The following is a 124,540-nucleotide window of genomic DNA, read 5'->3' on the forward strand; positions in this document are numbered from 1 at the left end:
CTGGCGTAAAACCTCTGCTGAGGATTTGTTTTGCAAGATACAGCTGTTGCCTTACAAATATGCTGGCGTAAAACCTCTGCTGAGGATTTGTTTTGCAAGATACAGCTGTTGCCTTACAAATATGCTGGCGTAAAACCTCTGATGAGGATTTGTTTTACAAGATACAGCTGTTGCCTTACAAATATGCTGGCGTAAAACCTCTGCTGAGGATTTGTTTTACAAGATACAGCTGTTGCCTTACAAATATGCTGGCGTAAAACCTCTGCTGAGGATTTGTTTTACAAGATACAGCTGTTGCCTTACAAATATGCTGGCGTAAAACCTCTGCTGAGGATTTGTTTTACAAGATACAGCTGTTGCCTTACAAATATGCTGGCGTAAAACCTCTGCTGAGGATTTGTTTTGCAAGATACAGCTGTTGCCTTACAAATATGCTGGCGTAAAACCTCTGCTGAGGATTTGTTTTGCAAGATACAGCTGTTGCCTTACAAATATGCTGGCGTAAAACCTCTGCTGAGGATTTGTTTTACAAGATACAGCTGTGACTGATAAATTTTGTTGAAGGCACGTAGAATCACATAGTACACAGATTCTAACAATCATTTTCTTTATTGGAATTACATAATACAAAAATTCTAACAATCATTTTCTTTATTATAATCACATTATAAAAATAATATAACAATGACCTCCTTTATTAAAATTATATGATTTTAAATTATAATTCCGAGAATCATACTTTCTAAAAATTCCTAAAATATTACAACTTAACATTCCATCAACTTGGAGAGGAGTAGGGATAATAAGTAACAATAATTTCAAGATGGGTGATGTGGCGGACACGTTAGATGTCAAACAGTTACCATATTTTTTAAAACCAGCTAGACATCATAAGAAGTCTATTAGTGAAAAAACCATGCTGACATGATTATTCGTTTAGAAGGAATAGCAATATCAATATATTTAAAGAGTGCCTCTGTGTCGGCCATATTGGTTGCCAGATCAGTACCAGTCTCATTTAGTACCAAGTAGACCTTGCTCGAAGTATTTTAAAAACATCATGGTCACTTGACCATTCATGGGGGGGGGGGGGAGGAGGAGCGATACTATTTCTGGACAGTGGTATAAAGTTGAGGATGTTTAGTACGTGCAGTGTAAATTCAGACATTATATCGAGCTGTGTTCGTAAAGGATTCATTCTGATTGGTCAAATGGGTGGCTATATCCAGGTATAAACTCTAATGTCTATTTATATGCTTGGTTCTGGGCGGGGACATAACTATAAGGCGTGTTAATAGCGTGGTTCTGACCTGGGACACAAACGTATTGAATTAAATACATCTGTCTAGTGCTAAACTATTTAATAAATGTCATTATAAGTATGTTTGTTTGCTATAACATTGTTGAAGTTAGCACAAGCAACTTGTTCTGTTTGTTTTAATACTTGGTTCTGTGCAGAGACAAAGTTGTTTCCGAGGGGTATAGAATGTTTCTACATCTTTCAACGTCTAAATTGATCGGAATCTAAGTGTAAGGCAACCAAAACTCTTTCTCAAATAATGATTCCGGGGAGTACATACATTATTCTGTGAATATTACGTCTGTAGATGTTTAAGTCGATTTTAAAATATGGTTCTGTGGAAGGACATTATTGGATATGGGTAGGGACATAATTGGTTTTGGACATTGGTATAACTTTGAGGCAGTTTCTAGTTCATGCAGTGCAAATTCAGACATTTTATCGCTCTGTTTTTGTAAAGGATTCCTTTTGATTGGCCAAATGTTGGTTATATCCAGGTATATACTTTAATGTCTGTTTATGATATTGTCTCTGGGAGGGGACATGAACATATGGCATGTGAATAGCGTGGTTATGAGGAGACACACAAACGTAGCCATAAGAAACCTCTGTTCAGAGCTAAAATATTTAATAAATGTCCTCAAAAGTCTCGTTCTCAGCAATAACGTTACTAAACTTCAACAATACCGTTACTGAACTTAAGCAATAACGTTATCGATCTGCAGTAATAATGTTACTGAACTTCAACAATACCGTTACTGAACTTCAAAAATAACGTTATCGATCTGCAGTAATAATGTTACTGAACTTCAGCAATAACGTTACTGAACTTCAGCAATAACGTTATCGATCTGCAGTAATAATGTTACTGAACTTCAACAATACCGTTACTGAACTTCAAAAATAACGTTATCGATCTGCAGTAATAATGTTACTGAACTTCAGCAATAACGTTACTGAACTTCAGCAATAACGTTATCGATCTGCAGTAATAATGTTACTGAACTTCAGCAATAACGTTACTGAACTTCAGCAATAACGTTACTGAACTTCAACAATACCGTTACTGAACTTCAAAAATAACGTTATCGATCTGCAGTAATAATGTTACTGAACTTCAACAATACCGTTACTGAACTTCAAAAATAACGTTATCGATCTGCAGTAATAATGTTACTGAACTTCAGCAATAACGTTACTGAACTTAAGCAATAACGTTATCGATCTGCAGTAATAATGTTACTGAACTTCAACAATACCGTTACTGAACTTCAAAAATAACGTTATCGATCTGCAGTAATAATGTTACTGAACTTCAACAATACCGTTACTGAACTTCAAAAATAACGTTATCGATCTGCAGTAATAATGTTACTGAACTTCAGCAATAACGTTACTGAACTTCAGCAATAACGTTATCGATCTGCAGTAATAATGTTACTGAACTTCAGCAATAACGTTACTGAACTTCAGCAATAACGTTACTGAGCTTCGGCGATAACGTTACTGAACTTCAGCAATAACATTCCTGAACTTCAGCAATAACGTTACTGAACTTCAGCACGAGCAGCTTGTTTGTCTGTTCTTATGTTTGGTACTGTGCAGGGACAAAGTTGGTGACGGGGAAGCTGGATGAGGTCATATATATATATATATATATATATATATATATATATATATATATATATATATATATATATACACAATTGGTAAATTGATCAAGTTCCAAGAGGAGAGACGCTGTGAGTTTCGTTATGATAGATGATTGCGTTGATAGAAAACAGCTATAGACGCTTAAGTCTGTGTAGACGGTGGTTCTTAGCAGATACATGACTGGTTCTTGGCAAAGATATGTTTAGTTTTGGGCTGTGATATAAATTACGGCGTTTTATTAGGTCTATTGTAAGTTCAAACATTCTATTGCTCTTTTACTAAATGACTCCTTCTCATCGGGCAAATCGTTGGCTATATCCAAGTATATACTCAATGCCTCCTATCTCAGTATCTATTTCTTCCTCAAACTTTCTTTTCACACCTACAGACCCGCTCGCGCAGCCAGCACATATGATTTCACATAGTGATGATGATGATGATGATGATGATGAAGATGATGATGATATATTTACATATATTCCAGAATTCAGGCATGTCATAATAAAACAACAACAACAGAAGAGCCGCAACAACAACATCAATAATAATAATAATAATAATAATAATAAAATAATAATAATAAAATAATAGCAATAAATGTGTTCTGTGTGTGCGATTTGGATTTTAACGTAGCTTTAATAATGTTTCAGTTATATGACAATGTTTTAGTCGCTACGATGTCTGCACTGTGGCAGTTTATAGTGATGTCTAGCACTGGGGCATCATGCCACAGACATGTAGCATGATGTGCCACCCAGACACCAGGCCGACAAATCCTAACACTAACTTCTTAATGCTGAACGCTAAGTGAGGCAGCTTTTAGTACCATTTTTACAAATCTTTGATATGGCTCGGCCTGGTATCGAACCCACGACCTCCCGCATCTGAGGCGGACGCTCTAACCATTATGGCACCGGAGCGGTATAAGTGTGTTCTGAAAATGGCTTTATTCTATTATCATAAACTGGATATATTTAACAATGTATTTTCATGATTATCCAAGGATGATGGAAGCGGTTAGCCATAGGTTCTCGTTGTGAATGAACCAACACAAAACAACACTAAAATATAATCAGTTTAATTTCCGGAATTAAACTTAAATTTATACTTTGATATTCTTGCAAATCAATCAGCATGTCTCAAAGATGTTACAACTTTCGTATACTTTAGAAATTATTAACTTTTTATTTCTTTTTTTCCCCCGGTTGGCATAGGTTAGAACCATGGGTCTGTCGATGTCGACACCTTTGAAGGCACGGCAAAAGTAATAGAGAACGATTATCGCTGCATTCCGGTTTTTAATTACATATTGTTATTAAACGCGTCAGAATGGTATTCAAGTATTCTCGTGCATGAAAAGAAATATAAAATTATCTTTGTGATTTGTGTATTTTGATTTCATGGTGACATATGAAAATATACAATATTTTAAATAAGAGATGAATGAATTCCAAAATGGGAATATAAAAATAACTATGTACACATCATTAAATATATGAACCTATCTAAATAGAGGGAGGAAGGGAAATTGATTGCATCGGTCCTTGATTATTTACACTAATAAGAAGCTGTATTGATGCGTTGGGTTCACAGGGCCGACAAGGGAGGGGACCGGGGATATATACCCGGGCCCGTAAGGGGGCCCGGGGCGAGCATCACTTTTTAATTTTATAAAAGAAAACTTTTGTTTGAACAAGAACTAGGAGAGACCCAGGTTTTTGTTTTTTGGGCCCGTAATCGCTCTCTACGGCCCTTTTGGCTTATTAGTCATATGGTTCTGCCAATCGGAACACATTAGAGCTTTCTCCATGTTCCGGTAGTGGACAGGGAATAGCGAGGTCTGGTTCTCATTGATTGCGGATTGTGGAGTGCAACATAGGAAGCTCATGAAGTAGGGAACCAGACTATTCTATTTTATCTTTAGGTCGCGCTCATTAGTTTCGTATTTTGCATTTTACAGACAAATAATTTTCCCGGATGTTTTCATTGGTTATGCTGGCTATTTAAAAAGGACCTTGTATACATTAGGCATTATTCAAAGAACCTTTAATTCCATTTATGTGGGTATATGATTGAGTGGTGTAATATGGGTTATAGAGTATACAGCTTAGCCTTATGTCAAATGTGCATCTTTCATAAAGCTGCTAGCTCCGCTTGGTCATTTTCACTTCCTGGACTTCAGAGGCAAATTATATTAAAAGAAAAGAGCTGATTAATTTTTTTTTTTTACACTTTATATATTTGGTAATTCATTCATTGCACTTTCAGAAGCTATTTTTTTCTAGTCTGGCAAAATGCATTTTCCCTATTTTAATAACTGCTAAAGATAGTGTACTTTAGACTAATTCAGGCTGATTTTTTAGCACAAGGGAGCAGTCATTTTAGTTAGCAGCGTGCTTAGATCATTTTTAAAAATCTCTTCAAGTACAATGTCCAATGAAATTTCAGCCACAGTACATGAAAGTAATATTGAGGTATGGCAACGTTCTCTCCATTGCGCATGTTGCAAATGTAAACAACTTCACCTTACACCCACCTCTTTCTCAGAAGTTCATAACATCTGTAGAGCACCCCCTTAGGCGATTGAGGACTGTATGCAATATTTACTGTGACGTTCTGTCGTACTGGGGTGGGGTTCTCCCAATATAATTTAATTAAATTAAATTGAAAGTTCTACCCTGGCTCGTTAGGTTAGAAAGTTAAATTAGTGATGATGTAGATTTACAGCTCTGAGCCCCCAGTCAGCAATGCCGACGGTTAAATTATAGAGAACACGAAGATGAAATTCAATCAATAACAATTTAATAAATGTGATAATTTAAAAACGATAACTTCCAATCATTCATCTTTCCCTCGACCAAGTGACAGCCTAATTCATCCCGTGATTTACAGTGTGAGTTCGATTTTCCCCCTGTCCTTGCATCTACTCATCTATTTCTTCCCGCTGATTCCTTCCTTCTTTCCGTTCCTCTAACTCCTCCTTTGTCTATGTTTCCCTCTCTACTATCTCCTCCTCCAACTTCGCTCCCAGACTTCAACTTCTCCTTTCTTCTCCTTTCCCTCTCTATTATCTCCTCCTCCAATTTCGCTCCCAGGCTTCAACTTCACCTTCTTCTCTTTTCTTCTCCTTTCCTCCGTCTCCCTATCCGAGACTACGGGACCAAACTTTAACTGGTCTGTCCCTCAAAGCTTCCTGTGAAAAACTACAAGGCGTTAACAAATGTTTTATCGAACCTCACCTCACACTATAACGACATTTAACCATCAGACAGCTGTCACTGTTTCGGCCACGCATGCATACACATCGAAATTCCCACACACTTCTTGCAGGGTAAACAATGGCGTAATAACACAGTATCAGCGAATTGTTATACAGACATCAATACATTGCGTCACGTCAGTATATACACATATATATTTAATCTCATCGTACTACAATCTGACAAAATCAGACGCACGTCTGTACATTACAAATATTCAACAATGGCAAAATCTATAATCATATGAACATATGTGTTAGTCTACTATAAAATACCCACATAGTAAAGTACAATATTAACTCTTACGACGGCTAGCAAGTTATATAATTCTTTACAAATATCAACTCATTTCTTCAAAATATGCAAACATATTAACAAAACAAAGTAAATCTTCGTACTACGATTCTAGTACTAATAAAGTATACATACGACCTACAATTAAAATGCAGTCGCATTCCACAAAGACCGAACAAATATCTACTGACCTTTTGAAGCTTTCTGTACTTAGAATTTCCCGCTCTAAGATTTTCCCGCCAATAACGAATGGCTATTCGGAGTTACGCTAACCTCTTCTCTGAGTAATTTCTCTCAGCGAACTAACTTTTGCCGGAAAACGCAGAGATATCATTCTACCCAAATCAAGGTCTCCCCCCATCTCGATTCTGATTGGGTGGCGCTGTGCCCCTGTCCAATCGTCTTAGCGACCAGTTCAACCTGTCTGTCTGTTTGCAGGGGAAAGAAGTTAGGACACTCCCACTTCTTCAGGCAATTTCTTTCGATCTTGGAAACATTTCGACACCTAGGTGATAATTGGCTATCGGGCGCCTCGCAACTCCGATGTCCGGTTCTTCTATTCTAGCCACAACAGTCTTACGTAACGGATTAGTGCTAGCCTTCGGCAATGTTCGACATCAAACAATGACCCGTCAGAATTACCTTGATTATACACGTTTCAAACTGGGCTACTCTGGGTCGGGGTAAACATGACATTTACTTAACTTCGAAACTGAAGAACTTAACAACTAGTCTGGTTCCCCGAGAACTCTTCACTACACTAGACTTGTCTGGAATCAGGTCACAGTTAGTAGTTCCAGTTCTGTACTCAACAAATGTAGTTCTAGTCTATTTTTAGAAAAGATTTTCCTCTCTCATTTTGGTGGTGATAGAAGAGTTAAATTTATGCATTTTTGGTAGGGATTTAAAGGCAAGTGTTTATTCCTGAGAATCTGAGCTCAGGGTGTGGTTTCCGTGTGTATTTCAGCGACAGAGCACAGAGAGTAATAAGGCCTTGGTGATGATCCGGAAATATAATCCGTGTTCTATTTACATGCTGCTCTGTCCAGTCTCTCAAAAAATGTAGGTCAACCTTTGACAAGAACTTCACAGTGAAGTCATCTTTGAAGGTATTTTAGATCAACATATGATTTGTATTGATTGTCACACAGTGGAAAGGTCAGTATTGAGAAACAAATGTAGAGAACATATGGTAAAATTAATTGTGTTCTATGTCCTCATGGTGGCGAAGAGTGACGATATGGAGATCAGTCTCAGAACCGGACTTTTTAAAACTACGCACCTCCGAAATTGAAGATTTGACAACGGAATTTTACGTTATGAAAAAAGCACATGTTAACACATTTTTCTTAGGAAGAATTGAACTTAGTTTAAATAACAATCAAGAGATATATTAGAATGACCTTAGTAAGTCATAAAAACAAATGAAGGAATGGAGCCAAGTGTTTGGAACTATATTGTTAATCTTAACATTCTGATGTGACCTTGGAGTTAGTCGGCGTAGGGATAACAAAAAAATTTTATTTAAAAAGTTGGATAATAAATCGCCAGATAGTAGAGTCGCATATTAAGCCGCTATGGCGTTGCGTGCCGGATTATTGTTTTGTGGACTGGAGATGTCATTATCGTAACCAGTCTGAATGATACCACTCGAAACCCTTCGACTTGGTCCGTAGACTACGTTTAAGACTGTTAAAGTTCAGTAATTAAAACATTTAAATTAGCGTTTAATTCTGCCTCTGTGCTATTTGTTGATAATGTAGACCATGTGTGGATACATTATTGTACTTTGTATGTAGCGACATCATTAGATGCAGTGTAGCTTAATATCAAAGACGGAGTTTTGATTTGGCCCCATTCACTGTCACTCTAAGGTTCCGGGTTTGTCAGATCATGGCCCAACTCCAGGCAGACGTGCAACAGGCAGAGGTCAAAATAAAGGAACTAAATATCAAGAGCACGAAGACTGAAAGTTTCAGGTATAAAATTAGACCCGTTGTGCACGCTTGAAAATTAATCATTTTGTCCAGGACAAATTATCGGTTAGTGCATCTAATTTCTGTGTAGTATTCGCCCCCCCCCCCTTTTTAAAAACCAAAAGCACTAAGGGTATTTAAAAAAATCAGCAACATTATTATTTCAATTACCAGTTTATACTTTGTAATGTATACAAACAAATGGGAGGGGGTACGCTAATACAATACAGCATACAAGTTATACAGGTCATTATTACATGGGCTTTTTTCATTGCTTACAATGTATCTGTCAGTCATACATATAAATATTATTGTATTATTTTATACTGTATGTATGACTCACATTTAAATTGTAAGCAATGATATGAATCCCTATGATTATTATAGGTCATCTTGTGTCCCAGGGGGTCAATAGATTAACCAGAATAAAGTTATTTACCAGAATAAAGGTATCAAATAAAAATTACTGAATTTATTGTGTAATACTAAAAAAAAGGTGGAATGTTTAATCTCTTTTCAAACATATTTTGGTTTAGTTTTATTAATGCAATGCAAGCATGAGGACGATTTCAATTTTATGCATTTTGTAAGTGAAATTTGGGTTTTATTTGTAACTCGAACATTTGCAGTAAAGGGTGACATTGATATTTAACTTTATTTACATTAGGACATAGGGATGTAATTTATCTGCAATTGATTTTTTTTATACATATAAACTGTGTTTATAAAATTACATGTTTATATAAATTCGAGTAAATAAAGGATTCAAAAACCTTTAGTTGAGACTTGAATATATTTTTCGAATTAGCTTCCTTCTGTATAATGACCTTTTGGCCAGTCACTACTGCTGAACACCCCAGTAATTCATGTTTTGTGATTTTAATATGGTTGACATCCTTGGATTATTACACCTTTGCATTCAGTAGTGCTGATGAGGGAGCCCTTGAAAGTGAGGCCTTAAAATGAGTACCTCTTTGCTGAGTAAACATTCAGGGCCATTGTTTATACTTGACGACAATGATTTGGAAACTAATTCTCATTTGTTCATGCATTTAAACTTCAGTTACATGATGTGACCCCAAGTGACCTGGTAATTGGAAGTGATGATGAAAAGGCTATGATAAAAGCCATTTAATTTTTCAAACCATGTTCTCTGTGTTCATCATCTCCAGCAAAATGCAAAACAGAAAAGAACGGGCGATGCTGTCAGCAATGTCAACAGGAACCTCATCCTTGAAAAATCTTTAGTGAAAACTGACTTGTGACTACTGACTAGTGTTAGCTTTGATGTGAAATCTGATGAATTTCATGGTTTCATTTCTAACATTTCAGCAAATTTTCTCAGACACTTTGATCAACAGTTAAAAGATCCAATCAAGCGCAAGATACACTTACCCCTGTGTGAAGGTAAATTAAACAAATCTCAGACAAACAACAACAGTGAGTCTGTCAATCACATGCTCAAACAGGACATACAGTGGAAATTGCAACCATTAAATGGTGTTATTGATGGTGTTCTGGCAATGATTGATGTGCAGTTCATCGGACTTAAACAGATGATAGTTGGAGATGGACAGTATAAACTAACAGAAAATTGCGTATGTTTTGGTCTAAAAAATACTCTGGGTCTCCAAATCTGACAAGGACAAATAGATACATTACTTGAGACTTAAGAAATTTGTCACAAAAGACAAGAAATTTGTCACAAAAGACTCTAAAAATGTAACTCATCTGACAGAATGAAGATGGTAGTTGCCACTAAGAGCAAAGGTAAAAAACCTGGACAGAAAACAAATTGAAAATGAAAGAACCTGGACAATAAAACCTGGACATGTAACATTGACTCATAGACTAGGATTGCTGCTTATTATTGGAATAAAATATTTGTATAAACATATAACAATGTTAAGTTATTGGCAGTTTTCATTTGAGAACTCGATTATTTTTAACGGTAATTACCATTTTGTAAATACCATTTTTATTACATCACACTTGGTCGGTGATACAGACTCAATATCCTAAATTTAAAAAAAAAAGTCCCAATGAAATATTTTCATTCTCAATTGTGCATGATAACATTACGTCCTCTTTCCCATATTATATACCTTCCGACATCAATAATTCAGTGTGAATTGTGTTATTTTAGATTGTTTTACATTTAATTAAGAGTACATATTTTCTTTATATAATGGGATTTATTATTATCTAGTGTCTAACATTGTTGCATTTTTTAATTTTATATTTGTCCAGTGTCTTCCTTGAAAACTGGAAATGCTAGCTTTCTATTATTATACATGTATTTGAATTTGTGTTATTATGCACTTGATTTAACTTAATTCATAATAAACCTAATCAAATAAGCAGGTGTTTCTTTTTCTTCATCAGAATTTTGGTGGAAAAATACAGTTAACTTTTATATAAGGAGAATTTGGGCATCAAAACAAACCCCCAAAAAACTAGCATCTAAGTATCCCTGAATCTTTAGTGACTAAAAGGTCTAAGACATCGCTTGTTTAAGCTGCCTTAATGATCAGCACTACTGACCATGAGAGTAAACAAAATTGGAAGTAAATTAATTTAAACTTACAGTACTATGCTTTGCAAACAATTCTGGTTTAGTTTTAATTTTCACATTTTTTATTGCAGCATCATATAATTTTCCCACAGAAGATTCTTTCCTGTAAAATGCGCTAAGTGTCAGAATATTTTAAAGCAAGTCAGACCGTACCTGTTGTAATCAATATGTAATTTACATTTAATATCAATGTCACCAGTTACTGCAGATGTTTGAGTTGCAAAAGGTGGTAAATGGTGGCCAATGAATTGATGATTCCATTTCAGTAATGAGTGCCTTTTTTAGAATTGAATTTCACATATCATCATATGGCTGTTATTCATTTTTTTTTTCTATCTGTATTCCTAGGAAGGTGATTATATACACGCAAAAATCAATGATAAAGTACGAGGATATCTTTGGATAAGGTCCACTTATAGGTGTTATCCTGAATAAAATGGATTGAATGTTGTGAGTTGTGATGTCACATGCAATAATGATAATAATGTCTAAATTAATTGTTAATTTAAATGTTTAAAGCACCATCATTTTCAATGCTATTTAATTATGAAGTTTGAAAACTATAAATTGTGAAGTTACTTTTAATTAGATTTCATTATTGTGAAATGTTTGGCATATAATTAAAGAAAGGATAAAAAGTCTATTCAACTTAGATGAAACTTGTATGATTTTGAGAATTGTCACTGCTGTTTATACTACCTTATTTTAACTGTATCTGTTAGAGTAGAAGGTTGTCATGCATGGTGTATACAATTTCTATGTACTTTTATTTTTATTGGTGGAATTGTATGTGGAAAAACCATGTACCTTAAAATATATATTCTGTGTTTTCATTTTAAAACCATGTACCTTAAGATATATATTGGGTGTTTTCATTTTAAAACCATGTACCTTAAGATATATATTGGGTGTTTTCATTTTAAAACCATGCACCTTAAGATATATATTGGGTGTTTTCATTTTAAAACCATGCACCTTAAGATATATATTGGGTGTTTTCATTTTAAAACCATGCACCTTAAGATATATATTGGGTGTTTTCATTTTAAAACCATGCACCTTAAGATATATATTAGGTGTTTTCATTTTAAAACCATGCACCTTAAGATATATATTGGGTGTTTTCATTTTAAAACCATGCACCTTAAGATATATATTGGGTGTTTTCATTTTAAAACCATGCACCTTAAGATATATATTGGGTGTTTTCATTTTAAAACCATGCACCTTAAGATATATATTGGGTGTTTTCATTTTAAAACCATGCACCTTAAGATATATATTGGGTGTTTTTATTTTAAAACCATGCACCTTAAGATATATATTGGGTGTTTTCATTTTAAAACCATGCACCTTAAGATGTAAATTGGGTGTTTTCATTTTAAAACCATGCACCTTAAGATATATATTGGGTGTTTTCATTTTAAAACCATGCACCCTAAGATATATATTGGGTGTTTTCATTTTAAAACCATGCACCTTAAGATATAAATTGGGTGTTTTCATTTTAAAACCATGCACCTTAAGATATAAATTGGGTGTTTTCATTTTAAAACCATGCACCTTAAGATATATATTGGGTGTTTTCATTTTAAAACCATGCACCTTAAGATATATATTGGGTGTTTTCATTTTTAAACCATGTACCTTAAGATATATATTCAGGGATCGTCCTGGGCTTCGCCAATGTCGCAAATTGCGATTTTTTTTCCTTATTGGCGACAAAAATATCCCATCTGGCGATTTTTTTGGCGACAGACTTTTTGGTTATTTAATTTGTACATACAATCATAGATTTAGACTGGATAAATTAAAAGGGAGAACGAAAGGAAGCCACAAACTTGACTAAGCAATGCATTGGAATCAATCTGTTACACAAACAATCCTTTGTTCGTATTGACAACCCCATCTTTACAGTGCATTGTTACATCATAATCTGCTTATGCTGACATCTGGGCTGAGTACTGTATGCTGTGATACAGTCAATCATGCTACCGAACTATACCTACAACTGACCGACTTCTGAAGACGCGAATAGAACAGATACAATTAATTGAATGTCTAAATCTTCTGTTGTTGTTGTTTTTTTTGTTTTTTTTTACATATACCAGTACAATAGTTTTGCTGAACCTTCATAGAAAACTGATAACCTTTGAAGTACCGACTACTGTGTATAAATACAAAGGAAATGGAAAAATCTCAATCACAATTATGTCTGTCGCCAGTGCAGCATTTTACTCATTGATCTTTTCCTTTTGCCATCAATCCGTGTTACGGCTGCTGACACTTAAACTCCGAAACGAGAAATAGCACAAAAAAAACAACAACCAGTTTTGCATAATTAATAATGATTATTTATTTCTCAAAATACAAGAGTGAAAGAATCTCTAAATTGGGTGTGAATTTATGCTTATATATACGGTCCAATATTGCCAGGTGTTGACTCGTGTAAGTTTCATTCGTGGGAATGGAGATCCTATTTTGTTTGTCGAGAAAATTTATACAGCATTCAGTGATCATTCTTGGGATTTAGGAAGCAATTCACTACAAGCTTTGTGAAGCTAGCCATGGGGGGGGGACTGCTGATAGACTACTGGTGTCACCTGTCAGTGCTGTGGACTGTGAACGGTGGATTCAGTAAGATGAACCTCACAAAAACTGACATCAGAAATAAACTCTGCATCTCATCTCTTGAGAATTTCATGAGAATCAGCATGTACAGATGTGAAAAATTAGACTTTGAAACTGCATTCAACAAGTGGGCAGCCCTAAAATTGCGACGGATCTTCATGTAACACTTTGTAAGATTTTGTTAATGCTTGTTGTAATTAAAGAATTAACTAACCCATCTTTTGTAATTTTCATTGCCTGTTACATTAATAGACTGAATTAACACTTGGAAAAATGTACACTACTTGTTCTGGCGACACTTTTTGAAAATTGGCGACAAAATATTGAGGTAGGCGAATTTTTTGGCGACAGCTTTTTAAAAGCCAGGACCATCCCTGTATATTAGGCATTTCCATGTTAAAACCATGTAATTTAATATATATATATATATATATATATATATATATATATATATATATATATATATATATATATATTGTTTCCATTTTAAAACCATGTAACTTAAGATATATATTAAGCATTTCCATTTTAAAACCATGTAACTTAAGATATATATTTGGCGTTTCCATGTTAAAACCATGTAATTTAATATATATATATATATATATATATATATATATATATATATATATATATATATATATATATATATATATTAGATGTTTCCATTTTAAAATCATGTACCTTAAGATGTATATTAGGCATTTCCATTTTAGAAAAATGCATGGCTTTAACATTGTACTCCCCATTAATGACTACATTTTTCCCAATTACATAAGTTTGCACTGGCAGATCAAGGTATGGTCTGTAATTTGTAGGATAAGAAAGGATTAAATAATTCTAAGTTTCAGTGTGATTGTGTTGGGTAAATACTTTCAAAGACAATGGGGTATGATTCAGAATGGATTGGAGGCTGACTGTAGTCCTGTATATTTTATGGATTGCTGTGAAACTTGTTAAAATACTATGGTTATTGTCAGATGATGCACATATCAAGATGCTTTGATCCTATATTTGTTGGAGTCATTGCCCCTGTTTCTTCCAGTTTAATGCAGTGTATTTCACAATTTAATTAGCACAACTAGTCCCACATTTTTTTATGGGTTACCGTGAAATGTGGTGACTCTGTGAGCAATATCTTCACCGTGCCTTTGGTTGCGTGATAAAAAGAGACACATCATATTGAAATTCATGTTTATTTATTTAAGGGAGCTTTATTATTCCTTTAAGGGAGCTTTATTGAAATTCCTATGCAGGTTCTAAAGACAGAGGTATTTGAGAATTAATTTAAACTTTATGAAAGTCTGCATCAGAAAATAGAAAGTTATTGTATAGAGATTTTTTTCTTACAGATTTTTCTATTAAAAGTTGTGAACAAGACAAGAAAATATTTTTCTTTAATAGATTATAAAACAACAGAATACAAATTAATTTTTGCAGTGCACTGTTATATAAAATATGTTAAGTATAGCACAAAATGTAAATGGATAAACATACCCTTATTTATGCTGTGGCTTTGCTTACTGATCATGTTACACCAGGCAGAATAGAAATCTGTAAAATTCATATGTTTAGTCTAAGTTTACACCTTAGCTGTAGTTGTGCAATAGGCAGTTGGCACTCCATGTTTGAACTCAGTGTCCAGAAATGTACTGTTAGCAATGGATGGCTTCAAACAGAGCTTTGTATGTGTTGGATTTGCAGTACATGTAGATATTGTTTGTTGTTACCTTTTGATTGGCTGACAGTGTATGATCTCAGTGTTATCTTGATGTGTTGCATTTCAGCATATGCTTGTTCTTTGTACAGTGTTATGTTGCATAGGATATCTGTCAAAGTTTCAATAAATATAAAAAAATAAATATTTTAATTTTTTTTACCATATAAAAGTCCGGAGGTTTCTGCTAAAACTTACTTTTGAGTCTTCCATATCTGTTGTTTTTTAGTCCTCCGGCCCCATATCTGTTGTTTTTTTGTCCTCCAAACCCAATTTGTTGCCCCTCTAAAGTTGAATAATTCTCATATTATTGTTGAAGTGTTAATCTCCGGCCCCATATCTGTTGTTTTTTTGTCCTCCAAACCCAATTTGTTGCCCCTCTAAAGTTGAATAATTCTCATATTATTGTTGAAGTGTTAATCTTATTAAAGATGGTCAAGTCACTACTTCCTGATATGTTTGTGAAAGTGAAGAAGCGATGAAATGAAAATGTTGTAAAGAGATTGGAGATTCATTAACAATTAAACACAGTTGCTTTAGGAGTAACTGAGAAGATGAATTGACTAATATTCTGCATACAAGGTCTAACCAAGGATGCATGAGTTCTAAAACATCACACATGAACGTGATAATATTGTGGTTGGCTTGGAACAGATAAGGAGATTTGCAAAATTTGGTCAGGAATTTTCAGATGAAATTGATTAGTCTTCAGAGTTATTGCAAATGGGCACAAACTATAGTCTGATAATACAAACCCGTTTGTTTGTACCCCCCTACCAATTTAAATAATGGAAACCTTTAATGTGATAAAAAGTGCAAGGAACTTAGTCAATTCATTCATTGATTTATAGTTTCTAACCTGACTCTGAGTAGAGTGGCCCTAACACCATCATCTTATGCGTGTTTCATGCTTAACGGAAGTTTTCAGTGCAGTAGACGGACATGCTCGGATCCATTTCCAGTTTCTGGACAAGTCCATTTTCAGCAAAGGGGTGTATCACGACTACAGATGTACATACATAAGTTGTCTGCTTCCGATATTTACCTTGTCGAATCAAGCAAAGGAAAATGACAACTATGCTTTTCATGTGGATTTACCAAGTGGTTTGATTTCTATGTTCATGTATGCAGAGGGATATAATTCTAAACTCTCAATGTTATGTAATTTACGCAATTATTCAGCATTTGCCAAACAGGATGAACTACCTCATTATGTTGTCTGATGGAAATAAACTAGCCTATAGTGTACGCAATATGGCAACGTGTTAGTATGGAAAGTCCATTAAGGATGAAATGGTGCAAGGGATGCCAGCATTAGTGCCATTCTGGTCACAGCCATGTTAGAAATTATAAATCAAAGATTCAATTGACTTAGTTCTGTGCACTTTCTATCACATTAAATGTTCTCGTTTTTTAAATCGGTAGGGGGGGTACAAACAAACGGGTTTGTGTTAATCAGACTATAGTGCTACTGAACAAATTTCCATTTTTTACATATTAAAATATGCAGTTCAGTTCTTTCATATTAACTTATTGCCTTTCACACACACTATACCTGTAACACAATCATTTTTATAATTTTACACATCTAAATTGGTGGCAGTCCATATCATTATTGATATTAACACTTAAGGATTATATACTGTCACTGGATCAAGGTTTTCTCTAGAGTCAGCCTTAATTTTCCTCAAAATGGAAAATGTTCTTTCATTGTCTGCATTGGAATTTGGGAGTGTTAGTACAACTCTGCTGAGTGCACCAAGAAGTTTAAGTTGTTTCCTGCCTGATGGTAGAGTCAGAGTGCTGACTGTGTGTCAAAACTGCTTAAGATCGGTATTGTCTTGGTCAAATTTTTGAACTTCTTCTTTGGGAGTCTGAATGAAGTCATGAATTTAATCTTCCATTGTAGTTCTCTTGCCCATGGTTAATGTCATGAATGTCTGTGGCAGCTTCACCACTGCAATACAAAATGCCAAACATTAGAACTTTGAAATTTACCTGCCATGGATATATAATAGGTACATTCATATGTTAAAAGGCAACTCTGTTTCTAATGAACTTTGTTTTCTATGCTGCAATCAAGATATCAAGAAATAATTCATGACCATGCATTCTTATTGTAGGAAGAACTTATTTCCAATTTTCAAAGTAATAAAATGGTCAGTGAGATATTTTTCTTGACATCTGTGAGTAGGTTGACCAACACTTCAAGGACTTGATTGAAGTGGAAGTAAGCTTTGTGATCATTGCATTGATAGAAGTGGAAGTATGCTTTGTGATCATTGCATTGATTGAAGTGGAAGTATGCTTTGTGATCATTGCATTGATTGAAGTGGAAGTGTGCTTTGTGATCATTGCATTGATTGAAGTGGAAGTATGCTTTGTGATCATTGCATTGATAGAAGTGGACGTATGCTTTGTGATCATTGCATTGATAGAAGTGGAAGTATGCTTTGTGATCATTGCATTGATTGAAGTGGAAGTATGCTTTGTGATCATTGCATTGATTGAAGTGGAAGTATGCTTTGTGATCATTGCATTGATTGAAGTGGAAGTATGCTTTGTGATCATTGCATTGATTGAAGTGGAAGTATGCTTTGTGATCATTGCATTGATTGAAGTGGAAGTATGCTTTGTGATCATTGCATTGATAGAAGTGGAAGTAAGCTTTGTGATCATTGCATTGATTGAAGTGGAAGTAAGCATTGTGATCATTGCATTGATTGAAGTGGAAGTATGCTTTGTGATCATTGCATTGATTGCAGTGGAAGAACATATCAATATGAACGTCTTGCAGAGGCAGAGCCATTATGCGCTGCATGCATCTATTTTTTCAAAACATGGGATTTCCCTCTCTCTAACTTTTGATGAAGACTTGATGTTTCTAATGCAATTGGCCCAAGGAAGATTTCTCTGAAATATAGAAGCTTTTGCAGTGGTTTCATAAGGTTTAAATCCTGAATTTACAATTCTGTCCATATAGTTCTTGTGGAATTTTACTAAAAGAGTTAAAAACAAAAATAATCACTGTAGTGAAATTTTCCGTTAAAGGTACCCATCACAGCTTTTCATTTCCCGCCGGCCATGCAGACTGATAATACTATTTCACAGTTTACCCATCAATAGTTGATAATTATCAATATTGATCAAAGAAGATAAGAAAACCTACCTTATATTGGATTAGCGATTATTTATTTCACTTCTAGGTATCAAATGTTGTTTTAGTGTTAGAAGATTGTCCATTTAAAGAACTGATGATGTATACATTATTGCATCACACCCATTATGACTTTAAGTGTAACATGCAGATGCCATCATCGTTTAACAACAACTATCAAATCCAGAAAATGATTATCACTTGCTAATATTATTGATGAAAACGAAGACCTCATTCATCCCAGGCATTACAGATTAATTCTTGTATTGTACCCATATTATTTCTATTGTTATTATTGTTATTATTATTATCATACAATTGTGATAATGATTTCTTATGAACAATAAAATAGTTATACTTTAGTGATACATACATAAATATTTTATCCAAGCATGGAAAGGTGAACTCTGCTGATCCAGTGTTACAAGGTGGAATTCCAAGGAGTCTTGTGGATATCCTATGTACACTTTTCTGTGACTTTCTTGTCCCACTGTGGACCCAAAACTTGGGTCACAATGTGAGTAGTTTTTACCATTTGTATGTGAACTTTGTGCAATTTCTGCATGCAGAAATATTATGTTCACTGGACTTGAAAAATGATAAGTTACCAGAAACAGATTATTTTCAGCTGCAAAGTTTGTTAAAAGTGTCTTGGCATGTGTAACTTTATGCACATTTGATGCAGATCATGTGGCCATGGATTGCAATGATATCATGTTTGTTGTCATGGTTAATATGCTTTTATGAGATGGTGGTTTCTGCATGATGTGTGATGTCATTCTTGCCACCATAACAGACTTTAAAATAGCTTTACAGGATGAGCAGAATGCACATATATGTTCTTTTGGACTTGATTGGAATCACTGAAATTTCCATTTCCAACCATCACTTTATTTGACCAACCTAGTTTTATCACTTGATCTCTTCCATAATCCAGACATAATCATTTAATATCTTTATTCCTGTCCATACATAGTATGGGCTCTAATCCATCTCAACAACTTGATGCACTGAAGCAGAACACTCCTTGCAGAGAGAATCATAGTAATGTTTACAATAATTAACATCTTTTATCCTTTCTGAATTGCTTCTCTCAGACAGTGTAATTCATGTTGACAAACTTCAAACAATCAAAACAGCTGACCATGCTGATAAAATCAAAGGGAAATTAGCAACTAAATTATCACAGGCAGTATTATTGTAAATATACTACACTGGAACCAAAATGTAAGAAAAAGAAAAAAGTAAATTTTTCACTGTAAATTTGTGTGTATGTGGGAGATTTCAGTGAGTGATAGGTGGAGGGGAGACAACCCTAGTCTCGAGAGAAAAACCAGATAATACAGATTTATATGTATTATTACAAAGAAAAAGTACTTATTGCATGCAAATTGTGCATAATAATAGTAAAAACAACATTGCATAATAACATTACTTCAGTCTGTCCATCATGGTTGATTACTTAGAAGTGGGTCCTTTTCCTCACTGGACTTTTATACTCTGATTAACTCTCTTGAAGCAGAGTCCAAGATTTTGATTGACTGGTTCACTGTTAACAAAATGTGAGCCAATCCTGACATGTTGGAAGCACTAGTTACTGGTAAACAGATATTCAGTATGAAGCCTGCATTAAACATATTAAGAAACTGAAACTGTTTTGAATTGACTTTGATTAAACTGCAATTAAGCAGTCTCTGAAGGAAAGCTTCAAGGCAACTGTCTTGAAACATATTGGTCAGAGGCTAACTAGACTGAACAAAGTGACGATCTTGCATACATTTATTCTTTTCAGTTCAGTTTCTGTTCCTTAGCCACGCATTCTTGCAGTGACATGTACAATACTAAATTTGACAAAATACAAGAGCATGCTGAGATTTGTGTATGATACTTCATGATATTTCGCAAGCAGCTATCATAAATTCTTACTTCTGGCAAAAAATGCCAACCCTAAAGGTGTGCAGACTTCAGGTTATGGCCCTTGAAACTTTCAAAATTCTGAATAAGCATACTGCCAAATGTTTGGATGATTTAATATGTTTTAAACAAAATTAATATAATTTTAGATATTCAAATATTTTATATGTCCCAAGAATTAAAATCTCAACATTTGGGAAAAAATTATTTTTAATGTGCAGCTGCCATTCTATGGAATGAGCTACAAAATCAATTTAAATTTATTTAGATCTTTATTTCTATCCTGGAATGGTAAAAACTGTAAATGTAATTACCTGTAAATAATAACCCCCCTCCACCATGATGGTGATGGCTAATGTTTGTGCTAGCATTTTTTTCTTTTATCTGTCCTTGTCTTGTATGCTATCAGGTGCCTTACTTTAGTTCATTTCTGTCTAAGCAAGGCATAAGCTGCATTGCAGCATACCATTTAGTCCTAATTGGGCGCTTCTGCATTTAATTTAAATTAAAAAATTTACAGTAATTTTTATATTAATTATCCAAAAGTTTGCTTTTAATTTATCCAGACACTAAATTTACTTTTATCATTTGTATTACTGCCTTTTAAAATGCTTTGCTTGCTCATGTTTCAAGTTATGCACTGTGTGTAACTACATATTATGCTGTTTTTATGTCTTGCCAAGTATGAATGTTGTAATTACTTATTTGTTTTATGTAACGTCAGTAAAATGCTCATTAGAGCTTATGTTGAATTGTTGTTTTAAATACTGCTGGTGCTAAATAAATCTAATCTTATCATCTTCTTTTCTTTTCTCTTTTTTTCCCTTCCCTTCCCACAATCTGAACAAACCAAAGTCATACCCACCCACCCCTGAAAATGACCCCATAATTGTTAGTGAAGAGTCCTCCATGATTTTAAATTGAAGAAAAATTGTGAATTATTTCATACATTCAATGCTAAATTAATGTATATAATTTTTATCATTTTAACTTTTTGTTTAAGCCCCAATTTTAAGTTCCAGAATAGAACCAGTATATAGGCTAATTATCGACTTATTTAAAAAAATGAAATGAAAACAGAATATTTCAAATTGAATGAGGCAAATAATTGGAAGGAATCGAGATTGTGCAGTACATCATTATCAATGCACTCACAATGTTGAAATTATCCTCAAAGAGAAATAAAATACTAAGAAAACTTTTCTCAAAATTTACAACAAAATATCTCATGATGAATTTTTTAAAATGGAGGCAGTGATTGGGGAAAACCATTGAAATATTGGTCTGAGATAATATATTTCTTTTAGGCCTTTCATGTTTTATTTTATACATGCTGCATACACATGTATAATCTTGGCTATAAGGTAATTAAAAAAAGTTTTAAAAAAAAGTTATTTTCAATTTAAATTCTGTACACAGTGGATGGGTGTGACGTATTTTTCTTTCTTTTAGTTGATTTGATAGATTTTTTTCTACCGTTTCCATGATATCTTTATTGAGGTAAGACTAGGTTTTCAGTGGTGTTTGAAACATTGTCTAAATCCGTACTTGATATTAAGAACAATTGGTGATGATTGCTTGTAATAGGCTTGGTATGAAATTGGCCATATGCTGTACTCAAGCAAATAACCTAATGAAACTTTCTTGTTGTTTTTCCTATTTTATCCTTGCTTCATAATTTCTGCAAACTAGACCAGTTTACTCCCTCAGAAGAGAAGAAGAAATAATTGAAGGGAGTTGTTTTGCACAAGTGTTGACTATATGTGGCACACAAGATCTGTTATTTATATCAAAATAATCATTCCACTTATGGTTATGGATGGTCAGCTTATTTTGTGATGATGTCACAGCTGTAAATGGATCCTTAATTAAGGGAGGTAATTGGTAGTTTTGGACTAAGTAACTCTAACTTTCAGGCTAACAGCTTGGTGGGAATAAAATTGTACTGGGATAGTATATTTTAGATTTATTAAGAATTCAGCAAAAATATACATACTGTAGATTCATCTGCTTATGACCTTTTATTTTACTGTATTGAAAGAAATGCTGGAAATATTAGAAATTTTCAGATACTTTACATCGGAGATCTTGGGTGTTGATGTAGAAGTTTGATTTGCAGATTAGTTTTATGGGGTTTAATGGCATTTTGCATCACATGACATGCTATACTTGGCTGCCAGTATATTTGATGAAGAACCTGGAAAGAACCACCATCGTACAGGAAGCTATTGGCAGTCTTTCTCACTTATCCATGTTGGTGAAGCTGAGGTCTGAACCTACACTGACAGGTGAGATATAAGTGATCTCTAACAGCAAGTGCCTTAGACCATTCAGCCACTTGGCAAGTACTTTAGACCATTCAGCCACTTGACAAGTGCCTTAGACCACTCAGCCACTTGACAAGTACCTTAGACCATTCGACCACTTGGCAAGTGCCTTAGACCACCACTCAGCCATTTGGCAAGTGCCTTAGACCACTCAGCCATTTGGCAAGTGCCTTAGACCACTCAGCCATTTGGCAAGTACCTTCGACCACTCAGCCATTTGGCAAGTGTAGCTCTACATTCTCTGAACACCATGAATAATATTAATTCAATTACATTATGTTAATTTGGTTAAAAAGTAAAGAGTCATGAGACTTGACACATGAAAGACAAAAATTGTTTTGCATTTTCAAACTTGCATTAAACCATCAAAGAAAACACAACCAACACGTATTTGTACATACTTAAATTAGGTTTGTTTCATCATTTGTGTGTTTGTACAATTATGCCACTGCACTTTTTGTCATATCAAACCATGGGATAAATTGTGTGTTTGTATAATTATGCCACTGCACTATATACCACATCAAAAACCATGGGATAAATTTTGTGTATGTATAGTTATGTCAATGCACTATTTACCACATCAAAAACCATTAGATAAATTGGGAATAGTTAGCAGAATGTTGTGTATTAAAAATGGGTGAGTTATTTAACTTGATTTTAATTGTCTTTCAGATTTATTTAACTTGATTGTAATTGTCTTTCAGATTATATTTAGTAACATGGAATGTTGGAGCCAAAGGTCCACCTGCTGATCTGAATGACCTCCTTGATTTGACAACAAAACCTTTGCCAGATATATATGCAGTTGGGTATGTGGAGAACTAACATTTTGTATGAGAAAGAGAAAGAAATTATGACATACAGAAAGATTTCTTAATATAAAATTGTATACATTAATCAAGCTTTTTACACGTAAGTCTGACCTGGAACACAATGTTGTTTGTGCAGTTTTTCATTTTTACATTTGTAGAACTTTATTTTTAGTCAATACCATGTAATTATTATTGTGCTGTTAATGGTAATTATGTACATACATACATGCATACGTATGTAGGTAGGTAGGTATGTACATACATACATAGATACATACATACATACATACATACATACATACATACATACATACATACATACACACATACACACATATTGACTGTGTAATATCTCTCTGCAGTTTTCATAGCTACCTATAAATTTCAGTGTTTGCTATCTCATGTAATCTGTTGGAAAAGAATGACACACATAGGTTATGTGCCATCAAATGCATACATGCATACATACGTAGGTAGGTAGGTACATACATACATACATACATACATACATACATACATACATACATACACGCATATTGACTGTGTAATATATCTCTGCAGTTTTCATAGCTACCTATAAATTTCAGTGTTTGCTATCTTATGTAATCTGTTGAAAAAGAATGACACACAAAGGTTATGTGCCATCAGATTAATTTTTGGAAGATTGTCCATTGCCCAGCATCCTGAAATAACTAAAAGTTTTGTTTCAGGCAACAATAGGCATCACAGCACAGCCCACTCAGGATGAAAAATCAGTTTGTATTGGCACATTCTGGGTCTGTTAGTTATTTATGTCAGGTGTTGTATGTTTGCAAAAGGTTTGATACCTGCTTGGCAAAGTCTGTCATGCATAATTTTCTTGCTTCCTGTCATTGCTTCATGGCCTAGTGGTTAGAGTGTCTGCCTTGGATGCAGGAGGTCGCAGTGTTACCTGTTTAGGCTCGAATAAACAGTAACAAAGAAAAAGTGAAGACAACAAGCTTTGAAAAGTACTTGGCAACCCTTTCATCCCAAATGGCATCATTTTATATTGATAAAGTCCATCTGGAGTCACGAATGCCAAAATTTCCTTTGCTCTTTCCGTTAGTGGAATTTGCCAAAATCCTTTCAGAAGGTCAAATTTTGTGATATACTTGGCATTTCCGATCATATCAATACAGTCATCGATTCTTGGTGATGGAAATGAACTTTTTTCACACTATTAACCTTCCTGTAATCAGTGCACATACAGAAAGTTTCATCTGGTTTTGGAACAAGTATGCATGGTAACTCCAGTCACTTTTACTGGGCACTATAAAATCATTCTCCAACAAATACTTTCTTTTATCAGGTATTCCTGTTTGAGAGGGTTCATCCTGTATGGGTGTTGTTTCACAGGTTTGGAATTTACAATTTCAGCGTCATGGAACATCTGGAAATAAGTGCTCATATCCAAATAATAACTGTTTTAAATTCATTTCTTTCTTGCTGTTGCAAATATGAAAGTTTTCTGTCCAGATCTTTCATAATTTCTGAATTCCGAAGATTTGTCACTCCAATATCAGTAGAATCCAATGATATTCCTTCACTTAAATCTTCACTGAGTTTGACAGGTACAACTAAATTGAACTACTCCGGTGGCCTAGTGGTTAGAGCGTCCGCTTCAGATGCAGGAGGTCATGGGTTTGATGCCTGGCCGAGTCATACCAAAGACTTACAAAAATGGTGCTAACAACTGCCTTGCTTGGCACTCAGCATTGAGAGGTTAGTGTTAGGACTGGTTGGCCTGGTGTCAGGATAATGTGCGTGGGTGGGACATCATGTTACACGTCTGCGGCATGATGTCCCAGTGATAGACATCACTATAAACTGCCAGACATCACTATAAACTGCCAAACTGCAGACATCATAGCAATATGACTGAAAAATTGTGAAAGCTATGTTAAAAATCCAACACACACACACACACACACACACACACACACACACACACACACAACTAAATTAATTGCATGTTTAACCTGGCTATCTCTTCTGTCTCTTTCATCATACTGGTACTCCATTAATTTATTTAGATCCCAGGAGCACTTATATTATAATTTAACTCATTAATTTTCTTCTTATCTTTGTAAGGGCCATAAGATCTAATCTGAAGAAAAGTTTGAAGAATGAGTAAGAGAGACTGACCTTGCTGAATGCCAAATTCAGGCATTATCAGCTGGAAAGTTTCAGACCTAACATTTGACCTTTGACCCGATTGGACAGATTTGGGAAGGCCAATTTGACTAAAAAACTTGATTAAAGCTTTTACTATTGTTTTTGATTTAATATTCCTCAAAGAATTGCTTTTGGAAACCTTGTTGACACACACATAATGGTCAACAAGTATTGGTAACCTGACTTGGTCTTAGGTAAAGGTCCAACACAATTTACCATAATTCTACCAAATGGTTTGCCAAATGCAGGAATAGGTTGTAGATGAGCCTTTTGTATGACAAGATCTACAATATCACTTTTGATTTTTGGCCAGTCAAAATGAGTCAAGATCGTGTTATAAGTCTTATTAATCCCTAAATGACCAGTTAAAGGAGTTTCATGGGCCAGACTAAGTATTTCCTGTCTGTAAGATTTTGGAACTACAGTTTGATAGTTCAGTGACCACTTGTCACCAGCAGGTACTTCAAGAGGTCACCTTTTCTCACAAGAGTTCCATTTTTAATGAAATAACAGACAGGTACTTCAGTGGCTTCAGTTTCACTAATGGTCTTTTGAAACAAGCAGATCTCAGGATCTTTCCCCTGTTAGACGACCTGTGATTGTCATTTATCACCCTGATTTGAATAAAGAGAATGAGTACCTAAATGAGGATTACTGTGATAAGTACCTTCTGATTGATCCAAACAAGGAGTGAAAGTGACCTCATCAAAAGCCTGACCAATACATGTGTCAGCTAAAGGAATACTTTCCTGATCAACATCATTCTCAAGAGCTTTCTTGGCCATATCTCTGGTAACTGTACAAGCTGGGGGAATAAATCAGGGAATTCGTTTTCAATTGGATCGACTTTCTGATCCAAACAAGGCTTGTCAGTTACCAGTTGATCAGTTGATTAACCACAACCTTGTCTCCAGCTAGGTCGTTGCCTAGTAATAAATGAATGCCCTCAACTGGTAAAGCAGACAGTGTTCTGACTGTCACAGGTCCTGATGAAACATTAACAATGCCGCACTCTACTCCCTGAATAAGATCAGTTTCATTAGAAGAAGGCTTCTCAGAAAAATACAAAGTACCTGACAATAAAAGACTCTGAGAAGCTTCTGTGTCCCTTAAAATTTTAATAGGGATAGGTTTGGTTGAATCACCCAAGAGGGATAAAGAACCCTTCAATATGAATGGTTCATAAATCTCCATAATAAAATCAGACTGGGGTTTATTAGACCCAACAAGTGTATTGCTTTCAATACATGACCTTGACCTCTTTGAAATAACAGCATTTGGAATAGATCTGTCTTGATTCTGATGCCTATTTTTCAATTTGTAGCAATCAGAAATAACATGTCCTTTCTTCTTACAATAGGTACACATAGGAAGAGACAAGGATCTTTGATCAAGTTTATCTGAAGCTTGATTTTTAGAAGTTGTGCCAGTTTGAGATTTAGAAGGGCTTGTATTAGGCAGAAATACTTTTCTGCCAGAAGACTGTTGAGTGGAAGTGTTATTTACAAAAGAAACTTTACGAATAATCATCAGCAGCATGAGCAGCATCTTCCAAGGTTTCGACCTTATGCTCATCAAGATAAGTGTTAATGTCACTATGGACACAGTTCTTGAAATTTTCAACCAATATTGGTTGTCTGAGACTTTCGTAATCTTTATTAACCTTTCTAGAGAAGCACCACCTATCAAATTGCCATGCTTTTTCCCATGCAATTTCAACATAGGTCTGGTCTTCTTCTTTTTTATAATTTCTGAATATTTGCAGATAAGCCTCAAGGACTAACTCATAACCCATCAAGATATAGTCCTTAACTATGTCATAGTCAGCACTCTGCTCTAGTAACAGTGAAATGTAAATATCATGAGCTTTACCAGTGAGTACACATTGTGAGTACACAGTCCAGTACTCTCTTGGCCACTTTATACTCAGCCATTTTTTCAAAATAATGAAAATGTCTGTCATCTTTTTTTTCCAGAAAAGGGGGTACTAACTTGATATTTCTTAAAACATCAAAAGTAGGGGAGTGTTTTCTTTTGCTTGCTTTAATCCTTTTAAACGAATTTAAATGAATTTGAAATTCCCTTTCTTTCTCACTTTCTTCCTTGTGTTCTTTTTACTGCATTTGTTTTACTTCCATCTCTCTTTCCAGTTGTATCTTTAATATCTGAAACTGAACCTGTCTTACCTCCAATTCCAACCTTTTTAGTTGTGCCAATGTGTTTTACTTTGAAAAAAGTAAAATACTGTAAAACTCCGCATTAATGCAACCCCACTAACCATTTTTTTAACCCCAATTATCTTTAGGACTGGTTGGCTTGGTGTGAGTTTGTGACTGGGTGGGACATCATGCTACATGTCTGCAGCATGATGCCTGAGTGCTAGACATCACTATAAACTGCCACACTTTAGACATCAGACTGAATTTTTTTTCAACCTATGTTACAAATCCAAATCACGCACACACTCCTGTCATCGCCTGTTAGGACTGGTCGGCCTGGTGTCAGTTTAATGTAACTGGGTGGGACATCATGCTACATGTCTGTTACATGTCTGCAGCATGTTGCCCGAGTGCTAGACATCACTATAAACTGCCACACTGTAGACATTGTAGCACTACGATTGAATAAGTGTTCAAGCTATGTTACAAATCCAAATCACACAGACACTCCTGTCATTGCCTGATGGTTCAGGGCTGGTGAATGCTAGATGTTTAAAGTCGTTGTAAGAACATGTCTATCTTCTTCCACTGATTATGGTGTTGGCATGATAAAAATTGGAATGACACAATAAATAATTCATTATTAAATTAAAATTCTTATCTGGACACCTGAGACCCTGTTAAGATGTGTACTTTTCATATGAAATCAGACTGTACAAAAGTTCAATTCAAACTTTCTAACAACTATGAAGAGAGTTTCATCAGCTGAGTGTAACTTTATCATGTAACCAGATTGGACTAAACATTGTTTTGAACAGGTGTGAAATGATACACCTGTGCCACATTTCGAAATAATTCACAACACACTGCCTACTTTACAATACATTATAGATAAACACATCAACTCGATGGACTTTTCATCTTTTATAGGTCTGAAAGTGGTAGGGTGTTGCTGTTTTATGTGTGTTGATATATTGGATGTGTTTCCAGTATGCAGATTACAGACACACAGCAGGCATATCATTTTCAAACATGACGTTATAAAGAAATACTTCTAAACAGACTACCTATGAGCTGCCAGTGATTTTATTTCAGTGTTTTGGGCCATTTCAGGCTGATCCATTTGATCAGACGCAGGACTCCTGAATACTTTAAAAATCACCTTAGTGCCAATTTTATGTTTTCACTTATATTTGGAAGGCATGATGGTGTTATGATCCAAAGAAAAGAAATAGTGCAATTTCCTCATGGAAGGAAACTTTTATCAAGAACAAGTCAGGGTGAGGAAGTGGAGATGAATAACAAGCAAATCCATCACATTGTACTTACTGCAGATGCAAAACAACTTCCAAGGCCATATGCACTCATTTCTATCAGCAAATAGAGAAATTATTGACAATAACCAGTCAAGGTGAGTACTGACAGTAGTGTAACTCATTTAGTTTGGAATCAGTTCCTTCGTCAATTATGTGCTAATTTTTATTTATTTATCCAGTGTAAAAGGAGATATTCCAAACTTTTTCCTCATGTATGATTTAAATACCTTAAGTAGTCACTTTTGCATGAAGCTTATCGGTTGGATTGAGTTTAGATGCAATACTTCCTGCAGTCATGCAGTGAATAAGCTGCAGTTAATTCTGACTGAAGGTTTTTGTTTTACCCTGGACTTGAGCAAACAGTAACAGCCAATCAGAATGGAATGTAAGATATTCCACTGCCTGTCACACTGGAAGTGTAGCTATCGATTTCAAAGGAAGCAACCAAGATACAAAGCAACAGAGAAGCTTCATGTATAAGTGGTATTTACAGATCAGTAAATTATTTAAATCATACATGAGGAACAAGTCGAGAATATTTCCTTTACATTTATCTTTGGCTGATATAATAAGATAGCTAGCATGGAATTGGGGTGGAGGGGTAGATTTCAAACCATGTGTTCAATTGTAGAAGATGAGTCAGTGTTGTCGATAGTCCTTGTTTTGATTTTTTAAACTGACAGAAATGAATGCATATGATTGTGACAGCTGTCTCGGATAAATTCTCCATTTTAAGAATAAAAAGGCACACAGCCACTAATTCTTCATGAATTCTGAAAATTAAATTAAATTCTTCACCTCTTGTGTCGGTATGGAAGAAGTATCATTTCATCCTTAGTCATGACACAGACAGTTACTACTTTCATAGGTGAAAATTCCATGATATGGTAACATCCTGTGTACTGTGAAAATTGTGGACAAGAAATCAAGACATTTTCCATTAAATTAATGCTAAGAAGCAAAACTTGGATTAATACCAATTTTCTACACATTGTACATTTAATACCATTGATTTGACACAAGCAGTTAATTTTCCTTTTAGTCCACTGTACTTATATCTTACCACTCTTGCCTTGAGTAAAGCCTTCCTGTGCTTGATAGGCTTATTTGATAAATTGCTGCTGGGACAAGTTCCAATGTTCCATGCACGTTTGAAATAATAGTACTTGATAACTGTAAGAACACTTGTACAGATAAAACCAATGTGCCCTGCATTGGTCTTGGTGACCAAATTGTTCAACACATTACAAAACATTATTAACATCTAGTTGAATCAGATTCTGGTATTGTAAGCTCACATTTTTTTTAGTGTTAAGAAAATGCCCCATTGGTACCCACCCCCAATCACATGTACTTGCAAACCTAAGAGTAAATTACCCAATTTATTTTAATGATTAATTAGAGCTCTGAACGTTTGCATATAAAATATAAAGTCTAAGAGTTTGTAAATGCCTATGTACGTATGTATGTATGTATGTATGTATGTATGTATGTATGTATGTATGTATGTATAACTCTTCATAATTATTCTTGTAGATTACAAGAAATGGATCTCAGAGATTCTGATCTTGCCAAGAACGCATGGTGCAGTAAGCTTACAGATGTTCTTGGAGCTTTGGGATATGTCAGGGTAAGTTTACCTACAGATATAAGGTACAGTAGAGCTTGAGTTATCAAAAGGGGGGATCCTTGGTTGCAGATTGGTCTGTGGCATTCTGTTTTATAGGTCACTGACACCTCGCATCTGTCCACATAGGTTCAAGTCCCAGATCATCCAGTGTAGATATGTGAGAAATCTTGACAGTAGCTTCCCATGGATCACTGGTTCATTCTGGGATCTTCCTCTACCAAATATACTGGCTGCCACGTTAGGCCTCTCATGTGTTAAAAAATGGCCTGAAATTGACAAAAACCAAGCCCACAAAAAACGTTGAATTATCCAGATGTTGAATGGGATACTGCATTTGTTTGGCATGGTACATCATATTAATAACTCATTTTGGGCTAATTATTGAAATAAATTTTAGAACAATAGTATGTCATATTTTTCTTGATGGTGGTAAAGTGTACAGTAACATATTTACCTCTGTATACTGTACACCCATCCATTGACTGTATAGACCCAGATATGTTATCCATAATTCACCGGTAGATCCTTGTGTATGCTCTTCATTTGAAATCAGGCATAAAGAAAACAGTATAGAACCATGATCTGATGGCAGATTTACTTTTCTACCTTACTATCAGGTGCATGTTCTAGTTTTCATTCTTTTTCAGCTGAAGGTAGTGAGGATGCAGGCTGTTTCTCTACAGGTATTTGTCAAGAGGGACAGAATTTTACATTATACCAGTGTGGAGTCCGAGATAGCTAAAGCTGGATTGGGTGGATGGTGGGTAAGCAATATTTTATATCTGTTGGATGACCATTAGAGCTCTTTGTATTTTGAAATTAAGAAAATGAAATTACAAAGCAACATTTCTTCCACATCAGGAATCTAGTAACTATGAATGTATATTCTGTTTTAAAAACTAAAAATATGAGTAGAGGAATAGAATCTAGAGAACATCAAAGCAGGGATATTTAGGAGCAATGGCCAGTTTTTAAGGAAATGATGGGTGTATGAGAAATTGTTTTGTCAAGGTGACAGTTTCTTTAGATCATACTTTTTAAAGAAATTTCATTAATGGTCAGATCAAAATCAGCATTTGGACACATCAGAAACTTGGTTCATTGTGAGTTTAACATAAAAATAATCATGGGGTATTTAATGCTTTTTAGATCGATAAATATTATACACAACAAAGTTGTACATTTCCGTCAGTGGCAATGACTTTCCATTTTCTCAAGGCATTCTTGACATCTACATTTTCACTGAAAGTGATACAATATTTTATATACAGTATTGTATTACTTACTACCAGGCTTACAGTGAACACTCAAGTCAAGTCAAACTACACACAGCATAGACTTTGGTCTGCACCAGTAGATCAGGGTCTGTGTTGTTTTTTATGCTGATGATTCTTAATAAACTGCATAGATCCAGATCTGCTTGCACATTATGCAATGCCAGATCTGGGTCCGTGCAGCTTGCAGGTTGATTTTACATTAAAGCAAGTATATATTGTTCATTTTTATTTTTATTTTTAAATTTTCTAACGGCATTGGCCCTTAATTATGTTTTACCAAGGGTTTAGATATAATCAAAGCAGCACTATTCCATTGGTTTTCTTGTTTTCCATATAGTGGAAAGTTTTAGTTGTAGAGAAATGTTATAGATTTAGTGATCCAAGTTAGCAAATATAAATCATGTTAGATTCCTACTTAATATTCATAGACCTCTTAATTGAGAATTGCTATAATAAAACAACCCAAAATTAAAGCCATAGTTTTGAACCACACAAAAAAATTATTATATCAATAAAAAGTACCTGCTGTATGGTATTCCTACATACCCGCACACAAACATACACATTCCCATGTGTCTGTTGTTGCTGAAGAGAGGTGAAGTGTGTAAGGAAAATATGAATGTTCCCTTCAGAACCTTGCTGAATATGGTAGGTAGCTGTGTAGGGGAGGCAACCACAATGAGAGAGTCAAGACATTTGATATTTTTCTGTTCCCAGGGAAACAAAGGTGGAGTAGCCGTTAGATTTGATTTGAACGGAATCAATCTCATCATTGTAAATGCTCATCTGGCAGCTCACATGAACAATGTAGCAGAGAGAATAGAGGTAAGGTAGCTAGCTGATAGGGAATGTGGATTAATATATGTGTGTTTAGATATGAAATGTATCAAATGAATTAAATATTAGATAACACTTCTGGTTGGCAGTGAGTTATGTATCCTATGAATTTAATAAATTTTATGTCTGAGCATTTGATTAACAGTGTATTTGCATATTTTAGCCTGTGAGGTAGGTTAAAATTCATTAATACATCTTTTTTTTTAATGATTTTAAATAGTTCACAAAACAATATGGTATCAAGCATTTTATGTCGTAAGCATAGTCCATCCTGTATGATGGCACATTCAGTCAATATTATGAACTATGCTGTTGGTTCAAGTTCCAGATATTCCACACACTTTTGAAATTATTGTACTTGATCACTGAAAGCACTCACTGAAATAGCCATAGAACTAGATGCTTTCTCAATGATTTTTGTCACTCAGCTGTTTGATGCAGTCCATACAACATGATTAGCATCCTGATGATTAAGACTCACATAGCAATAATATGTGCTTAACAGTATTCACTAAATATCCCACTGAGTGTTATAAGACAATTACTTCCAAGCTATGGAGTAAAATGCCCAGTTTATTAAATTCTGTCTAGAATTCTGATGTACAAATAACATGAAGTTGAGAATCCATAAATTATTTAACAGCAAGGACTTGTTGACATGGGCTTGTATAACATTGCTTGGAGTACATGTATATTTTGCCGAGACTTTATGATTATCATGACATTGTAAATCTTCACATAATGTGATCAGATTAATATTCTTTTTTGTATACATTCCTATGCTGATAATTGATATAGTTTTGATAATCAGGGATCATGCCGGGCTTCACCAATGTTGCAAAGTTTGACTTCAATCTACCAGAAAAATGTACCAGAAAAAATAGTTTTGCTGAAATCAGATTGCCTTTGAAGTATTGATCATTATATATATATATATATATATATATATATATATATATATATATATATATATATATATATATATATATATATATATATATATATATATATATATATATATATATATATATATATATATATTATATATATATATATATTTATATATATATATATATATATATATATATATATATATATATATATATATATATTTATATATATATATATATATATATATATATATATATATATATATATATATATATATATATATATATATATAATAAAAATTCTGTCTCTGTCAGTGTTTTATAACTATCTGATTTTGCAACAGCAATAACAAACAGGTATTTGTTTGGTCCTTCAAAGAGCGCCTTTAGTGGTGCCTTCAGTAATACATGAACCTTCATCAAAGCAAGCCAAAAACATTTATCACAGAAAGTCAGCAGCAAACTTAAATAAAAGCATTGTTTCATTTTTCATAGTGATTGGAACATATTTATTGTGCCGTGAAAGTTTCCTGTTTCTAACAAAAAGGTTCATGCTTACGATCATTACCAGTGGCAGTTTAAAACCCCAATTAAAGTTCCAGTATTTTCAAACAATATATATCCGGCCATCAAGTTAAATAAAGGTGGGACATCTCGCAAGAATGTTAAAATCTTTTTAATTTGTTCACATGTTTTCGATTCCCTACGAATAACCTCATCCCCTTGGTATCCTTGGCATCATGGTAGTTGTCTTTGGCTGACCCAAATCTAGGTCAATTTAAATACATGTACATGTAGCATATAAACAACTATACAGCCACATGCTACTAGGATAATAAATATCAGAGTGAATTATTTTCTTTTCTAACATATGATTGAATACTAGAATTCATGGATTTTTCATGTGCATGTTTATTATTTAACACTTTGTGGAATGTACTACACAAATGAAGTTGTCAATATACAAGTGTATTTCTGACTAGTTGTCTTCATTTAATCAAAATTTCCATTTTCGTTTTTCTCTATGTAAATTCTAGTCACTGACAACAGGTCATCTCTTAAAAATGTCACTTGGATGCGAAATTTTAATTTATTTTCAGCCCCCCCCCCCATCTAAACACCCGCATATGTCAACAATATTACTTTGATCTTGGGGATGTTGAGATAAATGGATAGTACTGTATTATAAAAATGACATTTTTTAAAAATTGGCAACAAAATATTGAGGTAGGTGTTTTATTAGGCAACAACTTTTTTTAAAGCCAGTACCATCCCTGATAATTAAAAGTAACATTGTGAATATTTGGTTTAAACATTTGTTTTCTTAATTTGCACACGATAAATGTTCCAACATATAAAAAGAGAAATTTAATAGGAGAATATAAGCCAGTTGCATCATGGACAATAATTATTAAAAGAAGGAATTTTTAATAAAGGTAGTTACAAGATCATGCTGAAAACAAGTGTTTTAGAGGAGCATTTTCATTTGTATTGCAGTACTTATTAAACTGCCTGCTATATGGCATAGCATGTAATATTTTCAAGTTTATCCAGTTGTCAGTTCATCTGTTCTCTATTTTTTGTGTTCTCCACCATCTACCATTATCAAAATAGTCTGCTTTTGGGATAAGGAAGAAACAGGGATATTAGCAGAGTTTCAGGTGCTAAAAATGTCAGATATATTCCATGTGCATAAATGTACATAACAAGTGCATACACACACACACACACATACACACACACTCTCTGCATATTTATTCTCAGTTGACCATGGTATAATTTTAACTCATGCTTACAGTTTTTTTGGTACTGATTCTTTGTTCTGTTCATGACAGGATTGCAATGCAGTTATCAGTTTGATGAAATTCAGGGATCCAGATGTAGATAATGTCTTAGATCATGAGTAAGTGACAAATGCATATGATAACTTTTCTGATAAAAAGTCCATTGGTGTAGTAGAACACCCATGAACAGACAGTTATTTCATAGCAAATTATTTTATCAGTTAAGCAGAACAAATTCCAGATCTTGTACTTTATTTGAAATGAACAGAATAATCAGCATTAAGATATATATTACTTGTGATGTTTTGTGCAATGAAGCATTGTAATAATATCAAATGCATGAACTGCTCAAAATTAAGTGCAGAACCTTTATATGGGCTTGAAATTGAAAGCAGTTCTTTCTTGTATTAGCAGTCTGAAGAATTGACGATTTTAAGATTTTGATTCATTTTCGTCCTGCATATAAATGGTGTGACATAGATCTCACTTTAACTGCAGCAGTAACTGCATTAATTATCAACAGTTTCTGGCTTATGTGGCTGTAATGTCAAGTTATGTGGCTGTAATGCCAAGTTATGTGGTTGGAATGCAAAGTTATGTGGCTGTAATGTCAAGTTATGTGGCTGTAATGCAAAGTTATGTGGTTGTAATGTCAAGTTATGTGGCTGTAATGCCAAGTTATGTGGTTGTAATGCAAAGTTAGGTGGCTGTAATGCCAAGTTAGCTTATACTATGGCTCTGCATCCATCATGCATCATTCGAGTGGCCGAGTGGTCTAAAGCGCTCTCCGTTACGGATCACTGCCATCTCACCTCTGTCTGCGGCGGTTCGAGTCTAGGATTCAGCCAATGTGGGTATGTGAGAAAGCTTGCCAGTAGCTTCTCGTGGGTCGGTGGTTCTTTCCGGGGTTTTCCCGGGTTCTTCCTCCACCATTAATACTGGCCGCCATGTATAGCCTATCGTGTGCTGAAAAATGGCGTTAAGCCCCAAAACAACAACAACAATCATTTACCAATTTGAAGTCCATACTTTTGATCTGATTTTGATCATATGTAAATAAGATCTTGGTTCTGTATGAGTGAAATTCTTGCTGGGATTCGTTTTGTTCTGAATCAACATTTAATGCCATTAACAGCCAGCCTCCACATTCCTTGGAAATAATATGTCCATCAGAGGTTGTTGTATAGCATGAAGTATTGTAAGCACTTATTCAGGAAGTATATAATTCGCAGCATTTTTAAATTGTATAAAAAAATGGAATCTTTTTAAACATTTTTAAATTGTATAAAAAAATGGAATCTTTTTAAACATCGTTACAGCTATGTATTCTGGATGGGTGACCTTAACTTCCGCATAGAAAATTACTCCAAGTCCGAGGCAGAGAGACTAATTAATGAAGGAAAGCTGGAAAAACTGTTACAGTCAGATCAGGTATTACATGCTATATATATCATATGCCAAAGTTTACTGCAGTTTTATTTTTGTTATCAAATAAAATAGAATTTATGATGTTGCAAGGGATTACTGTCATTTTAAGGGCCAGCTAGTAAGAACAAACTAAAAATACTTAGAAGAAAATGCATAAGCCATGTCATCATTTCATGACAATATGCTTTAAATAACTTAAATTTTAATTAGGGTCATTGTGAGCTCTCACTGCATAAGTATACCAATATTTATGCCAAATGGAATTGAAAATTTACCATGGAATCTGGACAAATTCATACAAGAAACCCAAAGGCACAAGTTGCTTTTGTCATTTAAAAGAGAATTCCATGAAAATAGAATGAAAGCATAGAATTTTAATGATTAAATCTCAGATATGCACCTTGCAGTAACTAAATATTTGATAAATCACAGTTGATTCAAACTTGGACACCTTTCCAGATTTTGCACGATTTAGAAGTTGGCAGGAGGTCAAAATTCTCAGTAGAACCATCACCTTCTGCTAATAAAGATGAAATTAGAATCAATAATACCATTTGTATATTTATTTGACTATAATGCCTTGCATCACCTTGCAAATTGAAATAGTGCCAGTCTGACATGCAGTGTGATTGCTGTGGTAGCCGACTTGAAAATTTTGTTATTGCAACTTCTCCAGAATTTGTTTTGACACAAGATTTAAACAGTAAGACTTCATATGGTCTCTAGTTGTTCTAAATGAAAATTGTACAAATCTGGCATCCTGAGTGTCCACCATGGCAGTCATGTTAGGTTTTAACTTAAGGCTCGCATCAAGTTTGTCCTAAGTGAAAATGAAGTCCTTTTGGATATCTACTGTTACTATGCATTTGTATACTGTTTTCACTAAAATACTTGTGATTGATGTCCACTTGGTACTAAATTAAAATTGCTGCCGATCTGAGTTTCATTATGGCCACCCAATTTTTTTTTTTCAGTACCTCTCATAAACAGATGGCCATTGATATGATAGGGTTTTCACCAAAAGGTTTCTTATCCTGTCAGGTATATCCTGATTGTAACATGATGCTGATCTATGGTTGGATTTTATAAATCTTGTCATGGTTATTTCTCCTTAGAAGATGTTTATACAAACATGGGGTTTTCACTAAAATGCATCATAGGCAAGCTGATTGATCTTGTGTCCATGATGTCAGGCTTAAAGTCCAAGGTCGTGAAAAGAATGTGTACTGCAATACAGGTATCTTGTTAAGCTGAACAAATGCATATAGTTTTGTTATCAAATTTGGTATGTTCAAATTTTTTCAAGAATATCAGATGGTTTCTGTTCTCATTAGCTAAAAAGAATAAGTGGATTTGTCTTGGATTCCAAAAAATTATTTTTAACTTGTAGGGGATGCTTTTTTTCTTTCGATTGATTTCCATTTGTCTGCTAATACTAATAAACAAAACATATTTTAACTGTCAGCTATGAATCTGACAACAGATTCCACATTTCTTATTGGCTTCAGAATAGTACATTGGAAGATGTTCATATTAACAAATTGAAAAAATGGAACAAGCATTGGATGGATTCATATTGTTATCTAAAATTGAGTTGATGCTCATCTAACCACATGGTCGTGAACATTTTGCTAAAATTCTATATTGGCAGGTGAAGAACATTTGTTTAGTCACTAGACGTGCAAAGTGAATTGTCATTATGAAAACAAAATTTGTGTGGTCATTTATGAAAGCAAAAATTGTGTGGAGGTAGAGTAGTCTGAATTGGGTTATGATGCATTTGCACCATCTTGCAAATTGAACTTGCATAGCTAGTTGTGAATCATTTCAACCAAGGCACAGGCATATGACCTCATCCCCTGAGGGAATTCACAGGCCCCACATACCTCACCAGGTCTGTTTCTGATAATTCACTCCCTTTTAATAGGACCCCCTTCTAGAGGGTTAGACAACTTTGGTCTCAGACCTTCCCAGGGGCAGTAATTTTAGGTAACTTGTACCTGTATGTGGCCCCTAAAGCAAGCATTACCACCACACCAATGATGATAGGAATTGTAGTTGTTTATAAACCCTACGTTGTAGATTGTATTGATTAATGATTTCATAATATTTTACTATTTAGTATAGCATTTGCAGGAGAAAAAAATGTCTAGAGTATTTTCTTAGATTTATGTTTGACTGACAACTAGAGAATAGAAGTAGAGTTTAGGAATGAACTTTTTCAAGTTTTGTTACATATTTTTATATTAAATCTATGTTTATTTTGAATCTATTTTAATGATATTGCATTAAGAGAGTTGTCTCCCCTGGAAGACAATTCATTATATCAGGTTTTTTATTCTTGGCTTGCGAAAAGAATAAATAAGATTTTACTTAAACATTTCTCAATTTTATGGAAATTTTGCATCAATATTCAACATCACTTTCATATAATCATCAACAGTAAGGTGATAATTTTTTTAATTAAAATTCCCCAAAAAGAAACAATAGAGTTACAATAAAGAAAGAAATATCAAAAAGTGCTCCGTATCACATTTTTAGTTCTTCATTCTAGACAGATCCAGGAGAAACTTACATAGGTAAAAGGTGCCTTCTACTTTCCTTCACATATGTATTTCATTTTTAGCCAGAAATGTTTTTAATAAAGGAAAAAAACAAAACAAACATTAAATAGCCAATGGTTGTCTCCTTTGTTGTAGTGCCTATATTTGTGGATTATATATATCTTGGCAGAAAACGTATGTGATGCATATTGCCAAAAAATATATATCCTAAGTTGTGTATTTGTTTGTAGTGTCCATAATAGTCAGTGATAAGACTTAAAAAAAACTTTTGTTTTGCAACATTGTTCAAATGATGTGGTTATTTTTGTTAGGTTCAGTTGGTTACCTGTGACACCTATTTTCATTTTCATTTAAAATGTTTCACTCGTGTCTAGCACAAACATGCTGTCAAAATCTTACACATATATACCAGATTAATTTATTTGTTTTCCCCCTGCCCCCACCCTTCCCCCAAGGTTTTAAATATCATATATTAAATGACTAGGAAATAATGGATGGTCCATTATGAATATCCCAGTATATACCTTAGCAATTTCTTTTTGTAGCATGTAGAGTGTACTCCAAAACTCTTGTACTTCAAATAAACAAGGTCATATGGCTTTGAATTTCAATTTGGCATGGTAACATTTGTCTTCTTTTGAGCATGTAAACTAAGATTACTAAACCTGGAAAAAATGTACTGTACACTACATTTTATTAATGTTAGATTGAACAGTTAAAAAGGGATATCAGCAAAATTTCAGGTGTTAAAAATGTCACAAATATTTTCCATGTCCATCAGTGTAGAGTCCATACATAACAAGTGCATGTACACACACACACACACACACACACACACAGAGTACTGTACACCACATTTTATTAATGTTAGATTGAACAGTTAAAAAGGGATATCAGCAAAGTTTCAGGTGTTAAAAATGTCACAAATATTTTCCATGTCCATCAGTGTAGAGTCCATGCATAACAAGTGCATGTACACACACACACACACACACACACACACACACACACACACACACACACACACACACACAGAACATCCGGATTGTTTAAAAAAGACTATACTCACTGATAAAGGGAATTTTGTACCAGAAGTGCCAGTAATCAAACTGGTAATATATAGTTTGATTTGAAAAAATACAGCAGCTATGGTCAGACATGTTGTCTGGTTTGGATGATGCACCTTCATATATGCAACCCATATGTACAGTTAAAGTTTCAAGATAAAAGAAAATATTTGCTTAGCATTCACCAGACACCTTTATTTTTTTGTGGTATAGCTGTTCTTATAGATTCTGTCTCTCTCTTGCACACAAATAAATTGTAATGAGCAAAAGATCTCTACTTGTAAGCTTAAAAAAAAAAACAAGAATGAGCTAGATAATGACAGATGGAAGCAACCAGTTGAAATAGCAATATATATATATATATATATATATATATCCACTGGCCTAACTCCCACAACAAGCTCAAATTCCGTTCAAGTTCAGGCAAGATCAAGTTTGCAAAGCACTTGCCCAGGAACAAGTTCCAAAAGATGAGAGAGCAGGATATAAGAATTATAGTTGGCTCATACTGTAATAATAATGATAATAACAATAATAATAATGATAATAATAATAATAATGATAATAATAATAATAATAATGAACCTATCACTAGTGGCCAATTATGGGAAAATGCAAAACTGGCTGTTGAACATAGGTTCTTCTTTTAAAATTAGCTTTTGAATGAATACCATGCACTGAATATTATTATTATTATTATTATTATTATTATTTCTCCAGCTCAAGAATTGCATGGAAGAAGACCTACTTTTTGTAAACTTTCAAGAGGGGCCAATTACATTCAATCCAACATACAAGTTTGATCCAGACACCGATCTGTATGACACGAGGTTTGTATATAGCACTGTAAATTTACTCTCAGGCCCAAAGCTTCCCCATGTGAGTTACTTTTGCTTTGACTGGCAAATAAAGGAATGGCATTTACACCATAATTGTTGAACACTTTCAAGAATCTTCATATATTTACACTAAAACCTCACTGTTTTGAATCACTTTGGCTGGAATGTCAGGTACGTAAGTTTGATAACATTAGCTGCCTGCTCACAGACTCTCAAAGTTTGTATTTTACTATTATATGAACATTCAGGGGTGCTGACTGCTATTTTAGCTGTTATGGTCTGTGAGTGTTTAAGTGCGCTTTCAGTAAAAAAATAATATGATCCAGAGAAGGCACTTACAAAATGGAATAGTAACCCATGAGATGAAGTTTAGTATAATTCATGTTTTCATAGGAACTTGTAGAGTAATCAGAGTAATCATGGCATATATTTTTTTGCAAACTGCCTTCACTGGGTACCATGCATGTTTAAATGGAACAGCACTAAGTGTTCATTATCAGAAAATGAAATCATTCTTTCAAGGATAGCTTATCACTTCATTGGTAAAAATAAAAATATTGGTCAGCAGAGATGTAAAACTGTGGTAGGTCTGGCTAAACCTTGGTAAGGCTGGCTCATCCAAAGTAGGGCTGTCTAATTTGAGCCAAACTCAGGATCAAATATTGATCTCATTGATAAATTACCAGATTTTAATTTGTTTTTGGCAAAGTGCAGAAATTGGAATCCAAGGAGAAAGAAAGTAGTTTTGTTGGGTCCACACAGTTCAACACAGCATCCATCTTCGTGTTGCCCACACAGTACATGACATTATCTATCTTCATGCTATCTACATAGAACACCACTGCATCCATCTTCATGCTACCCACACAGTGCATCACATCATCCATGTTCATACTGCCCACACAGTGCATCACATCATCCATCTTCATACTGCCCACACAGTACACTACAGCATCCATCTTCATACTGACCTGACCACACAGTACACCACAGCATCCATCTTCATACTGACCTGACCACACAGTACACCACAGCATCAATCTTCATACTGACCTGACCACACAGTACACCACAGCATCAATCTTCATACTGTCCACACAGTGCAACAAAGTATCCATCTTCATACTATCCACACAGTAAACCACATCATCTATCTTCATACTGCACACACAGTGCATCACAGCATCCATCTTCATACTGCTCTTATGGTGCAACACAGCATCTATCTTCATACTGCCTGCACAGTGCAATACAGCATCCATCTTCATGTTGCCCACACAGTACACCAAAGTATCCATCTTCATGCTATCTATACAGAGCACCACAACATCCATCTTCATACTACCCACATTGTGCAACACAGCATCCATCTTCATACAGCTCACATAGTGCAACACAACATCCATCTTCATACTGCCTGTACAGTACACCACAGCATCCATCTTCATACTGCTCACACGCAACACAGCATCTATCTTCATACTGCCCATACAGTGCAACACAGCAGCCTTCTTCATACTATCTAAAAAGCACACCACAGCATCCATCTTCATACTACCCACACATTGTAACACAGCATCCATCTTTATACTGCCCACACAGGGCAACAGCATCCACATTCATATTATCTACACAGCACACCACAGCATCCATCCTCATAATACCCATACAGTGCACCATAACTTTCATCTTCATACTGCACACACAGTACATCACATATCCATCTTCATACTATCCACACAGCACATCACAGCATCCATCTTCATACTAACCACACAGTGCATCACAGCATCCATATTCATACTGCCCACACAGTACAACACAGCAGCCTTCATACAATCTACACAGCACACCACAACATCCATCTTCATACTACCTAAACAGTGCATCACAACATCCATCTTCATGCTACCCATACAGTGCACCACTGCATACATCTTCGTACTATCCACACAGTGTAAGACAGCATCCATCTTCATACTGCACACACAGTACACCAAACATTCATCTTCATACTACTGACACAGCACACCACAGCATCCATATTCATACTACCCATACAGTTCACCACAGCATCCATCTTCGTCCTATCCACACAGCACATGTTATCCATCTTCATGCTGCCCACACAGTGCATCACAGCATCCATCTTCATACTACCCACACTGTGCATCACAGGATCGATCTTTACACTATTCACAAAGTGCAACACATCATCCATCTTCATACTGTCCACACAGCACACCACATCATCCATCTTCATACTATCTACACAGTGCATCACACCATCCATCTTCATAGTATCCACACAGTGAAATGCAGCATCCATGTTCATACTGCCCACACTGTGCATCACAGGATCCATCTTTATACTATTCACAAAGTGCAACACATCATCCATCTTCATACTGTCCACACAGTACACCACATCATCCATCTTCATACTATCTACACAGTGCATCACACCATTCATCTTCATAGTATCCACACAGTGAAATACAGCATCCATCTTCATGCTATCCACACAGTGAAATGCGGCATCCATTTTCATACTAGCCACACAGTGCAACATGTCATCCATCTTCATACTGCCCACACAGTTCATCACAGCATCCATCTTCATAGTATCCACACATTGAAATGCAGCATCCATTTTCATGCTATCCATACAGTGAAATGCAGCATCCATTTTCTTACTAGCCATACAGTGCAACACATCATCCGTCTTCATACTAACCACATAGTGTTACACAGCATCCCTCTTCATACTGCCCACACATCACAGCATCCATATTCATACTGTTCACACAGCACACCACTGTATCCATACTGTATTCATACTACCCACACAGTACATCACAGTATCCATCTTTATGCTGCCTAACCTCTTTTGCATAACACCAGAGTTCTTTGGTTCAAATCATTTCCTTCCAGTGCTATATTATAGGATGGTAAGAGAGATGAAGATGTTGCAGACCATCTTTGTTACTTTACAGTAGAATCATACTGACATCTGTTATTTACTTGGAGCTTCACTCATATTTTTTAAATTGACCCATCTGGTGCCATCTTAATGATTTTTATGTGTGTTAGTAGAGTTTTTACTGTAGGTACCCACCTTGACCTTTTATTGGTAAATGGAAGTTTAGAACATGTCAGTGCTGGATCAGGAGTGAATGAATACCATTCTGATTGGCTTACTCAGTCAGAAGTTACTTGTATGACATCATGTTCCCATGGTACATATTAAGCAAACTGTACTTCTCAATTCAGAGTAATATCATCCAAAAACATTTATTATCTAACATATATATTGATCATTTTTAACACTCATATTAACCATATAACCAATTATTATGTTAAAAACTGGCATGATGAAAAATAAATGTGTTTATAAGAATTCTTTGTAAGACATTTCTAATCATTGACATAACTTAGTATAAATTATTAAATATTAAGACTTTTTCATTAAAAATGTTTTCCTGAAATCGTAAATTGAAAAGCTGGTTTGTACTGAAGATAGTTTTGGTCAGATTTCAGTTCTTATTTGTTTTACTGGATCAAAGTTTTAGGCTGGTGAGAGTGTGTGTGTATGTATGAGATTTTGGATTTTTTATGTAGCTTTAAAAAAAATTCAGTCATATCACTACTTTATCTGCAGTGTGGCAGTTAATAGTGATGTCTAGCACTGGAGCATCTTGCCACAGACATGTAGCATCATGTCCCACTCAGTCACATTGTCCTGACACCAGTCCTAACACTAACCCCTTAATGTTGAGTGCTCTGTGAGGCAGTTGTTGATGCCATTTTTTATAAGTCTCTGACATGACTCAGTTGGAGTTTGAACCTGTGACCTCCCACACCTGAGGCAGATGCTCTAACCACTAGGCCAACAGAGTAATCTGGTGAGAGTTGACAGAGTACTGAAAGTGCTGTGTTAAATAACAACTGATCATGGAAATTATAAACTATGTAAGAAAAACAGTGTCCTGATAGAATTTAAACACTTGAATTCTTATATTCCAATGCAGCGAGAAGCAGAGAGTTCCAGCCTGGTGTGACAGAATACTGTGGATGACACACACTGATCTAAAGGATATAGACTTGTCTGTTGATCAAACCAAGTATGAAAGCAAACCCTCATGTAAAGGAAGTGATCACAAGCCAGTTGTTTCCTTGTTTACTATCACTGTAAGTGTTGAAAAGGTCCCACTTGCATAAAATCTCTCAACTTGGAGTACATACATACCCATCTCTGCTCTTGAAAAAATGTTTTAGAAGGCACAATATGCATTGAATCTGTATTTTAAAGTCAGTTGGTCATTATATCTTGTTAAAAAAAAGAGAATTGCCATTCATTGGGACTTTGTATGAATTTTGTGAAGTGACGTAATTTTGACTCTAGTATGTACACAAGTTGAAAATTTTTTTGCAATTTACTTTCATGTATTTTTGTGTTTTTGTAGTTTTTTTGTAAAGTACTAAAGTTATTAACATTTTGTTGCTTACTGTTGTGGGAATGATTTCAAGCGCATGAACACAGCATCATAAATGCTCAAAATTTATTGACATCTTTTAGTTAAATGTTACGAATCGCACATCCTGTCAACTTCTCGAATGTTTGTTGCATTTTAAATAGAGTACTTGAGAGGGCTTGTCAGTCATGATGAATTTGTTCATCTGGTTGAACTGTGACTGTCAAGACTTTTGAAATTTGGTATCCAATTTGCAGCATGTCAGAAGATAAGTTTTGTGTTAAATATTTATGTAATAGTTGTATGATCAAATGCAGGTTTTACTTTTTCTATAGAAATATTTCTTACAGTGTGGATTTGCACAGAATATTGTAGCTGGCTTTTGCAACTGGAACCTAAGTAGCACATGTTCAGGGAAATAAAATTGGCATGCATACTATGTGGTTTTTTTAACTCCAGAGGCAAATCATGTTAAAATTGATGCTGTTCCAAAAGTACAAGAGTCCGTAATGTTGTTATGGTTTTTTTGGCTACTCATTTATAGAAGTCGTAATTTATATCCACCTAACATTCTTCAGAATGTGTGGATAAGTGGAGTTTCTTTTTAGCAATTAACTTTATGAAAAAAACTTTTGTTTACACTGCTAGTTGGAGTTGTTTCAAAGATTTGTTGATTGATATTAAAAGAATTGCTTTGCACCTGTTCTTTTGTCTTAATTAAGCTTTGTTCTTTGTTGTAATGAAGCTTTGTTCTTTGTTGTAATGAAGCTTTTTGCTTAACATATCCATGTCTTGCAGATATGACTTTTATGTTGTCAGGTATTTTAGTCATTCTGTTGGTATGAAAATATTTAGACATGTAGATTTGGAAGATACAGTTCCTGTATTGGTGTCTTTGAAATGGACGTCTGAACAACATAATGTATTTGATCTTGAAACCTTGTAATAGTTTGTTGTATGAAACATGTATAATCATGTCTGCTTCTCACAGAATTAACACAAAAATTAAGAATTATGACTGATCTGAAAGATGTGTCATAATAGCTGGGTATTTGAGATCAAATCAAGTAATGTACAGAATTTGCACAAGAGTTAGGAACAAGATAATTGCAGGGTATTTAAGATCTAGTCATTTAGATTATTATTTAGATGAACTGTCCAGTTCTAATGAAAGGTGTACATAGGAATGAATGCTGATTAGGCAAAGAATTGGTGGAAATGTAGTTCATTTCAGTATAATTTGTTACAGAATTAAAAAATGTTTGAAAATACGAACAGAGAACCATGCTGAAGTTTTGGTTTTATAAGTAGACTTCTCTGTGCCTTCATATCATTATACATTTTTCAGGTAGATGAGCTAATATGTCTGCAGACTTAAGTCAATAATATCTTATTTCGATGGGGTGGTGTGGTGAGCACTGATATCTACCATTTTTCTTTATATTTTGTTTTCCCAATGTTCAGAAGTTTAAAAAAAAAAGATATTAGGAGAGCAATAAAAGGCTAATGATTCTTCCCATTTCAAATCACAGCAAAAGTTCTACAGAAGTCTGCCATCATACAAATTGAGTGACCACAAACCTGTTACATCAGCATTTGAATTCACTGTAAGTAACAAGTTGAGGGATTCCTATCTGCCAACTTCTAATAGTCTTTGAACAGCTTTTTGCTCAAAGACAGTTAACAGTCTCTAGAATAGGGGTTAACAGTTGTAACTGCAGTTATATTTTATTAAACATTTACTTGCATTGAAAAACTTTTTACTATCGTTTTACTATCTTTTACTATCTTCCCGTCAAATATTTCAATTTTTTTATTTTTTATATATTATCCCCACACTCCCAAAGAAATACAGGGATATTGTGATTCAGTATCTATAATGTTATTGAAATATCCTAACACTGTTAAAAATAGACACAGGAAATTTGAGTCATTGGTAGCCTTATTGGTTTAGATTGTGCCAAAACTTTTAGGGTTAGGGGTGATCTTACATGAATTTAAAATAACTTTCAAGTTAATCTTCACAAGTGCGAGAATTGGCATATGTGGTCAGTGACCCATGTGTGAACAGATTCGGACTGAGACTCCAGAATGATATTCCAGGGTCTTTCCATGCTCTAAAGGAATTATTCCCTGCATCATACTCAGAGCATATAAGAATTGAGTCCCCCATCCTATAACCACACTTACTGGGCATCAGAAGACACATTTCTATGCAAAGCTGACATTAGCTCTTGGGTCCATTCATACCCCTAGGGATTTAGACTATGTGACAAAATGTGGTACCTGTTGAGATTCATCACCATATATAATCATATAACCATACTTGGCATGAAAAGACAAATGTCTGCTTGCTGCTAACTGTGACCCAAGGGTCCCTTCCTACCCACAAGGAGTTAGCCTCTGGGTCTTGAGCGACTGAAAGTGAAAGACAAATTGACATGCAGCTGAAATTGGCACTGGATTCCATTCTTACCCAAAGACATTAGCCCCTGGGTCATAGCTTTAAAAACTGTCACAATTCACACCCGATAACCATCTTCATGCTTGCTAGAGATGAAAAGACAAATTTGCTTCTGGGGCAGACTTAACCCGAGAGACTCATACTTTGGGTTTTAGTCATTGCAGTATAAATACATATTTTACCTAAAGTGTTCACATTTTTCATTCTCACATTTGCTGTTCACTTGATTGATATAAAATAGGTAAAATTAAATGTCTTCTTCATAAGAGTTAAAAATGTTAAGTCTGTCAATGGTGAATATGACTCGGTATATCGTCAATTAATAAAAAAAGGAAGTGTTGTTTATATTTTTCTTCACTGCAAAGATTTTTTTATAGCATTCAATAGCATTTTTAGTTTCCTTCACAAGATCATTGTCTAGTGACCACAGATGACATTCACTGTGATTACCAGGCTTCGCAATAGCAGGATAACAGTAGTTCTCTGATCCAGATTTCTGCCTGAATTAGTTTGTATTTTGCATAGAATGGATTATGTCTTCTCTGTATCAGCATTAGAATGTTGTAATGACAGGACAACTATGCTCAGCATGCAAAGAAGTTCAAGCTTCAGTTTCCTGTTGCTGGGTTTGTAAGGTTGCTAACTGCTCTCCAATAGTCCTCCAAGTTATGTTCACTCCATGAAGGAAGTTCCTGATTTGGACTTAAGATCTCATCCTCTGGGAGTTGTATTTCTTTAAGGCTCAGATCCAAAACTATTTTGGCAGATTTCACCACAGTAAAGTAAAAAATAAAAATTGATTGAGACTTTAAATAAAGAATGACAAATACATGATGTATTTATGCTTTTATGAACAATATATCCCAATTTTAAAATTAATTATCTTTTCAATATACTGCTAAATAATCTATTTTATCTAAGGATTGAACTGAATTACTGTACATGAAATACAAATGGTGCATGCATTTGAAACACACATTGTAAACTCTGGACTTTTGCTACTTGCCTGCACATGTTTAAAATTTTGATAATCTTGCACTGTTAAACTTGTAGTATTTCTTAGGTGGTGGTTTCTTAGCATTGGGAAAAGTATATGTTTTGGACATTTTGACATAAATTAAACAAAAAATGCAAGAGCTGCCCTTAATTATTCATTTTAAAACATCTTGAACAATGCAATAACAAATAACATGACAAAAATCAAAATACTTATTCTAGTGTGTCTGCCAAAATAACTTATTATGGTCAGTCTTATCTCCCTTTGGGCTGTGTCCAGACAGTTTTCATCAAAGGCTCAGAAGACATCACAACAACTTTTTATTCCTTGAATAGTTATAACACCTGAAAAAAAGATCTTGTGTTCAGCTTTAAGTTCCCCATATTCCAGCAGTATGGAAATCAATTAACAGTTTGTTGTGTACACATTTGGTAATTGTTCTTGAATAATGGATCTGCCACACATCATCACACCATTGTTGTACTGGTGGCACATATCCTGACCCCAGTCGACTGTTTCTGTCTGGTTTCTCTAATGTGTTTAGAGAACATGTAAAATAGTATAATAGTATTTTTAGCCTACCTCTGGTAGAATCATATGTATGGGGATGACATAATCTAACAACAGTTGCATGAAGGGAGCAGATGGATGGAATCAAAGTTTTAAGATAACAGCAACTTAAAAACTTTTCTTTTGTTATGAAATAATTGTCTGGAGAATATAGTGAACACATAATTGGTACAGTAACTTGATTTGAGTTCTTGTACTGCATCATCATTTTAAATTGGAAGGACATAAGATAATTCTCATTCCTTTGAGACATATGAGATCTGACATCCTTCTGCTGTCAGACTTGATGCAATATAAGCACCCAGGTCAAGTAACTACTGATAACCTTTAGGTATAATGAAAAGTCTTTGTATCCCATTGAGATTTGGCTTTGTCAAATTAGTACTTTTAGAGTTTATCTCCCCCAGTACATTGTATATACATTTCATATCTCCATAGCTGTTTAAGATATCTTAATTAAAAAAACTTGTTTTTATAATACTTGGAATATTTTTATTTTAATGTTAACTTTTTTCTTCATGTTTACTCAAAATTCACTTCACATAGGACAATACAATATTGTGATCAGGTATGTGTGGATTAGTTGTTGAGAAAGTTGTGCTATTTGAATGATTTTTTTCAAACTTTATTATTTGTTTTTAATTTTTACTTTATGTGCCCTTTTACCAGTGGGCTTTGCTAGTTTGTACAATTCTAGTACTTTTTTCTCAATTATAATTACAGTGAAACTTCTTACAATAGCACTTCTGTAGCCTGGCTTCCACTACAGACTGGCCAGATGTTTTAGTCAAAGTAATGATGTTGTAATACTAATCAGATTTTTATAAACAAGCCTTCTTTATTTAATGGATTTCATTGTTAGCTAGGTTGGTAATTCAATTTTTCAAGTATTCATCAGGCTTTGTCATGAAGTTTGCAGTATGTTTTTCCTGCTATACCAGACAAAGGGCTGCACTGTGGAATTTTCATTTTTTATATGGTTGCTACATAATTAGTCATAGCCCATAATTAACTTTTTCTTCTTCCCGCTTTCTTAGAAATTATTATTTTCAAATTTAAAAAGTTCTATTTATTGCTAAATAATGGCTTTTTGTGTGTTCCTTTGTCAAGAAATGTAGTCTTTACATCATTGAAACCAGCTCAGAAATCTGTAACACTAGTGGATGTTGGCAGTTTCAAGGAAATAGTATGTAGACAAGAGCTTAAACCACTATATTTTCAATCACCAAAAATGTTGTGTTTCATAAAGGAATTGCTATCTGACAAAACTTGGGAAGCATTTGACCTATTATTTGTTATAATTTAGGATTGAAAAAGTAAATGTCAAATTCAGTTCAGCCTGTTTTGAAAGATGACCTGTTTTGATAGACCAGATAATTCATATATAAATCAATATAAAAGATATATAATCAATGTAATATATTAATGCCAAAATGATAGACCATCTGTCATGGCAGACAAGATAATTCATTCACAGATTAATATATTAATAATCTGTATAACCTGCTGACCTCTATTGAGAAATCATCTGTCATGGTGTCATGGCAGACAAGATAATTCATTCACAGATTAATATATTAATAATCTGTATAACCTGCTGACCTCTATTGAGAAATCATCTGTCATGGTGTCATGACAGACCAGATAATTCATTCACAGATCAGTATAATTATAAATATGCTAATCAGTGTAATGTATTAGCCTCTACTGAGATACCATCATCATGACAGACCAGATAATTCATTCACAGATCAGTATTGTAATAAATATACTAATGAGTATAATGTATTGACCCTATTGAGAAACCAACCATCATGGCATCTTGACAGACCAGATAATTCATTCACAGATCAGTATAATTATAAATATGCTAATCAATATAATGTATTAGCCTCTATTGAGATACCATCATCATGACAGACCAGATAATTCGTTCATAGATCAGTATTGTTATAAATATACTAATGAGTATAATATATTGACCCTATTGAGAAACCAACCGTCATGGCATCTTTGACAGACCAGATAATTCATTCACACATCAGTATAGTTATAAATATGCTAATGATTATAATGTATTTCTTTATTGGGAGACCATCTGTCCTGAAAACCTATATTTTCTTGGTCTCAAGGCAGATTTTATTGTTGGCATAAGTGACTGAACTTTCAGTGCCAATTTCACTGTTGGCCTAAGGTATAGTTTTCCTATAGTATGTGCAGTTTCATATTTTTAATATTACCACACATTAAAATATCACTTTATGTGATTCTGATTGGTCCAAATAAGCCCATGAAATTATTGTGCAGTATTTTCTTTATTGATTGGCTGCAATCATGTGAAAACTTTTTTAACCTCGCCTTCTGGAATTTTTGGTTTTCAATGAACATTTTTGACCACCATTTTTTGAATTGACTCGTGAAAAGGAATTTGGGAGAAATGCTCTCATCTGCTTCAGTATAGCTATTTTACCCATACAGGGGTTTGTTATGTCATGTATAACACACAAGATAAAACCACAAGATAAAAACAATAACAACAAGAAGTAAAACTTTGTACATCAGACACTTTGGAGATTCTGTGTTGAAAAATGATTTTGTCTGTGTATAATGTTTCTGTTTATTTAGAAGGACGCTTGTTCTTTGATTTATAGTTTGTAAGAAAAGTATAGTTTACTTTTAAATGTCAATACTAGGTCAACTTTGGTTGGGACTATTTTTTATACACAACCAATGAAAGGTGCATCACCTGTAAGAATGACTGAAATTATTTGTTCTTTTTTTGATCTAAATAATTTCAACTGAAATAAACACTTTGTTATAAAAGAATCTCAAATGGATAATGATTTAATATTCAATTTATTCAACTCATTTCATAATTCAGTATTAAATCATTAAATTTACTGTAGCATTTCATGCGTTGTGGGTTTGAATCCCACCCATACAAGCCTATTTTAGCTGCCTTGGCATGGTTCCCTTGGCAAGGCATTTGACTTTCTTTGCCTCAGAACTAAGTAGTATTTATGTGCTGATGTGCCACATAACTTCAGTTAGATAGGCAATCTTAAATCAATCAGTCATGTGAATTTGTTTTGTCTCCACTGCTTGGAACAGGGGCATCTTGATTTTGATCATTTTTGTCCATCTGTCTGTCTATTCATCTGTCCATTAATGTCTATTCATCTGCCCATCTGTCCTAAAAAGCTTATTAGCAAGATTTCATAAAAGCATTGTAGGTAATTGAATTTGAGCAACTTTACTGGTGTGATCATCAAGATAACCTTATTAGATTTTCCAGTCTTTATAGCAGTTTTATAACTCTGTCCATTTTTTAATTACTTTGCCATAAACCTTGTCAGCAGCAATTTTAAGCAAACACCACTAGATATATATCATGGCTGTTCCATTTAAACATGTATGGGACCCAATAAATGCAGTATATAAGATAAACATGACTGGGTACTTTTGAAAATGGTTTAAAATGATTCTAATTTCTCTATGGGTGATTACTTCACGTTGAAAGTGCCATCCCTGTGTCCCAAGCATGTTGTACAGTCCTCTTGTTTTGCTAGAGCAGGTTTAAAGGTTTAATTCAAATCTGTGGTATATTTGTATTTATATGTAAATGATCTAATTATACTTTCGTGTTATTTTTAAAAAAAAAATTTTTATAAACATTTTGGACTTGTACTTTTTTGTCAAAAGTTTGTGACAGACATAATTACAAACAGTTAGCTAAGACAATTAAGTAAAATTCACACTAGGTAGATATACATATGAAAGCTGGTGCACATCTTTGAAGCATAAGATTTTTGTATGATTATACAATTTTTTTGTCAGTATTTGAATATATAATATTTTTGCTTTTTAGACTGCATGTCTGCAGTAGGTGCATACAGGTTTTACAAATATAAATCCAGTTTTTTTTTGTGAAATGCTGGTTTTTATTCAAGATTACATATAGAATGTTGGCAGATGGGAACTAAATTCTATATACATACATATCCCAAGTTTTATTTATATAGAAACTTAATACATATAACAATAATTTTCAGGTATTTCTGTGGAATATCTCCCTTGTCATCAAACTAGCTCAAAATAAAACTACTCTTACATATTTATGGACAATTATTTTATAAAAATAACAACATAAAACTTGTACTAACAGAAGTGGGAGATGTCCATACTTAAAGAGCAGGAGAGAAATTGATTTCTTTGGTTGTGCTGTTCATTTCTTTGGGCCACAAATGAAGAGTGTGATTCACACATTTGTTTGAATATATTCTACGCCCTGTAGAACATAGATGTCTTTGTTGCATGTAATCTTTCATTATGTTATCCCTTTCTATTTAATTATATATATCATATTATCTGCCATATTTTGTTCACATTTCTATTACGTTATCAATCATGCAAATAATAAGTATTGAAACAGATGTCAATAATAATTCTCATCTCTTATAGATAAAGTTTTACCAGTAAGAAATTGGTCTGTTTATATGGTTTAACCAAAATAGAGTGATTATGATTTTTGTTATTGTTGTATGTGAAATCATGGACGTTGTACTCACTATACTGGGAGCATTGCTTATTCACATGTCAAATTTCTGTTTGACATCATGGCTTACTTCAGTAACTTTTAATCACTAATTTCATTTATAGTTAGGTTGATACTTGATTTATTATGGATTATGATCAGTAGGTCATAATAAAGCCTACAACCTGTATGTATTCTCCAGCAGTCCCAGTAGCTTTTGGTATCCCTCTCAGATACCTACTTTTACAAATTTTAACATTGTAGCTGTCTTCTTTTACAACACTGTACCATTGTTTGTTATGTTATTGCTTGGAATTAGCCTTTGTCATCTAATTTTTAGCCTGTTATTTCAAAAGATGAAAAAGCTGATTCTCTTCTGCTCAAAGCTAGGGTTTTCCTTAGATTAATATAGTTCCCTGGACTTTACAGCTTTGTACATGATGGTCTTGGATGTTTAATTATTGGAAAACAGAAACGTGTAAAAGTGTTGGTCCCTTGGACTTTTGGGATATTTTTAATTAGCATCCCTGAGGATGAACTTAAATCTTTGATGGATGTTATCAAGCTTCTAGGAGAACTATGAAGCTGTCTCATATGATAACTTGGGTAAGTCTTTTTAAGCCTTTTAGTGTACAACAGTAATTGGAAAAATTCGAAATTTCATAATAGTTTAAAAATAGTTTTAAAATGTTACTTACTTTGTATTAATTTATTTTAATAGGTTATTAAATTGTTTCCACTGAAGAATCGTTGTTTGTATCATTAAATTTGTGACTTTTATTGAATTTGTGTTATTTTAGCAACCACAAAATTCATGGAAAATGGTTCCCCATGAATAATAGTGAATTTATAGTGTTTTGGTGATTTTTTGGGCATTATTTATGAAATACTTTATTATATCAATTAAAAGAAATGATTTATAGTGAACTGAATTCATTATCTTGCAACAGGAATCATGGCTGAACTTCTCTTGGTATTATATAGGCTGCTTAAGGTAACAAATCATTTTAATGAAATTGTCTGTTATTTTATGATATGAATTGCAGTTTTTCATTAAATTATACACCACTCAATTTTAAAAATGTCCAGCCCATATATTTATCTAATGAATTTTCCAATATTGGTTTCCCATATATATCTTCAGTAATCTAGATGTTACAGCATACTCAGTAAGGCTAATAGTTTAAAATAGTTTTTTTCCAGGTAAAATGCAAATAAAAAATGTGCAGTATATCAGATCAGTTTATATTAAAAGCTTCCTTTACACTGCCTTTTAGTAAGAGACAGCCATGGAGTAAGAAGAGATGCATTTGTTTATTAATTGGTAATTTTGTTTATAATAAAAAAATGAAATAAATACGAGTGCTTTTGTCATGAAATATTTTGTTATTAGCTGATTGTGTTGTATTTTTAAGATCATGTTCAGATTGAATTTTGCCTTGAATGGGTGAAAGTAAAAATTTAAGACTTACTCTCTTTGGAATATTAGAGCTAAAAGTGGGACATACTATTTCTGACAGCAGTATTGTATCTCAGGCCAGAAGTACCATATATACTAGTTTATGAGTCGAAGATACTCTTGCATAATTGACCATCATCTCTGAGTATTTGCAGCTTGCTATGATTAATCAGCAGAACAGACAACATGAATCCTGGTCTGCTGGCACATTATATGATGGCAGATCTGGTTCTGTGTTGTTTGCAGTTGGATTTGTGGACTTATGTATGAATGGTAACAAGGGTACTGCAACTATTATATCTTCTTTCATTTTGAAATAATAGTCAAGTACCTTGGCCTATGATTTGATTTTGTGATTTGTTTTTGGTGTGAAAAAGAAAATGTTCCTGTATTGTCTTCAATGTGAAGTTTTTTGAACATACATTATGTCCAGAAGAACTGAAGATATCATGCCATAGCTATATCCTTTCTTTGGTTCACAGTTACCTTGACCTTTGACTGTTACATCATAAGCAACAAAAGGCTTCTTTGTACCTGCAAGGACAACATACACTGTCTATATAAGGTTGTTACTTTTATCCCCCTGCATGTTTTAAGTAGGATGGCTTTTACTTTGCATGATTTGAAACCTTTGTGGGGAGACATATTGCCCATTTTTCACCTTTGCCTTTACTCATTGTTGTTCGTCTTTGGTAAAAATGTTAAATACGACCACTGAGATTAGTCTGTTTGTCAGGCACCTAATTGCAGTCAGGATTAGTTTTTCTGTGCCCTGTTTGAAGCCAGTAGACATTGACACCTGACATAATGGAAACTCATATAAAGGACACTAGCACATGGAAACAAAATTCATAATATTTTTTATTAGTTCTCCTGGTTGTAGACTAGAATTGTTTACTGGATGGTTTGATGTTCCTTGTCTGTGGTCTGATGGCCAGCGTCCATCCATCCATTAGCACAAGTTGCTATTCCTCCTAAACTTCATGGAGGATTACCATGAAACTTTACATTCATCCTTTGATCTATATGGTCATAATTGAAAATAATGCAACTTGGACATCCAATACGGCCACCACAATGGTTTTGTTGAAAATCTTTTTAGTGCTACTTCTCCTTAATGGAATGTCATGTCAACATGGGATTTTCAGCAGAAGACTTTCAGTGTTGATTAGATATTCCTAAATGACAGGTGCTGATCTGGTGTCCAGTATGGTTGCCACAGTGGCCAGAATGGATAACATGGGGATGTTACTAAGGGACAATTTATGACATCCACATAGTTCAAAATGAATATGGTGCTAATCTGACAAACAGTATGGACATCGCAGCAGCCATCTTGAAAATCTTGTTATTATTTCTCTCCTGAATGGAATGTCATATTGACAAAAGGTATTCATCAGAAGACTTGTTATGATTACTAGCTGATCCTAAATGAAAATAGTGCCATTCTGATGTCCACTATGGCCATGACAGTGGTCATCTTGAAAATCTTCAATCATAGACCTTCATGTGCCATAACATAATACACTGGCAGATAAGGGTCTGTGTTGTTTTTTCTACTGATAACTCCTTACAAATGCATAAACCCAGATCTGTAGTGCGTTGTGCAATGTCAGATTTGAGTCTGTTTAGTTTGCAGTTAGAGTCAACTTATAAGTGAGTACATGCTATAGTAAAAAGTGGCACATGTTCACAGATTTTTTTGTATACCTCAACTTTCAGCCTCAGTAAAAAGTGGCACATGTTCACAGATTTTTTTGTATACCTCAACTTTCAGCCTCTGTCAATAAAAAGTGGCACATGTTCACAGATTTTTTTGCATACCTCAACTTGATAAACCAGGTGTTTGTATATGGTATATGGTATACAAGCAGAAACCATTGATCTTAAAGAGTACTTACAATGATGGTTTTCAGATTCAGTGCTAGTAAAGTTTATGTGACATGTATAGAATATCCTTGAGGCAAAAATAAAGATACAGGGATAGTAGAGTAAGACCTTATCATGAGGGCCTTAGAATTCTGTGCCTGAAGTTTGTATAAGAGTTAACTCAAATCTTTGGATCAACCCTGGTATAGGAAGCTTAATTTTAATTTATAGTAAAACCTGGAAAAATTTGAACATCACAAAAATCAGTAGTATGTATGCCTCCATTGCTTTCTTGGCCCTTAACTTTTTAGTGCAAATGTAGTTATTACAGGTGAAGCCACTTTGATTTACACGCTTTCATTTTAACACCATTAATAAGGATGAAATAACATTCAGTTTTGCACTACTGTGCTCAGTTTTACTCCATCACTGGCATGCTGTGCTGTGACTTGCACAAATGTCACATATGTTTTTTACATTACCTTTGTTTTTGCCAATTTCATTTTATGCCATAACCTTACAAACACATATATAGTTTAAATAAAGTGTCACATGTACTGTGATTAGACAGAAATTCCTAGACCATAGCAAAACATATTTAGTAAGCAAGTTTCAGTTCATTTGTGATGACCTGATTAGATTATTAATGTATTTGAATGATTTTTGCAATGTTTGTTTTTTTTTCCAGACTTTTTTAGATTTGGATTTCTTTTTAATGCCAACCTTGTTAGAATGATTATTCAAAATGCATGTGACCTGAGGAAATTAATTTTGGTACATTAGATTTTGACATCATTTGGATGATATTTGTATGGTATGACTCAGCACCTGTTGTCCATCATGCATTGTGCATCTGTCAACAATTGCTATTTTTCACTTCTCAAAATCCACTGAACTAGTTTCATTCAAACTTACATCATACTGGCAGGACTATGATAATAATCCTTCTAGAAATATGGCTGTCATTACAAATAATAGAAAAACCATCCAACAACTTTATTTAAAAAAAATAAAAACACTCAAACAAAATTTGACCATGTTTGACAGGAAGTATTCCAGCATCAAGGGCTGTCAAGACTGTATCAATCATGCTGATTCCAGCATCAAGGGCTGTCAAGACAGTATAAATTATGCTGATTCCAGCATCAAGGGCTGTCAAGACTGTATAAATTATGCTGATTCCAGCATCAAGGGCTGTCAAGACTGTATAAATTATGCTGATTCCAGCATCAAGGACAGTCAAGACTGTATAAATTATGCTGATTCCAGCATCAAGGGCTGTCAAGACTGTACAAATTATGCTGATTCTGCATCAGCTATAACAACTTTGACGAAAAATGGGAGAATCTTTAAATGACCTCTTTTAGAAATGATGTTCAGGAAAATTTTAGCAATTTGACTGCATATGGCAATGAAGTCTTTTCAGATGCACACAAATGTTTATAATCTGTCATCAGATAGTCTTTTTTATTGAATATACAGAAGAAATAACTTCTAAAAGAAAGACCAAATACAGTTTTATCCTATTTGATACCAATCTACAATAAACTATTGTAAAATCTATATCATATAAAAGTTGGGAGATAGTTTGTTGAAGACTTTATTCCTGCAATATTACCGGTATACTAATTAAGTGTGCGCAGCTGTTAAAGAATGATGTCAGGACAGTTTGAGCTGCATATTTTAATCTACTCCTTTACTGGATATAAACTAAGAGTAAATAGACTTATAAATAAAAAGTTTAAATTTGGTAGATAAATTGAAAATTCTGTTGAATTTTAATCAGTATTTTTAGTTTTATTTTTTTTTAGCATTTACAGTTTTATCATGGATTTCGAATGTAGTAGTGAACTTTTCATTTTTTTCTCTTCTGATCCAAAACTGTATGCATTAGTAATGTATAATCTCTAACCAGTTTAACTTACATAATAATGTAAGTGTCATTTGATGAATACCAATAATAGTGATTGTACATTCTTATTTTCTTGAGTAATTTGTATGTCCAAGCTAAGAAATCGAATTTTACCTGTTTTCAGTGTCCCAGTTGTAATAATGGTTAAAGTGTACATACATTATTTACATCAATTTCTGGCAGATATAGTATTTACCTGTGTGAAAGCCCCCCCATTGCCAGCAGGATAGACTCGTATAATGATAATAATAATAATAATAATAATGATAATAATAATGAGGACTTTTTATAGCGCCTAATCTTTAGAAGCTCTAAGCGCTTTACAACATTAAACAACACCTATAACATAAAAAAAACCCCACATATATAATGATATTATTACAAAAAACAAACACCATGAAATTTAAAAAAAAACAACAAAAAAACAGAAACAATCAGATTATTGTCTCAGCTATATGCCAAAATCAGAACTAGAATGTAAAGCATAGGTCCTCACTAGTCAGCACACTATGCAATGACGGCTTTGGCATGTCTCCGAAGTCATGAAACAGTTTTAGCACAAAAACTAAGCTCCTGCTCAAAGTTTTAAAATTTTGTTTTAATTTCAGTTGTTTTTAGCGATGTTTTAACACAAAAATAATAGGTTTATCAAATCATAAGTACATGTATCTCTTTGTACAGGCCAGATTTCAAATATGTTTAAACTTGCATGTGATGGAACAGAGAGGTCAGCTTAGGACAGATCAGGAGACTTGCAAAATTTGATCGGGAGTTTTGACTTCACATAAGAAAGATTTTCATCCATCCGATTTCATGCATATAATTAGACAAAAATGACAACCATTGAAGCCATTTCCATTCTCAATACATTATCATCTCCTCACATCAGTCCTTTCACAGTAACTTGTTGCCTTTGTAGTGTACTTGCATGTAGTACAAGCATTTTAGCCTTTTTTAGTAGACCTGGATTATATTCATGGCAGTTCTCATCATTATTTGATCTCAGCAATTAGGAGATGATGTATCATTTCTTGATTCAGGTTTCTCTAAGAGCAGTGGTTTGCGACCCATAACGGGGTCTCCAGGCTGTTTTGAGTGGGTCATAGAGATCAGTACTAACAATTTCTACCAAGTGATTTTATAGCATTTGAAGGGTGACAGAACTAACATCATAAACCTGATCTGTCTTAAGAACTGCTGCTATAGAGTCAGCTTAAATTTTTATTAGAATTCTTGTTGTTGCTGTTGTTGTAGGGTTTGACGCCATTTTTTCAGCACAAGATAGGCTATACATGGCGGCCAGTATTAACGGTGGAGGAAGAACCCGGGAAAACCCCAGAAAGAACCACCGACCCACGAGAAGCTACTGGTAGGCTTTCTCACATACCCACATTGGCCGAACCCAAGCCTCGAACCCACGCAGACAGAGGTGAGATGGCAGTGATCCATAACGGTGAGTATTTTAGACCACTCGGCCACTTAGGGTCCCTTATCAGAATAGAAAATGTCCTTTCAGTGTCAACATTAGAATGTGGCAGTTTTACAGGAATGGCAGAATGCATTTTCATGTCCCATTGAATGTGATTCCAACCATTGAAATTTTGTTTCTATTCATTATTGGTTTTCATGTGATATTTTGATTGTTTAGGTTTTGGTGTTTTAGAATTGGGAGATAATGCATGTTTAGTTAGATATCTCAGCAAACCTCAAATACCAGAACCACATGGACCTTTTTTATGCCACTAAAGGTCTTTTGTATTGACTGATGCAGCCATAATCCATTGATCAATTAATGTCTTTAATTGTTTCAAATTACTTCTGATCACACATAGTTTAATCCATCGAAAGAAAAGATAAACACCAAAGTGAAGTCGATACTGTCAGAAAGAATCTAAATAAGGCTCCTTGTTTATTCTGCTTGAGAGCTTTAGGAATCCAGCCATAATTCCTTAAAATCTTCAATCCTTTCTAAATTACTCCATAATCCAGGGGTTAAGGACATGATACCTGCCCAAACCAGTCTCCATTGTGTCCTTTTGAAAGGCACTTGGCTCCTATTTCCTTGTCATGATTTAGCATATTTCATTTTGAAAGTGCTGTGAAAAATTTAAAAAAAGCCTAGAAGTCATAAAAAAATATTCGAAGAATAATTATGTTTTTGAATTTTTGTTTGTTTTGAGTCTTGAGTTAAGTTTTTGTGGCTAAGGGTTGAACTCTGAGCCAATCATGTATGACTTTTCAGTGTAAAATTCCTTATGATTGGTTGGCACAGAATATCAGACTCAAACATTTTATGATGTCCATGTTTCGGTCTATAATTTTCACAGCTGGATGCTTGCTGTGCGTGAAGAAATTTAGTGTGATCATTGTATCTTGGTTGTTGGGCACCAATTTTCTTTTATTACTACAGTATATATTCCAGTGATGCATGGCCTTTAAGTTTATAAAATTAATGCATGCTGAATGGTTTTCTTTAAGCCTGGAATGGGATACTGCTTGGTGTTTGCCATATTGTAATGCATGATAGAATGGCATATTAGAGTCTAACTTTGTTAATATGACATACATCCTTTTCATTGGAAATATTTACTAATAATGATAATAGTAATAATAATGATGATGATGAAGATGATTTTATTTAAAGAAGAAGCTCATTTGGCCAAGAAACCAATCTTCCATGATGTCTTCTTCAATTACATGTACAGGTATAATTATGCTATACAATTTTTACAAGTTTGGTTATCTTTAGACAGCAAAACTGTTAAAATAGACAATTGATACACAACTGCAATACAAGAATTGCATAAAGAGTCCATTATACAGCATTCATATAAAGAATAGTAGTGAACCTGTTTAAGGTATTACAGGCATGTACAAGAATGTTTATTGTTTTAAAGAAGAATTTTATTATACAAAATCATGCAAATGATCATTTCTAAAGACGTATATGTTGACTTACTTAATTCTTAAGACCCCATTTTATAGTGATTAGATTCTCAGTGTGTTGAAGTTTGAACTACATTTGATAACATTATTTGCATATGTTTAACACTCAGTCATTTGCAAACAGTATTGAATGAGGCCATTTTAAACTGCCTCTTGTCCATTATCTATCACCTGATGTCTCTTGTCCATTATCTATCACCTGATGTCTCTTTTCCTTTGCCAATCATAAGATGCCTCTTGTCCATTTGTCCATCATCTGATGCCTCTTGTCCAGTTACTATCATCAGATACTTCTTGTCCATTTAGCCATCATCTGATGCCTCTTGTCCATTGTCCATCATCTAATGCCCCTTGTCCATTGTCCATCATATGATGCCTCTTGTCCATTATCTATCCCCTGATGCCTCTTGTACATTGTCCATCATCTGATGCCTCTTGTCCATTGTCCATCATCTGATGCCTCTTGTCCATTGTCACCTGATGCCTCTTGTCCTTTGTCCATCACCTGATGCCTCTTGTTCATTGTACATCATCTGATGTCTCTTGTCCATTGTCTATCACCTGATGCCTCTTGTCCATTGTCCATCACCTGATGCCTCTCATCCATTGTCCATCACCTAATGCCTCTTGTCCATTGTCCATCATCTGATGCCTCTTTTCTATTGTCTATCACCTGATACCTCTTGTCCATTGTCCATCACCTGATGCCTCTTGTCCATTGTCCATCATCTGGTGCCTCTTGTCCATTGCCCATCATCTGATGCCTCTTGTCCATTGTCACCTGATGCCTCTTGTCCTTTGTCCATCACCTGATGCCTCTTGTTCATTGTACATCATCTGATGTCTCTTGTCCATTGTCTATCACCTGATGCCTCTTGTCCATTGTCCATCACCTGATGCCTCTCGTCCATTGTCCATCACCTAATGCCTCTTGTCCATTGTCCATCATCTGATGCCTCTTGTCTATTGTCTATCACCTGATACCTCTTGTCCATTGTCCATCACCTGATGTCTCTTGTCCATTGTCCATCATCTGGTGCCTCTTGTCCATTGCCCATCATCTGATGCCTCTTGTCCATCATCTGATGCCTCTTGTCCATTGTCCATCACCTGATGCCTCTTATCCACTGTCCATCATCTGATGCCTCTTGTCCATTGTTTGTCACCTGATGCCTCTTGTCCATTGTCTATCACCTGATGCCTCTTGTCCATTGTCCATCACCTGATGCCTCTTGTCCATAGCCCATCACTTGTTGCTTCTTGTCCATTGTCCATCACATGATGCCTCTTGTCCATTGTCCATCATCTGATGCCCCTTATCCATTGTCCATCATCTGATGCCTCTTGTCCATTGTTTGTCACCTGATGCCTCTTGTCCATTGTCTATCACCTGATGCCTCTTGTCCATTGCCCATCACCTATGCCTCTTGTCCATTGTCTATCACCTGATGCCTTTTGTCCATTGTCCATCACCTGATGCCTCTTGTCCATTGTCCATCACCAGATGCCCCTTATCCATTGTCCATCATCTGATGCCTCTTGTCCATTGTCACCTGATGCCTCTTGTCCATTGTCCATCATCTTATGCCTCTTGTCCATTGTCTATCACCTGATGCCTCTTGTCCATTGTCCATCATCTGTTGCCTCTTGTCCATTGTCCATCATCTGATGCCTCTTGTCCATTGTCCATCATCTGGTACCTCTTGTCCATTGTCCATCACCTGATGCCCCTTATCCATTGTCCATCATCTGATGCCTCTTGTCCATTGTTTGTCACCTGATGCCTCTTGTCCATTGTCTATCACCTGATGCCTCTTGTCCATTGTCCATCACCTATGCCTCTTGTCCATTGTCTATCATGTGATGCCTTTTGTCCATTGTCCATCACCTGATGCCTCTTGTCCATTGTCCATCACCAGATGCCCCTTATCCATTGTCCATCATCTGATGCCTCTTGTCCATTGTCCATCACCAGATGCCCCTTATCCATTGTCCATCATCTGATGCCTCTTGTCCATTGTCACCTGATGCCTCTTGTCCATTGTCCATCATCTTATGCCTCTTGTCCATTGTCTATCACCTGATGCCTCTTGTCCATTGTCCATCATCTGTTGCCTCTTGTCCATTGTCCATCATCTGATGCCTCTTGTCCATTGTCCATCATCTGGTACCTCTTGTCCATTGTCCATCACCTGATGCCCCTTATCCATTGTCCATCATCTGATGCCTCTTGTCCATTGTCCATCATCTGATGCCTCTTGTCCATTGTTTATCACCTGATGCCTCTTGTCCATTGTCCATCATATATGCCTCTTGTCCATTGTCCATCACCTATGCCTCTTGTCCATTGGCCATCATCTGATGCCTCTTGTCCATTGGCCATCACCTGATGCCTCTTGTCCATTGGCCATCACCTGATGCCTCTTGTCCATTGTCCATCATCTAATGCCTCTTGTCCATTGTCCATCACCTGATGTCTCTTGTCCATTGTCCATCATCTGGTGCCTCTTCTCCATTGTCTATCACCAGATGCCCCTTATCCATTGTCCATCATATGATGCCTCTTGTCCATTGTCTGTCATCTGATGTCTAATGTATATCACCTGATGCCTCTTGTCCATTGTCCATCATCTGTTGCCTCTTGTCCATTGTCCATCATCTGGTACCTCTTGTCCATTGTCCATCACCTGATGCCCCTTATCCATTGTCCCTCATCTGATGCCTCTTGTCCATTGTCCATCATCTGATGCCTCTTGTCCACTGTCCATCATCTGATGCCTCTTGTCCATTGTCCATCATCTGATACCTCTTATCCATTGTCCATCATCTGTTGCCTCTTGTCCATTGTCCATCACCTGATGCCTCTTGTCCATTGTCAATCACCTATGCCTATTATCCATTGTCCATCACCTATGCCTGTTGTCCATTGTCCATCATCTGATGCCTCTTGTCCATTGTCCATCATCTGATGCCTCTTGTCCACTGTCCATCATCTGATGCCTCTTATCCATTGTCCATCATCTGGTGCTCTTGTCCATTGTCCATCACCTGATGCCCCTTATCCACTGTCCATCATCTGATGCCTCTTGTCCATTGTCAATCACCTATGCCTATTGTCCATTGTCCATCACCTATGCCTCTTGTCCATTGTCCATCATCTGATGCCTCTTGTCCATTGTATATCATATGATGCTTCTTGTCCCATGTCCATCATCTCATGCCTCTTGTCCATCTTCCATCATCTCATGCCTCTTGTCCATTGTCCATCATCTGATGCCTCTTGTCCATTGTCCATCACCTGATGCTTCTTGTCCCATGTCCATCATCTCATGCCTCTTGTCCATTGTCCATCACCCAATGCCTCTTGTCCATTGTCAATCACCTATGCCTATTATCCATTGTCCATCACCTATGCCTGTTGTCCATTGTCCATCATCTGATGCCTGTTGTCCATTGTCCATCATCTGATGCCTCTTGTCCACTGTCCATCATCTGATGCCTCTTATCCATTGTCCATCATCTGGTGCCTCTTGTCCATTGTCCATCACCTGATGCCCCTTATCCACTGTCCATCATCTGATGCCTCTTGTCCATTGTCCATCACCTGATGCCTCCTGTCCATTGTCAATCACCTATGCCTATTGTCCATTGTCCATCACCTATGCCTCTTGTCCATTGTCCATCATCTGATGTCTCTTGTCCATTGTCCATCATCTGATGCCTCTTGTCCATTGTCTATCACCTATGCCTCTTGTCCATTGTCCATCATCTGATGTCTCTTGTCCATTGTCCATCATCTGATGCCTCTTGTCCATTGTCCATCACCTGATGCTTCTTGTCCCATGTCCATCATCTCATGCCTCTTGTCCATTGTCCATTCATTCATTAGTTTGTTATTGCTACTCCTCCTAAAATACTTGGAAGATTGTCTTGAAACTTTGCACACACATTCAACCCATGGGCTAGTTGGACCTAAGTGAAAACTGTGCTGGTAGGCATTCCAATATGGCCAGTACTATGATATCTTTAAATTTTGTTATCACCTCTTCTCCTGAATGGTCACTGAATGAAAATGGTGTCAGTATGATGTCCAGTATGGCTACCATGGTATGCTTGGCCATGAAGTTAATGAAAATGGTGCTGCACAGTTATCCAGTTTAGCCAACACAGTGACAATCTTGGCAATTTTGTTATTGCTGTTTCTTATGAGTGGATGGTCATATCAACATGGAATTTCACATAAAGATGTTGATATCTAGTTGGTTCTATATTAAAATGCTGCCCATCTTATATCCAGTATTGCCACTATGGCATACATCTTTACCTTTTTGGTATTGCTTCTCCTGAGTGTAGAGTTGTGTCCATAGTGGATTTTTTACCAAATGACTACTTAATGAAAATGATGTTAATCAGACATCTGATATGGACATCTTGACCTCTAAAAAAAATAATTTATAAACATGAGGTTTACACCAAGGGACTTTGCGATATCAAGTGAGTTCTAAATTAAACGTTTTGCCAATCTGACCACCAACATGGACACCATGCTGGCCATTTTGAAAATCTTGCAATTGCTATTTATCATAAATGATCATTTGGAGTGTTCATCAAAAGTCTTCCTATGATGTTTAGTTGGCTCTAAATGAAAATGGTGTTGATTTGATAGCCAATATGGCCAACTTGCAAAATCTTGTTATTGTTATTCCAGCAGAATACTGATGTCTAGTTGTCCTAAATGAAAAATTGGTGTCAATTGTACATCAGATATGGCTGACACATTGACCTGAAAACTTTGATGCTACCCAAAAATATCAGAAATAGCTTCAACACAATGCAGTTAAAAAGAAAAAATGGTCTTGTCTTCAATTACTAGAAATTCTTAAGTCACTAAAGCATCAGTCCTTTCTAGGGACTCTTGTTTTCATTCAGTGATTGAAGGAATAAGATGAAAAGTTGAAATACAGGTAATTCCATGCTGATCAAAGCTTTGTCAGATGTTATTTTCAATGTCTATCCTTGCACGAGGATCATTTCTTCACACATCTAGCCAGATATTCCTCTGCCCAAAAATAACCAGTTTAGTGATTATCAATATGCTTACATCCAAATCTTATTCAGAGTTATTCATTTCGCATTGGAAAGTGATGAATGTCAACCCTAATCTGTCTGTTCATTATGCAGTTGCATATCTGGATTTGCACTACTGTATTTGCACTTGGTTGCATATTATGCACAGATAAATACAGTAAATTTCTGTAATTCTTGATGCATTAAATTGACATTCGGAATAAAAACGAGAAGTGTAAATGATAATTACCTTGAAAGTTTGGGTGATTTAGGCAATACAGTTTTGTGGAGACCATTAATGCTTAATTGATGCTGAATTCAAACATGTTACACAGTTGATTTACTTGCCATCATATTCATGATGTATAATGGATTGGTTCATTGATAGACAATTAAAATAAATCAGATTACAGACAAATATATATTAATCAACCATTGCTGGGAAGAGAGAAAAGTGTCCTAATATGGCAGGTGTTTGCAAGATAAAGGTTTTTATTTATACAGTACTGTGGAGATGTTGAACAAACTAGACTTTGCAACAGGTAATTGCTTAAGAACTGTGACCTTTAAGTCAGACATAACTATGTTTCAGGTGGCAGAGTTTAAGTGAACATACCTTTTTCAGTAAACTAAAATTCCTTTTAGAGATTGACACTTACCTTTCCATATAATGAACAGTACCATTATGGATGTAACAAGGACCAATTTTGAGTCCCCGTAATAGATACAGGTGCATGTACACTTGTATTGAGAGAGGCATGAAAATCTGATTATATAAAAATTCTTATCAGAACCAAAATTTAGGTCACAGTTATTAGTTAAGGACAATTTGGTCAGTTTAAAATGTGATGAACTTAAACAATTCATTGAGCCATTGGTTAAAATTAATGAATTGCTTTTGATCACAAAGTGTTAATGACATCACTGTCTTTTCTAGTGTCAAATATGTCACCATTTTCCTTACAGACATACTGCGTACCACCCAATCCCATGGTGACTTTTTCCCCTATCAAGAAGTGGTCAAGGAGAGAAAACCAGACTGTTCACTACACAGTCAAGTCCAGTATTCAGCCAGATACATCAGCATGGGACTGGATTGGACTTTATAAGGTAAAAGAATACCATTAGGTAATTTGTGTTTGTGTGTATGTATGCATAACAGTGCCTTAGCTAAATAAAAATAGAAATAGAATCAAACTTCCGGTTTCTGTAAAAGCCATCCATTATTGCCACATTTGCTCTGCCTTTGCTGTTTGATCCATCTTTGGTGCTTCTGTATCCAGATTACAGATTGACCGCACTCAACTTTTTTGTTTAGCTCAACTGGTCATAGGCCAGAAGCTTATGGGATGGCCATTATCTGATGTTGGTCCATCTGTCTCCTATATTTTACCACAAGTTTGTTATTGATACTGCTCCTAAACTGCTTGGAGTGGAGGATTACCATGAAACTTTACACACACATTCATCCCTAAGACTAGATGGTCCTACTTGGACATCCAGTCCACCAGGATGACTTCTTGATATTCCTGTTATCACTAATCCTCTTCAACAGGTGGTCATATCAATATGGGTTATCATCAAGAGGTTCTTACAATGTCTAGTAGGTCCTAGAGAAAATGGTGCCAATCTAACTTTCAGTATGGCCTTTATATGATAAGGGAAGATAGCTGGCTTCATTTCCTGTACCCTCCACATCTTTCAAGAACACACATTTTGGTCCAACTGTGCGGTTGGTATCTCTTTGATAAGAGGTGAATACCATTCTAAGGAAGGGTGCAGTAAAGAGGAAAAAGAGCATATCCTTTATTTTCTTTGTTCAGAGAGAATGCATTGACTCATCATTAATCTTTCCCATTTGAACAAGAGTGATTCAAGATGGAGACTGATCAGTCTCCATAGATCTCTGGGATGTTGATCTTCACATCCCCATCTTTCCAGCCCACAGGAAATTTCTTCAGTTTTGTCTGGAACAAAAGATCTTTTAATTTTGGGTTCTTCCTTTCAGTCTAGCTTCCTTCCCAGAGCCTTCACCAAGATGATGAATGTAATAACAGCTAAATAAAGGTTTTTAGAGATTCTCTTCTTCCAGTACTTCAATGCCTGGTTGATGCACAGTGTCCTATGATGTACCCTTCTGAAGGTTCTGTCTCAGTTTGGAGCCAGTGACTTGTCTAGGCCTAATCCCCAATCAGGAGAGGTTAGATCTGACCACTTCTCAGAATTTCATTTATATAGGGATGAATTTTATCACTGATCCGGAACAGTCCATGTTCCTCAAGACAGAATCTCACAGGTGCTTGCTCTCTTACCAAGACTGTGAGAAAAGACTTTGTTAGCTTTTCATCTCTGCCTCTCTCTCCTGGAGACTCTGAGTACAACAATAGACATGGTCCCCCTGGTAAAGGAATTAGGAACAAATCTAAATGTATTCAAAACAAAAACATATGACTACTATCTTGAAAGGCAGTTTTCTTTGTAAATATTGAAATTAATGCACTCCATTTTATTCTTTTAGTTCATTTTATGGACTCATAGTGTTTATATACAAAATATATTTAAGCATGTTTTATGTGGGTTTGGGTTTTGTTTCTTCTCTTTTTCTTTCTTGTATTTACAATAGTTTGTTCATCCTGAAGGCCTCTGGGAAGAATAGTATAATATACTAAGTTACCCTCATAAAATAAAGCATTTATTATAATTATTATTATTATTATTATTATTATGTGGCCACACCAGTCCTTGTTTCTAGCAAACTGGAGCCTCACATAGACCCCCTTTTTACCTGGATCTCAAAAGAATCAAAGTTTCATCGCCATTTTAGTTAATGAAAACATCAGGATATGTGTCTGGTCAGAGTTCCAATTAATGCTCTGTAGCCTCACTTTCTTTACATGGATGCCTCCAACTCAGGCTGGGAGACACATCTAGAACCTAAGGCAGTAGTCGGGAAGAATCTGTGGTCTTGGGAAGAATCATCTGTTCACATCATTAGTCTAGAAATGCACACTGTTTTTCAAGACCCTTGAGGTTGCATCATCAGTCTCATAAGAAATTTATGCACAAAGGTTGTGTACCTTTGACATAAAGCATGCCTCTTCAGTTTGCATGGAAGTCTGGAACCTCCTCTGTTGGACAACTTAAGTGCAGATCACTGTCAGACTCCGCCACATTTCAGGTAAATTAAATATTCTGTCAGGCACTTCATTCAGACAGGGGTTTTATGTCCTCATGTAATTGTCTCATTTCCAGTTGATAGTAGAGACAATTGTTATTTGTGGAGAAGGCCAGTGGTAGGTTTGTTACCATCAAGGCTGAACAGCAAACTCCATCTATGTGGCTCTGCAGTGCCAGATCAGAGGGCATAAGTTGTGGATACCATTAGTCTGAGGTTGGGATTGGCTGTATGCCAATGCTTTCCTGCCTCACAGAATAATCCTTCAGGTTCTTTGCTGAGTCCAGATTCCCATGTCATGGCTCTTGCTGAGTCAAGACTTGCAAGTCATGGCTCAGCCTGATATCACTCATGTTGGTGAACAATCCCAGGGAATTACCTCTGAGGAGGGATCTGCTCTTGCAGCACAGAGGGTCCTAGTGTTAAGCACTCCTCAGATTCTCCGCATTCTTATTTCACTTGTATCAAATGCTATGTCCATCAAGGTTGCCTGATGTACCACTCAGGCTAGAGAGCAGTCAGCTTCCAAGGTTTATGATACCAGTTGGAGAATTTTCTGTAATTGGTGCATCATGAAATGTGATGGTTCTATATGCCCCCTCCCCTTAACTGCAGTTGCAGATTTTCTTCTTTTTCTTTCCAGCATTAACGTTTGTTCAGTATCCAGCTTTTTGGATTATGGAACATCCCAAAGTAATACTCATTTCTCTGTGAGTCTCACTATAGGGTTGAAGCCACGTCTTTCAGAACTGGTCAAGTACTTTGAGCTTCAGAGACCAGTCTCTCACTCCTTAATGCTGGGGTGGAACTTGAGTTTTTTTTTTTGTGTCATTATCTAAACTTCATTATGAACCAGAGTTAAACTTTCTTTGAGAACTTTACCTTTTAAAACATTCTTTCTCCTCTTCCAAGCATTGGCAAGAAGGAGTGAAATTACCCACCTGTGTTTCTAGCCAAAAGTCATCTTTGGTCAGTAGCTTATGTTTTTATTAAAGTTCAAAAGTAATTTGTACCTTTATTGGCGATGAACAAGATAGATTCCTTTGCCTATTTAGAACCTTATTGTTCTATCTGACTCAATCAAAAGTGACAAGAAAGGGTTGTAGCCATCCTTTTTTCCCCTCTGAAAGGTGATATTTCACTAGCCATCATCTTGAGGTAGATTGTTCAGACTATTAAAAGAGTTTATCATTAACTGTGAGAGAGATCTTTCATGAAAATCAGACCCATGAGGTCAGTGCTATTGCTGCATCTTGGGGCTTTTTGAATCATTCCTCCTTGTTTGATGGCTTGAAAGATGCTTTTCGGCAATGTCACTGGACTTTCTTATCCTTTAACATTTAATCAGTGTCAAAGCAATAATAATAATAATAATGAGGACTTTGTATAGCACCTAATCTTTAGAAGCTCTAAGCACTTTACAACATCATACAACACCTATAAGATAAAAAACATATAATGACATGATTACAAAAACAAACACCATGAAATTAGAAACATTAAAAAAACATGCTGAGAATATTTAAGGTAGGAAACATTATTAGGTCTTTAAGTGTGTTCTTGCAGTCGAAATAAGTGAGTTTTGAGAGCCCTCTTGAATGTGATCACTGTGTCTTTGTGTCTAAGTTCATTGGGCAATTCATTCCATGTTGCTGGGCCCTGGTATGCAAAAGAACGCTGTCCATATGACTTTAAAGCAAAATGAAGGTATTTATGTTTTGGGCCCAATTATATCAGCCTAGCATGCTATAAAGCCATTCTTCAGTCTGCAGTAGAACATTCTACTGACAACAATGGTAAGTTCATTTAACAGCTATTTTTGGCCATCAGCCTCCCACCAGGAGGTAATTCAGCAACATGATAATAAGAGGCAATGCATTACTACTAGAGGTGGAGGAGTGGAGATAATTTTAATTATATAATACTTACCTGCTATTAATGCCCAAATTCCCTCCTCCCTTCTTCCCTTCCTGTTCCGATGTCCTTCAGTCTTGGTGAAGAAGAAGGATGCTATCCTGATTGTCAGCAGTTGATAAAAATGTCAGACTGTGATTGTGTTCTTGTTTCTTCTAGACCTCAAACTACTAGTTGGAGTAGGGAATGATGTCCATCGACTGTGTATTAGCCCCAGAAAAAGATATAACAATGCAAAAATATTCTTATGGTCAGATGTTGACTGAGGTATTCAGCTGCAGTTACATTGTTTTTTTCTTCTAGACTTCTAATTACTAGTTGGTTGGGGGAGGGGGCATACTATCCTTGGATAGGTGACTAGCCCCATTTAAACATGTAACAATGCAATAACAGAATTTAAATTATTTTCCACCTCCACCCAGCCCCACATATTTTTTAAATGGGATCCATCCTTTATTTTAGGCTGAATTCAAGCACTTGGATGATTATGTGGTGTATGTATGGGCAGTAAATGATGCAGAAAAAAAGGGTCCAAAAGGTGTTACAGTAGAGTTTAAAACTCAAGATTCAGACATCCAGCCTGGGAAATATGTCCTCTGTTATGTCAGCAGTTACAAGAAATGGCTTCGAGGAATGAGTGATGAATTTGAGGTAAGCTAAACAAAAAAATCCAAACCAAAAACAAAACAGAGAATATTAAAGAAAGAACAAATCCTTATTCATTCATACCATATTGTTTGTTATTTTTTATACTCTCTAGTTTTTTTGTACACTATTACTCCAAAGAAATTTTGATTATTTTTAGTACTTAAATATTTTTTTTATCACTAAGTCAGTACACTTTGCCTATAGTGTGTTCAGTTTTTGATATTATAATCTGTGAACATATCACTTGATGCGATTCTGATTGGTCCAAATAAGCCCATGAAAGTGTTTTGCAGTATTCTTTTTACTGATTGGCTGCAATCGTGGGTAGACTTTTTTTAAACCATGCCCTCTGGAATGTTTTGTTGTCAGTGAACATTTTGGCTGCTATTATTTTTATTCGAGTCATGAAATGAATTGGGGAAAAAAATCGTCTTGTCTGTCTGAGTATGGCCAATTTACCACAGCAGGGGCTTGTTATATATAACATATCATAACATGAAAAATGGGTAAAACCCCAAGACAGAAACAACAACAACAACTAGTAAAACTAGGGTATTGCTCAGTTCATAGCAAATGTGTAAGTTGGGGTTAGAGGGGGGTGGTAAACCTGAAGCATGGAATCGACCTTATATATAGAGATTTAAATGTTAACTTATGGAAGTAAATAAACGCACTTCTGTTCACATAAAAATGTGGACATAAACCACTCCAAACTGACAGAAGTTTATCAAATCACTGCATATTTACATGGTAAATATATGATGCAATTCTAACTCTAAATTAAATTTCTTTATATATTCTGTAGTCTGCTTTCCAAGTCAAATGCTGCAAATATCTGGTCACAAATACATTACAGTAAGTATGGGAATGTTAGTTGTGAAGGTGACATGTTAGGTTACAAAGACATGGACCGTCTACTGCATTCTAACCAGTACTGCATCAGATAATGTGACATCACAAGCATTGGACATTCTGTGTTGAAAAATGATTTTGTCTGTGTAAAATGTTCTGTTTATTTGGAAGGATGCTTGTTCGTTGACTTACAGATTGTAAGAAAAGTATAATCTACTTTTAAATGTTAATATTATTTCAGCTTTGTTTGGGACCATTTTGTACACACAACAAATGAAAGGTGCAACATCTGTCAGAAGTAACAAAATTATTCGTTCGTCTTTGTATCTAAATAATTTTCACCGAAATAAAACCTATGTGATAAAAAGAATCTCAAATGGGTAAGGATCTAATATTAAATTTATGAAACAAATTTAATAATGTCCAGCTTTTGCAAGCCTTGGCAAGCAGAAGCTGGACATTATTCAACTTGTTTTATAAATTAATTATTAAGTCATTACCCATTTGAGATCCTCTGTGTAGAGAACTTTTCTGTTTTTACAACTTTGGAAAGTTGCATCCATAGCAGTGAGCTCAAAATTGGAATGGATGCTCCAGAAATTGATTCATAAAAATAGTGATTAAAAATTAATTAATAACAATTTAGCTAATAAATGCTTACTAATAAACTGTGTATGAAAAATTGCAGATAATGCAGCAATGAATCTAATGTTTCAAGTTTTATGAATATAATTATAGTTTAAGTGTGCTATTAACTCCTTTAAAACTTGACTGCACGTAATTTGTTTGAAGTCTTAGACTATGTCATCCTTTTTGCCATATGGGATTGTACAAGGACATCCTTATACATCTGTTACAGCAAGATTTACCTGGACAGTTTTCTTGTCAAAGAGGAAATAAATAACTTCCTTGTTTAAAAACTAGTAGCAATGTTGTTGTGGAGGGATTTTTAATTTGAATGGTGACATTAGAGATTTAATTCATTTCCTTTGAAATGATATTTAACGTCAGCGACTGTTGATATTTTGTTGTTTGTTGTTAGGCTTTTATGTATTTGTTTATAGTTTAATGTGTGATGGATGGGCAAAGATTATGATGTCACAAAATGAAAACATTTTTTTTTTAATGCATCCTGTATGGGCAGTGGTTACATATATGCCTAATGGATATAAAGACCCTGAAATGATAATGTTACCAAATCTGCATTTCAATCAGATTCCATTCACTTTTGCATTTCAGCTATCATCTCATTGATTGTACTGTTTCAAAAATCATTCTGAATTTGCTTTTGTCACTTTCATTCATTGTTTCCTTTCATTTTTGATCTTGTGATGCATTTACTAAGATTGGGATTTCTGTTTTTGATAGTATAAAATAGAAAAAAAACTTTGGCATTTTTATCTCATCTTATTAAAATTATGCATTAATAAATAAAAAATGCTTAAAATTAAAAATTCTGTATTGAATTCATGATAAATGAAAATAGAACTACAACTGCAACAAATGCAAAAATAAAGATGCAACATATTTCTCAGCAAATTTATGATAGTGTTGTTTTGTCACTCGTAATTATTTGGAAATACATTTTTATTTAATTTTGATATGTTTTTCATTCATCATTGTGCATTCTGAATGTTGCATTTTTTCTCTTGCTTTTATTTTGCATTCATCATTTCTTTTGGGTTAATCCTGATTTCTTTGCATTCATTCTGCATTCTTTGTGTTTCATTGCATTCCTTCTGCATTTTGTTGCATTCATTCTGCATTCTTGGCATTCATTGTACATTTCATTGCATTCACTATGCATTTCATCTGCATTCATTCTGCATTCTTTGCGTTAATTCTGCATTCTTTGCATTCATTCTGTATTTCATTGCATTCACTGCATTTCATTGCACTCATTCTAAATTTCATTGCATTCATTCTATATTTCATAGCACTCATTCTGAATTTCATTGCATTCATTCTACATTTCATTGCACTCATTCTAAATTTCATTGCATTCATTCTATATTTCATTTCACTCATTCTGAATTTCATTGCATTCATTCTACATTTCATAGCATTCACTATGCATTTCATAGCATTCACTATGCATTTCATTGCAGTCATTCTACATTTCATTGCATTCACTATGCATTTCATAGCATTCACTATGTATTTCATAGCATTCACTATGCATTTCATTGCATTCACTATGCATTTCATAGCATTCACTATGCATTTCATTGCATTCATTCTACATTTCATTACATTCACTATGCATTTCATAGCATTCACTATGCATTTCATAGCATTCACTCTGCATTTCATTGCATTCATTCTACATTTCATTGCATTCACTATGCATTTCATTGCATTCACTATGCATTTCATTGCATTCACTATGCATTTCATTGCATTCATTCTGCATTCTTGTTTTGTTGTAAAATTACCAGTTTCAGGGTCTGTACAGGATCTTACTCTGTTCACATACAGACTGCATTCAAATAGTTGTAGGGGCCCCGAGTGGCCGAGTGGTCTAAAGCGCTCTCCGTCACGGATCACTGCCATCTCACCTCTGTCTGCATGGGTTCGAGTCTTGGGCTCGGCCAATGTGTATATGTGAGAAAGCTTGCCGGTAGCTTCTCGTGGGTTGGTGGTTCTTTCCAGGGGTTTTCCCAGGTTCTTCCTCCACCATTAATACTGGCCGCCATGTATAGCCTATCTTGTGCTGAAAAATGGCGTTAAACCCTATAACAACAACAACAACAAATAGTTGTACATGCCAATTGAACATACTCATTCATGTCAGTTTTATGCTATCACTTCACATAATATTCCATTGCTAAAACTGGAAGAATATATTTGCATGACTGGGACGAAGCATATCTAATGCATGCCATGAAAAGAAGCCCACATTTTCTGTTCATAATGTGAATTCAGTATTTTTGTTATGTTTAAAATTGTGTGGATTGTTTATTTGCTGGGCACCATGAATTCAAAGACACAATGAACAATGACCTTTGTGTTGAAGCCATATGATCTCTTATTAAGTCCACATATTAAGTCTCAAAAGGCCATATATATATATATATATATATATATATATATATATATATATATATATATATATATATATATAACAAGGGTCCGCAGTTACTGTACCTCTGTATTTGTCATGCAGATCAAGTGATGTAAAATTGACATATATACATATATGATATGGTGCAAAAATGGCAAAGTTATTACTAGTAAGTTCATTGTTGTGTTGCAACTAAAAGGGATCAGATAGGAATAAAGAGGTATCGGTCAGATATATTCAGATGTATTAAGGATATGTCAGATCACAGGTGATTGTGTGTGTATGTCAGGTATATTCATTGAATGGAACATCTCAGATAATTAAGAATAATCGATGGTTGTAACATGACCTGAAATTTGAGTGAATAATTATAATCAGGAGGACTAAAATCACAAAGACTCTGTACAGATTGGGGTATGTTTGAAACAGATTATGATGTAAAAACATCTTTAAATTGGCAAATACAGTAGGGAGAAATGCCATACATTTGCAGTTATATTACCAGTTAAATTATGTAAACATAATGGAAAGCAAAGCAACCCTATATCTTGAAATCAATAAATTGCAGCTATATTAGAATGCTGGGTTTGGTGAGTTATGGCACAGCAGCACGTAGGTTATTGATTTTGTGTCGGTTTTGATCATTGGCCTTAAAAGTGAAATGTAAACTTTATATTTTTTTTTTTAGATTGTGCCTTAAGAGACCATGTTGTGCCCGACAAGAAAGAAGATCATAAAAATGGAGTTTTTGCAACTTCTAAAACTAAATTATCCAATTTTTCAAAAAAGTTTTATAAATAATTAAAAATTATCATTTGAAGTATCAGATTTGAGTTTGACGTGAATCACCATTAATTGCTGTTGATGCACTGAAATTTATTGTGTAAAAGATTGCTTCAGCAAATTCAAAATATTTTCTTTTGTTTTATTTATTTATTCAGGGATTATAACAGGTGTATATTTTTGAGAGTAACAAAAGTGATTTTATTGTGAGATTAAATATAACTCATTATGGTAATTATTTCCAATTAGCAACCTATTAAATTGATTGTGAATTGATGATTCCATAATTGCTCTTAGCGCCACTCTGCAGTAATGGTAGAAATAATGTTTTAAACGAAAGAAAACAAATGTTCAAATTTGAATGAAATCAAAATAGTAATAACTTGGTTATTTTAGGTCAAAGTGATATATTAGTGATATATGTTAGTGGGATCAGGTTTTACTCATTGACCTACAGTGTGCACCAGGCATTTAAATTGAGAAACTATACTCAATTCATAATTTTACTAGAACAAAAATATTCTAACCAAGCAAAAGGCAGCATTAATTTTGTAAAATTTGAAAAAGAATTTCCAGTCAGGAATAACTTTTAATGTTCAAAATGTTGATTATGTTGTGACCAAGATCTGAGCTAATAGTCCTTTTGTTTGTTGTTGGTGAGGAGACAAAGCAGTAATAAAGGAGGTTGATTAGTCCTTCTATTAGCCGATAAGAAAATTTCAGAAGGTGATTCTTTTCAAACAAACCTTGAGAAACTGCAGTGCTTTCCTGTACACCCCTATGCTTTTTATTGCATATTCTGCCCAGCCCCCCACCCCAACTTCTTCAGGACTAAAGGATCATAAAACAAAATGTGTCATGTATGATGCAGCTTCTGGCATTCACTGCATAAATAAAGTTTTGCAAAAAATATTTGGAAACTTATTCTAAATGATGTCTTATTACACCTAGCCGTTGACCCTTCCAGGGACTTTGTGGGTGGGAGCCAAAGACTACAAGCATGGTAACTATGGAGTTTTGTGAATTTTAACCCAGCAGTTTGGAGTAGAAGCAGTAACAGGCTGGTAGAATGTAAAACTATATCCCTAGATTAAGTGTGGGGATCACAAATAAACCTGGCACTTGTTATAGTCCAGGTTTGTGTAGTTGTCTGCAGAGCTTCCATGCAGAGTCACCAATAACTGAGCATAGCATATTTTTAAGGTTGAATTAATGACAAAAGAGATTCAGTTTCTGAAGGAAGAAACATGCAGAAATTCATTATCTTAGTCTGAAAGAAATAATTCCGAAAAAAGAGGAACTTTTATGTCACCATTGTTGAATGATGGATTAGGACTCAAATTAAAAAAAGACTAAGAACAGGATACAAAATTCCACAGTGCCGTTTGTTAAGACTCGTTTTCAGAGTATGGGTCATAACCCAATATTGGGTTCCAGAATGTCAAGCACTGGGTTGCTTTGCTGAATCAAATATGTTGCAGTAGTATGATTTTATGAAAAATCCAATCAAAAGATATAATTGTTGGATTGCAGGCGTCAATGATTTTCTCATACTGGGTCATGAGAAAAAGTTTGAAAACCACTGCTTTAAGGCAAAGTAAACTTTCAGACATTTCAACTTCTTTTAAGAGTTATACGAGTGTTTGATAAAACATTCATGGAAAATATGGTAATTCTGCCAAAGTCGATGAGGTCATGTTTTGTACTGTTTTGGGTGGAATGAAAAAGTTATATGGCTTGTGGATTTGTTGAAACCATCTGAATGAGACATATTTATATGCCTTATCAAATGAGTTGTACACCCCAACTCGGGACAAAACCAATGGCAGTTTGTGTTTATTTAATAATACCCTGTTCTATGCTTCCAAATATTTTTATTTATAAAGTGTGAATGCAGTTGAGAACAAATTAAAATATAGTTGAATTCTGTACATCTGAGAATATTGACACATTGAGGTCAGTGAAAACACCTTGAAAGTACCAACCTGGATGTGGGGAAATAGGGATTAAACATCTATATTGAATACTTAATCAACCATGTAAGATTAAATGGATGCATAATAAATTACAGGGTCCGATCTCTTCAGTTTGGGTTGGTTTGATTTTGGTTTTATTGGCACAGCAACACAGTTGGGTTATTGGGTGTTGAGGCATTTGGAGTAAAGTGCCATTTCCAAGGACGCACCACTGTAACCAACCCAGGCTGGGATTTAAACCCACACCTTTTCAGTCGAGAGACTGGCACAATAACCACTGAGTCTGCAAGGCATCATTGCATTTGGTTTGCAATTAGATGTGCTTGCGCAAACATAGTACTGCATGTTCTTTACAGTTCATTTGCTGGTTGAAATTTGAGATGTCTTGTTGCAAAGATTATATCATCTGTTATTTAGTCAACCATACTGGCATCACGCATTTATTTCAGAAAAAAATCCATTGTTATAATTATCTTGTCTAGTTTTGTGTACCAAGTGGCATGTACTTATTCTTATATATCTTTTGTAGCACGGTATATCTAAACTTATAGGGCCGTTTTTTTTCTAGAATTTCAAATGTATGTTATTTCTGATTGTCTTTTGTTAATATCAAAAACTGTTAATATAAGGATTCAAAGGTTCTGATGGGGCATTAGTACAGCACCTATACAATTACTATATACTTACTGTATATACTTTATACATCAAGCCAAATTACAAACAGATCTGCCCTATCACAGTGCACCTGGAGATATTCTTTGTTCTACTGATTACTACTGACAAACTGCACAGATCCAGATTTACTGGTGCATTATGTGAAGGCAGATCTGGGTCTGTGCAGTTTGCAGTTGGACTCTTATAAGCTAGTACACATGGTAGTGGCTTTTTCACCCAGTTTTATCCCTGAGTATCAAACTCATTTTCATGTTACTAGCAGTGGACCATAACAGTAAGTGTTCATTTACACAACATACATGATTTATTTTATTGGGGAAATGCATGATGCTCAGAAAAACATGCTGTACCATAGGATTTTTCCATTTACATCAATAAGACAATATCATAAAGTGTTTGTGGTATATCTTTCAATGTAACCTATGGCTAGTTGATGTGTACAGTAATATATCAATTTCATATTATTTATGTACATTTTTGACGGACCAACAGAGTCAGGGTCCAACTGCTTATTCATTACATCACCATTCATTGTCACAAGCGTCTAATTATCAAGACAGAATGCGTACTGTCGCTGACCTGGTGATATTTAACTATAATACATATGGAACAAATATCATGAAATGGTTCTAAGGTATCTTACTTAAAAATGCTTTGCATGTTCGTTATCACATCAATTTATTTAACATTGGAAATGTCACTTTGAAACTTGCATATGACTTGAACAGAACTGCTGAGTCACTTTTGAAAATTTTATAAAAATTACACAGAAAATAAGACAATTATTGCAAGATGAATTTTGTACATATTGTTTAGGTAGAGATATATTAGTACATATTAGTTTAGTCAGAAAAACTCTAACACTCTGACAAACATAATATTGCTCTTGAAATGCCTTTATCATAGCTCCATTTATATGCTAGTGTCTTCATCTGCATTTTTATAAAATGTTGACGTATTTTTTATACAACTTTATAAACATAATATTCCTAATGTCTTCCAGAGAGAGAGCAAGAGAGAAAGATTTTCCAGCAATTCACTAATAATAATAAAAAAGCATTTGAATGACAGAATTAGAGTATGCATTATCTCAGATACTTTACTTGTTTTAATTTGAATTTCATTGACATCTTCATTCCAAATTAGCATTACACATAAAACGGAAAGACATGTGACATCTGTGATGTTTTAGACATTAGAAAAGTAAGACACATGGTAGTACACAAAAATGGATAGAAATATGTGACATCTGTGATGTTTTAGACATGGTTAGAAAAATAAGTTAGACATATGGTAGTACACATAAAACGGAATGACATGTGACATCTGTGATGTTTTAGATATTAGAAAAGTAAGACACATGGTAATACACATAAAATGGATAGAAATATGTGACATCTGTGATGTTTTAGACATGGTTAGAAAAATAAGTTACACATGGTAGTACACATAAAATGGATTGACATGTGACATCTGTGATGTAGACATGATTAGAAAAATATGTTAGACATATGGTATTACACATAAAATGGATAGACATGTGATGTGACATCTGTGATGCTGTAGACATGATTAGAGAAATCAGACATATGGTAGCTTGAAATGTGCTTTTTTATTTTCTCACCTATTCTCTTCTGGCTTCAGTCAGACATTCATTTTTCAGTACAAGTGTGTTACTGCTATTTCTATTAAAATTCTAGAATGCCATATAAACACATTTATTGAAAGATTACCAAATTACCAATCTTACATGCATTATGGCCACCATGGTGCCTATCTTGAAAATCTTGCTGTTACTACTTCTTTCAAATGGATGGTCATATCAGCATGGATTTTTCACTAAAAGAACATGACATCTTGCTGGCCCTAAATAAAAATGGTCCCATTGTGACCTCCAACATGACATCTTGTTGGCCCAAAATAAAAATGGTCCCATTGTGACTTCCAACATGACATATTGTTGGCCCGAAATAAAAATGCTCCCATTGTGACCTCCAACATGACCACCTTGGCAACCAGTTGGAAAATCTTGTTATCGTTTCTTCAGAATAAATGGCTAAATCATTATAGGTATCTCACTGAAGGATTTCTTAAGGTAACTAATTGGTCCTAAATGAAAAAGATTCCAATCAAACATCCAGCATGGACACCATGGTAGCCATCTTATGAATGTATTTGTTATTCCTCATGAGCATATTGGTCTTATTAACATAGATTTTTTACTAAAAGACTCTTTATGATACCTGATTGGTCCTGAATGATAATGATAGAACACAGACTTGGTGAGATTGTTTCATTACTCTGCAGTTTAAAAAGAACAAAAGAACAGAAAAATGGACTTGTCTTGGATTCCTATAAATTCTTTTCAGAGAGCAAAGTATCAGTCCTTTTGATGACTCTTCTTTGAACTATAGCCTTTAATGCTTAGAATTTGGATAGCAAACATACATAAAGATAAGCATGGAGAAGATATTTTGTTTTATGCATTTATTTTCCTATGTTTTTTACCTTTAATGGGACAGTTGTAATGGGTATGAATTAGAGATCTGACATGTGCTTTCTTCAAGAAGACTTTGAGATGTGTCAATTTCTTTAGAAGTCTGGCATTTATTTTTTTACGTCGAGATTAGTTCATTTTCAATTCTTGTATTCTAAAGTGGTGATTTGGGGGTCAATTCCAGTTATTCATGTATAAACTCAAATACAGACAAAACATTTACATAATATTGTAGTTTTAAAAATGATCTTTTACATTTTATATATTTGGTACTCAGTTATAATCCTAAGTAGGAGAAAGAAGCAGACATTGCATTTCATTTCTTGACAAAGGCCTTGTTAATATTAAGAGGAAAAAAAGATGTTAGAGATGTTAATGTCTTTCTTCCTTTGGAGCTCATCCGGCCATATAATAGTCCTTCATCCAGCTTGCTTCATCCATCATCCATTAGCAATTAATATTTACAACAACTTCTCAAAATCTGATCAGTGAAATTTGACTAACTCTGATAGAAAGCAGTCTGGCATGAAGCTGTTTTAAATTTGTTCAAATGATGCCAAACTGCCATAAAACATAGTCATCATCAGTAACAACTTAAAACTTTAAAAATTGTACCAAATTTTTTAAAAGCACCCTGACATGAAGGTCTTTCAAATTTACTCAGCTGATGCACATATACCATCCACCATGTCCATAATTACTAAAGATGGAGAAATCATTAAACAGCTTCTCAAAAACAGAAGGTTACCAAATTTGATAGAAAGCAGGTACCTTGTGCTGTCAGGTAAGTGTACATAATTTAACAGTTTCTGAGTCATGAATTGGGGCCAGGTGCCCCAGGAGCAGTAAGAGAGTTGGGGGAAAATGATGATTGTATAAATGACTTGTTCATTTTATGCTGAGATGGTGATCATTCATATATATATATATATATGATCTAGGAAACAAGTTAAATCACACCAACGTTAATAGTCATTATAGCAACTATGGCTCCAAGCTTTTCTTTCCCTCTACAGTTTAAATATGTGTGAATTTACATTCACAAGCTGATACATGTCAGCTGCCCAGGTGAGTCATATCAGGCCCACTTTGATCTCTTGTTTGACAGAAATGATTATTACTTTTGAAATTATCTTGAATGTAGTTACTGCATATGCTTTCATAATATAATTTGACCAGTCATCCACATCAGATGTTTTTATACATGGTATACCTATGGTTGTAATATTTGTTTATTGTACCTTTTGCTTCATATGCTGTCTAAATTGGGAATGCCTATTGATTGGTGGAATTTTATTTTTGTTTCATATAATTTTTATCAATTTGTGAGTATCCAGACAATATTTTATTAAAAAATTATTAACCCTTTGACATATTCTTATTTAATAAAGAAATTAAAATCGTATAATTTTTCTGCTTATTGAATATCTAAAAAAATACATTGGATATCATTTTGTTGCTCCATAATATAAATGATATCAACCATATCTATTTCAGGTTTTTGGCCTGTATATTCCAGTGAGAATGCTGGAATTTAAAAGGTTGAGAACTATTGGAATTTCAGTGGCATTTCTCTGGGATTTAGTGGTTGAATACAAGTGCAATTCCAGTGGAGATTCCCTGGGATTCCAGTGGTAATAATATGATTCCAGTGGAATTCAAGTTAATGTTTTGACTAGAATTCCAGTGACAGAAAGATTCCAGACTAGGAAACCCAATGGAATTCCACTGGTGTCTTGCCAAGTTATTTTGGTGGGATTCCAGTGGTATTATTGGTGAAATTTAATTGGAACTCCATAGAAAATTCTCATTAGGGGGTATGTTTGTTATTGTAAGTTTTAATTTTAATGTGTCTTAATCGTTCGGATCTCCAAATAGTCCGAATTTAGTTATCCTCTTGTGCACACAAAGCATGTAGAAGATGTAAAATTACACTGACATGATCAGATGTATAAACATTTGGAGATGGTGCAGTTATTTCTTTTGTAGGTGTCATGGATTTTCTTTCCGTTTGTTTACCTGTGTTTTGGTCTGTCAGTCTGTCCAACATCATATTAATATTGTAATGTGATATGACAGTTTGAGTCCTGAAATTTAACAGGAGAAAGGACTGACAATTTTTTTTAAAATTTAATTTTTTTTCCTCAGCTTTAAGTAATTTCAGTTGTATGGAAATGAAACATTAAGAAATATTGACTTTCTGTATCATTTCATACAAGAATTTAACACTCTTGTAGAAATGACAGGTCTTAGGCAGAGGTGAACGTCATTATTTCTGGGCTTGGTAAATCCTTATCTGAACCTCATCAAGGGTTAGGAGTTGTATAATAGGAACACTTCATTATCTTACAAAATCAAGGGAAGAGAGAAATTCTATCAAAGTTACTAGAGTGGTCTGTTTTCTTCAAATTTAAAGATGAAATAAGGATGTGGGTGTATGAAGTTTTGACTGTAATCTTTACTTTTAATGTGACATCTTTACCAGGTATTAATTTGAATTAACTGCATATTTTTAAAATTTCATATGGTTTTTACTGTCTGATGAAGGCTTTGCTTAAAACTAAATAAATGTAAAATATGTTGTATGACCAATGCCAATGAATAACTAATGATTAATTTTAACCCATCATTTGGACTTGAACATAAATCATATCAGATTTCCAACACCAAGATTCCTAAGGAGAATGTTAAAACATGATGCCAACCAACAAGATGAGGAAGGAGATATTACTGAGTACATAGTTTTCCTTTATGTTCACTACAGAGGATGTGAGAAAAATCTTAGAGCTTCGCACTAGATAAATACACCATGTAATATCTATAAATGTATCAGAAAATAATCTAACACTTTAATGTAGAATACAGTATGAAGTTAGCAGGTCTAAATACCAATTACTGGTACAGTTCCTGAGAGCAAGTGCGATGCAGTTAAGTTATGCAAGCTTCTTTGGACAGAGACCAAATACCTGGCGATGTATGGAAGCACTCGTGTCAGTATTCTGTAAGATCATGTAGATTATTATGGAAATCAACCACATACATTTCATTCAGAGTCAAAATATATTGTCATAATGCATAGCAACCACATAAAATTCTTACAGTCAAAATATAGTCATAATGCATATCAACCACATAAAGTTCTTACAGTCAGAATATATTGTCGTAATGCATAGCAACCACATAAAGTTCTTACAGTCAAAATATATTGTCATAATACATAGCAACCACATAAAGTTCTTACATTCAAAATATATTGTCATAATGCATAGCAACCACATAAAGTTCTTAGTCAAATTATCTTGTCATAATGCACAGTAACCACAAAGTTCTCACAGTCAATATATATTGTTGTAATGCATAGCAACCACATAAAGTTCTTAGTCAAAATATATTGTCATAATGCATAGCAACCACATAAAGTTCTTACATTCAAAATATATTGTCATAATGCATAGCAACCACATAAAGTTCTTACAGTCAAAATATATTGTCATAATGCATAGCAACCACATAAAGTTCTTACATTCAAAACATTGTCATAATGCATAGCAACCACATAAAGTTCTTACAGTCAAATTATCTTGTCATAATGCACAGTAACCACAAAGTTCTCACAGTCAATATATATTGTCATAATGCATAGCAACCACATAAAGTTCTTACAGTCAGAATATATTGTCGTAATGCATAGCAACCACATAAAGTTCTTGCAGTCAAAATATATTGTCATAATGCATAGCAACCACATAAAGTTCTTACATTCAAACTATATTGTCATAATGCATAGCAACCACATAAAGTTCTTACAGTCAAAATATATTGTCATAATGCATAGCAACCACATAAAGTTCTTACATTCAAAATATATTGTCATAATGCATAGCAACCACATAAAGTTCTTACAGTCAAATTATCTTGTCATAATGCACAGCAACCACATAAAGTTCTCACAGTCAATATATATTGTCATAATGCATAGCAACCACATAAAGTTCTCACAGTCAATATATGTTGTCAGATGGAGAGCATGACTTTTGGAATCAGAAAAGATGTGTTAACCAGCTTGTAGTAGGGTTTAATACTGCAGGTTTTCGAACGTATATGAAAAACTTGATAGATGGATCTCTTTTGGACTGTGTCAAGGCATTTGACAATGCAATTATATCTTCCTGTATATCTGAACTATATCTTTGTGTATGAAACATTTAAATGAATCAAGTAATTCCCAATCAGTAAAAGTTAGTACTTGTTGGTCAAGCTTTCTCATATAGGAACCAGTTGGGCAACGTGTAGTGCGTGTGTGTGTGTGTGTGTGTGTGTGTGTGATTTGGATTTTTAACGTAGCTTTAACACTTTTTCAGTCATATCGCTACGATGTCTGCAGTGTGGCAGTTTATAGTGATGTCTAGCACTGGAGCATCATGCCACAGACATGTAGCATGATGTCCCACCCAGTCACATTATCCTGACACCAGGCCGACCAGTCTTAACACTAACCTCTTAATGCTGAGCGCCAAGCGAGGCAGCTGTTAGTACAATTTTTGTAGGTCTTTGGTATGACTCGGCCGGGGATCGAACGCATGACCTCCCGCATTCGAGGCGGACGCTCTAACCACTAGGCCACCGGAGCGGTTCACGTGTATTGTGAGGTCATGTCCCTGGACAACTATTATTTGTTATGGACACAAATAAGCTTCCATCCAGAGTAAATGGCACAGTAAAATGGTTTCAGAATGTTTGTTTGTTATACGACACCTTTCACTGTTAGATTAATGCAGTGTCTTTTTAAATTGGGTGGGAGAAGAGGGATAGCCATTACCTCATAATAAAAATGCAAATATAATTTATCATGGAAATTCAAACGTCATCATGTTGATTCCGCTACAAAGATTCTAAAAGCACCACAACTTGCTTACAGAAGATCTTGTCAAAATATCGATTCTTGGACAATTGACCCGTACAAGTAGTATACTAGTGATAACGTCGAAAAAATGCATCACTGTCATCAAAAGGGAGACATGCTTAAAAGCAATGCTAAAAATGCATGCTGCATGACATGGACTTGCAAGAAGAAAGAAGACGTTTGGCAACAAGAAGCAAAACTGGTCATGACATATATACAGGATCTTCTTTTATGCTTGCTCATTTTATCCAGTCTAGTTTCGAGATACGTGACTCAAACATTTGATACCTAAGACTGGTAATTACTTTGATTGAGTTATATCTGTAACTGATGTTCACACCTGTCAAATTTATTTTATTTATTCCAGTTAAAGTCGTCGGCACTTTGTCTTGTGAATAGACATGATATGACTACATGCTGAAGTAGGCTGATATACTGCCGACTACATGCTGAAGTAGGCTGATATACTGCCGACTACATGCTGAAGTAGGCTGATATACTGCCGACTACATGCTGAAGTAGGCTGATATACTGCCGACTACATGCTGAAGGAGGCTGATATACTGCCGACTACATGCTGAAGTAGGCTGATATACTGCCGACTACATGCTGAAGTAGGCTGATGTACTGCCGACTACATGCTGAAGTAGGCTGATATACTGCCGACTACATGCTGAAGTAGGCTGATATACTGCCGACTACATGCTGAAGTAGGCTGATATACTGCCGACTACATGCTGAAGTAGGCTGATGTACTGCCGACTACATGCTGAAGTAGGCTGATATACTGTCGACTACATTTTGTACAGCGAGAAACATCAAGACCTGGCTATAATACACCAAGACTTGGTTGTAATAATCCCAAGTGCTCTAATTGCTCCAAGACTTGAATTTAATAATCCCAAACCTATGTTTAGGCTCCGGTGGCCTAATGGTTAGAGCGTCCGCCTCGGATGCGGTAGGTCGTGGGTTCGATCCCCGACCGAGTCATACCAAAGACTTAAAAAAAATGGTACTCACAGCTGCCTCGCTTGGCGCTCAGCAATAAGAGATTATTGTTCGGACTGGTCGGCCTGGATAATGTGACTGGGTGGGACATCATACTACATGTCTGCGGCATGATGCTAGACATCACTATAAACTGTCACACTGCAGACATCGTAGCGATATGACTGAAAAATTGTTAAAGCTACGTTAAAACATCCAGATCACACTCGCACACACCTATCTTTAATACTCAAAGACCAGACTTTAATACCCCAAGACCTGGCTTTTATACCCATTGGGATACTACAACTATGGTTAATTTACGCTCATAATTTTTTCTGAGCGTAGTACAGAACTGAAGAATGAACCATCTGCAGGTGTCAAAATCTTAAAGAAATCAGGATGACTTTTCATTTTGTCGCTCCAAGCAGTCCCTTCTATATTTCCACGTTGACCAATTGTTTCCACGGAAACTTGTTAGGGAAATTTATTGAGTGATGAAAGTTAAGAGGAAACCTGTGTAAGCTCATCCTTCTGAAGTAAATTCTAAATATCTGGATTAAAACCGGTTTGTGTGATGGAATTTATCAAAATGCATGTGAAGCTACACGAGGAACATTTGATTGGAAACTGTTATTGGGCAGGGAGCAGAGTTTACATACGAAGGCAAGTTTATACTGGTCAATTTTGGTTGTGATTCTCAACAGCCCATCAAGGACTGCCACATATCCGAGCTAGTTGTCCAGGGAATCCATTATTTTTTATTTTTATTTTTAAATTTGGCAATAATATTGGTACAGAAATTAGAACCAAAGTGGTACCATAATGAGAAAACACATTTACAATAATTTTCGTTTCGTTAATGTTTATGTTTTGATTTTAAATTATAACAGGCTTTGTAGCACCACCTAGCATCTTAGTTTTGGATCAAGACCAGTTGGCGACAAAAAGCCAGGAATATGACGGTATCCTGCTGAGGTAGAAATCTGTCACACTGTAGCGCCAGTCCTCAGATAAAGTGGGGTATCACTCCAATATAAAAAGATCTACCACAAAGATCCAGAGAAGTCAAGACTCAGGGTGGTGTAACCGAGCGAGTTCCGTTACAATATACTGACGGCATCCGCAGCAGTGGTCGAACGATATATATGTTGGCTCAGTACTGATTAGTTTGAGATCTAAATATTAAAGCCAATCTCGTATGGTTTAAAACCAATCTCTTATGGTTTAAAGCCAATCTCGTATGGTTTTGCAGAATCTGAGCCAAGCAAATTGATCTGGTACAAACTTGACTCAAATAAGTTGCTTGACATTCTGATCTGTGAATCAATTTAAAACGAGTTTTTCGACAAACGTTTCTTTCATGTGCCTACTGAACCGGTTCACTCACCCTAGTTCAAACTAGGTCATTCAAGGTCACTCCTACTCACAGATATGACCTATTTACATAGCGCAAATACCCTCGATTAATACATTATTTGCCTATGTATGCAGCAAGTATTTACCTCACTCCACAAATTCCATTTTAAACATAATTTTTAGCTCAGTTCATTCCACTGTCTAGTCTTTGCATCACAAGTGTATTTCTTAGCCTGATGACTAAATGGTTTGTCAAAAGCAGAACTTACCAGATCAGCCTGATGACTAAATGGTTTGTCAAAAGCAGAACTTACCAGATCAGCCTGATGACTAAATGGTTTGTCAAAAGCAGAACATACCAGATCAGCCTGATGACAATGCTTTGTCAAAAGCAGAACTTACCAGATCAGCCTGATGACTAAATGGTTTGTCAAAAGCAGAACATACCAGATCAGCCTGATGACAATGTTTTGTCAAAAGCAGAACTTACCAGATCAGTCTGATGACAATGTTTTGTCAAAAGCAGAACTTACCAGATCAGCCTGATGACTAAATGGTTTGTCAAAAGCAGAACTTACCAGATCAGCCTGATGACAATGTTTTGTCAAAAGCAGAACTTACCAGATCAGCTGGCGCTAAAACTTCTGAACGTACAAGACTTCATTTTTTATATTAAACAAATTCCTTTTTCATTAATGGATAAGGATGTAATGATTAACTTTCCTGAGATTTATGCATACCGATTAAATGACACCTCGTGTAATACCATGCAATTTTTTATTTGTTGATATCCCATTTGTTACTTCATCTGTATTAGTTTCATAAGTATTATCAACTTTAGGAATGTTTACCGTAATCAACGATATAAATAGTTAAACTTCTTTTTGCTCATCCATTTTAAATTATATCTTTATAAACTGAACTCGCGGTACGGAGGATATAAAGACCGATAAATGAATACAGCTTAGATCTTATTTTCAAATATTATTATGATCTCGTACTCCACTAGCTCATTTTGTAGGTGAGTATGACATCTTTGTTGTTGGAAAGACGAAGCAAACATGTAAATCGTGACAACATTATTACGTGAACTGTATCATGACTCGCTGGCTACACACACACACATACACACACACACACACACACACACACACACACACACATAATAGTTACATATACAGAATCGCTAACGACACGCGGGCAGTTACGAAGATATTGTCGATAATGATATGATATTTCATCTGTCCATGTAAAATTGCATTTTGTTCTTCTGCATTTATTGACTTCATTCATCGGGAGAGGTACGACATTTGATATAAGGTTTTAGTAATGAGGATTGTTTTGCAGGTATGCTGTATCATGATACCCGATAATGAAAACTTAATAATCTTACCTGAGATAACAGACGGGAATGTATCAGTTTTTGTACTAAACATACTTGTAACGTCGCTCTCTTAGTAAGAGGCGTGGTTAATTGGATTTGGCTGGCGTTATCTAGAGGATGACCTCCCTCGATGTTATAGCCCGGCGGGAGTGAAAGAATAATGGAATTTCAACAGAGAACTGAGCATGAATACTGGGAAGAAATAAAGCCATACGAGCGCCCTTTGACAAGAAAATAAAAAAATTAATCAGAACAAATTAATAATGGCAATTCCAATATAAGTTAGATTATATCAATAGAATTTAACAGGTGTGTCTAATTTGGATTTATTGCGTCATCATAACGAGAGGTGAAACGAGCGCAGTGTCAACGATCGATTGCATCACCTTCCTTTCCTTTGACCGTATATCAACATCTCCTAGTTAATCCTTCCTAAGCTCTATGATATGTCCCTTCAAGGACATCCTGGTCCTTGTTTCTGACCTCGTCCTTCTTTTCTCGAAATTCTGACTCCAGACTGCCTCGTCTTTCTCTCAGAAAGTTGTTCCTTATTGATGTCCTCTTTGAGAACTTGTGTGTCCTAGCACTAAACATGACTTTCTTTTTACAAGACAACCAACTGGTACCTTTCTTGTTTCACTAGGAAAGAACTAATCTCTTTATACTTTCCACGGAGTCGAGACTAAGTTTCCTTTTCTATGAATTTTTCGGACTAAAGAATTTCGACTAAGGTCGTCCCTTTAAAGTCTGATTGCGCTAAAGTGTATGCCCTAATTTATTCTGCCTAATCGTAGGCAGCGGTCCCTAATTTTTCCCAAAGAAATACTTCCTTTCATCAGGGTTAGACAGTTAGGAATCTGTGAACGAGAATGCGTGACAAATTCCCTTTAAAAAAATGATAAGTGGACATAGGTTCCTACCAAGCGGTTATGGGTTGGTAGTCAAATGTTTACTTTCTACAAACCGTGTTAAGATACCCTGGTCAATTTCACTGAGTCGGAATGCCGTCCCTTTGAAGTTTACACTGACATGGGAGGGGAGATGATCAAAGAAAGGTCGAAGTGCCCCTTCACAATGACTTTCCTGGCTTAAATACGATACAATTTTAATGCTCAATGCATCCAACTTTAAAGTTCGCTGTAATTCAGATTTCGACACTTCACAATGCTCTATAATTGGTCAAGACAGTTAACAATATCTGACACATGTAATTTCCATAACATGCTGTGTAAACAGGTTTTCGCGTGTTTATAATATTAATGGGCATTACAAGTGCGGGTACTACTGTCATAATATTAAATATCAGGTCGATCTCCAACGTATCGTCAGAGACTCCCCACAGAAGTCTAATGCGTGCACATCCTGGACCACAAAGGAAAAGCAACGGTGTTTCAACTGGGATTACTGCATGAAAGATTTTCAGGTGTAGGAGTAATCGAGACTAGATCAATGGCGAACCCAAACAATATGTAACCCTTCGCGGCTATGCCTCCATCGGCTGACTGGTAATTTTACGGCCAATCACAGATTAAATCAACCCGAATCGCTGAGATAAAGGCGCAATATTGTATCCGGACCCTCTATGTCCTATACTTAAGATTTGTTGGTCCGCGGGAATCTCATTCATATTTTCATGCCAACCTAGAACCGTTTTCGGCGACTACTGTCCGATGTCTGCCGTGTACTGTGGAAATTCCATAAAGATGGCAGAACTCACTGAAGGCTCATGCTCACGTATGAAACTCTTCGAGTCTTTTCAGGTCACCAACGAAATCCTCTATCGGATCTCATTTTGGACTGAATCGATTTCGTACGCGTCCGTGGGAAGTCCAACAACGTTGTTGGACTTCACACGGACGCGTACGAAATTGCGCCCGATACTGATGAAAACACGAGCCCCGACGGCTTCTATCGAATATTAGGATCTGATAACGATGCTAATGTGGTCCCGAGTGTGCGTGATTTCCTTGCAGTAATTGAAGTCGAGGTAAACAACGATTAACTCGTAATAACAAGATTAATATCATCGTGGTGACATTCGGGGTTCTATTTGTAAGGACACGCTGATTCGCGACATTGATTTCGTGTAAGACACAAAGTGTCTCAATGGGAAACGCCTTAAAACTCAGCAGCTGTTGTATACGTTTCTGATGTACTCAATCAGTTCATGTATCAGTCGCGGTTTTAGGGTTGTAAGCGCCGGATGCGAAACGAGGACAATGGCACCCACCCACCCAACTTATTTTTCCATCACAGAAGAAATTCATAGAAAAGACATTTTTGTTTTCAAAATCAAATTTATTTCTAAATAATATGCTTTAATGATATTCTGTTTTAAACAAAATCAAAAAAATTCGGCCAACCCTCCCCCCGCCCCGAATCTTGCTGGCCCGGTGCGATCGTACCTTACTAAGGCCGCTACTGCGTGTATTAACGCGCGAAGCGTCTCGATGTCAGTGAGAAGGAAGAAAAAAGACAAATTGATGACTTTTGGCACATTATTACCGGCGCGTGACAGCTCCGGTGGCATAGCGGTTAGAGCGTCCGCCTCGGAAACGGAAGGTCGTGGGTTCGATCCCTGGCCGAGTCACACCAAAAACTTACAAAAATGGTACTAACAGCTGCCTCGATTGCGCTCAGCATTAAGAAGTTAGTGTTAGGACTGGTCGGCCTGGTGTCAGGATAATGTGACTGGGTGGGACATCATGCTATATGTCTGCAGCATAATGTCCCAATGCTAGACATCATTATAAACTGTCAAACTGCTGACATCGTAGCAATATGACTGAAAATTGTTAGAGCTACGTTAAAAATCTAAATCACACACACACACACACACACACACACACTACCGGCGCGTACCAACCTCACAAGTGTTTCCACCCGTCAGACCCGTTGCATGTCGCACATGCGGCAAATCGATCCATCAAGATCTTCTCCTACAGGTGATTGATGCCTTGGCGTTCCATGTTCTTGTTGTAAACTGGCTTCTTCTCACAGCATGGGTTCGTAGGTAGGGAGGGGGCACGGGTTCGGAGATGTCGACTTGGGATAGACGGTCGACTGTGTGTTCGGTTTGCACTTCCCAGGTTTTTATAAGTCTTTGTTCACTTTTGCTTTTATCTTTTGAGTTCTGGAAGATCTTGGAAGATCTGCCCTTGCGCTTGTACGATGGCCCGTTATGGAATTTCCATGATGGCCCCGATCTATGTGAACATGCATGCCGCCTGGCTTATCCATATATTTATGTCCACAAGTCATTGTCCTCTTGAACATTTCCGTCCAAATATTTATTAAGCCTGCTTTAGTAAAGATCGCACATCGCGTTTGGCATATGGCTCCCCACCAAATTTCATGAACGCCATTTAGGGCCATACTTCATCCATTTGTTCCTTTATTTCTGTGGTATTTTCAACAAGAGCAAAATGCTAAATCTTTTTTTTTTAATCTTTTGAGCTGTTTTAATTGATGATATTCATGCATGACTATTTCTGTTTGAGATATATTCATAAAGCGAAGAAGCACATTTTTTTCTCTTTAGTTTGGTATTTATGCAAGCATGCTTTGCTCTCTCTCTCTCTCTCTCTCTCTCTCTCTCTCTCTCTCTCTCTCTCTCAATGAATCGTATTGCAAACTTGAGCTACCATGGTATCTTTTGGCCTCTTTCATGTGATAATTGAAAATATTTGATATAAATGACGGTTTAGTTTGCTAAAGATTTACAAATAAAACTTGTTTACAATGCATCTTAGGAAGTCACAACCTTTGACGTCTTTCCTGTGAAACTCTCTAGCTTTTACCTCCATTGCAGTTCCTCCATCAATTGCAATCTTTTTTTGGCTTAGTGGCACAGATGTTTCAAGTCCATAAATATTCAAATTCCCTAGTACTCTGCATCCATCGTCGGTAATGTACATTGGAGACGACTTATCTGACGCATAAATAGACATATATTGTCAGCTTCATCCCTAGCCATCACACAATTATGCTCCTCCTGACGGTTATTCAGTTATATTCTCTCACCACGCTCAACAGTTTTCATAACGAGATTAGCACACAGCTCCCCAAAAGTGTCGTGACTTTCCGAATTTTTCACACTACTTTCCGTCAATGAATGGCTTTTATCCTGCCACACCTCCCCATACGTATATCTGCAGACTCCTTCCAAAAATAGTGTCTTGGTTGTTACCTGAAATCACAAGCTTCTCAAGACAGCCAGGTCCGGCTCCAACGGAATAATACTATTTTTTTAATGAGGAATGCAATCTTGAATTGCCTGCTGAAGTAAAATAACATTTGGAAAGCTACCAACCATTATTTGTCGACATTACATCTGCAAAACGCTTCTCCTCGAATAATGAAATAACCCTTAATGTTAAGCAATTACTGGTATCCGCGTAAAACTCTTTCATGACAGATTTACCTATTTAGTTTATCGTTTACGAGTTTCGTCTTATCAGCCGTCCGGTGCTTACTAATTGACTCCTGAAGAGTGCTTCCAGTTTCTTTAAACAACGGAGCAAATAATTTTTAATTCGAAGGATAACTTGCCAATCTTTGTCAAACTGAATTTCTGTCTCGTTCCTCAAGGAAATTAAACATTTCCTAACATTCCTCAAATGTTTCATTAGAAAACGTATTGAAGATGGGATTTCCTATCAGTTTTTTGATGAATTGCTGAAACGCTTATTCAGTTTTGTTGCTTCTTAAAGTCTGCCACTAACCTTATGCAGTTATTTTATTTTATTTTTTTCTTCTCGATAACCTCGTGGATTGTTGTGTCAACTGCGCTATCTAAACAAAGTGTAAGAACTGTGCAAGACAAAGAAATGACACATCTTAAATGAGTTCTCATTTCACAGAAAATTTGTATGAAACTAGCCGAATAACGTTTCGCGAGTTTAAACATTTATCTGAAATTGGTACAAATGTAACTTTATATTTATCATCTGAGGAAAATTACAGAGTTTAACGAATTAAACCATAACATCGTAAAGTAAAAGGATTTTGGAATATATTCCGATTATTTGGAAATTGCGTCCTTGAATTTTTCACTAGCTAAATAACACATTATTAAATGGGATAGAGCAAGTATATCTTTAAAATATGACGACAGCTATTAATGTTTCCTTAGCGATAGCAACATTTCGCAAACAAAAGGTCGCATTTTGCACGACTCTACCCCCAAACATCCCTCACCCCACCCCTTATATGTTATTTTATTATATATATGGTATCAGTACGTACCGCATGTGCTCCCTTTTAAGTCGAATCAAACTGCAAACAACAAAGGTCCTGTTCTTCCGTATGATAATAGGCCTACAGAGCTATATCTACGGGGTTTCTTCTATTGATTAATCTTGACAAAATGCACAGATACAGATATGCGGGCACAATATGCGACGACAGATCTGGGTCTGTGCAGTTTGCAGTTGGACGTGACTTATAAGTGATGTATACAGTAAGCTGTACCTTGGATATACCACGATATTATTATTTTTTCAAAGACGACAGAAAAAACTTCTTTTAATTAAATTCGTGATGTAAAGTTTACTTTCGTTATTTATCGAACAAATTTACATATAATTCAAAGGAAAACACATCCTTAGGATAAGAAAAGTGCGTGCGAAACATCGTCTTACAATATTGTTATTATTGTCAGCATGTATTCCTTCACGTTATTGAGAAACGCAAAATTGGTGTACATACGTGTGAGCATATATATAATCGATGTTGCTCCTGTTTCTCCTAGTCCTTGTCTATTTAACATTATTTTTATTTTTTAAGATTACATCTTCTCTGTCACGTATACACATTCAATTTTTCTTGAAATATGCTTCCTTTCTTCATCCAACAATAACGTAATCTAGTGTAACATAGTATGAGAAATCCACTGAACATTAATGAAAGGCACTGACTAACACGCATTAGCAAAGGTAACAGGTGGCCTTAAAATATTTACCTTCATGTTTAGAAACAGGAAATATATTTTGTCTCTTTTCTGTATTGGCTAAATATCAGTATTTTGGTTTGCGATATCGTACCTTTAATTCGTGTGTTTGTGTATGTGCGTGCGTGCATATGTGCATGTGAGTGTGTGTGTGTGTGTATGCGTGTGTGTGTTTGGAAGAATAATTTCCAGCTCATATATCAAAAACCTAACTCATTTAACTGCGTTACGATGTGTACACGTCTGATATCAGGCGAACTTAGAAACCGTTTTATCAAATTCTGATTAATTTTGTATTATGAGAAATTTTGTAGTGAAGATTGAGACTGTGATGACCACAAAAATTAACACAACTTGTGTGGTTTCATTCATTGGGGACGTATACAAAATAATAATAAAATGTTGGTTTTAAGCTTCAAAAGTATTATAAATGTATATCGCCTTGAAGCTCGTCATAGTTAAGCATAATTAATTAAGGATTTTTGTTATTTTTTTATGTTGTCGTGAACAAAGAACTAATATGCTACTATATTATGGCATGTAGCGAAGAAAATATATACCAGACGTGTACCCTGTTTTATTTATTTATTTATTTATTTATTTATTTATTTATTTATTTATTTATTTATTTATTTATTTTTATTTTAAGATCGTTTATTCAAATAAGGGTTCTTAGTAATTCACATTAGGGATACACGTAATGCATCGTTTTACCAGTGACGTGTCTTTATATATAGATTTCCATTGTAAAATCTTTGGGTTGTTACATTTGATTATCGAGCTGTCTGATTCATGAAATGAAATTTAATGCAATGTACTTCGTCACATAAACAAGAATATATTGTACTTATAAGGCTTCATATGATAAATCCCTGTCCGTGTGAGACATTAGTCAAGCAATAAATATGATGTCATATCAAGTAATGATTTAAATAGGAACAATTTTGATCAATCTTCAATGCTTTTGTTTTGAAACCTCCTACCTTTAATACGTCAGATATTACAGGTATGCGGTTGCTATGTATCCAAGTACCACTCATACAGGTATCGAGCACATTGTTCTTAGTCTTAATAAAGAAACGTCGACCATGAACAAGTTTCAATCGCTGGGGAAATGAAGGTAAACCACCGTTGTACCGTATGTTCAATACTCTTAGGGACGATGTACACCAAAATATTCAGGTAACTATTGAAAAATGGAATTAGCGGCTTTAAACCGTGAAAAATCTAGTATGACATAGGTGAGATTTTGCAGTCTAGTTACTAGATCATTCACTGTGGTTACTTCAAAAGTTTAAGTCGGTAAAATGTATGTTATACAAACCCTATGAAAATTGGTTCTTTCCTCAGAATAAAAATATATGTTCAGTAATTTGGGTAACTCAGCCAAATTTTAACCAGCATGTTTAGAGAGCTGTGGTGGATCAATCGTTGGACGTATGATCAGATCGATACGTCATCGAATTTTACCATCGGTTCAGGTAGCAATGCCGTTTACTCTAATTGCATTGGCATGATATATCATTCATGTGTTCATGTACCGAAAAGGACTAAACCAAAACAAACACAATCCACTGTGTTTAAGTCAAGAATTTATTATTATTATTATTATTATTATTATTATTATTATTGTTGTTGTTGTTGTTGTTGTTGTTGTTACTGTTATATACAATAACATCTTTGTAAAGATGTCTTCATAATTTTATGAATTCAGCAAGAGTCAAATTATGCCCTAAAGAGATACTAAACAAAACAATAAAAAAAAAAAGGTTTGTTCAGATTTGTGATGTATCCATTTATTTTGAGTATAATTCATGTACGCTAATCTAGCATTGCTCAGATTCCGTCAAAACCATTATAAACCACACATAATAGCAACACTAAATAAAACATGTGTATATCTTCCCTCAGAGTGGTTCAGTTTAACTGAAGTAGCTGTCTACTGCTTGTCCATATGAACTTCCTTGTTGATGATTTTCATTAAATGTTAATTCATACGGGTTACCACCCAGTTAAGAATGAATAGGATACTCTGAAGATGGTAAGTTCTATGTTTCTATTTAATTATTACATGGTTTATCACCCTTTTATGAGACCTAGAATCCTATGAAGATGGTAAATCCTGTTTTAATATTATCATCAGTGGTATATTATCTTATTATGAGGATTGGTATTCTTTGAAGATGGTAAGCATTATGTTTCACCATATATGATTTACCATCCCTGTTTAATGGATTAGGATTCATCGAAGATGGTAAGCACTTTGTTTCACACCATATGATATACCATCATTGTTTGATAGATCGGGATTCTTTGAAGATGGTAAGCACTATGTTTCATATTATATGATATACCATCCATGTTTGATAGATTGGGACTCTTTGAAGATGGTAAGCACCATGTTTCACATTATATGATACACCATCCCTGTTTGATAGATTGGGACTCTTTGAAGATGGTATACACAGTGGTTCATCAAGTATGATTTACCATCCCTGTTTGATAGAATGGTATATTTTGAAGATGGTAAGCCGTATGTTTCAACATTGTAATATGGTTTATCACCCTTTTGTGAGGACTGGGATCCTTGGTAAATAGTAAAACCTTTGTTTTACGATCCTTGTACGTTCAAATGGTACATCCTTTGTTACCAGATAGTTTCAGTTGCTTAATTAGATTCATGCATCGAACCCCTTGAGAACAAGAAGGATATATTCAGTGCAGTCAAAAAATTCAAAACATTAACTAATAAATTTGCTTAGTATTTGTTATGGATACACACTTGCCTAGTAAGAAATCAGGTGTCTATGTTTTTATTCCTAATTTAAATCATCTGAGCTGAGGCAAAAAATCATCACTTACTATCCCCATCAGAACCAGCTTTAATTACTTCATTAGCTAACAATAAATTTAGAATTTATCTGACTATTGTTTTTCAGTTCTCGTGTAAATCAGACTATCTAGGTAAAACCTATTGTTAACGAATAAATAATCGTGATCTTGTTGGTCAGTCCTTCTTTATTTTTTCATGTTATTTTATGTACTTTCTTCAATGGTGGTTGAAAATAATCGTTTAAACAAAACGTTTAGAACATATTTTTTCTTAAACTGTCTACTTAAAGTTGGACACCGTCTTGCACGTATTTCTTAGCACTCATGCATTAAAAATGAAATAGAACTCACCGTAATGCATTTTCTTCTGACAGTTTTGATTGATGAATATAAAACTGCTCATTTGGTTGATTCAATGCATAAGTAAGGAACTGATGATATGATAACATTAGATTCACATATCAACGATCCATCTTTCAACAGAGATTTCATTTTGTATAGAACGTTTTAATATGGACACGTCATATGGAAGACATTCTATCATGCAAAACATCATAAATTCTAAAACTTTAGCTCTTTGAGAGAGTTGTGTGGTGGGAAGATATTCCTCTTATATTAGATAGATAGATAGATAGACAGACAGATAGATAGATAGATAGATAGATAGATAGATAGATAGATAGATAGATAGATAGATAGACAGACAGACAGACAGATATATAGATAGATAGATAGATAGATAGATAGATAGATAGATAGATAGATAGATAGATAAATAGATAGATAGATAGACAGACAGACAGACAGACAGACAGACAGACAGATATATAGATAGATAGATAGACAGATTACTGTAAAGATATGATCTACTCCAACTAGACAAAAGGATAATGAACTGTAACGTCTGTGGTGTTATATGAATTACAATCCTTTATAAACCTACTATTCCACTTACTTAACTACTTTCTTTGTTCAGCTTTTTGAAATCACGGTCAAGTCGTCACTGCAGAATATTCGTAGTACGCGACCACCGCTAGAGAATTAAACTCTTTATCCTTGACTGCAACCTACATAATAAGTTTCAAGTGTAAACCAAATATCTACCGCTGCACAAAAAATCAATAATCACGTGCTAGAGTATTGTAAATATTTAACTGTGTCATGTACTACGTGGTTACTAAGATGTTAATGCGTGTGTGTACTGCAGTTGAACAAACCATGCATATCTCTCTTAATGACAAATTTTGGGACCGTTCCGGTGGCCTAGTGGTTAGAGCGTCCGCATCGGGTGCGGGAGGTAGTGGGTTCGATCCCCGACCGAGTCATACCAAATACTTACAAAAATGATACTAACAGCTGCCTCGCTTGGCGCTTAAGAGTTTAGTGTTAGAACTGGTCGGCCTGGTGTCAGGATAAAGTGACTCGCGTATCTCCTTCAGTGGTAGGAAGAGAGCAAATAAATGTAACAACATGTGAAGTCATGGAAAATGAAACAGGCCAGCGTTTAACTCTATTATGCATCCAAGATTCTTGAATCTTTAGCTTTAAGTCGCTGAAACCAGGCATACATATAAATAACCACGAGAGTTCAGGGACGCCTATTTGTTCACGGGCCAAATTGCGAAATAACCGTGTTATATATAAATCTGGTAAAACACATATGCGAGTGAGAGGCTGCATGCTTCCGGTTACATTTCCCTTAACAATTTTAATTTTATTTATCAAAAGCACTGAAAATATGATCGTGTTTTATTTCCTTATTGAAAATTATATGGAACAAATAGTAAGAATAATTACAACAGATAGGTTTGATAGACAGGTAAAGAACTTACATAATTTACAATGTATCTAAGTATATGTAGGTGAAAAAAGGTACACCAGGTTTGAAGATCATTATATTATATAATCCATTTTTCAAATGGAATAAAGATAAATAAAAAGAAAAGAGGACACGAATAAAATCTAAAAGGAGTAAACGACTTACTTAAACTCACGTGTTACGTATTATTTTTTATTTTCTGACATTTGAGGCAAATTTGTATGGTATGAACCCTCGAATTTACGTGTCATTGGCGACAGTAGAAACGGATGATGAAGACAAATTTTGTTTACAAAATCATCACAGGTTTGATAGGTTTTCATTCTATAAAATAAAGCAAGAAAACAATGCATACTATTCATTCACTGCATTTTGTTTCATTAAATTCAAACGAAAGACAAATCTACAAAAGAAATTACAATTACCAAAGTGTATAAAATCAGCACCAGTGATAGTTAAGTTAGAACGAAGTTAGCTAGGAATGGGAATGGGAACCGATTGCTAATGTAAACAAATATATATATATTTCCTCTACAGGAGAAAGAGAAGACTCCACCCTTGATGGTAGTTGCCATCGATTTTGGGACTACCTTTTCGAGCTGGGCATGCTCACTAAAGCATGAATATGAAGAAAACCCAACCAAAGTCCACGTCCGCGAGTGGGTGGGTGGGGATCGCATCTCCTCTAAAGCTCCAACTACAGTTCTTATCAGACCTGACGGCAAGACATTAGAAGCCTTTGGGTACGAGGCTGAGGATAGGTATGCTGCTCTGGTTGAAGAAGGTGGATATAAGCGTTGGTACTACTTTCAAAGATTTAAGATGAAAATTTATAACGACAGCGTAAGTAGATTATTTATTTTTAACTAAACTCAAAACAAAATTATTAGTCATTTAGTAATTTCGTTTAATACAAAATTAAATTTATACTTCTTTATCTCATAAAATTAATATAAGTTTAGATGAAGCGCTGCAGCGTTTTGTTAACTGTGAAATTGACGATTGCAGGCAACCTTTGCTGAACACTGCAGGTTTCAGAGAAAGACAAATTCTAAATGCTCACAATTGATCACAATAAATAATACGTGTTCATATTGGAAATAAGCGTCTGTGTTTATATTGGCTGTCCCGGTTACATATGATTTGGCTCAAATGAGTAGAAACAATGAGCAGGTAGCAAAATCAGAGTACTCGTCATTTTATTATTTTGGGAGCTGGTTCTATAGAGAGCGTATGGCCCATGATGCGAATTGTTTCTGCATTAAAAGCTGATGCATTCCGTCAGCGCAGCTGAGACGAACACCGTTCTCAGTCTGATATAGCTGTAGTCACTTGGACGAATACCGTCTTTTTCCTGAAATGTCATTTCCAGTCATTTCGTTTATGTTTCGAGAAAAAGTGTAGAAAAGTCATGTCGATTAATATCGTCTTCGTTCTGACATCAATGGTAGAAATGCCACCTCGATTAATATCGTCTTTATCTTTACATCACGGGTACAAATGCCACCTCAATGAATATCGTCTTTGTCCTTACATCACGGGTAGAAATGCTACCTCGATGAATATCATCTTTGTCCAAATATCAAGGGCAGAAATGCTACCTCGAAGAATATCGTCTTTGTCCTTACATCACGGGTATAAATGCCACCTCGATGAATATCGCCTTTGTCCTTACATCACGGGTAGAAATGCTACCTCATTTAATATCGTCTTTGTCCTCACATCATGGACAGAAATGCTACCTCGATGAATATCGTCTTTGTCCTGACATAACGGGTATAAATTGATGTTTACTTAAAGCGCTTCGATATAGTAGTTGTTAACAGAAATGAACCTATAATTTATATTTTATGTCAAAGCATCATTCATTTAAAATATCAGGGTTATACATATCAGAACTGAATGCCTGTGCTTGGCACAGGTGATATACCAGTCACATGAGTGTTTTTCGAGTTCGAGAGGAGAAACTAATGTTATAAAGGGTAATGGCTGTAAATATAAACAACTCAAATCCTAATCTATTTTATGGATTAAATGCTACTTTAGGGTAACACATTTTAAAGCAGAATAATGATATGAATGGTAAAACTGGAAATGAGAGCTGATCACTATGCACAAGTGTTCATGGTACTCAGGTGTTCTCTTGAATGAGGCTTGTAGTAAAATATAAACAGTAGACAGTTTGATCATTTTTCAGTCGCTATCCAGAACAACGGTCATAAGAGATGCGACAGGCAAGCCGCTACCTGCCATGATAGTGTTTTCCAGGACGATTCAATTTATGAAGGAGGATTTTTTAAAGCAGTTTCAACGCACCTTGGAAGGTCGCATCCAGGACCATGACATTCAATGGATACTGACTGTCCCAGCCATTTGGAACGAACGGGCCAAGCAGTTCATGAGACAAGCAGCGGTCACGGTTTGTTTCATCTCTAACATATAAATATTTATTTAACAACGTGCAGCAAATGTTATATGTTGGTTGATACCATGACCCATTGAGTAAATTGCAGTTAAAGTTTATTTCCTGTCGACGTATTTACCCAATGTTTACCCTTTTTATTTCTTCAAATTTGTTGATTTATAATCTAGTAACTGGTCTACACCCCTTCACCAAACAAATAAACAGCAAGAAAAACAATAAAAAAATAAAAAAATAATATAAAAAATAACAAATTTGACTTACTGTACACGAAATAAGATCTTGACATTGCACATGTGTATGCAGTATTTTGTATCCTTCCGCCTTATGGTTTTCTTAGATCATCTATGTCTCGTACCTGCAACTATCTAAAATGCTTTTCGTGTGCCTTTAGAATATCTTAAGAAAGGATGGATGTCTCATAAAGACAGCCTTTATAATTAGTTTTAAAAAAATGCCTAACATTTTACAATACCTATTCTGTAAGTATACGTGTCTTGATTGTCTAATACCAATACGAAAACATGGGCGGTTGAAATGCAGTGTAAACATATACTGAGGTTTAATACAGAAATTCTATGTTTAATTCAAAACCTCTATCATTTATTTTACCTCAACAGATAGTTTTGCAACTTTTACCACTTTGGAAAATATTGTTGCATTAATGGAAGACAGCAAGATATGAAAACATCAAATCGATTTACATCTCCTGGTATTTGTAGTTACCGCTCACTCTTCTGGCATCTATCGTTTGCCATTGATTGTGACAGATATTTCCTCCAATGCTTAACTATTTTTTCAGTTATGGCTTTGTTCAACGAATGGTAAACGTGTTTTGTTTGATTCAGTATTTTGAGACAATTTTTGTTGGATTTGTTTGGATGGAACAAATTAATCAGTTCAATCTAATTTGGAATTTGGAGATTTGTTGACGTTACAAGCCTCTTGATCCATCGATTCGGGGTAAGATTCGCCGATGTAATAGTTTTCCGTAAAGCTTGTGCGCTATCAGTGTTTATGCTTTGATTTACGTATATTTGTTACCCATGAAATTAGATTCTGCTGTCATACATATTCATTGTTTACGTGAAGCTGAATTTCCGTGCGTTGTTTTGATATACCGAAAACAGCATGGGTGTTTATACGTCTATATAATGCTATAAAACAGGAATGATCTTTCAAAATTATGTCCCCAAAATGTTTGCATTGACAAAAGAGCAAAACGGTGATAAATGAGATAAAGCAATATGCGTGCAAATCTCACACAACAGTTCTAGGAAGACGCGATGTGCCTAAATCTGTCTTCAAAGATAATATTGTTACCAGCCAGGGGTCTTTACTTGACCGAGCGGTTGTCAAAACCTGGCGCGATTCCCGCTAGAAGTCATGTTTACCCCAACTTTCCAAAGACTTCCATACAACTTCAGTCGTAAATTAGAAAGCCCGACGTGTCCATTCTATACATAAATTTTACTCTAATTAATGCAAGACCACAGATAAAAGAACCTGCCACATATCTATCAACCGCACATCTGCATGGTTTATCTTCATCAGGTTTTCCGTACCGCCAGCCGTTCACTCCTTAGAAAATATACGAGTATCTCCTAACACTGGGAACTATTTTAACTCCGCCACCTTAGGCCAGTCAATGTATGTTTTCCAGGCACATTTCGCCAATATAACTGCACCACATTTGCCCCCAAGGCAACATAAACGGTATCTGCCGAGTCCCTTCCTATTTATTCCTTTGTGTAATTTACCAGTTTCCTACCGTAAATACTGCCAATGCAGTCACACCACCAATATACACCACTAGAATTTAATATGGACTATCTTACGACAGGGACATTTATTCGGTTTTGGCCTGATATCACTACTAGTGAACCATGGAATCATGGAAACTCACTAACACTTCACTCCGTGACGTTTGCTTCTAGTAATTGGATGATTATTTCGGGCTTAGGATATTTCCATTGCGCCGAATTCCAATAATCACACAAGTAATCACACAAATCTAAGAATTCCTTAAACGGGGCGCTATAACCAAATGCGCATACTCCAACTTTATTACAATATGTAGGACATATACATAATGATATCTGATGTTGACTGAATTTGCATAGCAAGAGTTGTCCGTGTCAAACGTGAAATAGTGAACCCCATTCAATTGCGCCGAGGTCTTTTGACTACGCACGTTAAGAGAGAGAGAGAGAGAGAGAGAGAGAGAGAGAGAGAGGCAGAGAGAGAGATTCTTGTTTTCTGCTTCATGATAACATACTATTCGTATAATTGTGACATTTCGACTCAGATTTAATACTATATCGTCCAATTCTCCGTGTACTTTATTCTTTGTAGCTAGTTTCTAAAACAGACGTTAGTGTAAAAGCCAACCATGTTTCTGTTTGATGATGGCAATGGTTTGTCTAGGTACAGCAGAAATAAACGATACGCTTAATTCAAATCGATAACATGGACATGGTTTTATTGAGGAGCTGGGACTGCTATACCAAGAGGATCTTTCCCAAAGCATGCAATAGTGTCACAGTATATATTTTGCCTTTCTATTTTTGATATAGGTCACAGCCTCTACCCTTATGACGTTTGCTCATTGTAGCATGAAAGCCACATACTTTGTGCAACCCATTGATTATTATTCCACTAAAGTGAATTATTCAGTAAGTCCTATATTATTATTTGTAACTATACTATCGACGCTTATAATATTTTGATGGAATTAGTTGCAGTCTCGAAAAATGGGATTAAACCTATCAAATGACTGGCAAATAAAACCTGTTGCAGAAAACCTAAATTGCTGTTTCGTTTGATTGCATCATACAGATTCAAAAGATGTTTTATGCGTTCTTGGACACATATTCGGAAGATACTGAAGAAATGATTAACTTATGACCTTTTAGGATAGCAACAATGCATGCTTGGACAAGCTTATGAACAGGCAAAGATCAAAAAAGATATGTATGATATTATGCAAGGAAAAAATTAAGACCCTGGCGTTGATTAAATCACCTACTACATCTGATGCTTTTGTAACTTTGTCTGAAACGAGTTACACGAATGAATACTCTGATGAAATGAGCGAATATTCAAGCAGTAATGAAGATCTCTAAGAGCAAACCAATTAATCAAATGTTTGTTTCATTTTCTTTAAGATAGCAATGAAATCCAGACTCGCAATCTTCAGTGGATATATGAATTTAATTATAAACAAGCAGAAGAGGAGCAACGCAAACACTGGGAAAATATGGTCACAAACTGTTCATAAAGCAATAAAGCAAAAGTTATTGAGGAAACTTATCAACGATCTAAGACATTTGATGTTGTTAGACACATACTCACAAAGTATGGTCGCATTCTTCTTGGTGTAATACTTTGCCGTGCTGAGTCTTTTGAGCTAGGAAGTTGGGAATAGAAATACCAAGTCGTATGCGAAAAGTTGACATACCTGAATTCTTATGATCCATACTTGCAATGGATCATCTTGCTGTCCCAGCCAATCTTTCATCGGATGCTAATAAAACAAACGTTGCTAATATAACAACAATACAACAACGGAAACAATTTCTACGTGATCGTAATATGCTAATATCAAGAGGTTGAAAAAAAGGTATTATTAGGCGTGTTTGAGGATGAACAAAACCGACATCGTATTGCTGCTGCGAATGAACAAAACCGTAGTCGTATGCCATTGTGCAGAAAAGTTATGAAAGCGGTTCATGGTTATGTTCTGTTTGGGTTTTCACCAACTGTGGAACCGTGTTGTTTGATAGCGAGTATACCCGTGGCACCTGTGCATCTTCCATGTCCTAATAATCAATTGACACATACTAGTTTTACCCTTGTGCATCAAGATGGGCACGTTGTAGATCTTCAAGTAAAACATTGACAATACAACTATACATTAGAGATCGACCTGCTATTTAATATTATAATGACAGTCATACGTGGACATATAGGATCCATGCGTGTTGTTAAAGTGAAAAAAAAGCCGTTTACGTTTCATATTATGCAACTGGACTCGGTGACATTATTTCTGGATTGTTTACAGGTGCACCAAATGTGCTCTCAGCCTTATCGTCGCGTGCTGAAACAATTGCTATATAAAGTGCATTGCGAGTAGTTGAGTAGTTGATATCATCAAAAACGATGCTGCGGACTGGTTGAAAAAGCTGCGATTACAAGCGATTCAATCAATTCGAGATCAATTAGGGCAATTATCCATGGAGTACTATCAAAAACGGTTTCACTACCATCAGGTAAATTTATCAACGAAGTGGCTCGGTGATTGCAAGACTGATAATGAGAAGTGGATTACGATTGAGGACGTGAGTGGTGAAGCCACCATAGCCGTCACGCAAAGGTATTAGACAAATTCAATAATGTATAAGTGGAATCTAAGTTTCAATATGGCTAAATTCAAAGATATATTAGATCCTGCATTTTTTTACATGGACTCGTCATTGTTGGTGGACCGAAGCAAAAGACATTTTCAGTATTACTCATATACACAGCTAGGGACCCCAGTCAATTAAAAATAGACTTACAGGTGCAGGAAACTGACGGAACACTGGTACAAAACGACGATGCCAATTATGATGTCAATGCCTAATTGGGATTTGTTAACAATGGCCTTCTTTAACAGCGCACGTTATTCCATTGATGCAAGGAAATCAAATCAATTTTTCACAACGTTGACGTAGCCACGTCAACTCTCGCATGAGCTAGATATTGTGACGATTAAGAGTCATCCGCTGTTCCAGCAATGATGTTTATTAAGGATGCAACTAATGATCCCAATCATAGACCGTAGACAACAGCAGCACCTTGTTGCTCGCGCTGCTGTAATCAACGGCCCAAACCCGAATTTTATTCTTGGATTTACACAGCGTCCATCACAATTTATTGGTGATTCATTAATATTTTTGTGGGCATTTCCCTCAGTCATATATTTGGATTTTGTAGAGATGTTTAGAAATGGTTATTTTTGGAGCTAAACATAATCACCTTATTTTGTAAGAACAACGCCAACGATATAATTTTAGCGTACAATAGGTGTTGATGATAAAGTTGAACTGTCAACATATTAACATTGTGGATGACTGTGCTAAGCCCGTCAAAGAATCACGTTTGTTATCATTTATGCCATTTGGAACCTCTTCAAAGCTTTCATTTCTTGCGCATACCACAGACATGCACCCCCCAACTCGTATTCAGGGGCAACTTGCATGACAAATAAGTACCAAACATGGTCTTACCGCACTAAAACGTGATAGAAGCATTTAAACTTACAGCGCCAGATATCAGTCAAACCCATAATGAGATGATATTTAACAACTTAGAAGTGGCTGAGGTTTCTTTGCTGTTAAACGGTCATAGGAACCCTCTGAAGAAATGCTGCTTAACTATGCAGGAGCCAAGCCCGATATTGCGCGTACAGATCACAATCTTTGGTCGTAGATGGATCGACATATTTACGTTTAAACAGGTGTGCTAATTTCCTAATACAACTTTTGCACATTACACCCGATGTATTACTTTTCAATGGAAAACCTGAAGTTGTTTAGGCAATCCGTTATTGACATGTAATTTCATGTACGTGTATGTGCCGCTGGTGCTGCAGATGATTATTGATGTTATGCTGTGATACTTTCGGACAAGACTCTGTTGATGGAAGGTGCGTGTGGTCGAATGAGGGTCCTCGATGCACCTAAGGAAATGTCATAGATTTTTCGAAAATTCATAATTAAGCATGTTTTCTATTTAAATAATTATATCCTATCACGAAGTGAAGGCTGGTGTTAGTAAAAAGTCATCTTGGGAAAAGTTTTAAAAAATGCGATTAAAAATGATTGTGGGTTACATCGAAACTTTCTCAAGCAAATTTGACTAGAACTGTCCCCGTGTGGTTAACTCGAACAGAACACGCTCCGCTTATTGGGGCCAAACACAATAACAACTCAGTAACGTTACAATTACCCAAATCAGAAGTGAAACAAATAGTTTCACTCACTGCAGCAATTCCAGCATTGTTAGTCGCTGAGGTTCTAGTGGTTGCAAAATTGGCAGCGTTAGGGGCTATCGGAACATTATCCGGGATGGCGCTGTAACAGGCTGTTGACGGTCGTATACGAATAAAAAAGGAAAGGCATTTGATTACCTGGAACAAGTCGCCAAATATCATCTGGATGAGGTCTTCGATTACCCGATACAACATTCAGATGGCCCACCGTTAGCCGGTCAATGGACCAATCTTGATTTACTCGCTATGACAAAATCAGTCAAGTATTTTCGTGGTGTCATTTTATATCGATGGTTTCACGCATACGTGAGACCGGTATCGTCAACCTGATTTTAACAACATGACCTGGCACTCATTGGGTTGCATACACGGTGACATCTCGAGATCGTTTGTATTTTGACTCATATGGAATTGCACCACCAGTTGAAGTAGTCAATTATTTAACGACGGGCATTCGCACTTATTGATTTCACATTTAAAAACTTTGAATATGATACAAAATGTCTATTAACATTTACGGACGTTACACAGCCCCACGCGGTGATGATATGGATTTGAGCAAGGTTGCCACCAAAGCAGATTTGAATGAGTTTACCAGTCGGATTGTTGTTAGTGGCAACCAAGGTGAACTTGTGATTTTTGAAGATCTAAGATGGTACACTGCAAGCGTCTAACGCAACGTATGATGATAAATAATGTCGACAGGGGCGAACCAACAGTAGCGTGTAGTACTAACGACGATATTATTTAAACAGCGTTAATATAAACAATATCGCTGTCGTTGGCCGCTGTCGATCAAATTTAGTTTAAAGGACTCAATATTTATTCAAGAGGATACCCTGATGTAACATTACCAAACCCGGGTGAACTTGGAATCATCGCAAATGCATTTCGCAAAGGTTGACTACATCAGCAGGTGTGAAAACACACAGGGACTGTATCTACAACGACGAGGTGGAATTCATCGACAACTTCATCCCTATTCTGTTCATTAACGAATATGTTACGCCAACATTAACTCAATAGTTGAACGATAGATCTCGAATGTTATTCAGCATGAACGTACTTTTCCGTGTACGAGAACGACCATTTTAGTTTAGTGGTGTAATTAGTATATTTGTTTTAATGCGATGGGCGTTAGACCCCATGACGCACAATTGCCGGAAATTTAAATATTTCCCAAGCAGATATTTGCTATGGTTGTATGACCGTTGTGTCAGTAAGAAAGGGTAATTTGCTAGAAGTGCGCGAGCTTGTTTCGCCCGATCGAGGTCGGCCTTTCGAATAATTGTACTACGAAATCGAATTATTAATAGAAGATCTATTACAGAACTCCGTTGTTGCCGACGTAAAAAGAATAATCGTAGCGGAGCAATCACCAAGAGAAATATCAAACGCGCTTGTTTGTTTATAGACGCTATTTGTTGGCTTACCTCAGCAACTAACTGTTGGTTTTGATGTGATAGGACTCACGGCAACTACAACCATAGTAGGTGCACAATCGAAATTATTGTTCTAGCTATATTGATAGTAACCGGTGTCTCTGATGGTGCTGGTAAATTAAGTTCGACACGATTACATTCACGAATATGTGTCTATTGAGAACTGCTTGCAGCGGCACAAAGTAGTCTCATCACGATTAGTACACTGTATTCGGTGGCTATCGAGGATACAATAATTAGCATTTCCGAGTTTAATACTCTGCTGGTGGAAATGGAAATTCACCGAAACTTCGAGCACAGATTAGGAACTGCGTAGCGGATTTGCAGACAATACGAATAAAGTAGTCTTCACTTCCGTGGAATAATAATCCACGGGTTGCACATAGTATGTAGCTTTAATGCACATAGTATGTAGCTTTAATGCTAAAATTAACAATGGTCATGCGAGATAGAAGCTATGACCTGTATCAGGAAAAGAGACAAAACATACATTATGACACTGTTTCTGGAAACGCAATTAATATTTAGTTGTCTTTCTGAAAGCAAAGCATAATCAATATTATCCCCAAAGAGTTCCCATTCACAAAAAGTTACTATACTGGAGAATTTTTATTTTGGAGTTAATCGGAACACAACTAATTGGTATTTAGGAGCTATTTAGTATAGATAAATCTGTCGAGGTTAAAATCTATTTTAATATAGATTTGGATCAACTGTTGGGATCCGAGGATAACGTACTTGATACCTATTTAATCTATTTATGTCGGGCTCAAGTGTTATCTACTTTATCACTGTGATGCGATGGTAAAAGCACAAATGCTGATCAATGTGATTTGTATATTGATGCAACTGAAACTTTCACCAGATATGTTGTAATTTTAGGCTGGCATCAGAGACGAATATCTAAAAATAGCACTCGAACCAGAAGCAGCCTCACTGTTGTGCAATCATTGTCCGATGAAGAAGTTTGTGGCGAATGGTTCAGAAACGGCATCGATTTCCACCTTCGAAAGAGGATCCAAGTATTTGATTCTGGATGCTGGAGGTAGAATGCAGATCGAGACTTAATATTACTGACAAATGATAAATATTAAATATTTTCTTCTTTAGACAAGGAGCCCATCCATGTGTTAGTGCTATCGAATTCAATGGTATAAAGACATCTTCAATTAGGAAGAGATATAACTGAAGCATATGCTATTTGTCTAGGTTGCACTGAATAGAACTTAAATGCATATGACAACAAAAAGTACTGCATGATAAATGCTGTTGCGATCCGAGTGTTGTATTTCTGTTTCAGTTTGCATGTTCGAGATATGTTTGTGATGACGTAATCATGTTTGGGTTCTAAGATAACTCTCGTATTAATATTGTTCGGTTACTTTAATCTCTAGGCTGCTTTGTAGGACAACCATGTCTGCAGATACTTTTTGATAGAGTGAGTAATTTGGAATACCTTGGTTCTGTAGGACCAGCTGATTTTGTGATAATCGTTGCAGCTATATAGACAGCTCTTTATACAGCATATGGGTGTTGTACGGTATGACAACCCTGAAAGAAAGTTTTAGAACGATACGTTTTGCTTGACAGTTGAACACCTAGATAAGTATCGTGGGTATGGTTATAGACATAACAGTATGCAATACAAAGTAATTGTCGTATGGAATGTTATGACAGAGGTGGTGGAAATAACTTGTTGTTGTTGTTGTTGTAGGGCTTAACGCCATATTTCAGCACAAGATAGGCTATACATGGCGGCCAGTATTAATGGTGGAGGAAGAACCCGGATAACCCCCGGAAAGAACCACCGACCCACGAGAAGCTACTGGCAAGCTTTCTCACATAACCACATTAAATCAAAGACGAACCCCAAAATTAACAGAATCATTTCATATTTGTAGAGAAAAAATATCAATAAGCGGGACAGGGAATAACAGGCAAGACGTCTTTGTATTTCGGCTCATTGTTTGTGCGTGCATTGAGTGATTTCTAAACAGCTCTCCAGTCTCAGTATGAAGGGACATGGCATCACGGTGTCCACATAATAAAAGGGTCGTGGGCGTTGAACCTAGATCGAAGCTTAAGAACTTGAACTGATTCCAAAGCAACCTGTTAGTGATCCGAAGCTCGGTTTTACGTCATATTGCGATTGCAACATTGGAGTGATAGTTCTTAACGCAGAAGATAAAAAGATACCTTATAGTGTATAAGTTTTGGGTTGTTCACCATAGTGAGTAAAATCAGCTGCACTAGATTGAAACAAAGCTCACTTTAACTTCAATGTTCTTTTTCTTGTTCAAAATAAGGTTTTTGAATTTTACATGTTCTCTTACATCACCACTTGACCAGGTGTTCGAGGTTTTGCGTCATGGCCTTTACATATGTGTGTTCACTTGTATACACACATTCATGCATACAGACACGTGTATTTATACATATTGTGCACGATTATGTTCTCATACATAAATCCCAATAGCGTTTTATCAATTGACCATTTATATTTTTGTTTTAATTTACTTCTACATTGTAATATTGTTTCGTTGCAAAATAAGCTCCAAATGGAAGCTTACAACAGATTCGAAATATATATATATATATATATATATATATATATATATATATATATATATATATATAATTGTGAAATTGACTTTTAGCCATAATTTAGGGTAGGAGTATAATGCAACGTAGGATAAACACGTTTACTAAGTTTGCGTTCCGGATACAGCCTTGATTCCGACCACATAACTTTTTAGAAAGAAATGATGTTTACAGTTTTGATGTAATTTTCCATTAAAATGATAGAGAAGTGGGGATCTATAAAGGATTGTTATAACTTAGAATTTCCTGGAAATTAATTTTTGACCTTCATCCTAGTTCTCAAATTTTCTTAGGTTTTTATGTTAAGGTTGATTATATTGGAATTACATACAGATTCCTACCTTAACATTCGAACTGGATTCAATCTTATTCTTGTGTTCTGCGTTCAATTTAAAGGATTTATCTATTTAAATTATTCGCTGGGGTTACAAAGTGCTCATTAGTACTATTCAGACTAAATCATTATTTTGGGATTATTTTTAATTCATTCAATGACATTTTGGATTGCATTATTGTGATACGGCAATACTGTTAGCACACGAACAATATTCTAGGCTATTGACACATCAGCACTTTCAAAATTGGAAATCGTTCGGCACACCGCTGGAATTCATTCGGAATACTCTTTACTTTTGGACCTGTGATGTAACCTTTAGGCATAAATGGACTTAATTCAAAATACTGTAAGCTTTCTTAAAACTTTCACTTTGTAGTCTAGGAAAATAAATTGTGTGTTGAATTTTACATTTTCTGGGTTTTGCACTCTTCTATTACTACTCTTCTATTACTTAATTTAAGACCATAGAGTGATATATATATATATATATATATATATATATATATATATATATATATATATATATATATATATATATATATATATATATATATATATGTGTGTGTGTGTGTGTGTGTGTGTGTGTGTGTGTGTTTACATATATACTTGACAAAGATTGTGCATCAAAAGAGGCTGAATCAGTATCGCACCTTCTATTCCCTATCTTGCCAATGTTTTGAAATAATCTCTTTTGACTAAATATAATATGTTGAGACAAGTATTCTTGAACAGTGGATATGTATTTATTCCGTGGTGATAAAATAGAAATAACGTCACGGCAAAATGTATTTTAATGGATTTAAAAATCGCTTTCAATTCAGTTTGTCCAAACATAAATTAACGTGTACTGCCAGATTTTCCAAATAAGAGAGCAATGCTTGCTATAAGCTATTTTCTGTAACCAAAGGACTCCTAATACAGAAGAATTTTATAGAGCAGACAAATTATTACGCGTGATTCATTTAATCCCTTTCACTCAGTAGACGCTACAGGAGTGTTTCTTTGAACCTATAATTACTTTTAAATGTTCGGTTTATTCCATGTTTGTCCATTGGAGGGTTGTTACCTATTCGGGAAGTAAGATCGCGTTCTTCGCGAGATGCTCTTTGAGAGAGAGAGAGAGAGAGAGAGAGAGAGTTACTCTTTATGTTTGCAGTTAAAACTACATTACTTACATGGTATAGTGTCGGCATCAAAATAAGTGTTGTCATCGTTATAGGAAGTCGAGACTTTCCTTAGGGATAGATTATTTTGTTGGTAACATCAACGCGATGTCCTTTGTATATTGGCCGTAGGTAATTATCTATATGGATACGAGGAAGTGTGCAGTGACAACTAGGAATCAGTTCACCTTGTCGGAAAAGTCTGCATGCTGTATGAATTCAGACCAGCATCAAGCTAAATCATAACAATAATGCATTAATATTTCAAGGTCTTTACCACATAGATGTCTGGTAACAAAAACCATTACAATAAAAGAGTAGTCATGGCAGAAATTACTAAGATACAGTCCTTTCGGACGAAAATGTATCTGTTCTAATAGCCACTTCAAACCGTGTGGCCATTTTGTTGTTGCCATTTCCATCCAAGGTTCTTCTCGTATAGGAGTTTCTTACTAGAGAAATAACAATTACTTAAAAAAACAATGGTACAAAATGTCCATATGTTTCTGTGAAAGTTATGCATACTGAGGTTCCCTTTTTCAGAAATAAATTATGATTGAAGGTCTTTTTTTGTTGGTATTTCGTTATTAAAACGTTCGCAATAAGTTGAAAATTACATTCAGTTCTTATGCTATTTTATACTGTTTGTTTGTGTTTAAGGACCGTCCGAGTTTCGCCTTACAGTTCAACCAGTTTGAAAGTAAAATGATTAAAGCTTAATGGAAAAGGTCAAGATTTTAGACCTTTATTGTCTTGTCTTTAAATTAATACCTGTTTGATAATTTTAATTGAAATTGTATCATATCTATGCTTAAAATTCTTTATTACCTTGAGAAGTAGATTACTTTGAATGTTTAGGTAGGATTTGTTGAAAACATTTTAAACATATTCCATATTCCATTTTGCATATATTATGTTCCATCTGATATGTATTAACTTTGACGTGAATTTGATACTCCAACTGTCCTTTAATTCTAAAACATCAGTTTCCAATCTTTTTCTTCAGCCAATTCTTTCTTCACAATGTTTAAAACAATTAAATTAATTACTGATTTTTGCATAAAAGTAGTTTAATATCGAAGGTTGTACAGTGTCATTTGCGATAGGTTCACGTCAAGTTGTCAGTAATTTATAAGCTCAAGTGGAAAAAATGCACGTTGTCTTTTGTCCTAAGTTCTGGTCAGGTTGTCTGTAATTTATAAGCTTATATGGAAGCATATATAGTGTCATTTGCCATAGGTTCTCATCAAGTTGTCAGTAATTGTTATGCTTATATGGAAGAATGTACAGTGTCATTGCCATAGGTTCTCATCAAGTTGTCAGAAATTTATAGGCTAATGTCGAAGAATGGTTGAATAGTAGCAATATGCGTATGTATTACATGATATCTATATAACGTTGCTTTAACCCATTGCATACATTTTAAAAATATTTATCTAGCATTATCTCAACTTAAATAAGTCATAAAAAAGGAAATATCCGACGCATTCGAATGTATTTCAAAGTCTTGTCACTTTGGTAATTTGTGGTTTTATTGATGAAAGTCAATGCTTTTTGTCGTGCGACAAACATGAAGGTACATGCGTTCTGATTTCAAACGCATGTTTTGTAACCCACACAAACGAGTTTTATACATTTCATTTGAAATAGGCACTAATTGTTCGACCCTTTATGTCTATGACTAACACATATATTATACTAATTTTAGGGGGCACAGCGGATATAACGATCCACGAGGTTATTGGGAATGGAAAATTAAAGGAGCTGCATAAAGCCAGTGGCGGCCCTTGGGGAGGAACAAAAGTTGATGAAGCTTTTCAGCAATTCATCATCAAACTTGTAGGAAGTCCTGTCTTCCAGAGGTTTTCTAATGAAAGTTTAGAGGATTTGCAAGAAATGCTTCGTTCATTTGAAGTAAAGAAGAGAGAAATTTATCCGGACAAAGACTGCCAAGTGATTCTTCGAATTCCTATTTCATTAATCCAACTCTTTGAAGAAGAATCTGGAAAAAATCTTGAAGAGTACATCAGACAACACTGTACTACCAATAAGATGAAGCTTGTGAACGATAAACTAAAAGTGGACAGTTTTGTGATGAAAGAGTTTTACACGGACACCATTAATTCCATAACATCACACGTTATTTCGATATTCGAAGACGAACGTTTCGCAGATGTCAAGTCGATAATAATGGTTGGCGGCTTCTCTGAATGTCCTTTGTTTCAACAGGCAATTCAAGATTGTATTCCTAATAAAAATATTATTATTCCGTTGGAGCCGGACTTGGCAGTCTTGAAAGGCGCTGTTATATTTGGTCACAACCCAGAATCAATTTTGGAAAGGGTCTGCAGATTTACGTATGGAGTTGCAGGGGCAATGAAATTCATTGACGGAAAGCATCGTCAAACATTCAGAAAATCGTGTCATTTTGGGGAGCTTGTTAATAACGTCTTTGTTAAAATTGTAGAATGTGGTCAGAAAATTAAATTTAATCACCGTCAGCCGGAGAAGATTCTCAACATGGTTCAAGATGAAGCGGAACACGTTTTCTCTATATACGTGTCAGAGAAACCGTCTCCAGTGTACATTAGCGATGATGGATGTTCTTTATTAGGAAGTGTAACCATTTCTGGTCTTGACACATCTGTGCCCCTAAGTCAGAGAAAAATTGCAATAACCTTGATGTTTGGAGGTACTGAAATGGAAGTAGAAGCTAGAGAAGTTCATACAGGGAAGTCTTCAAAGGCTGTAATGGACTTCCTGGGATGAATTGCAATCGTGCTATGCATGTGAATCATTAAAAAGGAAAACCAAATTCTCAGTATGATACAGTAATATATAACTGTGCAATAGGAACTATTATCTTTTTCTTCATTTTTGTTATATAACTTTGTTGGGATGGCGGTAACTCAAAACAGTCATGTAGTTTTTCCACTTTAAGATTCAGTTATATCTGTTTTTCTTTCTTCCATTATAACTCTTGATTGTAGAGGCCGCCTTGCTGTCAAAATATGCAGGAGTCCATAAATTCTCTTGGTTATGGTTATGCTTTTTAAATAACAACTATATATATATATATATATATATATATATATATATATATATATATATATATATATATATATATATATATATATACTTCATTTATATCTATAATAAATATAAATAGTACTGCGTCTCATTGTCTTTACACAAAACTTGCCGTGGGTAAAATGATCCATCGAGCGTTGCTTATCGGTGTTGACCTGTGGGTATGAAAAGTTAGTCATTTTATATACTTAGCTTTTTCTATGGAAAGACTATTACAACAGGTGATGTGACAGATGATGCAAAATAAAATTTAATTATTATATCACTTACATATCTGGGTCAAGTCATCAATATGTGTCTTCTTCAGCAATGTATTCTTTTCTTTTTTTATTGCCCTACTGATAAACCACATTATCATTAATAAATGGTACCCTATTGTGATTGTGGAGATATCGCCGCCTGGGGACATGCGACATGTTTTAGTGATTGATCCCATTACTATTCAAATAACAGAAGAACTTTACCTTAACCAATAATAGGACAAGGATATTGCTGCTGCACGCGTCATTTGATGTAATCGATAATTATTCGTCAAAAGCTTCCATTGTAATGAAATCCACACAGTAAAAGCGATTGTGAGGAATTCGCAGATGGGGTAAGGGATATGGCAATCAATTCAAAACGAGAATCTGAGACTGGAGTGGCGGTAGGGCCGGCGTCTTCTTTCAAGGTAGGGACATGCAAAAATATCCCACTTCAGTGCATGAAAGTTTCCTCGTCTGACAATAAGCTATGTATTTTTGTCGTAGATGTACACAACACTTCATCGCTATACATAGACTCTTTGATCCCTTTTTAATGTATCAATACATTATTTATGAGGAAATATAGCCGTGTGTGTTCTACACTTTTTGCAGTGTATTGAACTTATTCAGGCACAGTTAGGTTTACTGATATTTTTCAGTCCGAGATGCTTAAATGCCTCGGATCAAGAAAACCTTGATTACTCTTTTATCCCGTCGTAATAGTCACTTTCGTCTTTTTGGTCAATGAAATATAATCAGCTTGTCATTTTCTTTCTAAATGAGTCTGACATGTTTGATGCAGTTCCTGTCCACTACCTGGTTTCCGATACAGCATTCCATACATTTTTTTTTGCAGAGACGTCAAATGCATTCTGAAATGTTAAACCCCTATTTTCACTAAACATCTATTAAAAGAACGACTCTATGCATTTTAATTCTAGTGTGACTACTGTATGAAATGTAATTCTAGTTGAACTTAATGCATTTTAATTCTAGTCTGACTGTATGTATTTTAATTCTAGTTTTTTGCATGCATTTTAATTTTATTTTGATATATGCATTTTAATTCTAGTCTGAATGTACGAATTTTATTTCTTGTTTGACTGTATGCATTTTAATTATAGTTTGAAGGGCTCTGATTTGTAAAGGGATTTTTCAAGATTAATTCCAGATGAAAGAAGAAATATCATCTTTATGTTTTTACATGGGTACAAACTTTCTTGTATTTTACCTATTTGGTCAAATCTGTATACGATTTCTCTCTAATAGACTGACATTAATCTGCGTCGAATGTTTATTACTTAGGAAGCATCTGTCCTGTTTTTTTTAAGCGTATTTCCTGTTTCAACCTAGCATGTCAAATGCGAGAATAACATTCTGTGGCATTATCCATTGTATCTTTCTATTCGTTACGTTCACAGGTTTTATTCAACTGTTAACACATTTTACTCGAATTTCACGCGTCTTGAGGAGGCCATTTCAGAAGTCTACTTTTTAATCATTAATTTCTTCAAATATTATTCAAAATAGTGTGAATTAAATCTCAAAAAATCCTACAAGTCCAACAGTGTAGAGTAATCCTAATGAATTCCAGTGGTGTTCCCAATTAATTCAATATTGAAAGACGGTGCTGATCTACTAATAGCCTAGAACAGTGGTTCTGTGCTAACAGTCATGACGTTTCACAAGGACATAATCCAAAATGTCCTAGAATGAATTCGCAATAAACCCAACATAATTATTTAGCCCGTAAACGACGAATGAGCACTTCATAATTCCTATGAATAATTTGAAAAATTAAAGATAAAAAATTGAAACTGATCACAAGGTTGGCCTAACTCTTACCCTCAATTACCTCAATAACGGACAAAGGTCAATCAAACAATATAAATTATATATAAAGTTAACAACTACCAGTGCAAACTATTTTCTAACTAGCCTGAATGCTTTCGACTCTTTTTCAACGGCAAACACAACACAGGGACGAGTCATACAATAAATACAAGAAGCTTTGAAATTACAAACGTATATATGACAATTTCTACTGTAATAAAAGCTTGAAAATGTATGATCTTTCACCTAATATGCTTCATATTGACTGATGATGTGCACAAGTTTATATCGACCTACAAATGTATTAGCCATATCGCCATCTGTTTTTTTAAATGTAAGTTAGAGTAACCGTAAATTATATCCCAGAAATTTCATAGTCTGAGTAGTGCTGAGTGACTCACGTGCAAAATGAACTAATTATTTAAATGAAAATCTGCTGCCTTTCAACAAATGATGATTTTATTTACTCGTGGTTGTCTTTTTTTTTCTAGTTTTCTTGTCGTTTTGATATATGTTCTAAGGGGCCGTATCCAGTAAGATTTTCAGTCTTGGTTTCAGAACTCCCGTTGGGCCGTGAGCAATTGCAATTAGTGTGACATTACTGAAAGTTTGGCTATGGGAATAGGAGTGTTCTGCAACTGGACTTCTGTCCAGCTTCTTAGTCATCGATTCAAATCTACTAAGCTTGATCCTGTTGTGTAGCCCTTCAGTTTCTCGACATACTAAAGGCCACAGATCTTACGTGTGACGCGATAAATTACATTCGCTGTTTTGGACTATGTATGTGCAATTTTTCGCTCGTTACTGTGCTAGAGAATGTGATGGTTTCTATCATATGTTGAAAGGTTATGCACCTTTTATCATCACTTGAACCAAATGTGCTGGACTGGTATTGGCTTGTGACTGGTGTCAGAGTCGCTCTGACTATGATGTATTTGAGGGTTTTGGGGGTGTGCGGCACGCTACTATTGGTCTATTCCGGAGGATTAACTTTGGCGTGTCACAAGATTTCACAGTGAGCCAATGTTTCTGGATGAATTTTACCTACTTTCAGGTTTTCTTGATGGCAGGTCGGGATAAACGATATCCGATCAACCTTTTCCTGTATTTTAGTAGTTCATTGCGGTTTGTTTGTTTAGCTCTTTGTGTTGCCTACGGTATCAGGTTTTGTCTTAGACAGGTTCATCTACTTCTAATTCAGTTAATTTTTCAGATAGTTTTTCTTTTTGGGTGGGGGGAGAATGTTTCCTCGTTCGAGCAAATTCTGCGTATCTTCAGCGCCTTGCTATATGGGATGTTCCGAATGCAATGTTGTGGAAGACAACTGGATGGGAGAAGATAATGATATTTACCAGCTGGCTTTGAGCAGATGTCTATATGGAGTTTCCATTCTACCGCTGTATTGTTTACGTGTTTAGGTTCGAATAAACAGTACCACAGAAACAGTGAAAACAACAAGCTTTTCAAAATTTAACAAATAATTTATTTTCCTGGAAAAATTCTGTAAAAATAAAAAAAGGAGAACTTACGGTTTCAAGTATCAAATCCAAACATAATCTAAGAATAATCCACGAATTAAATTGAAAAAGTCCTATTAATAAATGTTCTAATAATTTCAAGTTCGAATCCTGATGGAAAATCCAAGATGGATGACGATGACGTATACTCTAGTCAGTGCTGTGCTTATTTACAGTTCATTGTAGAAATACAAATAATGGTATTCCGGTGTTGGAAATCCAAATTAAACTTGTAAGCAATGTCTTTCCAAAATTTCTGTATGAGCACTCCTCAAAATATTTCCAGAGAAAAAAGAATTAATCCTTTTGAAATCCAACTGATCTGAAGAAAATTAGAACTTTAAATCTGGCTGCAACAAAATAACTTGACATCAGCGTAAAAAGCTCGAAACTGAGAAATCTCTCTCAAAGCATCTCTATTCATGCTAACAAATACGCGTAATGGAAAAACCGGAATTGCGAAATCGAAAGGGGGTGGGGTCACGTAATCGTGTTTATGTCACGTACACGAAAATGACCCTGACGACAACCAATCATTCTACCCCAGGAAAAAAAAAATAAAAGAAATTGTTTTACCATGCAGTCCCATCACGACTTTGGAAACAACCAATCATTTTAAAATAAAATAGAACTTGTTTACGAAGGTAACTTCAAGTTCTGAAACAAGGTCAGAATTGAGCTCAAACAATTTTCTGAAAAAGTATCATCTCTAGTGAATAAATTTGCATTATAATAGCATATAATAGAATACAAAATTTAAAACTGACAAACAATTAAATTAAAATAAATATGAATTAAATCAGATATGCGTAACAGTATCTTCGATGAACCGTAACCACTAGAATGATGTAAGCTTCACCGATGTTAATGTTGACCCTCCAGTCTTCCCATAAAAAATATTAGCATACATGGGGTCATTTTTGTATCATTGATTTGAAGGTAGTTTTCTTCACTGAATGCAAAATTAGTGTGTTTTAGGACAAGTTCCAGAAGTTGAACAAGGAAGTTACAGAGCGGATTATCAACAATTCTTGTTTCCCATGATTCCTTACACGCATGTATCCCTTCACTATGCAACCTGTTAGTATACAGAGATGTTACGTCTTTGGAAACAAGCATCTATATAAATGTATGTCCTA

At 35.2% G+C, this 124,540-nt stretch overlaps 2 protein-coding genes and 1 non-coding gene across 9 annotated transcripts; 2 read left to right on the top strand and 1 right to left on the bottom strand.

The window, feature by feature from the left end:
• The first annotated feature begins 8,164 nt into the window (after positions 1 to 8,164).
• Positions 8,165 to 84,891, top strand: LOC149775044 (inositol polyphosphate 5-phosphatase K-like). Of its 4 annotated transcripts, XM_089943891.1 has the most exons (14): positions 8,165 to 8,486; positions 18,955 to 19,080; positions 23,512 to 23,616; positions 30,827 to 30,920; positions 31,568 to 31,684; positions 32,915 to 33,022; positions 35,760 to 35,827; positions 37,028 to 37,139; positions 41,488 to 41,597; positions 45,638 to 45,797; positions 47,614 to 47,688; positions 68,866 to 69,009; positions 73,451 to 73,639; positions 78,241 to 84,891. In XM_089943891.1, exons 4-14 carry the CDS (start codon positions 30,837 to 30,839, stop codon positions 78,250 to 78,252), a joined length of 1,179 nt encoding a protein of 392 aa, XP_089800017.1. In that variant the 5' UTR covers positions 8,165 to 8,486; positions 18,955 to 19,080; positions 23,512 to 23,616; positions 30,827 to 30,836; the 3' UTR covers positions 78,253 to 84,891. The 4 variants fall into 4 exon arrangements, with proteins under 4 accessions (XP_089800017.1, XP_089800014.1, XP_089800015.1 ...); XM_089943888.1 differs by lacking the exon at positions 18,955 to 19,080; XM_089943889.1 differs by lacking the exons at positions 18,955 to 19,080; positions 47,614 to 47,688.
• LOC149775045 (Nuclear RNase P) lies at positions 38,880 to 39,171 on the bottom strand. Its single transcript, XR_016416631.1, has one exon.
• A 14,180-nt stretch (positions 84,892 to 99,071) lies between the features above and the next one.
• LOC149775046 (heat shock 70 kDa protein 12A-like) lies at positions 99,072 to 120,077 on the top strand. Of its 4 annotated transcripts, none has more exons than XM_089943313.1 (5): positions 99,072 to 99,186; positions 103,255 to 103,560; positions 104,915 to 105,136; positions 113,498 to 113,660; positions 118,425 to 120,077. In XM_089943313.1, the coding sequence occupies exons 1-5, from the start codon at positions 99,181 to 99,183 to the stop codon at positions 119,483 to 119,485; spliced, it is 1,758 nt and encodes a 585-aa protein (XP_089799439.1). In that variant the 5' UTR covers positions 99,072 to 99,180; the 3' UTR covers positions 119,486 to 120,077. The 4 variants fall into 4 exon arrangements, with proteins under 4 accessions (XP_089799439.1, XP_089799437.1, XP_089799440.1 ...); XM_089943311.1 differs by having other exon boundaries at positions 99,125 to 99,248; XM_089943314.1 differs by lacking the exon at positions 99,072 to 99,186 and adding an exon at positions 99,988 to 100,107.
• The last annotated feature ends 4,463 nt before the right edge of the window (positions 120,078 to 124,540 follow it).

Source organism: Sinohyriopsis cumingii, chromosome 19 (genome assembly GCF_028554795.1).
Source record: "Sinohyriopsis cumingii isolate HCF-2022 chromosome 19, ASM2855479v2, whole genome shotgun sequence".
In the NCBI taxonomy this organism is placed as follows: Eukaryota; Metazoa; Mollusca; class Bivalvia; order Unionida; family Unionidae; genus Sinohyriopsis; species Sinohyriopsis cumingii.

Excerpts from the sequence above, each read along its gene's own strand:
- LOC149775046 (XM_089943311.1), top strand. The coding sequence starts at position 99,207 with ATGTTCAATACTCTTAGGGACGATGTACACCAAAATATTCAG. Across the intron at positions 99,249-103,254 it reads ATGTACACCAAAATATTCAG|GAGAAAGAGAAGACTCCACC; the intron begins GTAACTATTGAA and ends TTTCCTCTACAG. Across the intron at positions 103,561-104,914 it reads TGAAAATTTATAACGACAGC|TCGCTATCCAGAACAACGGT; the intron begins GTAAGTAGATTA and ends ATCATTTTTCAG.
- LOC149775044 (XM_089943888.1), top strand. The coding sequence starts at position 8,401 with ATGGCCCAACTCCAGGCAGACGTGCAACAGGCAGAGGTCAAAATAAAG. Across the intron at positions 33,023-35,759 it reads ATGTAGCAGAGAGAATAGAG|GATTGCAATGCAGTTATCAG; the intron begins GTAAGGTAGCTA and ends TGTTCATGACAG. Across the intron at positions 35,828-37,027 it reads GATAATGTCTTAGATCATGA|CTATGTATTCTGGATGGGTG; the intron begins GTAAGTGACAAA and ends ACATCGTTACAG.